Consider the following 144,179-nt stretch of genomic DNA (forward strand, 5'->3'; position numbering starts at 1 on the left):
TTCTTCCGTTTTTGCGATTAAAAAACTGGGTTGTTTTGAAAATCAGCCTTATGCGAACACAATTAGTTTATTTTTATATTTACTCAGATATGTTTTGACACCAATGTGTGATCTTCTGTGGGTCAATTTTTTAATTTCTTAAAATTACGTGGCTAACTAAGCTGTATTATTATGCATCGGTTTTCGTGCTCGTTTTCATCTTTTATTTTTGACAGCATGTGGGTTTTTTAGGTTAGAGAATTCCCTCCCTAGGCCCGACAAGACGCCTCCGGAGATGCGGTGAGGTAGGAGTAGGCAAAATGCAACAGGGAATAACAATATTAATCTGCTAATAGTAAACTGCAGGAGCGTCTATAGAAAGGTCCCAGAACTGCTCTCATTAATAAATGGTCACAATGCCCACATAGTACTAGGGACAGAAAGTTGGCTGAAACCAGATGTAAACAGTAATGAAATTCTAAACTCACATTGGAACGTATACCGCAGAGACAGGCTGGACAGTGAAAGGGGAGGCGTGTTTATAGCGATAAGAAGTGCAATAGTATCGAAGTAAATTGACGGAGATCCGAAATGTGAAATAATTTGGATGAAGGTCACAGTTAAAACAGGCTCAGGCATGGTAATTGGATGTCTCTATAGGCCCCCTGGCTCAGCAGCTGTTGTGGCTGAGCACCTGAAGGATAATTTGGAAAATATTTCGAGTAGATTCCACCAACATGTTATAGTTGCAGGTGGAGAATTTAATTTGCCGAATATAGACTGGAAGACTCAAACGTTTATAATGGGTGGCAGGGACAAAGAATCCAGTCAAATTCTTTTAAGTGCTTTATCTGAAAACTACCTTGAGCAGTCAAACAGAGAACCGACTCGTGGCGATAACGTATTAGACCTACTGGTGACAAACAAACCCGAACTATTCGAAACAGTTAACGCAGAACATGGAATCAGCGTTCATAAAGCGGTTACTGCATCGATGATTTCAGCCGTAAATAGAAATTTTAAAAAAGGTAGGAAGATTTTTCTGTTTAGCAAAAGTGACAAAAAGCAGATTTCAGAGTACCTGATCACTCAACACAAAAGTTTTGTCTCAAGTACAGATAGTGTTGGGGATCAGTGGACAAAGTTCAAAACCACCGTACAATATGTGTTAGATGAGTATGTGCCAAGCAAGATCGAAAGAGATGGAAAAGAGCCACCATGGTACAACAACCGAGTTAGAAAACTGCTGCGGAAGCAAAGGGAACTTCACAGCAAACATAAACATAGTCAAAGCCTTGCAGTCAAACAAAAATTACGCAAAGCAAAATGTAGGGTGAGGAGGGCTATGCGAGAGGCGTTGAATGAATTCGAAAGTTAAGTTATAAGTACTGACTTGGCAGAAAATCCTAAGAAATTTTGGTCCTATGCCAAAGCGGTAGGTGGATCAAAGCAAAGTGTCCAGACACTCTGTGACCAAAATGGTACTGAAACAGAGGATGACAGACTGAAGGCCGAAATACTAAATGTCTTTTTCCAAAGCTGTTTCACAGAGGAAGACTGCACTGTAGTTCCTTCTCTAGATTGTCGCAGAGATGACAAAATGGTAGATATCGAAATAGACGACAGAGGGATAGAGAAACAATTAAAATCGCTGAAAAGAGGAAAGGCCGCTGGACCTGATGGGATACCAGTTCGATTTTACACAGAGTACGCGAAGGAACTTGCCCCCCCTTCTTGCAGCGGTGTATCGTAGGTCTCTAGAAGAGCGCAGCGTTCCAAAGGATTGGAAAAGGCCACAGGTCATCCCTGTTTTCAAGAAGGGACGTCGAACAGATGTGCAGAACTATAGACCTATATCTTCCGAAGTAAGAGCGATTTCAGGTGTGCCACAGGGGAGTGTTGTATGACCGTTGCTATTCACATTATACATACACTCCTGGAAATTGAAATAAGAACACCGTGAATTCATTGTCCCAGGAAGGGGAAACTTTATTGACACATTCCTGGGGTCAGATACATCGCATGATCACACTGACAGAACCACAGGCACATAGACACAGGCAACAGAGCATGCACAATGTCGGTACTAGGACAGTGTATATCCACCTTTCGCAGCAATGCAGGCTGCTATTCTCCCATGGAGACGATCGTAGAGATGCTGGATGTAGTCCTGTGGAACGGCTTGCCATGCCATTTCCACCTGGCGCCTCAGTTGGACCAGCGTTCGTGCTGGACGTGCAGACCGCGTGAGACGACGCTTCATCCAGTCCCAAACATGCTCAATGGGGGACAGATCCGGAGATCTTGCTGGCCAGGGTAGTTGACTTACACCTTCTAGAGCACGTTGGGTGGCACGGGGTACATGCAGACGTGCATTGTCCTGTTGGAACAGCAAGTTCCCTTGCCGGTCTAGGAATGGTAGAACGATGGGTTCGATGACGGTTTGGATGTACCGTGCACTATTCAGTGTCCCCTCGACGATCACCAGTGGTGTACGGCCAGTGTAGGAGATCGCTCCCCACACCATGATGCCGGGTGTTGGCCCTGTGTGCCTTGGTCGTATGCAGTCCTGATTGTGGCGCTCACCTGCACGGCGCCAAACACGCATACGACCATCATTGGCACCAAGGCAGAAGCGACTCTCATCGCTGAAGACGACACGTCTCAATTCGTCCCTCCATTCACGCCTGTCGCGACACCACTGGAGGCGGGCTGCACGATGTTGGGGCGTGAGCGGAAGACGGCCTAACGGTGTGTGGGACCGTAGCCCAGCTTCATGGAGACGGTTGCGAATGGTCCTCGCCGATACCCCAGGAGCAACAGTGTCCCTAATTTGCTGGGAAGTGGCGGTGCAGTCCCCTACGGCACTGCGTAGGATCCTACGGTCTTGGCGTGCATCTGTGCGTCGCTGCGGTCCGGTCCCAGGTCGACGGGCACATGCACCTTCCGCCGACCACTGGCGACAACATCGATGTACTGTGGAGACCTCACGCCCCACGTGTTGAGCAATTCGGCGGTACGTCCACCCGGCCTCCCGCATGCCCACTATACGCCCTCTCTCAAAGTCCGTCAACTGCACATACGGTTCACGTCCACGCTGTCGCGGCATGCTACCAGTGTTAAAGACTGCGATGGAGCTCCATATGCCACGGCAAACTGGCTGACACTGATGGCAGCGGTGCACAAATACTGCGCAGCTAGCGCCATTCGACAGCCAACACCGCGGTTCCTGGTGTGTCCGCTGTGCCGTGCGTGTGATCATTGCTTGTACAGCCCTCTCGCAGTGTCCGGAGCAAGTATGGTGGGTCTGACACACCGGTGTCAATGTGTTCTTTTTTCCATTTCCAGGAGTGTAAATGACCTTGTGGATGACATCGGACGTTCACTGAGGCTTTTTGTGGATGATGCTGTGACATATCGAGAGGTTGTAACAATGGAAAATTGTACTGAAATGGAGGAGGATCTGCAGCGAATTGACACATGGTGCAGGGAATGGAAATTGAATCTCAATGTAGATAAGTGTAATGTGCTGCAAATACATAGAAAGAAAGAACCCTTATCATTTAGCTACAATATAGCAGGTCAGCAACTGGAAGCAGTTAATTCCATAAATTACCTGGGAGTACGCATTAGGAGTGATTTAAAATGGAATGATCGTCGGTAAAGCAGATCCCAGACTGAGATTCATTGGAAGAATCCTAAGGAAATGCAATCCGAAAACAAAGGAAGTAGGTTACAGTACGCTTGTTCGCCCACTGCTTGAATACTGCTCAGCAGTGTGGGATCCGTACCAGATAGGGTTGATAGAAGAGCTAGAGAAGATCCAACAGAGAGCAGCGCACTTCGTTACAGGATCATTTAGTAATCGCGAAAGCGTTACGGAGATGATAGATAAACTCCAGTGGAAGACTCTGCAGGAGAGACGCTCAGTAGCTTGGTACGGGCTTTTGTTGATGTTTCGAGGACATACCTTCACCGAGGAGTCAAGCAGTACATTGCTCCCTCCTACGTATATCTCGCGAGGAGACCATGAGTATAAAATCAGAGAGATTAGAGCCCACACAGAGGCATACCGACAATCCTTCTTTCCACGAGCAATATGAGACTGGAATAGAAGGGAGAACCGATGGAGGTACTCAAGGTACCCTCCGCCACACACCGTCAGGTGGCTTGCGGAGTATGGATGTAGATGTAGATGTAGATGTAGGTGTAGATGCAAAATACTGTGTACTGTTTCATGTCTCTGGTTGGTATCTCGAGCACCTGCTAATTAGTGCACTATTTAGTGCACTGTTTTCACTCAGTTTTTCAAAAATTTCCGCTCACTACTTCACCTCACATGCACTTTCACAATATTTGGCAAAATGTGATCTAAGCAGACACTTCTGACATCATTGTATTGTATTGTATTGTACAGTATGGAACTGGGGACCTAGAAACTGTGGGGGTGCTTTGTCCCCATTGTTGCCCTCAGTGGTTTACAACCCCACAACAGCCTACAGCAGTCCACTCACCGCAGCCCCACACCGACCCCAGGGTTGTTGTGCGGTTTGATCCCCAGTGGACCTCCCCACCCCCACACCCACCTCCGGGAACGTCTCACACCAGATGAGAGTAACCCCAAATGTTTGCGTGGTAGAGTAATTATGGTGTACATGTACGTGGAGACAGTGTCTGTGCAGCAATAGCTGACATAGTGTAACGGAGGAGGAAAAAGGGGAACCAGCCCACATTCGCTAAGGCAGATGGAAAACCGCATTAAAAACCATCCACAACCTGGCTGGCACACCAGACATTGACACTAATCCGCCAGGCAGATTCGTGACGGGGACCGGCACTCCGTCCCACCCAGAAAGCAGTGCGTTAGGCCTCACGGCTAACCGGGCAGACTTCTGACACCATACTCAGTGCTCGCTGACTATGGTGTCAGAAGTGTCTGCTCAGCCCACATTTCGCCACATTTTGTGAAAGTGCATGTGAGGTGAAGTAGTGAGCAGAAATTTGTGAAAAACTGAGTGAAAACAATGCACTAAATAGCAGTTGATCTAGACACCAACCAGAGAAAAGAAACAGGCCAAAAAACTTTGCAGGTGACATGCTGTCAAACAAGAAAGAAACGACGAAAACGAGCACTAAAACCGGTGTATAATAATACAGATCAGTTAGCGATGTAATTCTAAGAAATAAAAAGATTGACCCACAGAAGATGACACATTGGTGACGAAACATGTCAGGGTAAATATAAACATAAACTAATTGCGTTTGCATAAGGCTGATTTTCGAAACAACACAGCTTTTAAATATACTTCTGTTGAAAAAAAGTGAGAAAAATGGATTAAGCCTCCTCTCCCCCACACACACGCTCAATGCTTGTTGCACAGTAATGAGAATTGTGGAATATTATTGACCATCTGAAATTATATAGTGTTAACAGTTTTCACAATATGTGGAAAAGACTGCAGAGCTTTAAAATACTGACGTTCGTTCCATGTCTTGTTCAGTACATGTCAAGCCCATCGAGACAGAAAGAGATATTCGCTCCAACCGAATTTCCGCAAAGAACTGAAAAATGTAAATGGCAAATATCAAAAACTGAGCTGGAACCCTTGACCTATATAAACAATATACCTCTTTGGCTGGAACTTGTACATGACTACACCATGAGGTACTTTGAGGAAATAATGTTCCTGATCGATCAGCAAACGCAAGCTGCCTCGTTGTCAACGATAGTAGTGGAAACCGAACATCATGACAATAAGCAAAATTGTTTATTTCTGTTGTAGCAGTTCTCCAAATTGATTAACATCAGGTCAGACGCCCATTGTGCTTACATGTTTTTAAGTTTTTTTGCAACAGTTTTCACAGACACACATAAGATCAAGCAAGTTTTCAATCAGCATAATGGTTTTTTAATGAAATCATAAATAAAAATTAAAAAATAAATTAAATAGCACAAGCTTCATAATTATTTTTATTAAAAAGTAAAAACACGACAAATTGCTGTGAAAGTAAATATGTATAAATATATATGTAAGCTCACTGGGAAAAAAATTAATCACCCCATTACTCAAGCACAGATGAATCATCAACAGATGGAACATCGAGTCACATGCTCAACTCCACACGCACTGCCCCTACGTAAGCATAAGGAAGTAGAGATCAGAGGGCCATTTATGTTTCAAGCGGACATTCTATGTAAACATAGGTAAATGCAAGGATGTAACAGAGTGGCAAAAGGGGCAATCGTGTTTGGTCATGTGCATGGCCATACGTTTGTGTGAAGTTGCTGGATCTGTAGGTGCTTTGTGGTGGAGTGTTAAACATCTCTGCAGGCAGGGGTGTAACTCACATGGTCACGAAACACGACGTAAGAATTGTGGTCGGAAAAAGATCCTGACTAAGAGTGATTGGAGACGAGTTTCACGGCATGTGAATCAAAATCTGCTCCAAATTTGACAGGAATCGCTGCAGGCCGTGTATGAAGGTCCATCTCCACGTGCAAGCGAGAGAACGGTGCGACAGGAACTGCATGCAATGAAGATTTTGAGTCAGTCACCTCTCAAGAGGCCGTTTCTCACACAAGCACATAAAGCTGTGCATCTTCAGTCGGCAGGAAATCATCGAAGGTGGACAGTAGCTGACTGGCAGATCGTAATGTTGTCTGACAAATCACATTTGTCTGTATTCAAATGATGCACATCGTCGAGTGCACCGAAGCATTTCATCCTGAATGTGTGCAACGTCAGGTTCACGCCAGAGGTAGTTCTGTGATGTTTTGGGAGTGTTTTTTGTAACATTAATTGGACCCATTCATTAAGGTGACCACTAACATGAACAGGATGTTTATTTAAACATTCTCAGCATCAGGCGTTGATTTTCAGTCAACATCTGCATGGTGAGTAAGCTATTGATACCCTATTTTTCAAGATGACAGCAGCAGAGTGCATCAGGTCTGAATAATATTTGACTGGTTTTCTGTGCCCTCTGTGGGACATGGAACCGTGGGTAAAACGCTGACATCAGCATCCCCACAATGTGGTAGAATCGCGCGTTCAAATTCTCAGCGAGTGGCTTAACCTGGATGCGACGTAGCTGCACAGCATTGTGCAATCACTTCCTAAGCAAATTCAGTCAGTTATGAAGTCCAGGGCCGGAATTACACGGTTTGGAATGACGCTTGAAATGATTTCTCTAGGAGTGATTAATTTTTTTGTCCACTGAGCTTATTATGCTGATTAAAAGTAAAAATGGACAAAAGACCTGATAATTCTGGTTACATATGTTCTTTCCATACGCAGTTACATGGCTTATGTGTCACGGTTAGCGGTTGTTGATGATAAATACCTCCATCTACCCTGTAACAAACGATATAGCAGAATTTTATCAAGTAGCCTTATTGACAGATTGTATGTACATTTCACTTTTTATTAGTAATCGTATTTTATTGGCCTGATCTTCCTTACATGTACTTTAATTAAATTCTTGAAGTGTTTTGCATTTGTCAATGCAGACATCAGAAACTATCAGATATATACCAGCTACTGAAATGCGAAACAGTCACTAAAGCAAATGTCTCTGGTGCTAATAGCCAAAGTGTAAATGCTAACCTTTCTTCAGGTTATATTGATCGTCTGTAATTAGTACCCTGCTCATTTGAAATGAGAAGCTACCAAAGACCATCCATCTACATATGTGAAACGCTTTGAGCTAGTGCTAAGAAAAGCTGGAACAGCAATTCAGTGTTAAGAGCGCTATCTCCACCCTTTTCACGTTTACGTACATTTGCAGATGAATTGACAGAACAAACGGTAATAAACATGATGCGTTTCAGAGAGATCTTTAAAGTAGTGTATCACTAAATTTGCGTATTTTCGTAACACGCAAGTATAAATGTGAAAATCACCAAATATGGCATTTCGGCTTCACAAATGTTGAATCCAACATGTTGGCTTCCCCTTCATCTCAGTTCTCTTCTGTTCATTCTAGTATAAATATCTATTCACAGATACAAGTATGGATGATACACACTAGTGAATCCTTGCACGTTTCGTGTGTGACTGTACTTTCGCTCATGTTCACTTGTGATCGTTTCAGTTTAAATGCGTCTTTAACCATGAACTTTACAAGAATTTCAGAGGACGCACGTTTTTATCAGAAGAATAATGGAAACAACATATTAAGTGTTGCACTTTGTCTTGTTGACATCTTCAGTTCCAGTGATAAAATGAGACTATTATGGATGGACCAATCTCACTACACAGAACAAATATTAAATAAACACAGCATGAAGGGCAGCAGTTCGTTGTCTACACCTCAAACAACAATCATTTACACATTATATGAGCCCCAAGGCAGATAAAACGAGAAAAGCTATGAGAAATAATCGCTGCAGAGAAGCTATAGGCAGTATGATGCATGCACACTTCTAAACCAGACCTGACCTCACGTATACCATCACAACTGTAGGCCACTTCAACAATGCTCTAGGCATGTCTCACTTTAGGCAGTGAAAAGAATAAAGAGATACGAGGAAGGGACTAAGGAGTTGAAGCTGCAATTCTGAGAAGAGAACCAATAGGTCCTGCAGACTGGGCAGGAGACAAAGAGGACAGAATGTCAATCACGATTTTTCTGTTTAAATCACAAGGAGCAGTAATTTCCTGCAGCAGTAAGAAACAACCCACAGCGATTTTATCAGCTGCTGAAGCTGAATATATGGTCTTGGCCTCAGCTTTTCAAGGGGCACTCTGACTACAGAGGTTAAAACAGAAAATCTTTCCATGCCATGAAACTTTATAATGATTTATCCAAAACAAGTGGCTATAGAGGAAGAACAAGACATTTTGATAACAGACATTATTTTATTAGACGAAAAATAGACTCACCTCAACAAACCCTGACAGAGCAGATACTTACCGATATGTTAACTAACTTGTAAGTCACTCACAAGAACAAGACATCATCAAATGATTAATTTCTATTTGTGTTCCTTATTCTTGTTCCTATGTGTGTGTTTTGTATGTTAGATGCATGCATTAGTACTATAAAACGTTTCTTGTATGTTACTTAAAACTGTGATCACCTTACTTAATTGCTTTACTGGACAGGCCTATTCAAGTAAAAACAACAATTACAGAACGCATTTGTATAATTTGTAATTATCTGAGTTATGAATTTAAGCTCCATGAAAGTGCCCTTGGGCCACAGAAATAGTAACAGAAAGCTTTTTGGACTTGTTTCGCCTATTCTTCATAATATGACATATGCCTAGCATAAATATTGCACAATAATATTGTGCTGGTCTTAGATAGCACTTTTTTGGATGGATTTGGAAACATATAAGTATATTTTGATGATCATAACTACTTGTATAATATGGCAAAATGCTTGTGTGAGGAGAGCAATTTTTTCCACATGAGTAGCCAACAGCGACATTAAGGTTCCTCACATCAGAAAATAGTTCCAAGGATATTCAATTTCCTAATCCATCGAGACAATCATACCCAACACAAGTGATGTATTTATGCCGTCCTGAAGTTGATGAAGATGAGTAAAGTACATCAGTTCTGTAATATGTCAATTGCGACAAGCTCCAATTTTTTTTTACATTTTTAAACGTGTTTGGAAGTCTATATACACTCCTGGAAATGGAAAAAAGAACACATTGACACCGGTGTGTCAGACCCACCATACTCGCTCCGGACACTGCGAGAGGGCTGTACAAGCAATGATCACACGCACGCACAGCGGACACACCAGGAACCGCGGTGTTGGCCGTCGAATGGCGCTAGCTGCGCAGCATTTGTGCACCGCCGCCGTCAGTGTCAGCCAGTTTGCCGTGGCATACGGAGCTCCATCGCAGTCTTTAACACTGGTCGCATGCCGCGACAGCGTGGACGTGAACCGTATGTGCAGTTGACGGACTTTGAGCGAGGGCGTATAGTGGGCATGCGGGAGGCCGGGTGGACGTACCGCCGAATTGCTCAACACGTGGGGCGTGAGGTCTCCACAGTACATCGATGTTGTCGCCAGTGGTCGGCGGAAGGTGCACGTGCCCGTCGACCTGGGACCGGACTGCAGCGACGCACGGATGCACGCTAAGACCGTAGGATCCTACGCAGTGCCGTAGGGGACCGCACCGCCACTTCCCAGCAAATTAGGGACACTGTTGCTCCTGGGGTATCGGCGAGGACCATTCGCAACCGTCTCCATGAAGCTGGGCTACGGTCCCGCACACCGTTAGGCCGTCTTCCACTCAAGCCCCAACATCGTGCAGCCCGCCTCCAGTGGTGTCGCGACAGGCGTGAATGGAGGGACGAATGGAGACGTGTCGTCTTCAGCGATGAGAGTCGCTTCTGCCTTGGTGCTAATGATGGTCGTATGCGTGTTTGGCGCCGTGCAGGTGAGCGCCACAATCAGGACTGCATACGACCGAGGCACACAGGGCCAACACCCGGCATCATGGTGTGGGGAGCGATCTCCTACACTGGCCGTACACCACTGGTGATCGTCGAGGGGACACTGAATAGTGCACGGTACATCCAAACCGTTCGAACCCATCGTTCTACCATTCCTAGACCGGCAAGGGAACTTGCTGTTCCAACAGGACAATGCACGTCCGCATGTATCCCGTGCCACCCAACGTGCTCTAGAAGGTGTAAGTCAACTACCCTGGCCAGCAAGATCTCCGGATCTGTCCCCCATTGAGCATGTTTGGGACTGGATGAAGCGTCGTCTCACGCGGTCTGCACGTCCAGCACGAACGCTGGTCCAACTGAGGCGCCAGGTGGAAATGGCATGGCAAGCCGTTCCACAGGACTACATCCAGCATCTCTACGATCGTCTCCATGGGAGAATAGCAGCCTGCATTGCTGCGAGAGGTGGATATACACTGTACTAGTGCCGACATTGTGCATGCTCTGTTGCCTGTGTCTATGTGCTTGTGGTTCTGTCAGTGTGATCATGTGATGTATCTGACCCCAGGAATGTGTCAATAAAGTTTCCCCTTCCTGGGACAATGAATTCACGGTGTTCTTATTTCAATTTCCAGGAGTGTATATTAGACATAGCCAGTGAGCTTTCGTTTAGATTGTTTCTGAGTATCGCAGGACTCAGAACTTTTAATTCCCTGGCTGCAGTCTACCATCAATCTATTACAGACTTTTTCCTCTGACACTGCAACTGCAATTGCATCCTCCTTCATGTTCCTGCTGGTTCTCAGTATTTGTTGATGACGACTCAGAGAACACAGGAGGTCAAACTACCATAAACTTCGTTTATATATGTAGTACTCCACTAAGGGAGTAATTATGATGTATAGTAACACAACTCCAATCCGAATAAACACAAAGTATATTAATAATAAGACAGTACAGTAGAGGTATGTTTGCACTGTTAGAAGCCATTAACCGAACTGGTAGTCAAAGATCATTGATGCACGGTCTCAGGTGACCACCACCAATGTTCTTTCTTGTTGCAGAGTTCCCACAGAGCCCTCACCCATAGTGTGGAGCTATGTAAGGGGATATGCCTGGAGTGCAGGGTCAATGAGACAACGTGGACACGGAGAGATCGTCAGGGCGCCATGTGGATGTGATGGGCATATTGTTGTCTGCGCAGAGCCCGCGCTGGAAGGTGATGTACACTGAATGGCTTACAGTTGGCAGTCAATAACACACACTGGCACACCAGCACTCATTGGTGATGGCCAATGTGTTACCGCTTGGTGGTGTCAGAGGACAAAGAGGTCGTGGAGAGGTCACAGGGCTGGATGGCGCTGGCGTAGATGCATGATCTGCAGGGCTCAGATGGGGAGCCATGATGGTGAGAATACGATAGGTGGAGAAATGGGAGGTGAGAACAGCAGTATTGAGTGGTATCATAACTATATTCCTGAAGTGACTGGTAACGGAGCTGTCCAGAGTCTGGATGCTGCCCCACAATGAGGAGGTTGTTGTCAATCAGCTTGATGTTAATGTCTTTAGGAAGAAAGTCGTGGACATGAAAACATAACTCGAAGGCCAGAGTGCACCGCCAGTAGTAGGAGGGTTGTTCAACAGAGTAGTGGGTGGAACTTGGCTGGGGTCATCGTCCAGTAAAGCGTCATGCATGGTCTGTGCTGACTTAAGATGATTAATGGACACAGTAGTAGATTTCCCAGGTAACAGTGTGTCATATGTATGATAGTTCCGTCAAAATACCTTGTGAGGATCCGAAAATGAGGGTGGCAAGGCTGGTTGTATTGCGTCATCACGTAATGTCTACTACCCTTCTTGTAGATGGGCGTGACCTGTGCCTTTTTCCAAGAACTGGGCATGGCTTTTGTTCAAGAGATCCATGATAGATTATAGTGAGAAGAAGGGCTACCTCAGCTGCAAATTCAGTATAGAATCTGGCAGGGATTCCATCAAGGCCTGGAGCCTTATTCAGTTTTAGCGATTTCAGCTGTTTCTCAACACAACAGACACTAATACTTGTTTCATTCACCTTTTCAGTTGTACAAGGATTAAATTGGGACAATTCTCCTGGGTTTTCCTTTATAAAGGAACATTTGAAAACAGAGTTCAGCATTTCAGCTTTTGCTATGGTGCCCTCAATTTCAGTTCCTGTCCCATTCGCTATGGACTGGACACTAACTTTGGTGCCGCTAACAACATTTACATACTGTGGTGTCACCGCCAGGCACCACACTTGCTAGGTGGTAGCCTTTAAATCGGCCGCGGTCCGGTAGTATACGTCGGACCCGCGTGTCGCCACTATCAGTGATTGCAGACCGAGCGCCGCCACACGGCAGGTCTAGAGACACTTCCTAGCACTCGCCCCAGTTGTACAGCCGACTTTGCTAGCGATGGTTCACTGACAAATTACGCTCTCATTTGCCGAGACGATAGTTAGCGTAGCCTTCAGCTACGTCATTTGCTACGACCTAGCAAGGCGCCATTACCAGTTACTATTGATGCTGTAAAACATGTACCATCAAGAGCGATGTTCACCAATTATGGATTAAAGAGTATTCCATCAGCTACGTACTTTATTTGCTAGTCTCAATTACTTGACCTGATCCAGACCTCACGCCAGCCTGCGTGAGGTTAACGTGTGCCTTTCGGCTTCCTGTCATAGTGGGTTGGCTGTCTTGCCAATCCACAACAGTTGGCGACGAGGCCAATTCGCGTTCGTAACTATACTGCCCTGATTTACTTGTGTAATGGCTTCGCCACAATCTCCAGATGTACTGTCCGAATTTTATCCCTTACAGAATCAGCAGACGCAGGCCTTACTGGATGCCCTTGGACAGCTCGTCCAGGGTCAACGTGCAATGCAACACGATGCGGCAGTTGCCGCTCCACCGCTCACGCAGCCACAACACGCAGTTGCACCACCTTTTCGTCCTTTTGATGCGGCACTGGAAAGCTGGACGGAGGGTCATGCCAATTTGGATTCCATCTCGCCGCCTACAGAATTCAAGGTAACGAGCGGCAGCCTTTTTTGTTGGCATCCGTCGGCGTCCAAACGTACCGTGTGATAGTCAAATTATTTCCCCGACGCGACGTAGCAACTCTGTCCTACGACGAAATTTTGTCTGCATTAGACGTATATTTCAAAGAATCAGTCAATGTAGTTGCCAAACGGTATACGTTCTTTCGTACAAAACGTACAGCAGGTCAGACTAATCGAGAGTGGGTTGCAACCTTGCAAGGCCTAACTAGGGATTGTGCTTTTGAGTGTCAATGTGGACTCCCTTATTCAGATACTACAGTACGTGATGCAATTGCACAGAATGTTTCTGATGTTCGTATCAGGGAACAGATTTTGAAACTAGTCAATCCCTCCCTTCAACACGTGATGGACATATTGGATCGGCAGGATGCACTTGACTTTGCTCAGGAATCATTTGCAACTTCGCCATCCGTGTGTCAGGTTAACCGGCCCACCGCGCGAGCTGCACAGAACAGTAAACAGTCCTCGCGCCCGGCCACGGCAAAGCCGCCTGGCTCTCAGCCACGTGTACCGCGCCAGCAAGCAAATGCAGTGAAGTCATGCCCGCGGTGTGCTACTAGACATTCGCGTGAGAATTGCCCGTCACGCCAAGCTATTTGCTTTTTCTGTAATAAAAAAGGACATGTTCAAAGTGTTTGCCACAAAAAGCTCCGACTGGACGCTCAAAATCAATCCAGGCCCTTTGCTTCGCGCCGGAATCGGAATCACACCAAGGATATTCCGGCTCGCGACATTTCGCTCATGGAAATTTATGTAGTTCATTCCACTCTGCCCAGTGCCACTCTCTATAACAGTGACTGTGTTTGTCCCACAAAAAGTATGCGTCGACATCGCCGGCACTCCCGTCAAGTCGCAAGTGATTCTGTACCAGTGTCATTTCACGTTGCACGAGACAGTCGCTCTTGTCGTCAGCAGGACAATAAACTTTTTGTAGATTTGGACATTAATGGCAAAGTGATACCGTTCCAGCTCGATACCGGAGCTGCAGTTTCACTGATCAATCGAGACATGTACAAACAGCTGGGCACACCTCCATCGCATGCCGCAAATGTTACGTTAAGTAGTTATTCAGGACAAGCGATCCCTGTGTTAGGACAGTGCAGCCTTCTTGCAACATACAAAGGACAAACAAAACTTGTGTCATTTTACGTCCTTCGTTCTTCTTCTGCAGTGAACTTGTTTGGTTTCGATTTATTTCAGTTGTTTAACTTGTCTATAGTAAATCAGGTCCTATCAATGAACCAGACTGTGCCTTCAGACAGTGTTTCTAGTCTCTGTGAAGAATTTGCAGACATTTTTGCACCCGGCCTCGGTTGCGCTAATAACTATAAAGCACATTTGGAACTGAAAGTAAACGCGCAACCGAAATTTTTCAGAGCGCGCAATGTTCCCGACGCATTGCGTGATGAGGTCGCAAAAACATTACACGATTTGGAATCACAAGGTGTAATTGAACGTGTGCAGGCTTCTCTCTGGGCATCACCCTTAGTAATTTTGCCAAAACCTTCCGGAAAATTGCGACTTTGTGTGGACTTCAAGGCAACAGTGAATCCACAACTAGTGACTGCAACTTTTCCTTTACCCCGCCCGGAAGATCTTTTTGACAAACTGTGCCCGGGTAAATGTTTATCGAAGTTGGACCTAGAAGATACGTACTTGCAAATACCGGTGGACGAAGAATCCCAGCGCGTTTTGGTGGTTAACACGCATCTTGGTTTGTATCGATTCAAACGACTGCCATTCGGGTGTGCATCCGCCCCTGCATTGTTTCAGCAATATCTACAAACTGTTTGTGCGTCGGTCCCTACTGCAGCAAACTATCTGGACGATATTGTGATCTCCAGAAAGACGGAAGAAGAACATTTAGCCAATCTCCGAACATTATTTCAGGTCTTGCGACAAAATGGTCTTCGCTTGCGGAAGGACAAATGTGTGTTTTTTGCTCGTGACTTACCCTACCTGGGACATGTACTCAATGCCCAAGGCATACATCCCAGTCCCGAGCACCTCCGTGCCATACAGGACTTGCCTTCGCCGCAGAATTTGAAGCAGCTACAGAGTGTGCTGGGAAAAATTAATTATTATCATCGCTATGTGCGCCACGCCTCTTCCATTTCAGCTCCGCTTCATTGCTTACGCCGTAAAGGTGTTCCGTTCGTCTGGACGACGGAATGCGAACGCGCCTTTCGCCAGTTGAAATCGGTGTTGCTTTCCAATACTTGCCTTACGCCATTCGATCCCCAGAAACCCCTTCTGTTGATGGTGGATGCATCGGATTTCGGGATCGGTGCTGTGCTTGCGCACAAAGATGGTTCGCACGATCGCCCTATTGCCTTTGCGTCCAAATTGCTCTCGCCTGCGCAACGAAATTATTCACAGATCGAGAAAGAAGCATTGGCTCTCGTCTTTGGTGTTACAAAGTTTCATGATTTCTTGTATGGTCGTCACTTTACCACCATCACAGACCACAAACATTTGACATCGCTTTTTCATCCGACCAAGCCGGTACCTCCACGTACAGCGCAGAAATTCATTCGCTGGTCTCTTTTCCTCTCGCAGTACCGCTACGATATCTTGTATCGGTCCACTGCTAAGCACGGAAACGCCGATGCGTTGTCCCGTTTGCCTGTTGCTGAGGATAGAGCATTCGATTCCTCTGAACTTGCTTGCATGTTCATTGATTCGGAAACAGATGACGTGGTCGAATCGTTTCCGATTGATTTTCGTCGTGTAGCTACAGCCATAGCTGCCGACACTGTCCTGGCTACCGTTCTGCGTTTCGTTGCTACTCAATGGCTCTTGTCAAAGTCACGGATCGGGAATCCGTTGGTTCGCCGATTTTTTGCTCACAAGGAGAGACTTTTTGCACGACGTGGTGTTTTGCTGTTGCGTTCTGATAATGATCAGTCCAGGGTCGTTGTCCCACGTTCGTTACAGTCCTCTGTCTTACGGCTTCTCCACCAAGGACATTGGGGTATGGTGAGAACGAAACAACTTGCTCGTCAGCACTGTACTAGGTTCGGAATCGATGCCGTGATTACGAATATGTGCTCTTCTTGCATGGTGTGTGCCGAACAACAATCAGCACCACCGCGGAAATTCTTTGCATGGCCTAAAGCCACTTCCCCTTGGCAACGCTTACACATCGATTTTGCTGGTCCATTCTGGAATGCTCGATGGTTGGTTGTGGTAGATTCATTCAGTAATTTTTCCTTTGTTGTCCGGATGTCTTCCACGACGTCATCTGCCACCATCCAAGTGTTATCTGCTATCTTTTGCATTGAAGGTCTTCCACAGACTATTGTTTCCGACAATGGCCCACAATTTGTGTCCGCAGAATTTCAGTCATTCTGCAAGGCCAATGGTATTCAACATCTGACGTCCGCGCCGTTTTCGCCACAGTCAAACGGTGCCGCTGAACGATTGGTCAGGACTTTCAAGTCACAGATGTTGAAGCTGAAAGAGTCGCATTCTCAGGAGGACGCGTTATTGCTCTTTTTGTCCTCGTATCGCTCTCAGCCCCGAGATGGTCGCTCGCCGGCTGAGTTGCTCCACAGTCGCCCTCATCGAACCTTGATGTCTTTACTACATCCGCCGCATCAGGTTCCTGTGCAGCGGCAGACACCTGCTTTTGCTCCAGGCGACGTTGTCTACTACCGCAACTATCGAGGTTCACGGCGTTGGCTCGAAGGGCGCATTCTTCGCTGCCTCGGCCGCGCTATGTATCTGGTTTTGGGGGCCTCTAGTGAGGTGCGTCGGCATCTCAATCAGCTGCGCCTCTGTCGTCGCACGGGATCTGCCGCTCCCCGTCTGCTTTCAGCGATGGTGCCGTCCGGTCAGCGCCCTGGGGACCCATCTACTGGCTCGCCTCAGCCCCAGGTGTTACCGACGCTGCCTTCCATTTTGCCCCATGGCGACGCGCCGCCGCCGCCGCCGCCTGTTCTCCCGCCGGCGACGCCAGAAGTGGACGCGTCGCTGCAACTGCCGGGCGCCTCCCTGGGTCACGCGCCGCCGATCGCTTCCCGTGACCAGTTGTCCTCCGCCATGGAACTCTTGCCCGCTCCGGACCATATGTCGTCTTCGCCCGTCGGGTGCCCCGACCCGATGGAGGTCGACCCTTCGGCTCCTCCTGTCCCTTTGCGGGCACATACACCGCATGTTGGCGTGCACCCTGAAGCAGATTTTCAGGCGTTTCCTAGCTCCCTTCGGTCCGAATGGCAGGGTGCAGGTGGCACAGCCTCGCCTGTTGTTAGGCTCCCCACCTCGTCGCATACGCCAACATGGGGTCCTCTCCACGGCGGGCGAAAGCCTTATGCCGCAACCGTCCGCCGATTTGCGGGGGAGGAATGTGGTGTCACCGCCAGACACCACACATGCTAGGTGGTAGCCTTTAAATCGGCCGCGGTCCGTTAGTATACGTCGGACCCGCGTGTCGCCACTATCAGTGATTGCAGACCGAGCGCCGCCATACGGCAGGTATAGACACTTCCTAGCACTCGCCCCAGTTGTACAGCCGACTTTGCTAGCGATGGTTCACTGACAAATTACGCTCTCATTTGCCGAGACGATAGTTAGCATAGCCTTCAGCTACGTCATTTGCTACGACCTAGCAAGGCGCCATTACCAGTTACTATTGATGCTGTAAAACATGTACCATCAAGAACGATGTTCACCAATTATGGATTAAAGTTAAGTATTCCATCAGCTACATACTGTATTTGCTAGTCTCAATTACTTGACCTGTTCCAGACCTCACGCCAGCCTGCGTGAGCTTAACGCGTGCCTTTCGGCTTTCTCATAGTGGATTGGCTGTCTTGCCAATCCACAACACATACAACCAAAATTTCTTTGGATTTTGTGAAATGTCACTTGACAATATTCTGCATTGGTAGTCACTGAAGCCATCATGCATTGGTCTCTTGACAGCCAAACGTGTTTCATTCAGCATCTCTCCATTTGTAGCCCTTCGTGATCTACATCCCTATATGATGACACAAGTTAATTAAAGGAAATGATAATGTCATGCAATAGAAGTGTCTTGTTGTTGTGGTCTTCAGTCCTGAGACTGCTTTGATGCAGCTCTCCATGCTGCTCTATCCTGTGCAAGTTTCTACATCTCCCAGTACCTACTGCAACGTACATCCTTTTGAATCTGTTTAGTGTTTTTACCCTCCACGCTGCCCTCCAACACTAAATTGGTGATCCCTTGATGCCTCAGAATATGTCCTACCAACCGATCCCTTCTTCTAGTCAAGTTGTGCCACAAATTTCTCTTCTCCTCAATTCTGTTCAATACCTCCTCATTACTTATGTGATCTACCCATCTAATCTTCAGCATTCTTCTGTAGCACCACATTTCGAAAGCTTCTTTCTCTTCTTGTATAAACTATTTATCGTCCACGTTTCACTTCCATACATGGCTACACTACATACAAATACTTTCAGAAACGACATCCTGACACTTAAATCAATATTCGATGTTAACAAATTTCTCTTCTTGAGAAACACTTTCCTTGCCATTGACAGTCTACATTTTATATCCTCTCTACTTCGACTATCATCAGTTATTTTGCTCCCCAAATAGCAAAACTCATTTACCACTTTAAGCATCTCATTTCCTAATCTAATTCCCGCAGCATCACCCAATTTAATTCGACTACATTCCATTATTCTCGTTTTGCTTTTGTTGATGTTCATCTTATATCCTCCTTTCAAGGCACTGTCCATTCCGTTCAACTGCTCTTCCAGATCCTTTGCTGTCTCTGACAGAATTACAATGTCATCGGCGAACCTCAAAGTTTTGATTTCTTCTTCATGGATTTTAATTCCTACTCCGAACTTTTCTTTTGTTTCCGTTACTGCTTGCTCAATATACAGATTGAATATCATCAGGAATAGGCTACAATCCTATCTCACTCCCTTCCTGACCACGGTTTCCCTTTCATGCCCATCGACTCTTATAAATGCCATCTGGTTTCTGTACAAATTGTAAATAGCGTTTCTCTACCTGCATTTTACCCCTGCCACGTTCAGAATATGAAAGAGAGTATTCCAGTCAACATTGTCAAAAGTTTTCTCTATGTCTACAAATTCTAGAAACGTGGGTTTGCCTTTCCTTAATCTATTTTCTAAGATAAGTCGTAGGGTCAGTATTGCCGCATGTGTTCCAATATTTCTATGGAATCCAAACTGATCTTTTCCAAGGTCGGCTTCTATTAGTTTTTCCATTCGTCTGTAAAGAATTCGTGTTAATATTTTGCAGCCATGGCTTATTAAACTGATAGTTCGGTAACTTCCACATATGTCAATACCTGCTTTCTTTGGGATTGGAATTATTATATTCTTCTTGAAGTATGAGGGTATTTCGCCTGTCTCAAACATCTTGCTCACTAGATGGTAGAGTTTCGTTAGGTTTGGCTCTCACAAGGCTGTCAGTAGTTCTAACGGAATGTTGTCTAGTCCCGGGGCCTTGTTTCGACTCAGGTCTTTCAGTGCTCTGTCAAACTCTTCATGCAGTATTATATCTCCTATTACATCTTCATCTACATTCTCTTTCATTTCTATAATATTGCCCTCAAGTACATCGCCCTTGTATAGACCCTGTATATACTCCTTCCACCTTTCTGCTTTCCCTTCTTTGCTTAGAACTGGGTATCCATCTGAGCTATTGATATTCATGCAAATGGTTCTTTTTTCTCCAAAGGTCTCTTTAATTTTTCTGTATTCAGTATCTGTCTTACCCCTAGTGAGATAAGCCTCTACATCCTTACATTTGTCCTATAGCCGTCCCTGCTTAGCCATTTTACACTTCCTGTCGATCTCATTTTTGAGACGTTTGTATTCCTATTTGCTTGCTTCATTTACTGCATTTTTTTATTTTCTCCTTTCATCAATTAAATTCAATATCTCTTCTGTTACCCAAGGATTTCTATTAGCCCTCTTCTTTTTACCTACTTGATCCTCTGCTACCTTCACTATTTCATCACTCAAAACTACCCATTCTTCTTCTACTGTATTTCTTTCCCCCATTCCTGTCGATTGTTCCCTAATGCTCTCCCTGAAACTCTCTACAACCTCTGGTTCTTTCAGTTTATCCAGGTTCCATCTCCTCACCTTTTTGCAGTTTCTTCAGTTTTAATCTACAGTTTATAACCAATAGATTGTGGTTAGAGTCCACATCTGCCCCTGGGAATGTCTTACAATTTAAAACCTGGTTCCTAAATCTCTGTCTTATCATTATATAATCTATCTGATACCTTTTAGTATCTCCAGGGTTCTTCCATGTATACAACCTTCTATCATGATTCTTAAACCAAGTGTTAGCTATAATTAAGTTGTGCTCTGTGCAAAATTCTACCAGGCGGCTTCCTCTTTCATTTCTTAGCCCCAATCCATATTCACCTACTACGTTTCCTTCTCTCCCTTTTCCTACACTCGAATTCCAGTCACCCATGACTATCAAATTTTCGTCTCCCTTCACTATCTGAATAATTTCTTTTATATCATCATACATTTCTTCAATTTCTTCGTCATGTGCAGAGCTAGTTGGCATATAAACTTGTACTACTGTAGTAGGCGTGGGCTTCGTGTCTATCTTGGCCACAATAATGCGTTCACTATGCTGTTTGTAGTAGCTTACCCGCTTTCCTATTTCCCTATTCATTATTAAACCTACTCCTGCATTGGCCCTATTTGACTTTGTGTTTATAACCCTGTAGTCACCTGACCAGAAGTCTTGTTCCCCCTGCCACCGAACTTCACTAATTCCCACTATATCTAACTTTAACCTATCCATTTCCCTTTTTAAATTTTCTAACCTACCTGCCCGATTAAGGGATCTGACATTCCACGCTCCGATCCGTAGGACGCCAGTTTTCTTTCTCCTGATAACGACATCCTCTTGAGTAGCCCCCGCCCGGAGATCCGAATGGGGGACTATTTTACCTCCGGAATATTTTACCCAAGAGGACGCCATCATCATTTAGTCATACAGTAAAGCTGCATGCCCTCGGGAAAAATTACGCCCGTAGTTTCCCCTTGCTTTCAGCCGTTCGCAGTACCAGCACAGCAATGCCGTTTTGGTTATTGTTACAAGGCTAGATCAGTCAATCATCCAGACTGTTGCAACTACTGAAAAGGCTGCTGCCCCTCTTCAGGAACCACACGTTTGTCTGGCCTCTCAACAGATACCCCTCCGTTGTGGTTGTATCTACGGTACGGCCATCTGTATCGCTAAGGCACGCAAGCCTCCCCACCAACGGCTAGGTCCATGGTTCATGGGGGGGGGGATTGTAGTTGTAGAGATATGAAATTATTGTAGCGGTTTGCTTAGTGAGCCGTACTTCGGAATTTTTTTTTACATTAAATGGAGCCTGAAACTTGCGTAATAAATACTTCGCGTGAAGTACGATTTGCGGCATAAACAAAAATTAATTGCGGAGATGCAATCCACAGACTGACCAGACACATTCAGAGGGTACGTACATTCGCGTACGAGTGGTTGCGATCTGATGAGAAAGATCTATCTTAATTTTTTTGTTTAAAATAATTACGTCGTAACACTCTCGGAGATTGCGAATGTACAATCAGGGTAGAGGCACGTACTTTCTATCATTCCCCGTGACCTGGGTAAAAGAATTGCAATTATTTAAATTTAAGAATATTTCTTTTTCTACCGGACTTCTATTTTTATACGACAAGGAAGATTGCAGGTTCTGAATGCCTCGGCACAAACACATCGGAATTAATCTTAGCGGCCACCAAAGGAAAGTAGTGAGCACAACCACGTACCTCTATTGTTGAGCAGCGCCGTCGTAAAGATCGTCGCCTCCATCTAAAATTCGCCTTCTCAAATTAACAGAATAATTTGTACTCCATTGGTATGGGATTTAGGCTTGATCTTGACAGAAATTATAAAACACATTTTTCATCATTTAATACCTTCATTTAACACACACATAGACATGAAATTATACAGTACGTCTTCACGCCAGCACATCAGAACAAAAAGGTAGTTAATACTAGAAGTAATAAAAGAATCTCAAAATTCGTCCTTTGTCTCTCAATGATAAAAAAGATTTTTAGAGTATTCCTCTGGAATGACAGTCGAACAAATTTTCTTCTTGTATCTTTGAGATTAAATTACAACATTTTTTAGTTCTTTTTCATCGCCCCCTTGGGCGAATTGTCCGAAGAAATGTCAATTTTCCGGGCAATGAGCCCAAACACTTAACACTTCACTGTTTACACACGTAATGGGACTGCACTGTCAGTGTCTTTCTTCCCATGTCTTCATTCTACAAACGTGGTTTTGATGCCAGTTCTGACACAAGGCAACGAGGACAAAACATATACATTAGGATATACAGAACACACGTAAAACACACAAACTTACATACTATACACACAAAATCGTTTATTTATTTATTTATGCATTTATTTTACCTGGCAAGATTAGGGCCTTCAGGCCCTCTCTTACACCTAACCAGGCATACTCAGATTCAACAAATTTCAGTTTCTACAGAACATTAAGGACATATAACATGTTATACAGTATTAATGTTACAGAAAAAAATTAGAGATTATAAAAGTAGTACACTGATAATTATAACAATCAAAAAATAATTATAATAATCAAGAATAATAATAATAGTAATGACTATGTATAGGAAAGTAAACATATTTTTTCTTTTATGAATGTCAGTCCTATTGCTAGTTGGGAATTTTCTCGTTATATTCTTGCAGCTTGTGAGTTATTCTCATCAGGCAGAGATATAAGGCGATAGAATGGGGTGAAAGAGATATAGAAGAGGTAGACAGATTAGAGGAAGAGAAATGGAATGGTAAAATTCGAAGCTATGATGGAGAGGAGAAAAAAAAAGATGAGAGGGGCACGACAATGGTGGCTATACCGTCCCTAATATGTAAGTCTTGATTTCCCTCTTGAATGTTAAGTGGTTCTGGATAAGACGCAGATCACAGGGGAGCGCGTTCTATAGTCGTATGGCTGAGATGGAGAATGACACAGAGAAAGATTTTGTGTTACGTAAAGGTACAGCCAAGATGCTAGACGTATCCGATCTGGTATTGCGGTTGTGGAATGATGATAGGTGTTTAATGTGAGAAGATAAGTATTGGGGGCACCAGTGGCTAAGAAATCGATGAAGTAAGCACAACGTGTGGAGATCGTGTGCCTTATGTGGGCGTATCCAACCTAGCTGGGAGTATGAAGGACTGATATGATCATACAACCGTATACTGCATACGTATCTAACGCAAGCATTCATCACTAGCTCGAGGCATCTCGAATCTTCACTATTTGTGCCGTCTTGAACTACATCACAGTAGTAAAGATTAGGCAAGACTAGTGTTTGGACTAATTTTGGTTTAACATAGGTTGGAAATATTTTTCTAAATTTTTGAATTGCATGTAGGGAGGAGAGCGATTTCCAGCAAGCTGTGACTGTTTGTTCTTCCCAGTTTAGGTGTTCATCCAAGATTATTCCAAGGTCTTTTACTGTTTTTTGGTATGGTAGTTGGGTACCATTGAGGAGTATTTGAGGGACTGTTTCGCGAAAGTACCGACAGATTAACTTTGGATGAGATATAAGTATGACCTGGGATTTCTTGGGGTTTAGTTTCAGACCTAGGTTCTGTGCCCATCGAGAAACAGAGCAAAGATCTGCGTTCATACTCGCTACTGCGTCAGCAATGTTCTTGGGGCTTGCACTTATGTACAGTTGGATGTCGTCGGCATATAGATGGTAGTTGCAGGAGTGAATCACTGAAGAAATATCATTAATGTACAGTGAGAAGAGTAATGGACCAAGGACGGAGCCTTGGTGAACTCCAGAGGCGAAAGTACCGACAGATTAACTTTGGATGAGATATAAGTATGACCTGGGATTTCTTGGGGTTTAGTTTCAGACCTAGGTTCTGTGCCCATCGAGAAACAGAGCAAAGATCTGCGTTCATACTCGCTACTGCGTCAGCAATGTTCTTGGGGCTTGCACTTATGTACAGTTGGATGTCGTCGGCATATAGATGGTAGTTGCAGGAGTGAATCACTGAAGAAATATCATTAATGTACAGTGAGAAGAGTAATGGACCAAGGACGGAGCCTTGGTGAACTCCAGAGCGCACGTTTTTCCACGATGACTTTTCCGACCCACAAATGACTTGTTGACTTCTGTTTTTGAGGTAGCTGTCGAACCAGTGTATAGCGCTGTTTGAGAAATTCAGCTGTTTCATTTTAATTAGTAATATATCAAAGTCAACTGTATCAAAAGCCTTGCTAAAGTCAAGCAGTGTTAGGATGGTAGCTTCACGTCTGTCCATAGCATGTTTAATGTCATCAGTTACTTTGATTAATGCAGTTGCTGTACTATGGTGCTTTCGAAAGCCTGACTGATATTTGTTGTGGATGTTATGAGTTTTGAGGTAATCCGTCAGCTGTTCATGGACGATGTATTCTAGGGCTTTAGATATTGCAGGTAGCATGCTGATCGGCCTGTAGTCACCTGGCGACTTAGGGTTGTCAGTCTTGGGTATAGGTTGAATTAAACTTTGCTTCCACTCAGTAGGATATGTACTACTGACAAGATACAGGTTGAAGATGTCTGTGATAACTGGAGTAATAGTGTCTACGACAATCTTAATCATGCCAATGCTCACTCCATCATTTCCTACTGCCTCGGAAGAGATTCTCATAATTGCCTTATGTACTGTGCCGGTAGTTACATGTTTTAGGAAAAACTTGTCTCTCAAGAGATTGATATCTTGGGGCTGGTAATTTGTCGCTGCGTGGCAGTTTACAGCTGTTGAGAAGAAATCGTTGAATTATTCTGCAGACGCTTGATAAACAGCGTCAGATCTTCGCTTCCCTATACCGAAACTGCGCAGCTTTTTCCACAGTGCAGCAGGTTTTGTTATACCGCATACGACAGAGCAGGCATGTCTGATTTTGGCATTCCTCACGCTTTGCTTGGTTCTATTTCGGAGTTTCCTATAAGCTCCGTACGCCTCGGGAGTTGGGTTACGCTTGAAGGCCCTATGTGCAGCATCACGTTTATTCATTAACTGGCGTAATGCAGTGGTGAGCCACGGAGCGGGAGCTCTCTTTACCTTGACAGTGCGTTGAGGAGTATGTTTATCATACAGTGCAATAATTTTGCGACATAATTCCCGAATTTTTCCGTCTAAAGTCGGTTCATTGCTTATATCATGCCAAGGGATGTCTGAGCAATCCTTTTGAAGAGCGTCATGGTTAACATTTTTTAGGTTTCTGTAGGTTACCAGGTGAGATTTTTCTTTGGTAGTATGCACTGAGTAATTTAAGAATATCACGTCGTGAGCAGAGAGTCCTGGAGCGGATGTCTGATTGGCGCGAATTATTTTATCTGGTCGCTTTGTTGCTATTATATCTATGAGTGTATGGCTGTGTGGCGTGTGATGAGTTGGGTCCAGCGGTGTTAAACTCATATCATTGGAGTGGAACAGTCTCCTTAGTTTTTCTGCAGAGGGAGATTTTAACTGTAAGTCGATGTTTGTGTCGCCCATAATGATTATGTGTTCATACAATGTCACGAGCGAGGACAGGGCAGACTGAAAGGAGGACATAGCACCGACGTTTGGAGGTTTATAGATTACTCCAATTAGCAGTTTCTGATTTGATGTATTTATTTCGAAAAACAAGAACTCTGTTTCTCCTTCGCCCTTTGCATCCGATGTGCATAGTACAGTAGGTCTGAGATCAGAGCGAACATAGGCACCCACACCACCTCCGCGTCGTGTTTCACGATCTGCCCTTAGGAGAGAGTAACCAGTGATTCGGATAGCGTCGGAAGAAATGTTTGGTTTCAACCAAGTTTCAGAGACGAGGATAACATGGAACAGCGATTGGCAGAACAGGTCACAGAACTCGTCGAAGTGAGCCGTTAGCGACTGAGCGTTCGCGTGGGCAACAAAGAGCCCGCCGCCGGAACCGGTCCGTCCCATTGTGGCCGCCTGTAGGACCGAGCGCGCTCCGTCTACCTGCTGGCCGGAAGAGGGACAAAAGCTGGATTTCGCGGGGGAAGACATATTTACAGGTGTGTCCAAGGTCGTGACTGACTCAAGCGTCTGTGGGCTAAAGGTGAAAGACAAGCTGGAGGTATCGGAGAAAGGAGCAAAAAGAAAGATGAAAAGTGGCAGTAGTGGTTACGAAAAAGATAATAGTAGTAGTAGAGGTAGTGACGAGGATGAAAATAACAGATATAGAAAGGCGGTTTTAAGGAGATTCCTGTTAATGGAGAATGTTAATTCCCGTTTGACTGACAATATGAATATGCATGAGCACTTATGATAGACAAATAAAGAAGCAATATTTATGTGAAACAATTGACTGATTTTAAATAGAGTACTTATGGTACTTATAGAAATAACGAAGCAATATTTACCTAAAAAAATGAAAAAAAAGAATAAAAATTAACTTATATTAGACAGAGTACAATATGAGACTTTGTGTCTCGCGAGATTTCGCTCAGTCTTTCAGTTCGGACATGTTCGTCACCGTTTTCCTCCCTCCTTCCGTCTTGACTACGATCCTGCCATCCTGGGTCCATACATTTTGAAGGCCGAACTGTGTGATCGCAGTGTTCAAAACTTTTAGTCTTTCGCGCGTCAGATCTTCCCTCAGGGTAACCCCACTCTTGGCGAGTTTTCTTTTCTGGGCAAACACTTCAGCTCTTACATTGTCTTTACATCGTATTTCACATAAAATCATCACATCTGGATAATTATACACAGAATTGTTAAATACTCCTCTTACCTTCTTTCTCTTCTTTTCTTTCTTTTTTATATCGTACAGTATACAAAAAATTATTTTTATTATCTCTTTGTACATTGCATTATACAAGGGTATTACATTGTTTTATACATAATATATCGCCGTATAAACAGCCTTCTCGTTCGCATGTTGACAATAAAATTCAATTTTCATAAGTCTTTGTCTCTTGAGTAAAAAAAAATTTACAGGAAAGTCACATATTTATTGGAGTGTACGGATCTAGGGTGTGGGGCTAGCAGAGGTGTCTGGGGCAGCAAGAGGCGTTAGTTCTTGCTTAGAGTTGCTTGCGCTTTCCACTGCTTCCCTCTTCTACACCGGGATCTGCTTAGTGACATCCTTTTCGCATTTTACTAGTGTCTCGTCATGGGCAATATAAACATGTAACAAATAAAAATTCACATGGATTAGTACTTAATACTAATATATATATATATATATATATATATATATATATATATATATATATATATATATATATATATATATATAATTATCCTTGAGGAGCTAGGACTCGATCCGAAAACCCTAAACCTTATCAAAGAAACGCTCACAAACACAACTTCTAAGATAAAATTCCTGGGTGAAATATCAGAGCCCTTCCTGATCAAAACCGGCGTCAGACAAGATGACGGCTTGTCTCCACTCCTCTTCAACCTTGTCTTAGACAAAGTCATCCGAGAATGGGAAAAAGAGCTGAAGAATCAAAATTACTGGAAGCCTATACAACTAGGAAGATCGAAAGATGGTATTAAAATTTCATGCTTGGCATTTGCAGATGACGTGGCCATTCTAGCAGAAAACGAGACCACAGCAATTAAACAGATAGACATTCTCAAAGAATGCGCCGAAAATGTTGGGCTACAAATTTCCTTCCAAAAAACCAAATTCATCTGTTCAAAATTTGAAACTCAAAAACTGACTACAAAATATGGACAAATTGAGAGAGTTCCATTCTTTAAATACTTAGGCGAGGTCCTAGAACCCACAGGGGGAGAGAAAACTGCACAAAAAGTTCGACTGCAAAAACTGAAAAGAGCATACTGGAAAACCCACAACATCTACAATAAAAAGTGTCTCTCCATTCACTAAAAAATACGACACTACAATACAGTAATCAAGCCCGAAGCACTATATGCCAGCGAAACACTCACACTCCATAGAAAAGGCGACCTGGAAGACATCCTGAAAGAGGAACGCAAAATTATCAGAAAGATTCTTGGCCCAAAAAGAACTGAAGATGGATACAGGTTATAGTCTCGGAAAACTACAGAAAAATTATCTAACCTCGCCGCAGACATCCGGAAAAGAAGACTAAAATTTTACGGTCATATCCACAGACTCCCAACACCCAGACTCTCCCACAAAATTTTAATATACATTGAAAAATTGAAAACCATACCCTGGATAAAAGAAACCAAAACAGATCTAGCAAATGCACAAATAAATTCTTCAGAAGTTATAAACAGAAGTGTATACAGGCAAAAAATCAATAGTTGGAAAGTACAACCCGAGAATGATGTTTGCAAGAGACAGGGGACAAAATGGACAGAGGAAAGAAAGAGAATTCATGGGGAAAGAATGAGAGAAGTTTGGAGAATTAAAAAATTGAATCGGAAAAGCTTTGCGTGATCCGTATGGGTCCAATCGCACATAATAATAATAATAATAATATATATACATAGGCGTTGTTCAAAGGTAACGTGGGACGTGAATCATGAGCTGTGGTAGTCAGACTTTATTTAGTGTGTCAGGGAACTGTTTTTCTACATGTCTTGGCACTTTGTTGGGTAGATATTGCTTTGCATTTAAATTGTCCTCCTATGTTACGCCGTTAGCCAATAATGCCTCAGATGCGCTTGACTGCAGGTGCAACAACCAGTTTGATGGCGCGCTGCGCGCCGTTTGGAGCTCAGCAGCTGCGTGGGCCCACCGCCGTGAGGCGATGCTGCGCGTCCCGGTCCCTACTCTTCAGTGTCTTGTGCAGTGTTCGCAGAGTTTGCGAAAAACCAACCGCATTTGTTTCAAGTTGCCGTACACCTTGGCTGTGGGAAGGGACCACCGGGTGCCTTCTAAGTTTACTGCACAAAAGGTAAGTACTGCACTTCACTATTTGCCTTGCAACAGCACACTGGCCTATATAGTGCACAAACACTCGTACCGTAGCAGGCTTCCTCGATTCACTATATCTCTTCTACCTCGAAGAAAAAGGTTTGTGATATGAAACGTATTTTCACTTGTCTATTTGCGTATAGCTCACAAGTCACTGACACGGAATAACTCATTGTCACGGGGCAAATATACACTGTCCTGTTCATTATCCAGTTCGTTCAGAAACAAAACTGTAGCTCATGATACCACTAGCTTGTCTTTTATGATAAATGCCCGAGTTCGTTATTTTTTCCTGTGCTTCTATACGGAACTATGTCGGCGTACTTTTTGCTCACAACATTTTATTACATAAATTGGTAGGTCATTGTGTTCTCAGAGAGTACGTGCCTCTAATACTACATTTCGCGGTCGCGACACTGCCTGACATCTCATAGAGCATAGGAGAACACGCTTGAGAACAACAGCACTTTCTAAATTTATGTCGTACTACTGATGCACTTATGTATTGAAGTGACAGCACTAGGACATGAACGCACTATAAGTGTTTTTCAGAAGTTGTCTCCAAATCAGACAAAATCTGTTCATTTTCTACCCGCGAGTTACTATGTGGGAGGGGGGATTTTTTTTTTTCATCCCTTCGTCACCCAAGTTTGTAACAACGCATGGTACACACATCATAAACAAACAAATAATAAAAAATAAGAAAATATATACATAAATAAATCACTATACTTAAATTACTAGGTAGTACAAACAACAGATTAATAATGAAGCTTGGCTGCTGTGCGCTACTGCCTCTAAAGTCTGTGCTTGCGTATATGGTGTTTCTTTGTGTTTATGTTTGTGTTACTTTTTCCTTCCATCAAATATCTTCTGCTCAGATTGGACAAAATATTATAAACATAGCAAAAAAATAAGTGTACTGCATCCCTCTAAAGTCAGCATACATCCTTAGTGTTTTCATACTGAAAAAATAGATTATTAAAATCCTCTGGCGTTACTTACTGTCACGTAGTGTATTTCTCAGTGATCTTGGTAATGTTTTATTACGTCAATCGTCAGTCATACTGACATTAATATAACTTAGTGGCTTTTCTCCGCCGATTGAAGTCTCGCAGTATCTCGCCGAGCGTCACCTGTAAATAATTGTTTGTTTCGGCGTTACCTCATTTTTTCGGCTAGTTGGTTTCCTGTAACCTACCTTGTACATACTCCTTTATTTTGTTATAAGAGACTGTATTATGTTTACCTCAGTTAACATTCACGAACCGTATCTCAACATCGTACTTGCATTCAAACATGTATATAAAGTTGGAAAAAATTATCTGCATGACAGTAAGATCACACAAGTTGTTATTCATGAATCCTATCTTTAGGTGCACTTTCCTTAGATTAGGTTACTGTGCGTATGATATATGGTACGCTAAACTTTCATTAACAGCTAGATATCATTTTTATAATACATTTATCCTTTGTACCTTAGGGAGTCCAATATTTTTCTGTAACTTACCCTGTACCTTATTGCTTTGATACACAAATGGCATAAAAAAACTTCCATCTATATTGTTCCGAGGTCTGTGCTAATTGTTCGCTCCAGATACCTCCGTATATAAACTTAAAACTAAAGTACCACTGTGACCAAACAAAAACATTCCGTCAAAACTTACAAGTACACTTCGTGTTGAACATTATTAGTCACCAACTGACGCGTATGTCCTAGCTTACCTGTGTCTTGAGTCCAAGTTCACTGACAAATGTAAACAATAATAGTGAAAAGTTCTTATTCACTTAGCTGCATAAGATGTACTTTCTTTATCCTAATCGTGTTCGTTCTCTTTTTCACAGTAACTTATTTTATACGTGTGCATTAATAGGTATGGCGTGTGATAATTATGGTAGAATTTTCTTAAGTCTCTGTGTGCATACAGTCCTTTGATCTTGCCATTGTGAGGGTATGCAAGTAAATAACATCCGTCGTGCGGAGTATGTACAATTACGTACGGACCAGTATATTTTATTTGCCACTTAGCGTTTTTCTTAGATAACAAGGAAGATTTCACATGAGTTTTGAGTAACACCTTTTCTCTGATCGTAAATCTGGTAACACCATGTAGCTGTTTATCATAATGCTTCTTTCGGCGTTGGGCTTGTTGTGTGATAGAGATTAATACTTGCCTTATTTTTTCATTTAGGTCTACAGGTTGTCTAGGAACAGACGGGATAGGGTTTACCCATTCATTATTCTCTTTCTTATTGCATATCAGATCAGACGGTGTAACTGCATTATCGTATATTGCGAGATTGTTTACCACCTGTTCAAAAACGTTTAAATATTCAACCCACTTAGATTGCTTGTTGGCTCCATATGTCCTCATAAACCTATTCAATTCACGGAATATTCTTTCAGTTGGGTTGGATTGCGGGCTATACCTGGATATCAATATTTGTTTAATCTGTTCTTCTTTTGGAAATTGTTTCCAAGCATGGCATGTAAAATTGGTTGCGTTATCTGATAAGATCGCCTGTGGTTTCCCAACAGACGGGAAGTAGTCGTTTAGCAAACGTCTGATAATAGGCTTAGCTGCTGTTGTTTTCGTGGCATACAATTTCACGTACTTTGAAAATACATCATATACTCCAATAACATATTTTATACCTCCCCTGGCAGAGGGTAAAGGACCCATAGCATCTATGCATACTAGCTCTAGCGGGTTTTTTGGTAAAATAGGATGCAACTCTGTCTCGCAGTTCAGATTGACAGGCTTAACCTTCTGACAAATAATTCTTCTTCTTCATCTTCACGCGATCAGACCCAGAGGACCGCGCGCCACCACAGTTAGAGCTCTCCATCCGTCTCTGTCTTCTGCTATCTGTCTCCAGTTTTCCGTGACTCCCAGCTGCAACAGGTCTTCTCTCACTCCATCAATCCACCTCTTTCTAGGTCTTCCCACTGGTCTGCTGACTGACGGGATCCAGTCCATTGTCATTTTGGGCCATCTTGTTGCCTCCATTCTAACAACATGTCCAGCCCATTGCAGTCTTTTGCTTCTCATCACTCCCAAGATGTTAGGCTCCTTGTACAGCTCTTCTAATTCAGTGTTATGGCGTCTTCTCCATTCTCCAGTAGTCTGATCTCTGACTGGTCCAAATATTTTCCTGAGGACTTTCCTTTCAAATGTTAGCAGTCGCTTAAGGTCTTGTTTTCGAGTGCTCCAGGTTTGAGAACCATAAAGTACTACTGGCATTATTAATGTCTTATACAACCGTAGCTTTAGTTGTTGCGAGACACTTCTACATTTTAATATAGGGTCTCGAGAGTGATAGCATCTGTTTCCCGCCTGCAGTCGTGCTTTTATCTCTGCTTCAGTTGATGTTACTTCTGTAAAAAATGATCCAAGGTATTTGAACTCTTTCACATGTTTATACCTGGTGTTGTTCACAATTAAATCTTGAGAGTTCTGGATCTTTCTTCCTATGGTCATATACTCTGTCTTTTCAGAGCTAATTTGTAGACCGATCCTAGCTGCCAATAACTCCAAGGTCTGGATACTTCTCTTCAGATCTTCTTGTGTGCATGCTAATAGTGCAATGTCGTCTGCATAGGCCAGATATGTAATGTGTTCATTACCAATTTGAATGCCCTTGATGTTTTCTTTGTCGAAATCCCGCATTACCTTCTCAAGTGCCAGGTTGAAGAGGACAGGTGATAGCCCATCTCCTTGGCGTAATCCTGTTACAACTTGGAAGCTTTCTGTCATTTGATTGCCTATCTAAACCTTAAGTTTTATGTCATTTAGGCATACCTCTACCAGCTTGACCAACTTCTTTGGTATACCAAACTCTGTCATAGTTCTAATCAGGCTAGGTCTATGTATACTGTCGTAAGCCTTCTTGAAGTCTACAAACAGGAGATGTATCTCTCGTCCGTATTCGTACATTTTTTCACAGACCTGTTTTAGGACAAAAATCTGGTCCGTGGTTGATCGCCCTGCCTGGAAACCTCCTTGGTATTCTCCAATTATGTCTGTTGCTATAGGTTTTATTCGTTCTAATAGGCAGTTGGAGAAGATCTTATAACAGGTGTTGAGTAGCGCTATGCCCCTGTAGTTGTCACATACGGATTTGTCTTTCTTTTTATATATGGGGCATATCACAGCTACCTTCCATTCCTCTGGTATTTCATGTTTTACCCAAATTTGCTCGATTAGCTTGTGGATTTTGAAACAGAGGATTTCGTCTCCAGCCTTGAGAAGTTCAGCAGGAATACCGTCCTCACCTGGACTTTTACCATTCTTAAGGTTTTTAATCTGGTTCCTTATCTCTTCAATGGAGGATATTCTGGGTCTACTGTTACTGGTTCATCAAACTCAAGTAGTTCGGTTGGTTCATCAGAGTTTAGTAATTCTCTGAAGTATTCCATCCATCTTCTTCCAATTTTTTGATCTTCTGTTAACATTCTTCCATTGGCATCTTTTATGAATCTGTGTTGATGGTATGTCCCTCCTTTAAAACTTTTCACTTTTCTATAAAGTTCTTTATACCTATTTCCATGAAAGTCTTGTTCAGCTTCCTCCATGATACTTTTAACATATTTTCTCTTTGGTTTCCTCAATGTGGCTTGGGTCTGCCGTCGTGTTTCTTCAAACTTCGATTTTTCTTCTTCTTGCATATTGCTTTCATCCACAGTAGTTTGGACCGTTGTCCCTCCCTGATAGCTCCCTCACACTCCTCATTGAACCACACTCTTTTTCCCCTAGTTCGCTTTGGGATTACTTCTTGGGCTGTTTCTTTAATGGTCTCTGCAATCGCCTTCCAGTTCTGATCTACCACACTATCTCCTTCCTCTTCATTCAAAGCCTCAAAACGGTTTGTTAGTGCTATCTTGAAAGTTCTTCTTATATTATCTTCAGTCAGACTCTCATGGTCATATCGAGTGACTCTTTGCATTCTTTTGTGCTTCCTGGCTCTCCATATTGTTTTCATCCTTCCTCTGACAAGGAAGTGGTCTGATCCACATTCCGCACCTCTTGCCATTCTAACATTTTGTATCCACTTCTTTATTCTCTTCTCTACAATTAGGTGGTCAATTTGGTTCACTGTTTTCCCATCTGGAGACACCCAGGTTCCTTTATATATTCTCTTCCTGTCGAAATCAGTACTACTTATAAACAAGCCTTTTGCAGTCGCAAAGCTAACCAGCCTAGTGCCGTTATCACTGCTCACATCATGTAAACTGTGCTTTCCGATGGTCCCCATGAAGGCTGCTTCTTTCCCTATTTTCGCATTAAAATCTCCAAGGATAATTTTGTAATGTTCACTTGGTACATTGTCTAAAACCGTTTCTAATTCCTCGTAGAAAATATCTTTTTTGATGTCATCGCTTTCTTCGGTTGGGGCATGACAATTTATATATGTGAGTTTGTGTTTTCCCGTGTCTATGGTTAGGAGTGAGATTCTGGGGTTGATTGATTTAAAATCTATGAGAGTGGTACAGAGTGATTTCTTCACTTCAAAACCAGTTCCTAGCGAGTGGTTTGTTTCTGGGGCTCCATGGAATATGACATAGTTTTCCATTTCTGTAGCTCCGGTTTCTGTCCACCTTGTTTCTTGAAGGGCCAATAGATCAATTTGATACTTATCTGCCTCCCTTACTACACATTTTGCTGCCCCAGGTTGGTATAGGCTTCTGACATTCCAGGTCCCTAGTTGTATTTCCTTCCGTAGTCCTTGTTCTTGCTTAGGTCGTTTTACAGAGATCAGTCCTATCCGAGGCTCTTCTGTGATGCTAGTACTGGTGATTATTTTTTCCAGGGCGGGTTGGTAGCCCGTCGCCAACCCCTAACCTGGAGGACCAGGATTTTTCATTCGGGGTTTTCTCCCGTAGAAAGATTGGCTTCTCCACGCCTATAGAGGTCTTTCTGCCCTTTTGTACATATACCGGGGAGTGACAGGAAAAGGAAATGGTGAGGACAGGTTTGGGATAGGAAAGGGGGGCGATAGATCGTTGTGGGACACACTTTGTCTGGCTCCTCCCCTTTGGCCTGTCCGGCATGGGTGACCCTGCTGGTAGCTACGCTACCGCCGGCATAGCCCTCCGGATCCGGAGCACGCAAACCTCCTCGCCCGCACGGACAGTGCTACGTTAAGGCGGTGTCCCCTGAGGAGGTCTGACAAATAATACAAGTTTTTAATATTTGTTGTGTGCGTCGAAGCATATTGGGAAAGTAGCAGTACATATTTAATTTCTTACAGCACTTGAGGGCGCCGAAGTGCCCCCAAGCGTAGTGAGTATGCCAAATTAAACTTTTCTCATATGCTTCGGGTACACAAACGCACCATGTATCGCTATCCATGTTTCTCCTGTAGAATAATACATCCTTATGGAACCTGTAATGCTGTTTTATAGGTAAAGGGAGGTTATTGTTTAACTGGGATCTGACTTTCCTCCAGCGGTCATCTTTTTCCTGTAATTTGGCCATATTATTGCACATATCCAAAAAATATTTCCTAAATTTGGAGTCCTTGATGAGCGTAACTTTAAATTCCGTGTTCTCTTCTACCAATTCTTCGAACTTAGGTAATCCTTGTGGTAATCTTGACAGTGCGTCGGCGATTACGTTATCTTTGCCATTCACATATATAATTTCAAAATCATAATACTGCAAAAATAACGTCCACCACGCAAGGCGATTGTGTAGCAACCTACAAGTGAGCAAAAAGCTTAATGCCTGATGGTCACTGTTGACTCGTACATGCTTGCCAAACAGATAATAGTTGAACTTCTTAAAGGCCCACACAATAGAAAGGGCTTCTAATTCTGTTGTAGAATACCTGCGCTCGCATTCTGATAGAGCACGGCTAGCAAAATTAATTATCTTAACATTGTCGGAGCTAGCGCCTTCGTCCAGCTGAAATAGACAGGCTCCTAGTCCCGAAAATGAAGCATCCGCCGCTATACAAAAATATTTGCTCATGTCAGAATGTTCTAGGATATTGGAATTAACCAAAGCGTGTTTTATTTTATCAAAATCAGTCTGGCATTGAGGCGTCCAGCTCCACTGTTTGTCCTTCTTTAATAGGCCCCGTAATGCGTGGCTGTCGAGCAACTGGTTCGGTACGAGCCGGCGAAAGAAACACAAACCCACAAATGCCTTTGGCTGTCGTTTTATGCATGGAGCGGGAAAGTTTTTTATGGCTAACAGTTTTTCTGGGTTGGGTCTTATCCCTGCAGGTGAAATTATGTGACCGAGAAATTTTATGTTTTTTCTCACAAATTTGGATTTCTTAAGGTTAGCTGTGACACCAGCCACTGAAAACCTCTGTAGCATACTTTCCAAAAGCTCTATATGTTCATCCCATTTAGGTGTTGATATTAATGTGTCATCTATATAAACTGTGAGTTTGTCAAGGAAGTCAGGTCTTAAAACAATGTCGAGCGCAGTTATGAAAACGCCGGCACTCACGTTCAATCCGAACAGCAGAACACAATACTGGTAGGACCTACCTGCAAATATGAATGCTGTATACTTCCTACTATCAGGTGATAGTGCGATTTGCCAGTACGAACTACGAAGGTCTACACTAGTTAAATACTGCTCCCCATGAAAACGCTGCAGCTGTTCTTCCAGGTTTTCAGGTCGGGTGGTTACCGGAATTATAATCTTATTAATATCCCTGGCGTCGAGAACGAGTCTCACCGAATTGTCGGCTTTCTTGACCGCTAGTAGCGGACTGCAACAAGGCAATAATGAAGTCTGTATGATATTCCACGAGAGCATTCTCTTTATTTCTTGAGCCACTGCCTCTCTTTGTGACCAAGGTATAGAATAGGTGTTCTTACAGAATGTGTCGTGGGGCCGGACATCCATGCTATACTGATACGCCCTAATGACTCCGGGCCTTTTATCAAACACACGAGCATAGCGTAACAATACACTTCTAAGATCACCCTTCTGTTGTTGTGAGATTTCCGAGCATTCAGATATTTTCTGTTCAATCTCATGCTTCTCTACCTGCTGACACCACAGTTCACTTGAGTCGCATCGTGAAGTATTGACCTTTAGGATTTGGATGTCTATAGTTCGACAAGATTTGTCGTTCCTACTCTTGACTTTTATTAAATCCACACAACAATTCTTCCCGTTAATATACAAATGACACTTACCAGATTCCAAGTCAATTTTAGCACACTTTTCCCTTAAGAAATCCATGCCGAAAATGCACGTTCTGTCAACCCTTCTACTACTAGAAAAATTGACTGAAAAACCATGTCTTCAATCTGCACTTCGACCATGGTTTGCATTTTAATTAGCTTGGATTTACCGCCTATGGCTCCTAATATCCTACAATTTTGTACTGGATAAGTCGGTAAAGTTGTGTGAATGTTTCTTTAAATAGTGCCTTGGACATCACACTAATTTTCGCACCAGTATCCACAAGGATATGCGTAGGTACCTTTCCTACTACGGCCTGTAAACTAGCTTGTACTATACCATCACCTTCACATGACTGTGGTTCTTCCTCCTTGGTCAATAAATCACGCATGTCCGTTTCATCTTGACACCTGAGCAATTTACTATCATGACAGTATAGATCGCCCCCACGACTATCTATGACCAACATTGGGGAGCATGATGAGGCCATGCTTAGTTTAACGCTCCGCGGTTCACATCTGTTTGTGTTTCGTTTGCGACTTCAATTATATTTACCCCTGACGTGTTGTTCCTCAGCTGAGTATTCTTGTCGTGGTTTTGCCCTGAGTTTAGCGGCATATTGTCACCTAGTATTTGAGATTGATAGGCTTGGCTGTTAACTGGATATTGCCACTGCCTACTTTGATGATCCCCCGTGTCGTTGCGGCTAAATTCAGGTTGGAAATTATTGTAACTGTTTCCCCACTGGTTTCTATTGCCATTTCTGTCCCTGTTACGTTTTCGGTCGTCGGAATAACCAGAAAAATTCCTATCACCGTTTCTTCTTTTTGTATTGTACTGTGGATGGTAGGTCTGGTTGTGGTTGTTGCCGTAACTTTAATTTCCTCCCGAACTCGGGCCTGGCGGCTGCGCTGTGGGGCGCGATCGACAAAAGCAGGTCGCGACTCAACGGAGCACGCTACATTGTTGACGCCGAAATGCGGCTGGCGCTGCGCAGGCCGGTTGCTACCGCTGCCACGGAAATTGTTTTGGTGGGCTTGATTTTGCCGGGCATCCTCGTTAATTAAATCGATAGAATCTAATACAGATAGGAAATATTCGAGATTGCTCTCTGGTGCTTGTACTAATTTTTCTCGGATACTGAACGGTAATTTTGCCTTCAGGATGCGCAGTACGTCTGTGTGTGTGACGGGCTCATCCCAGAACCGCGTTTTATTTAAGTATTTTTCAAAATACTTCCGGAGTGATCCAAATTTTGGATTGTATTGCTCCGGGTTGAACAAAGCTTTCCTTAATCTCTCTTGTACACCTTGTGACCAATACTTAGATAAAAATGCACCTTCAAATTGTTCTAAAGTCTGAAAGTTTTCCGACATTTCCATTGCCCATAGGGCACCATCACCTTGTATGTATCCAGTTACATACTGTATTTTTTGCTTTTCACATCAGGTCTTAGGCAACACATTCTTAAATGACTTTATAAAAATTACCGAGTGGACGGATTTTTTTCTGGGATCAACACTTGGAACTGCCTGTGTTTTATAAGGCTTTCCTCTAACAGAACAGCCGACAAAGTTGGTTCGGTTGTCTGGTGTCTCTCTCGTTCGTCGCGGTAATGTCGGTTACCATTACGACCTCGGTTAGGTGAAAACACGGGTACATCGGGATAAAGATAACTGTTTGCCGCATCGTCACTCTTACCTGTGTGTCTGTCATCAAATTCCTCTTCTGGCTGTTGTTCTCTCTCGTTCTGTGTAGGGTGTTCACTCTTTAGTTGCTCGTCTACATGTTTTTTCCAGTCAGGTCAGTCCTGTGTCAGAATCTTTTGTAACTGAGCTAGGTCAGTTTGTAGTTTAGTTACGGACGTGTTCTGGGTAGTGTACACCTGTTCTACAGAATGAGTTATTGCTTTTTTTAGTTCTGTCTCTGAAGTATGGTTGATATGTTTGTCTTTTTCCTCTAAAAATTCGTCAAACTGCTGTTTTTGTTCTTTCGTCATGTCATGAACTTGGTCTACAGCCTCCTGCAGTTTGACACTAAGCTTGGTCTGCTGTAAACTCATAGCTTCAAAATTTTCGGTTAAGATACAGATCTGTTCTGGCATATCCTTAACTGTAGACTTTAAGTTGTCAATGTCTTGGCTCATGTAATTTAAATCTTTGCGTACTACCTCTATCACTTGATCCGCTGGACTGAAGGACCTCAAACCTCTTAAGGCACCTGGATTCGATGGTATCCATCCAGAATTCCTGATCCATATAGGAGGAAAAGCTAAGAAATGGCTGGCAGAATTCTTCACTGACATCCTGCTGACTGGTCAACTTCCATCTGAGTTTAAAAAGGTGATGATAATATCTCTTCTGAAACCTGGCAAACCCAGCAACAAGGTAGAAAACTATCACCCCATTTCCCTACTCAGCTGCTGCTACAAGCGTTTTGAAAGGCTAATATATAACAGGATAATTAGCGCTATCTTAGAGAACGTTCCAGTTGATCAGGCAGGCTTCAGACCAGGGCGTAGCTGCTGTGACCAAGTATTGTCTCCCTCATCCTTCATAGAGTCAGGATACCAAATGAAGCAGAAAACATCTGTGGCATTTGTTGATCTAACTGCCACCTTCGACACTGTGTGGAGGGAAGGCCTTATCTACAAATTTCTCTGCATCATACCCTGCAGAACAATGGCTCGACTGATTAACAGCATGCTAAGTGATCGGAAGTTCCAGGTAATCACTGGAAGCAACATAAGTAAGGAGAGGAAGCTGAACAACGGATTGCCTCAAGGATCAGTTCTCTCACCCTTACTGTTCAACCTATATCTATCTGATCTACGTGACACTTCGTACAGAAAATACTGCTATGCCGATGACCTGGCTCTAGCCATCAAACACCAGGAAATGAAGACAACAGAAGAGATTTTAGCCAATGACCTGTCTGCATTAGACAATTACTTCAAAATCTGGAGACTCCAACCCAGTGTAAAACAGAAGTGTGTTGCTTCCATCTAAATAACCAGTTGGCGAACGTAAAACTGGAAGTAAGTTTCAGAGGCAGAATTCTTCGTCACAATTGGAACCCAAAATATCTTGGTGTCATCCTGGATCGTACACTATGCTTCAAACAACACCTTCTCAACTTAGCTCAAAAGCTGAGGACTCGAAACAACATCCTCCATAAGCTATGCAGAACTACCTGGGGAACTTCAGCTCTGGGCTTGGTATACTCAAGTGCTGAGTATTGTGCACCTGTTTGGATGAATAGTCATCATACAAGGCTTGTTGATACTCAGCTGAATACGACAATGCGCATAATATCTGGCACAATCAGATCTACTCCAGTTTATTGGCTTCCACTGTTAGCCGGTATAATGCCTCTTGATCTACGCAGATGTACTGCCCTTATGAGAGAATTCCACAAGATCTCCAGGAACTCTAACCTACCCGTGCATAGCGACCTGCCACTTTTAAATCACAAGAGACTGAAATCACGTCATCCAACTCTGTGTGATGCTGCTGACATGGTTGCTAAGAATTTCAAACCTCTTGATGAATGGAAAGGTCTGTGGGAAGCAGTGACAGATGTGCACCTGCATAATATCTTCTCAGGTGCTAAACTTCCAAGTGGATTCGACTTACCACGCAAGACCTGGTCTACTCTCAACAGAATCCATACTAGCCATGGGCGATACAGGGATGCTCTCTTTAAGTGGAAGAAGCTGCCTGATCCAGCTTGTGACTGTGGGGCTCCATACCAGACTGTTCATGAATTCAAGACCGGACCTAACTTCGGACAACAATTTACCCTCGGCCAATTTAAGATATGCATGAATATGAGTACTATTACCTTTAGCAAAAAGTTCTTCGGCAACACAGTACTCCACAAGATTCCAAATAGCCAATATAGTATCGATAAAATGCCGTTTACCTCCAACTGAGAAGGCATCGACTGTGATAAGAAAGACTTTGCTGCGTCTTTTATACGGCCTTACTAATAAACTTGGTTCATTTAGTTTGAAACCGGACAGATCATCTAGAGTACCATGGAGGAAGTATAGTAGGCGTAATGCCTTTAAATTTGTTACTTATTGTAAGCCGGAGACTAGTGCAGATATTAGTAAAGTAAAATCATGGACAGATTTAGAAAAAGAATGTAAAGTTAAAAATCGCCTTTTTCAAGGTACTAATCCATTTTATATTGGTGTTCAAATTGCTGGTGATGAACCTGCTAAAGACGATCTTGTCCAGAGTGAAGTTAAATATGTAACATTTAATGTACGTAATTGAGTATATATGACTTTTTGTAAAAGGAAGGGTACAGTCACGTTTTGAATAAAGTTTATTCTTTACAGCTCATGTCTGCGTTGGAATTTTTTTATGCTAACTGGGAACACATAAGGAATTATCCTGACGATCTTCGTCTTGCATTCCTGGTACCAACTACGCAGCAACGTATCGACGACCTCGCCATTACATTTTATGGAAATAAAATTAACTACGCAGCAGCTGTTATTGTATTGGAAGAGTTGTGGTACTATAAACCTAATTTAGAACAATTAATTGAACAGTTTAGGGTTGCATATAGGGAATATGTATTCATGCCTAATGGAACAAGGTGCGCTAATCGATACTTTGATTTTCGCCAAGGAAGATATAGGCCTTTATGGTACTCTTATTAGAGCCTCAATAAGTAAAACCTCACAAGTCATACCTCAGACACACAGCCAACGGCCATCCTAGAAAATGGCCTCACGGGTAGTGAGGTCTCCTATTCAGGGTAAACCAAAGTATAGGCTTGTGAACAAGTTGGAAACAGAAAAAAAAAGATGGCAATGTACTTGTAAATACGAGTTTTGTTTACACTTTAGGTGGCAACTCTTGGCAAGGTTGTATTATGTACTGGATATTTCAGGATGGCGTACCACCTGCGTCCCGCTCTGGGATTCTCAAGAAATGGCTATGAAGCTGCAACCCGTCGTGTACAATCGTCCGAAGCCAGCCAACATAACAGTACTTCTAGTTCAGAGGAGCCTGGGCGTTCGTCGGAGACTGCACAACCTGAATTTGACGACGGATGGGAGGTGCCGTTGTCGCGCTTGCCAGCGCACATTCTCGGAGCTGCAGGGCCATCCACTTCGAATTCATACAATGTAATATATGGCAATCCGCATGTACAACGCGAAGACGTGAAATAAGTGCCTCGTCTCCGATATTAAATTCATTAGACACAAATATAACAAGCCCTCTGTGCTTTATAGTAAGGCCAGGTTTATTTTTAACATTTAAGTCACTGGTCTACCTTCGACTATTCGTTTCAATATGGAAGCAAAAGGCCGCCAGTGCAACCAATCAAACTCTTCAAACAAGATAACCTGATGTATACGAGGGTCATAGCCACCAAATCCGAATTCGGAACAAAATGGCATGTATACATGTTGTTTTCTAGAAATTACTTTTTCGACTAGTGTGGACTTGCCAATATTTGTGTCGCCATACAAATTAACTGCTTCTTCCTTACCGCTTTGGACCGAAAGGCCTCATTATACCAGCGTACGACGCGACCCGCCCAGCCATTATACTTTAGATGGCACTCGGTGAACGCATGAACAACACACTTCTTTGCCTGAAATGATTCAAAATATTTTTCGATAAAACGTACACGTGACCAATTGTTTACAAGAAAGGGATCCGTATAGTCGATAAATTCCGTACGTTCGGCCCAACGGCGTAAACGAACATTAAATGAAAGAGCCGATTCATTGCAATTACAAATAGGATCGGAATCTGCTTTTGTAATGTACGCTAAGGCACTTTTCCTACTACGACATTTCTGAACATCAAACACACCATTAATCGAGCCAAACATGAATTCAAGACCGGACCTAACTTCGGACAACAATTTACCCTCGGCCAATTTAAGATATGCATGAATATGAGTACTATTACCTTTAGCAAAAAGTTCTTCGGCAACACAGTGGCATCGACTGTGATAAGAAAGACTTCGCTGCGTCTTTTATACGGACCCCTACTAGGTGTGGCGGCAGCGTCTGGAACGTGTCCAAGCCTGTCCGGCACGTCTAAACCTGCTGGCGGCCTTGAACGGATGACGCAATCGCGAAAACGCGGACGCGGCCCACAAGTAATACTAGGTGGGCTCGCGTCACTTTCTAAAGGGGCCCCCACAGGGGGTTCACTCGAAGCGGATGGCCCTGCAGCTCCGAGAATGTGCGCTGGCAAGCGCGACAACGGCACCTCCCATCCGTCGTCAAATTCAGGTTGTGCAGTCTCCGACGAACGCCCAGGCTCCTCTGAAATAGAAGTACTGTTATGTTGGCTGGCTTCGGACGATTGTACACGACGGGTTGCAGCTTCATAGCCATTTCTTGAGAATCCCAGAGCGGGACGCAGGTGGTACGCCATCCTGAAATATCCAGTACATAATACAACCTTGCCAAGAGTTGCCACCTAAAGTGTAAACAAAACTCGTATTTACAAGTACATTGCCATCTTTTTTTTCTGTTTCCAACTTGTTCACAAGCCTATACTTTGGTTTACCCTGAATAGGAGACCTCACTACCCGTGAGGCCATTTTCTAGGATGGCCGTTGGCTGTGTGTCTGAGGTATGACTTGTGAGGTTTTACTTATTGAGGCTCTAATAAGAGTACCATAAAGGCCTATATCTTCCTTGGCGAAAATCAAAGTATCGATTAGCGCACCTTATTCCATTAGGCATGAATACATATTCCCTATATGCAACCCTAAACTGTTCAATTAATTGTTCTAAATTAGGTTTATAGTACCACAACTCTTCCAATACAATAACAGCTGCTGCGTAGTTAATTTTATTTCCATAAAATGTAATGGCGAGGTCGTCGATACATTGCTGCGTAGTTGGTACCAGGAATGCAAGACGAAGATCGTCAGGATAATTCCTTATGTGTTCCCAGTTAGCATAAAAAAATTCCAACGCAGACATGAGCTGTAAAGAATAAACTTTATTCAAAACGTGACTGTACCCTTTCTTTTACAAAAAGTCATATATACTCAATTACGTACATTAAATGTTACATATTTAACTTCACTCTGGACAAGATCGTCTTTAGCAGGTTCATCACCAGCAATTTGAACACCAATATAAAATGGATTAGTACCTTGAAAAAGGCGATTTTTAACTTTACATTCTTTTTCTAAATCTGTCCATGATTTTACTTTACTAATATCTGCACTAGTCTCTGGCTTACAATAAGTAACAAATTTAAAGGCATTACGCCTACTATACTTCCTCCATGGTACTCCAGATGATCTGTCCGGTTTCAAACTAAATGAACCAAGTTTATTAGTAAGGCCGTATAAAAGACGCAGCGAAGTCTTTCTTATCACAGTCGATGCCTTCTCAGTTGGAGGTAAACGGCATTTTATCGATACTATATTGGCTATTTGGAATCTTGTGGAGTACTGTGTTGCCGAAGAACTTTTTGCTAAAGGTAATAGTACTCATATTCATGCATATCTTAAATTGGCCGAGGGTAAATTGTTGTCCGAAGTTAGGTCCGGTCTTGAATTCATGAACAGTCTGGTATGGAGCCCCACAGTCACAAGCTGGATCAGGCAGCTTCTTCCACTTAAAGAGAGCATCCCTGTATCGCCCATGGCTGGTATGGATTCTGTTGAGAGTAGACCAGGTCTTGCGTGGTAAGTCGAATCCACTTGGAAGTTTAGCATCTGAGAAGATGTTATGCAGGTGCACATCTGTCACTGCTTCCCACAGACCTTTCCATTCTTCAAGAGGTTTGAAATTCTTAGCAATCATGTCAGCAGCATCACACAGAGTTGGATGACGTGATTTCAGTCTCTTGTGATTTAAAAGTGGCAGGTCGCTATGCACGGGTAGGTTAGAGTTCCTGGAGATCTTGTGGAATTCTCTCATAAGGGCAGTACATCTGCGTAGATCAGGAGGCATTATACCGGTTAACAGTGGAAGCCAATAAACTGGAGTAGATCTGATTGTGCCAGATATTATGCGCATTGTCGTATTCAGCTGAGTATCAACAAGCCTTGTATGATGACTATTCATCCAAACAGGTGCACAATACTAAGCACTTGAGTATACCAAGCCCAGAGCTGAAGTTCCCCAGGTAGTTCTGCATAGCTTATGGAGGATGTTGTTTCGAGTCCTCAGCTTTTGAGCTAAGTTGAGAAGGTGTTGTTTGAAGCATAGTGTACGATCCAGGATGACACCAAGATATTTTGGGTTCCAATTGTGACGAAGAATTCTGCCTCTGAAACTTACTTCCAGTTTTACGTTCGCCAACTGGTTATTTAGATGGAAGCAACACACTTCTGTTTTACACTGGGTTGGAGTCTCCAGATTTTGAAGTAATTGTCTAATGCAGACAGGTCATTGGCTAAAATCTCTTCTGTTGTCTTCATTTCCTGGTGTTTGATGGCTAGAGCCAGGTCACCGGCATAGCAGTATTTTCTGTACGAAGTGTCACGTAGATCAGATAGATATAGGTTGAACAGTAAGGGTGAGAGAACTGATCCTTGAGGCAATCCGTTGTTCAGCTTCCTCTCCTTACTTATGTTGCTTCCAGTGATTACCTGGAACTTCCGATCACTTAGCATGCTGTTAATCAGTCGAGCCATTGTTCTGCAGGGTATGATGCAGAGAAATTTGTAGATAAGGCCTTCCCTCCACACAGTGTCGAAGGTGGCAGTTAGATCAACAAATGCCACAGATGTTTTCTGCTTCATTTGGTATCCTGACTCTATGAAGGATGAGGGAGACAATACTTGGTCACAGCAGCTACGCCCTGGTCTGAAGCCTGCCTGATCAACTGGAACGTTCTCTAAGATAGCGCTAATTATCCTGTTATATATTAGCCTTTCAAAACGCTTGTAGCAGCAGCTGAGTAGGGAAATGGGGTGATAGTTTTCTACCTTGTTGCTGGGTTTGCCAGGTTTCAGAAGAGATATTATCATCACCTTTTTAAACTCAGATGGAAGTTGACCAGTCAGCAGGACGTCAGTGAAGAATTCTGCCAGCCATTTCTTAGCTTTTCCTCCTATATGGATCAGGAATTCTGGATGGATACCATCGAATCCAGGTGCCTTAAGAGGTTTGAGGTCCTTCAGTCCAGAGTCAATGCCTGAAACTGTGAGGGGATGGGTATACTCAGATGAGGGAGATGCCTTCTTTTTCAGGTCACGAAGCTGTCGTCTGATATGTCTTGTATGTTTCTTGTCAGTAGGTACTCTTGAGGCAGTAATGATGTGGGAAGCAATTTGGTCTGGTGTTACTTCGGAATTTTTTCTGCATGCTGGTGCACTTCCTCCCAGTTTTCTCAGAAGTCTCCATGCTTTCCTGCTCGAGTGGGTAAAGTCCACAGGTTTGACTGTTTCTGCCCATTTCTGCCTCCGAGACATGTCCAAGCTGGACTATAGTTCTGTAGCTATCTCTGGGTCACCACTTTGCTGTAAGTATTGGTACAGTGTTTCACTTTCCTCATTCCATCCTAAAACATATTCTTTTCGGTATCCTCTTGGCATACACTTTTTAGCTGTTGCCGTTACTGCACCAATGAAGCGTTGATAGTTATTATGTGATGGAGTCATCCATCAAATGGTCTTATCCAGTTCCGTTGAAAACTTCATCCAGTCGACTTTTTGGAAATTCCATCGAGCATGCGGAATTGATCGTATGACAGGAACAGTGCAGCCAATTTGTATTATTACAGGTCTGTGTTGGCTGTGAGGAAAGGCATCTATCACTTTCCTTGTGGTGTTGATGGGAAAGCCAGTTTCGTTGCAGCTAACAAAGCATAAGTCAGGATTTGAATCCTTGTCCCAAGCAGCTAACCTGAAAGTGCCTTGATCTTTGGCAGCAAACACTATATGAAGATTATTCTCTTCGATCCATTCTGCAAGCATGCTCCTATTTTCATCATTTTGAGAGTACTTCCAAAGTTCATGATGACTATTGAAGTCTCTTAAGTAAATTGCAGGATGTTCTGCTGTGTGTAGGACAACATCGGGCCATGTTGTTTTGGGTGCTTTGTAAACATTTGTAATAGTAATGCCGTGCAATTGTATGACAACTGCATGTATATCTGCCTCCACACTTGAGCTCTGAAAAGAACTGTTTCTGCTATTTAGTTGATATGTCATTGCCAGGAGATCCTATGGATAATCTGGCTGCCTGTAATCACTGTTGCTCAATTAGCACCACCCAGGAGGCACGTGTAGGGTATTTTAAGGTTCAACCTACAGACGTGAGCAACGCTACCTCCCATATATGTGTTTGTGTGTAAAATAATTAATGAAATCATAAGCAAAACAAAAATTTTACTATTTTTTCATATGCTCCATATGTCCGACCAATTTCAGTTTTTGGTACAATGGATGAGACATAAGAAAAATTTTAAAGTTTACTCTTCACTGACACAGTACTCAAGCCACTGCTTTTATACTGCAAATATGCGTTCTTGTCACGGAATTTGCACATATATATTTCGCCGCCCTTGCCCCACCTTTGATTAGTTTTTTTGTGGTAAACAGTCCACAACGACCTTTGTGTGTATTAACGTTTCCATGTTTGCTATAGAGTCAGTTGCGCCTATTTTCTTTATTAAAGATCTATAAGCAGCTGCTTTCTTAACTTGTTCGCTGTATTTCGTGCTCTTAATTTCCCACAAATATGTGTGTCTCAGAATAGTTCAATAAATTCATCAAGAAATTCTCTAGCGCACTGACGTGTATCTTCTACTTTCGAATTCACTGTGAACACACAACTGACTCGAAAACAATTTTGCTGTCATTACCTGTCCACACGATACGTTTTTTCTGCGCATTTGTTTTTGCGCAGGTAAAATGTTTCATGTGAGCCTGCGTAGTGAAAATGTAGTGTGAAGGAGCAAGGAATGTGTTTTTGCCATTATATACTTTCCGAATCTTATTAATATGACGTGTAATTTAGGTATTACATATCAAATAATACTTAAAAATTAGATGAAGGTTAGTCATATAAGTTGCAGTTGCATATTTGAAATTGTTTGTGTATCTCTGATGCCAGTATTGACGAGTACGTAATTAATCTGAAGTGTGTTGTGAAAGGGTGTGTTTGTACACAGAGTGAGTTTGGAAATTCCTGTCCTTTGTGATCAAGGAAATAATGAAAACAGTTTGCTAAACTCTTATCACTAGTGGTTGTGGACCATAGAGGGCATTACCAAATGGATGGAAGTGAGCAGGAGAGCACAAATTCCGAACTGTCGGACAGCTGGATGGTAATAAATGAAACTGCAACAGATAAGACTAAGGATAACGGAACACCTTCCGACGGAAGCGATGGTGAATCCGTGGAAGTCATCGACCAAGAAGAGTGTGATGAAGGTACGACTTTAGGAATATATTGTCATGCTTTGTTGTCAGAGTAGCAGTATGATTCCCAGATTAACGTTATTATCAGTCACCCGATAAATAACAGTCAAATCATCCATGTTATTGCTGTCATTCTGATCTTAAGCCCAAAGAATGGTTTGATGCAGCTCTATACATTAGTCTATCCTGTTCAAAACCATACATTTGTTCATAACTACAGCAATTACATACATTTGTGCCTGAGTTCTGTATTCAAGCCCTGGTGTACCTCTAAAAATTCCCCTCCTCCCTACTCTCTCTGTCTCTCTCATTCCCCTTCCCCCATTACGTAGTTGCCGGTTCCTTGATGTCACGTTAGGCCTATGCCATAAATTTATTTTCTTCCCAGTCCAACTTGATACTTCCTCATTAATTATCATTAGCTATCTGACTTTAGTCTATCCTGTTCAAAACCATACATTTGTTCATAACTACAGCAATTACATACATTTGTGCCTGAGTTCTGTATTCAAGCCCTGGTGTACCTCTAAAAATTCCCCTCCTCCCTACTCTCTCTGTCTCTCTCATTCCCCTTCCCCCATTACGTAGTTGCCGGTTCCTTGATGTCACGTTAGGCCTATGCCATATATTTATTTTCTTCCCAGTCCAACTTGATACTTCCTCATTAATTATCATTAGCTATCTGACTATCAGCAATCCTATGTAAAGAACCACATTTCGAAAGCTTCGAGCCCTATTATTTTTTTCTTTTCTTTGCTGTTTATTGCCCACATTTCACTTTCATTCAAGGTCACACTCCACACAAATACCTCCTAACACCTAGGCCCTACATAGCAATTAAATTTGGTGTTAATAGATTTTACAGTACACTATAAATGTAGGTTTTCCTTTCTTTAGTGTTTGCTCTGTGATAAGTCGTAGGGTTAGTATTGCTTCTTGTGCTCCTACATTTCACCGATACCCAAACTGCTTTTTTCATTTGGCCAGCTTCTATCGGTCTTGCCATCCTTGCATAAGTAATTGATGTTAATATTTTGTAGCCAAGACTTTCTAAACTGATTGTTTGGTAGTGTTCACACCAGTCCACAGCTGCCATGTATTGAATTGGGATTATTATATTCTTCTTGAAGTCTGATGGTATTTTTTCTATAGCATGAACCTTGTATACCAGGTAAAACAATTTTGTCATCGTATGTCCTCTAGAGGCCTCTGAGAGAATATCGTTCATTCCAGGTAGGGGTCATGTTTCAACTTAGGTCTTTCAGGGTTCCATCAAATTCCTCTCATAGCATAATTTTTCCTGTCCCATCTACTACATCTCATTTTATAATATTGGCTTAGTCCTCCTGTATATTCCTATTATCTTTTCTTTGCTTAGTCCTGGATTGCTTTCTGAGCTCTAGTATTCACTTGTCTCCAAACAATTCTTTAATTTTCCTGCAGATGGCATCTCTCTTTCTCTTGGTGAAGTAGGCTTGTACAGCCTTGCATTTTTTCTTTGCCATCCCTGGTTTGCCATTTTGCACTTTTTGTCAGTCTCATTTATTAAACCTTTTGAGAGAGCCAGAGTCTCGAAGATGATACGACATATATGTAGGCCTATTCCCCTTTTGCGTGCAATTATATTTTCCCATATCATACATTCTATATCTTCTATATTATCCAAGGATTTGTAGTGAGCCTTACCTTTTTACTTAAGTGAACCACTTCAGCCTCCACCATTTCATCTCTCAAATCTACCCGGTCATCCTCTGGGGTCGACAGAAGCGTCCGATCCCATGCGTTGGCTTTGACCCGTGACGTAAGGGTGTTGTCGTGTGTGACGTCATGACGGCGCGGAGTTTGGTTTGAGTGTGGCTGTCTCCAGTTCTGTTTTATCTTATCTTGTTTACTTTTCTGATCTGTTCGTTCTATCTCGTGAGATTTTTTTTTTTTAATTTAAAAACGCTTATTACTTATTTTAATTATCTGTTTCCTCCAATTTCTGTTTTAGTTTATTATATTTATCTTTCTGATCTGTTCGTTCTATCCCGTGAGATTTTTTTTTAAAAAAGACAAAAAACACTAATCACCTACTGAAGCATCTTTATCTTCTATGGGTTGCAGGGGTTACGACCCCTGGGGAGGTGGGTGGGTATTCATGCATGGCTGTCTTCACTTACGCGTTGTAGCTACGCAAGACGTCTAAATTTGTTTATATTTAGTTTGCCCTCCCCCCACCCAAAACACCCCATTTCCCGCACTTGTCCCGTTAGTGTCATTAGCCTTCGTGTGGAAAGTGTGTGTGTGTGTGTGTGTTTTTGTTTCCGCCATATTTGTGACGTCATGGGTCAAAGCAGACGGGCGGGATCGGACGCTTCCGTATTTCCATCCTCTGTTCTATCCCTTTCCTGATTTTCCACTCAGTTGTTGTTTAGTGCTCCCTCTGAAATTCTCCATAACTGCTGGTTCTTTCAATTTTTCCATCCTCCATCTCCTAAATTTCTTATCTCTTAAGCAGTTTATGTAGTTTTAAGCATCAGTTAATATTCCATAAACTCTGGCCAGAGTGCACATCTGCTCCTGGAAATGTTTTGAAGTTTAAAATCTGTTTTTGAAATATCTGTCTTGCTATCATACCATCTATTTGATGTCTCTAAATCTGCTCCATGTACTGTCTGTGCAAATTAAGTTGACACTTTGCATGGTGGGTGATAGGAGTGACTTTAAAGGCATTTCCCATTTTTTTCTAGCAGGTTATAACTGTATTGATTTTTCATCATTAAGACAAAATATTCACACCAACACATTGGGGACAAATGCCATTTTGACACCTCAATCTGATTATGTAATAAAGATAACATCCTCCATCCTATATTACAAATGTAAATAATTTAATAAAAAATTTCACAGAAATCAGCAAATAATATCATATAAATCACCATTTGCTCTGGAACTAAATTGATCAAGTAATTAAATGAGCTTAGCTGAACTCTCACTGAATCACCATCGCCACTACACCTGTACAGGGTCTCTCAGGAAGATTGGTCAATATGCACTGATATAGCAGAAACACTCATTTGAAGCAAAAAAACTTTGTACATACATAGCCATTTGCCATATTCTGCATGGTTTCGAAGGTACAACACATTTAATGTACATTTGGTTTTGGGCCAGTGGCGGATATTGTAATCGATGGATTGATCGTGGTAGTACAGTTAACTGCCACTAAGATGTCCAGACATTACACTGTTAGAGTTTTGTTTATGAAGTTGTATGAAGTCTGAGGTTTACAAATGATAGGTGTATAAGTGAGATGAATTGTATGTTTGCATATGGACGTTGCTGCCCTCATTGTGAAATGTGCAGAGGCACTCAGGCAAGCAACAAAACATGTTCTCCCAAGAGTATACTTACGCATTATGTTGATGGTGGGATATTTGGACATTTATTGTGGGCGATACAGGAGCTGTAATATGCTATGTATGGTAATTCTTAGAAGTGGATGGGTTAAAAAAATTTTTTTTCTTTTTTTCAATTGGTAATTTGTAAAACCCATGTTGTAACGTTTAATAACTGTTGTGCATGTGTAAACCTGACAACGAATTTAATAATACAGAAAATAAATAACCATGTGTGTAAAAGATGTTTGATCTCGGAACAGGGCATATACCCATATGAAGTTTTTTGCTTCAAATGATCATCCCTGTCACATCCCCGAATATTGATCATTGCTCCTATGACACCCTCTACAATACTAACAAACAACACAATCCAGCCAATCCACAGTAGATTGTTATTTCCACTAAACCTGGTTAAGACTAGTAAACAACACAACCCAAGTCACCCAGACATGACGAGTGCCATCAACACCTGGAACAAGCTCCATGACAGCAGTAACTCTGAAAATATTTTACACACTATTATATAAGAAACGAACATACATAAAAAAATCAAAAATGACTCAACCACACACTCAAACAACTGTAATGGCATACAAAAAGCACTAAATGAATGTAGTAAACAGAACGTAAATTACATCTGCCAGAGCAACATATGAAGAAAAGTACATTTAATGTACTGAAATTATGGGAAGGATAGATAGCTACTCACCTTAAAGATGACATGTTATGTTGCAGATAGGCATGACAGTAAGACTGTGACAATTAAGCTTTCACTGAAAGCCTTCATCAATAAAGAAAACCACACAAACAAACTCGTCTCATACACCTGTGACCTCTATCTCAGGCTGCTCCGACCAAACTGAAACTGAAGCACTTCAAATGACAGCAACGATCCGTAGTAGAGTGGGCAAAGGGAATGAATAGCAGGAAACAGTGCTGCCTGGGAAAGTGTGCAGGGACTAGAGGTGGCCGACAAGGCTACCTGGTGCAACATTGGAAGGGTGTGGGGGAGGGAGGGAAGGGGAAAAAAGGGTGTGGAAAGAAGATGAGTAGAGAAGGAGAAAGATTGATGGGTGCATTGGCAGAGAGCAGTGCACAGTGAGGATGACGGAATGTAAGTTGGGAGGAAGTTCTAACGGTCTTCGGACGACAGGAGAGACCGTGTGGTACTGGGGTGCAAGACTCACACCTCTCTCGCGGTTGACTCACTTATTGTGTGCAGCCAATCTTCTTCTCAGGTCAGAGAGCTGCATCGATCTTCACAAACTCTTCTTCTCCGAAGACTCTAGATTGTTAAGGGAATTTCAAAATAGGCTTATTTTCTACTCTTGAAATGATTCTGTACTCTCAGGATACTTTTGTTCAACTCTGTTATATTTTCATCTCCACAATAAAACAACTTCACAAGATTCACACAAGCATTCAATTCTCGTGAGTCAGCTCCGTCTTGGACCTTAATAGAAACTAACAGATACAGTTATAATGTGTTTGGTTTAATAACCACTATAAAACCAGTTCTTACTTCTCGCAAGTCCAACATCTGAACGTCAAATGTAGGTGTATTTAGTTCAATACATAATTCATTTGTTCACAATAATACAGTCGTTACACCGTCAAGGACTAGAGTGTGCTTGCTCTTGTACTGGACGTACAGCTTCTCAGGCGTGTGCTGCAAACAGTTGTCCACACCAATCCACCATCACTATTGCCATATTCTCCCAATACGTGTCCGTCTTGCACACACAAAATTGGCATTGAGGTAGACTCTCCACTCTCTCACCCTCTTACTTAAAATATTGGGTGTTCAAGACAGGGGAAAGCCGAGTGTCTCTAGAATTTACACTGAAATGCTCGAGGCACTACATATCCCTCCCCTTAGCTCGAACATGCAATATTTTATACATAGGATAATTCTTTACCTTTTAATGATGTCTCTCTTTCTATTAATAACCATTCATATTTTTCTGTAATTATAATACATGATGCTTTCAATCCATATTGGAGTTAGCTCTGTTTTCTATTCCTCTTACAATCGAAAATTACAGGTGTTCATAACTCATGAATACTCTGCTGCATTGTTCTTACTTCCTGTACTACTTTTTCTAAGTATGTACTTATTCATTATCTATTGTAATCTGGAGAAACTCTGGGTTGAATAAAAGTGTTCCCTTCTTGGATATTTGTAAACCCAAAACTTAATGAGGCTATTTATGCATAGAATTCAAACTTACCAGACTCATCCCGTTAAACGTGTGACTTCTATCATGGTACTGCCCTTTTTCCCTTTAGGAACAGTACCTATATCTTACATAGGTTGGTCCTAGGAGAACCCTTTCTCCTTCTGTTTTGGTAGGTACACCCCGTCCTCATTCCTATCCTCCTATGGTACAGGTCAGTCCCCTTCTTGGTGCCCCTGTCCACGCAGTATAGGTCAGCCCTTCACAGGTCTGCCTATCCACCATTTTTCTGACCCACTAAATGTCAAGTGCACCCTCCATATCTTTCTTGAGTAGGCCTCCTGGTTCATTGCCCTAGCATACATCTTTATGTATACTATACTTAAATATTCTCTGGTAAAATTACAAATCTACTTTACACTCATATTCTGCTTTTTAATACTTCATCTTATACCCTAGAGTCCTCTTTCACTCCTCACTTTTACTGTATAAACAAATATCATGTCCACACATAGTAGGTGCTATGTCTGCCTGTATTTACCAACTCCCAGTAGATACTATGCCTTTTCTCAGAGGACTGGCACGGCACATGTAAATATACAGGGTGTCCATTGATAGTGACTGGGCTAAATATCTCACAAAATAAGCATCAAACAAAAAAAACTACAAAGAACGAAACTCATCTAGCGTGAAGGGGGAAACCAGATGGCAATATGGTTGGCCCACTAGATGGCGCTGCCATAGGTGAAACGGATATCAACTGCATTTTTAAAAATAGGAACCCCCATTTTTTTATTACATATTTGTTTAGTACATAAGGAAATATGAACGTTTTAGTGAACCACTTTTTTCGCTTTGTGATAGGTGGCGCTGTAATAGTCACAAACGTATAAGTACGTGGTATCACGTAACATTCCGCCAGTGTGGACGGTATTTGCTTCATGATACATTACCTGTGTTAAAATGGACCGTTTACCAATTGCGGAAAAGGTTGATATTGTGTTGATGTATGGTTATTGTGATCAAAATGCCCAACAGGCGTGTGCTATGTATGCCGCTCGGTATCCTGGACATCATCATCCAAGTGTCCGGACCGTTCGCCAGATAGTTACGTTATTTAAGGAAACAGGGAGTGTTCAGCTACATGTGAAATGTCAACCACGACCTGCAACAAATGATGATGCCCAAGTAGGTGTTTTAGCTGCTGTTGTGGCTAATCTGCATATCAGTAGCAGACAAATTGCGTCAGAATCCGGAATCTCAAAAACGTCGGTGTTGAGAATGCTACATCAACATCGATTGCACCCATACCATATTCCTATGCACCAGGAATTGCATGGCGACGACTTTGAACATCGTGTACAGTTCTGCCACTGGGCACAAGAGAAATTATGGGACGATGACAGATTTTTTTGCACGCGTTCTATTTAGCGATGAAGTGTCATTCACCAACAACGGTAACATAAACCGGCATAATATGTACTAAAAAGCAACGGAAAATCCACGATAGCTGCGACAAGTGGAACATCTTCAACCTTGGCGAGTTAATGTATGGTGCGGCATTATGGGATAATTGACCCCCATTTTATCGATGGCAATCTAAATGGTGCAGTGTATGTTGATTTCCTACGTAATGTTCTACCGATGTTACTACAAGATGTTTCACTGCATGACAGAATGGTGATGTACTTCCAACATGAAGGATGTCCGGCACATAGCTCGCGTGTGGTTGAAGCGGTATTGAATAGCATATTTCATGACAGGTGCATTGGTTGTCGAAGTACCATACCATGGCCCGCACATTCACCGGATCTGATGTCCCCGGATTTCTTTCTGTGGGGAAAGTTGAAAGATATTTGCTATCGTGATCCACCGACAACGCCTGACAACATGCGTCAGCGCATTGTCAGTCCGTGTGCGAACATTACGAAAGGCGAACTACTTGCTGTTGAGAGGAATGTCGTTCCACATATTGCCAAATGCATTGAGGTTGATGGACATCATTTTGAGCATTTATTGCATTAATGTGGTATTTACAGGTAATCGCGCTGTAACAGCATGCGTTTTCGTAAATGATAGGTTCACAAAGGTACATGTATCACATTGGAACAACTGAAGTAAAATGTTCAAACGTACCTATGTTCTGTATTTTAATTTAAAAAAACTACCTGTTACCAACTGTTTGTCTAACATTGTGAGCCATATGTTTGTGCCATCTATCTCAAAGCAAAAAAAGTGGTCCAACTAAAACATTCATATTTCTTTACGTACTACACGAATATGTAATAAAAGATGAGGGTTCCTATTTAAAAAAATGCAGTTGATATCCGTTTGACCTGTGGCAGCTACATCTAGAGGGCCAACGATAGCGCCATCTGGTTTCCCCCTTCAAGCTAGACAAGTTTCGTTCTTTGTAGTTTTTTCATTTGATGCTTATTTCATGAGGTATTTGGCCCGGTCACGATCAATCGACCACCCTGTATATTTGAAATCAACAAAATTAACGATGCAGAACAATACTCTAGTAGTTCTTACATGTCGGTATGTACGTATATGTGATGTGGAACTGTCACCGCAAACAGCAATGCATGCATATTTTTGTGTGTGCAGATACTTTCCCCCTACAACACTTAATGGTTCTCACAACATTTCAATCTGTACTTTCCCTGTTTGCATCTTCATGTTATGTTTTGTGTATGCTTAAGTGTGTTTGTGTATCCTGATTCTTCGGCTGACTTATGTGAAATAAGTTGAGGTTATAATGTACCACAGAAATTGAGAAGGACTTCAATGATAGAAGAGGGAAAGATTGATAGGAACTCAATAGAGAAGCAACAAAGGAAAAAGTAGAGCCTCAAAGACAAGACACCCTTCCCACGCCCCCCCCCCCCCCATCCCCACCCCCCTTCTCCAGGATCCATACTTGGCCTGTACTTAGTTAGAAGCTGAAGGATGTATGATGTTAAATGTATCCTACAGAACGGACAATTTCAGTTTCACCTTTGAAGCCCCCGAAGAAAAATCTTAGCAACACGTATTGAATGGCAAATGGTGAAGAATCATTTACACTTGTCTGAAAGGTGGGGTGTGTGATTAGTGTTAGTCCTGCTTGTATTTACACTACCCACCCCTTCCAAAAGTGATACTAACCCTCCCCTTTACATTACATCTCACAAAAGGTATGAACTACTCTATAAAAATAGAAAATTATACACTACGATAATATAGTTGTTTAGTCATTCACTTTACACTATATTTCATACACACATAAAGCACTCCATTCAGTTTCTGATGTTTAGAAGTTACTTAATTTGAATAGTACCCTGATATTACCTTTATACTAGTACTGTATTCTATTCGTCTCATTTCATGTTTGTTGTTGTTGTTGTGGTCTTCAGTTCTGAGACTGGTTTGATGCAGCTCTCCATGCTACTCTATCCTGTGCGAGCTTCTTCATCTCCCAGTACCTACTGCAACCTACATCCTTCTGAATCTGCTTAGTGTATTCATCTCTTGGTCTCCCTCTACGATTTTTACCCTCCACACTGCCCTCCAGTACTAAATTGGTGATCCCTTGATGCCTCAAAACATATCCTACCAGCCGATTCCTTCTTCTGGTCAAGTTGTGCCACAAACTTCTCTTCTCCCCAATCCTATTCAATACTTCCTCATTAGTTATGTGATCTACCCATCTAATCTTCAGCATTCTTCTGTAGGCTACACTCCATACAAATACTTTCAGAAACGACTTCCTGACACTTAAATCTGTACTGGATGTTAACAAATTTCTCTTCTTCAGAAACGCTTTCCTTCCCATTGCCAGTCTACATTTGATATCCTCTCTACTTCGACCATTATCAGATATTTTGCTCCCCAAATAGCAAAACTCCTTTACTATTTTAAGTGTCTCATTTCCTAATCTAATTCCCTCAGCATCACTCGACTTAATTCGACTACATTCCATTATCCTCGTTTTGCTTTTGTTGATGTTCAACTTATATCCTCCTTTCAAGACACTATCCATTCCATTCAACTGCTCTTCCAAGTCCTTTGCTGTCTCTGACAGAATTACAATGTCATTGGCGAACCTCAAAGTTTTTATTTCTTCTCCATGGATTTTAATAGCTACTCCGAATTTTTCTTTTGTTTCCTTCACTGCTTGCTCAATATACAGATTGAATAACATCGGGGAGAGACTACAACCCTGTCTCACACCCTTCCCAACCACTGCTTCCCTTTCATGTCCCTCGACTCTTATAACTGCCATCTGGTTTCTGTACAAATTGTAAATAGCCTTTCGCTCCCTGTATTTTACCCCTGCCACCTTCAGAATTTGAAAGAGAGTATTCCAGTCAACATTGTCAAAAGCTTTCTCTAAGTCTACAAATGCTAGAAACGTAGGTTTGCCTTTCCTTAATCTAGATTCTAAGATAAGTCGTAGGGTCAGTATTGTCTCACGTGTTCCAACATTTCTACGGAATCCAAACTGATCTACCTCGAGGCCAGCTTCTACCAGTTTTTCCATTCGTCTGTAAAGAATTCGCGTTAGTATTTTGCAGCTGTGACTTATTAAACTGATAGTTCGGTAATTTTCACATCTGTCAACACCTGCTTTCTTTGGGATTGGAATTATTATATTCTTCTTGAAGTCTGAGGGTATTTTGCCTGTCTCATACATCTTGCTCACCAGATGGTAGAGCTTTGTCAGGACTGGCTCTCCCAAGGCCGTCAGTATTTCCAATGGAATGCTGTCTACTCCGGGGGCCTTGTTTCGACTCAGGTACCCTGTCAGTGCTCTGTCAAACTCTTCACGCAGTATCGTATCTCCGATTTCATCTTCATCTACATCCTCTTCCATTTCCATAATATTGTCCTCAAGTACATCGCCCTTGTATAGACCCTCTATATACTCCTTCCACCTTTCTGCTTTCCCTTCTTTGCTTAGAACTGGGTTTCCATCTGAGCTCTTGATGTTCATACAAGTGGTTCTCTTGTCTCCAAAGGTCTCTTTAATTTTCCTGTAGGCCGTATTTATCTTACCCCTAGTGAGATGAGCCTCTACATCCTTACATTTGTCCTCTAGCCATCCCTGCTTAGCCATTTTGCACTTCCTGTCGATCTCATTTTTGAGATGTTTTTATTCCTTTTTGCCTGCTTCATTTACTGCATTTTTATATTTTCTCCTTTCATAAATAAAATTCAATATTTCTTCTGTTACCTAAGGATTTCTACTAGCCCTCGTCTTTTTACCTGCTTGATCCTCTGCTGCCTTCACTACTTCATGCCTCAAAGCTACCCATTCATCTTCTACTGTATTTCTTTCCCCCATTCCTGTCAATTGTTCTCTTATGCTCCCCCTGAAACTGTGTACAACCTCTGGTTCTTTCAGTTTATCCAGGTCCCATCTCCTTAAATTCCCTCCTTTTTGCAGTTTCTTCAGTTTTAATCTACAGTTCATAACCAATAGATTTTGGTCAGAGTCCACATCTGCCCCTGGAAATGTCTTACAATTTAAAACCTGGTTCCTAAATCTCTGTCTTACCATTATATAATCTATCTGAAACCTGTCAGTATCTGCAGGCTTCTTCCATGTATACAGCCTTCTTTTATGATTCTTGATCAAGTGTTAGCTATGATTAAGTTGTGCTCTGTGCAAAATTCTACCAGGCGGCTTCGTCTTTCTTTTCTTAGCCCCAATCCATGTTCACCTACTATGTTTCCTTCCCTTCCTTTTCCTACTACCGAATTCCAATCACCCATGACTATTAAATTTTCGTCACCCTTCATTATCTGAATAATTTCTTTTATTTCATCATACATTTCTTCAATTTCTTTGTCATCTGCAGAGCTAGTTGGCATATAAACTTGTACTACTGTAGTAGGTGTGGGCTTCGTATCTATCTTGGCCACAATAATGCGTTCACTATGCTGTTTGTAGTAGCTTACCCGCATTCCTATTTTCCTATTCATTATTAAACCTACTCCTGCATTACCCCTATTTGATTTTGTGTTTATAACCCTGTATTCACCTGACCAGAAGTCTTGTTCCTCCTGCCACCGAACTTCACTAATTCCCACTATATCTAACTTTAACCTATCCATTTCCCTTTTTAAATTTTCTAACCTACCTGCCCGATTAAGGGATCTGACATTCCACGCTCCGATCCGTAGAACGCCAGTTTTCTTTCTCCTGATAATGACGTCCTCCTGAGTAGTCCCCGCCCGGAGATCCGAATGGGGGACTATTTTACCTCTGGAATATTTTACCCAAGAGGATGCCATCATCATTTAATCATACAGTAAAGCTGCATGCCCTCAGGAACAATTACGGCCGTAGTTTCCCCTTGATTTCAGCCATTCACAATACCAGCACAGCAAGGCCGTTTTGGTTATTGTTACAAGGCCAGATCAGTCAATGATCCAGACTGTTGCCCTTGCAACTACTGAAAAGGCTACTGCCCCTCTTCAGGAACCACATGTTTGTCTGGCCTCTCAACAGATACCCCTCCATTGTGGTTGCACCTACGGTACAGCTATCTGTATCACTGAGGCACGCAAGCCTCCACACCAACGGCAAGGTCCATGGCTCATGTTTAGTGATCACTATTCATCTATGATTCTCTTAAATTGGTCCTAATCTTGTAGTCATATTCGGTTTCAAAAGTATGGGATAGTTTAAGAATTCAAGAATACATTACAGAATAGTTTAGAATTGAAGGGAATCCGGTGCAGGAAAACTAAGTTTGAAGAAACACTGAAAACAACTAGGGATCAGATGGTCGTCACTCCGTCCATTAACACAGAACGTTAACATCCGTGGGGAATATACAACTTTATGTCTTCTACGTTGTATTTTCCTTTTTGTGATCCCGTTAGAGGATCCACTAAAACTAAGGCTTTGGGATGTACCACCGTTTGCACTTGGTAAGGTCCCTCATACTTTATGCTGCCTTACTAAGACTAGGTCATTAACATTATACTTAGGTTCAACAGCCTTCTTGTTATATTTACTCACTCGTTCAACCAAGTTCTTAGAAACTATTATTTGGTTAAGTTGGTAATCAACACTAGGTTGTTCCGGCCAAGTAAAATATTTAATAAGGGGCTCTTTCACAAAGGGTTTACCTATTACTTCCTAAGGAGTTAATCCAGTTGATAAATGTGGTAATTCATTTAAAATAAGCTCAAAGTCTTTAACTTTCGTTGCCCATGACGTATGTTTTTCATGGCAGTATATGCAGCATAATTTCCCAATTTCTTTCATAACCCTTTCACGTGGGTTAGAAGACGGATTGTAGTTGGAGATTAATATGTGACGAATATCTTTCCACACCAAGAATTCTTTAAAGTCGTTACTAACAAATTGTGGTCCATTGTCAGAGAGGAATAGTTTTGGTTTGTCCACCTCGAGAAAGTATTGTTGCAGACAGTGTGTATCACTGTTGGTGTATTTGCTTTCTTAATAGGATACAACATAACATACTTAGAATAACATTCTGAGAGAACAAAAATGTATGCCACTCCTCCTTTACCTTTTGGAATTGGTCCAAAGAAGTTTGCTGCTGTAAGAGCATGTAATGCCTTACGTATGATTGGATACATTTTGTATCTAACATGAGTGTTACTCTCTTTTACTTTTTAACAGGTTTCACAAGTTCTAATTAAAGATGCTACCTTATGCCCCAACCTTTTAAAATAATAGAACTTGTTCATGTGGGCTATACACTTTTTTCTTCCGAAGTGTCCATACCCTGCGTGGACATACCACACAATTTCATCCTCCATCAACTTTGGGATGCATAAACGCCACTGTTGAGAAGTTATACTATCTCTCCAAAATAAATTCTTCCCTATAACTTTCCATTTCTCTGCTTGATTAGGAGACTTTCTAGAGTAAAGACTTTCTAATACACATGGCATATATCTCTGTAAAATAGGTATCATGATGGATGTTATTCTTTGAGCCATTTCTTGATCCGTTGCATTAATCTACTATGCAACAATTGACTGTTCATTAAAAAGGATAGTGCTTGATGATCTGTATATACATGGATTTCTGAGCCCCAAATTAGTGTTTGGAATTTTTGTATACTCCGTACTATAGCCAATAGTTCTTTTTCTGTTGCTGTGTAGCTTAACTCATGTTTGTTGAGACTCCAGCTAGCAAAAGCTATAGATCTGTGACTGGTGCTTTCCAGACCCCACTCTCCTTGAAAAAGTTCTGCTGCTATACCGTAGTCAGAAGCATCTGTTGCAATTTTGAACGGTTCACCCATAACCGGATGGTGTAATATAGGTGATTCTACTAATGCTTTTTTCACATTCTCAAACGCATCACTGACTTGTTGGTCCCAAACCCATGGTATTACCTTCCATAATAAATGCAAAAGTCTCGGGTCGTTCAGTTCCTGACTTCATATATACTGTGTATAATACCCGGCCATTCCAATAAATCCCTTCAATTGTCTTATGTTTCTAGGAGATGAACATTACTTAATAGCCTTTATACATTCTAAATCTCATCTAATTCCTTGCACTCTGACGATATACCCTAAAAACTTAAGCTCTTGCCTCACAAAGTGTGACTTGGATAGTTTTACTGTAATACCTTCTTTAAACGTACTCAGGGTTTTCCTTAGGGTTATACAATGTTCTTCCCATGTAGCAGATATAATAAGGATATCGTTCACATATATTATTAAGTCCCCTAACAATTCCCTTCCTAACGCCTCATCCAGTGTGCGTATAAAAACGGATACCGAGATATTTAGTCCAAACAATTGTTGTTGTTCTGGTCTTCAGTCCAGAGACTGGTTTGATGCCGCTCTCCATGCTACTCTATTCTGTGCAAGCATCTTCCTCTCCCAGTACCTACTGCAATCTACATCCTTCTGAATCTGCTTTGTGTATTCATCTCTTGGTCTCTCTCTACAATTTTTACCCTCCGCGCTGCCCTCCAATACTAAATTGGTGATCCTTGATGCCTCAGAATATGCCCTACTAACTGATCCCTTCTTCTAGTAAAGTTGTGCCACAAATTTCTCCTCTCTCCAATTCTATTCAATACCTCCTCATTAGTTATGTGATCTACCCACTTAATCTTCAGCATTCTTCTGTAGCACCACATTTCGAAACCATCTATTCTTTTCTTGGCAAAACTATTTATTGTCCACGTTTCACTTCCATACATGGCTACACTACATAAAAAAACTTCCAGAAACAACTTCCTGATGCTTAAATCTATACTCGATGTTAACAAATTTCTCTTCTTGAGAAACGCTTTTCCTTGCGATTGCCAGTCTACATTTTATATCCTCTCTACTTCGACCATCATCAGTTATTTTTCTCCCCAAATAGCAAAACTCCTTTACTACTTTAAGTGTCTCATTTCCTAATCTAATTCCGTCAGCAACACCCGACTTAATTCGACTGCATTCCATTATCCTTGTTTGGCTTTTGTTGATGTTCATCTTATACCCTCCTTTCAAGACATTGTTCATTCCGTTCAACTGCTCTTCCAAGTCCTTTGTTGTTTCTGACAGTATTACAATGTCATCGGCGAACCACAAAGTTTTTATTTCTTTTCCATGTATTTTAATTCCTACTCTGAATTTTTCTTTTGTTACCTTTACTGCTTGCTCAATATACAGATTGAATAACATCGGGGAAAGGCTACAACCCTGTCTCACTCCCTTCCCAACCTCTGCTTCCCTTTCATGCCCCTCGACTCTTATAACTACCATCTGGGTTCTGTACAAATTGTAAATGGCATTTCACTCCCTGTATTTTACCGCTGCCACCTTCAGAATTTGAAAGAGAGTATTCCAGTCAACATTGTCAAAGCCTACAAATGCTTGAAACGTAGGTTTGCCTTTCCTTAATCTATTTTCTAAGATAAGTCTTAGGGTCAGTATTGCCTCCTGTGTTCCAACATTTCTACGGAAACCAAACTGATCTTCCTCGAGGTCGGCTTTCACCAGTTTTTCCATTCGTCTGTAAGGAATTCGTGTTAGTATTTTGCAGTCGTGGCTTATTAAATTGATAGTTCGGTAATTTTCACATCTGTCAACACCTGCTTTCTTTGGGATTGGAATTATTATATTCTTCTTGAAGTCTGTCTGTCTCATACATCTTGCTCACTATATGGTAAAGTTTTGTTAGACCTGGCTCTCCCAAGACTGTCAGTAGTTCTAACGGAATGTTGTCTATTCCCGCGCCTTGTTTCGACTCAGGTCTTTCAGTGCTCTGTCAAACTCTTCATGCAGTATTATATTTCCCATTTCATCTTCATCTACATTCTCTTCCATTTCTATGATATTGTCTTCAAGAACATCGCCCTTGTATAGACCCTATATATACTCCTTCCACCTTTCTGCTTTCCATTCTTTGCTTAGAACTGGGTATCCATCTGAGCTCTTGATATTCATGCAAGTGGTTCTCTTTTCTCCAAAAGTATCTTTAATTTTCTTGTAGGCAGTATCTATTTTACCCCTAGTGATATGTGCCTCTACATCCTTTCATTTGTCCTATAGCCGTCCCTGCTTAACCACTTTACACTTCCTGTAGATCTCATTGTTTTGGCATTTGTATTCCTTTTTGCCTGCTTCATTTACTGCATTTTTGGATTTTATCCTTTCATCAGTTAAATTCAATATCTTTTCTGTTACCTATGGACTTCTATTAGCCCTCGTCTTTTTACCTACTTGTTCCTCTGCTACCTTCACTATTTCATCTCTCAAAGATACCCATTCTTCTTCTACTGTATTTCTTTCCCCCATTCTTGTCAATCGTTCCCTAATGCTCTCCCTGAAGATCTCTACAACCTCTGGTTCTTTCAGTTTATCCGGGTCCCATCTTCTGAAATTCCCACATTTTTACAGTTTCTTCAGTCTTAATCTACAGTTCATAACCAGTAGTGTGTGGTCCGAGTCCACATCTGCCCCTGGAAATGTCTTACAATTTAAAACCTGGTTCCTGAATCTCTGTCTTACAATTATATAATCTATCTGAGACCTTCCAGTATCTCCAGGCTTGTTCCATGTGTACAACCTTCTTTCATGATTTTTGAACTAAGTGTTAGCTATGATTAAGTTATGCTCTATGCAAAATTCTGCCAGGCGGCTTCCTCTTTCATTCCTTACTCCCATTCCATATTCACCTACTATGTTTCCTTCCCTTCCTTTTCCTACTATTGAATTCCAGTCACCCATGACTATTAAATTTTTGTCTCCCTTCACTAGCTGAATAATTTTTTTTATCCCATCATATATTTCATCAATCTCTTCGTCATCTGTGGAGCTAGTTGGCATATAAACTTGTACTACTGTAGTAGGCGTGGGCTTCGTGTCTGTCTTGGCCACAATAATGCGTTCACTGTGCTGTTTGTAGTAGCTTACCCACATTCCTATTTTCCTATTCATTATTGAACCTACTCTTGCATTACCCCTATTTGATTTCGTATTTATAACCCTTTATTCACCTGACCAGAGGTCTTGTTCCTCCTGCTGCCGACTTCCACTAATTCCCACCATATCTAACTTTAACCTATCCATTTCCCGTTTTTCGAACCTACCTGCCTGATTAAGGGATCCTATTCCACGCTCCGATCCATAGAACGCCAGTTTTCTTTCTCCTGATAACAACATCCTCCTGAGTAGTCCCCGCCCGGAGATCTGAATGGGGAACTATTTTACCTCTGGAATATTTTAACCAAGAGGACGCCATCATCATTCAACCATACAGTAAAGCTGCATGCCCTTGGGAAAAATTATGGCTATAGTTTCCCCTTGCTTTCAACCGTTCGCAGTACCAGCACGTAATACCGCTTTGGTTAGTGTTACAAGGCCAGATCAGTCAATCATCCAGACTGTTGCCCCTGCAACTACTGAAAAGGCTGCTGCCCCTCTTGAGGAACCACACATTTGTCTGGCCTCTCAACAGATATCCCTTTGTTTTGGTTGCACCTATGGTATGGCCATCTGTATCGTTGACGCATGCAAGCGTCCCCACCAACAGCAAGGTCCATGGTTCAAGGGTGGGGGTGGGGGTGGGGGTCCAAACCGTAACACATTAAAATGATATGATTTCCCATCAAATAGAAACGCTGTAGTACACTTCTTTGAGTCAAGATGCAACCAAATTTGCCAATACCCAGCAGTCAGGTCCATTGTGCTAAAATACTGTGATTTTTCAAATTTGGACAGTAATTCCTCGATATTAATTGGTCTGTCTTGTTCTGTCTCTATGTGTTATTCAAATTGTGTGCATCTAGCACTAACCGCACATCCCCTGTAGCCTTTTTTTACCACTACTAAAGGGTTATTCATAACACTTATACTATGGGCTATTATTTTGCTGTCATGCATTTTATCTATTTCTTCTTTAACCGCCTCTCTCAAACTCACTGGTATTGGTTATGGTTTACAGAAAAATGGAGTTTTATCTTTGATCGTAAATTTACATACGTAGTCACTAATACTACACGGACTATCAGAAAATAACATTTCGTATTCCAGTAGAATTTTAGCTAAATCCAATTTCTGGTTGTTGGTTAAAATTGAGGATTCACTTACTTTATTTTGTATGTCAGCTCGGTGCAATGCATGACTTACGTTTTCAATCTCTGGTGACAATTGTGCTGTCACTGTTAGTCATAAACGCTGATTCTCAGTTATTTGTTTACTATTATAGAGGTTAGTGACAAACTTTACACAATATTTATCGTCATCTAGTCCAAAATAAAGACAATTGTCCTCAAAATTCAATTTGACGTTAAACTCTGATAGTCAGTCTAGGCCAAACAACACATCCCTCTTGATATTTTCCACTACTAAAAGTGTCTGACGAAGTGGGACAGTCCCAATGATGCAGTTTACCTGGGTTTCATGATTTACAACCTTACTTTTGGTCCCAATAATACCTACTACGTACACTCCTGTTACCGGTAATAGCGGTAACTTATGTTTAGATCCTAATGTATTAAAGAAATAATTAGAAATAAGTGACACTTCACTACCAGAATCAGTAAATATGTTAACTTTGAAATCTTCTACCCTTCCAACTATAATTGGTTGTGGATTAACGGTAGTTAAGCTAGGTTCTACTAGCAGCAACCATTCTTGGGTCAGTACTTTATGCGTAAAGCTAACATATTTATTGTGGGCTAGGCCTCCTAATATATTTCTACGATTTGGGCCCCGGCCCTGGATCCAGATCGCATAACGTTTTCCTCATTGTTTGTAAGTACCGGCCGGTTGCCAAATCGGGAGATTGCGTTTTCATTTTGTACTCCACTGCTACTAGGTGCAAATTCCTGCAACATTACTGGGCGATGTACGTTCTCATTTCGGTCTTTATTCAAGGCATCCAATGTGTCTACAAAGGATAACAATTCTTCTACTGTCGTCTACCCACTACATAATATATCCTTCCTAGCATAGATAGGTAACCATCTTATTAAGATTCTAAGCCCTCTTCATCCATTGGTTTATCCAAGTACTTTGCTCATGTCAGATGCCAGTCAAAATATCTTCTCCTTAAACTTTTTCTAGAAGTCGGTCCAAGACGAAAACTTCTCAGTGTTCACAGTGCCCCATTCTGAAGCTTCCCCTAAAAGGTACACTACTGTGAATTCTATCTTTTTTTAGTCTTCCCAGTTTTTTTGGCAAGGCTTGGTTATATCGTTTCAGAAAATATGTTGGGTGTACGTCCCCGTCTGGCATAAATTTTGGAAACTGCCTGGATAGTCCTGAATTTACTCCCCATTGTAGGTCGGTTATTGCCTCACTGGTTAACACCACGTTAGAAGAAGTCACTTTTTTGTTTACCTTGTCCTGGAAAAGTTTGAATTCTTTCCATAAACTGTCTATGCCTTTTTTCGTATCATTAAGTTCCAAAGTTAAATCTGAGGAAATGTTGTTAGGGGTTACCCTCTCGGCCACTTTTCTGTCTATTAACTCTTCTACTTGTTCCTCCAGATTGCATATATTTAAGGTAGCGGATGTCGCTAGTTTCTCTTTAAAATCCCTTTCCATAGTATCAACTTGAGTGTTGACGCCTGCAATTTGTGATTGGACAAAAGGAATTAGCTTATCTTGTGTCTCAATACTATCCTTCAGGGTGTGCAACCTCTGCTTTACAGCATCGTAGTTAACATTGCATACCCTTTGAAATGATCCTAATTTTTCAGCAAGTTCCTTTTCTACATAATTACATTTATCTTCAATGTCAAATTCTAATTTTTTAGTTAAATCTTGAAGTTGCTCATCCTTTATCTGGTTAAATTCAATAAATAGTTGATTAACGTGAGTATTCAAAGAACTAGTGAGTCCACTCTTTAAATCTAACTTCAGATTTTCTACCTTATTATTAAGAGGGTCAAATTCAGTCTTTATTAAAACTATATTTGCTGCTTGACTATTCATGGTTTCATGTTGATTACTTAAAATTTCACTCTGAGCATCTAATTTACTATTTAATTGGGTATTCACTGAATCTAACTTAAGGCTTAAATTCGCAATCAGTTCATCTCTCAATGAAGCGTTTTGAGCATTCAGTTCATCTCCAAACGAAGCATTTTGAGCATTTAATTTTTCACTTAAAGTTACACTTTGTGCTTCTAGTTTTTCACTTCAAATGGCACTTATTAACTTTACTAACTCCGTCCAGTCTGACACTCCCCTGTCGACTTCCCCAGCCCTGGCTGGCTCTGAAGTTGTTCCACATTGTTGTTCCTGATCCATAGTTTTATTGATCTTAGATCTAATGATCATCTAAAGAAAATTCACCACTGAATACAATAACTATAACAACAGTTTAACGTGCAATCGTCCCCTCAACTCTATCAAAAAATTGTTGTTTTTTCACTCACCCAGCATAGAGTTCAAGCTGCATTGGTACGAAGATGTACAATCAGCGCAGGTGGACAGCACTGGCACCGGCAGCGCCGGATATTGGTTTCAGCATCGTCATCAGCGAGTGGACACGGAGTCAGCACTGGTGAGCAGCAGCTGGTGCAGTCGGCATCGGTGGCTGGTTACGGCGACGGCTGCGGCGTGATGTATGTGTGTGAAGACTGCTTACTCTCCACACCCGACCTTGTTAGTCAAAAAGTTGAGGTCATCTCTCCAGTTCTCTCCACTATTACTTTCTCATGTCTTTTACAGCATTGCACTCGCAACTTTCTTCCATTTGTTCATTGGACTCTGCACGATTACTAGAAACAGTTCTTGTATGTTGTTAGACTTGGCTGCTATGGCAGCACCTAATATCTTCTTTCCATTTCTGTCTTTAAATTCCAGTTTTCTTTGGGTCCTGTCACGTAGGTCGCCACGTTCTAACAGTCTTCGGAGGACAGGAGAGACAGTGTGGTACTGGGGTGCAAGACTCGCACGTCTCTCGCAGTTGACTTACATATTGTGTGCAGCAAATCTTCTTCTCGGGTCAGACGGCTGTGTCAATCTTCTCAAACTCTTCTTCTTTGAAGACTCTAGCTGGTTAAGGGAATTTCAAACTAGACCTTTTTTTCCACTCTTGAAATGATTCTGTACTCTCAGGATACTTTTGTTCAACTTTGTTATACTTTCATCTCCTCAATAAAACAACTTCACAAGCATTCAACTCTCGCGAGTCAACTCCGTCTTGGACCTTTAGATACTAACAGATACAATTATAATGTGTTTGGTTTAATAACCGCTATAAAACCAGTTCTTGCTTCTCACAAGTCCAACATCTGAAAGTCAAATGTAAGTGTCTTTAGTTCAATACATAATTCATTTCTTCACAACAATACAGTCATTACACTGTCAAGGAATAGAGTGTGCTTGCTCTTGTACTGGACATGCAGCTTCTTAGGCGTGTGCTGCAAACACTTGTGTGTGCCGATCGACCGTCACTATTGCCATATTCTACCGATACATGTCCATCCTGCACACACAGAAACCGGTGGCAAGGTAGACACATCTCCACTCTGTCACCCTCGTACTTAAAACATAGGGTGTTCGAGACAGTGGAAGGCCAAGTTTCTCTAGAATTTACACTGAAATTCTCGAGGCACTACAAAGTGATAGGGACAGAGTGGCCAGAAATTGTTGGGTGGAGGGTGTGGAAACAGTAGCTTACCACAGGTTGAGACCGGGATGATTACGGGAGTGGAGAATGTGTTGTGAGGATATATTTCATGTGCGCAGTTCAGAAAAGCTGATGGTGGAGGGAAGGATCCATATGGCCCATGTTGTGAAGCAGTCCTTGAAATCAGGCATGTTATGTTCAGCTGTATGTTGTGCAACAGGGGGTTCCACTTTGCTGCTGGCCACAGTTTGGCAGCGGCCATTCATCCTGGTGGATAGCTGATTGGCATATACCAATATAAAAAGCTGAGGAGTGATTGCAGCAAAGCTAGTACACAACATGGATGCTTTCACAGGTGGCCTGGTCTCTGAGGGTGTAGGATAAGCCTTTGATAGGACTAGAATAGGAAGTTCTGCATCGGTGGATTGGGTGGGTCTGCGCCATTGTAGTATGCTGTTCGTTTTCAATACATTGACAAACACCTTACACATATTGTAAGTTAACAACATACTGCCTCAGCTTGGTACCATATGTCTTAACACAAGAAGTTGACATGTAACAGTAATTTTTCAGAAAAAAAATAAACCAACAAGTCCACTGAAGATAGTGCATAAAGTCCTGAAACGTGTTTGGGTGAAATGAAAATATAAACTAGTGTCTTGCATAAGGTGAAATTCTTCTGCAGTCTTTTCGTCAAAAGCGTGGCCATAAGAAGTTTTGTGGAGGCGTTCGTAGCGACAAACACTTCGCTGTAGAAACGGCTTCCAAAGTCACCGCCACACTTTTAATAGCGGGCCGACCGGTCCGCTGGAACAGTGAACAGAAAGATGAAAACCCAAACACTCTGATTAAATAAAAGTCGGTACTTATCTTTATTAACGAAGATACAGAAACACAGTAGTGAGCTCCGTGTCTACAGAAATCTGTCCTGTTCGAGTCGGAGCGGCTAGGTCAGCGTCGGCTGACGACAAACAACAACTCTGCTGCGATGAACACACAACTGACTAGCAAGTACACAAATCGGTGGCGAGTATACAACTGAGCGGCGAATACAGAACTGTCCTAGCGCTCGCGACTCCAGCGCTTAAGAAGCCAGCAGCCAGCGGTGGCGCGCGCAGACTTGCGGCGATTTCCTGTATCGCTGGCGCTGCTTATGCGGACGGCGTCCGGACTTTGATGCTGCCAACCTTTTGGCAACGGGCTCGGTTGGCATTACTGGCTAGGATATAACAAGAAGACCTGCAACATCCAAAAGATGACTAAAAACCATAAAGAACTGTGCAGTTCTTTTTTGTATTTTTCATGATAAATAACTCCATTTTGTTTGTACTTGACAAATCCTTTATTTGGATAAAATCATACACATGACCCTGGTTAGAACTAATACTGAGGGCAGTAGGGACCACCAAAGAAATCAGACATTCCAAAAAAAAAAAAAATTAATCAACATTTAAATGGCCCATACAGATGTGAAAATCGGTGTCATACCTTGATTGTGTACCGTACTAGAAAGTGGTACCAGTTATTTAAAAAATCCAGAAAATTGATCAGGTTGCATTTGAGATCCTGTGTGGGTGAGGTATGAAAAGGTTCTCTGAGTCAATCCCTACACACTGGTAAATGGGGCCTAACTGAAAAATCTTGAATGTAACAGCAAATAAGGAGATATTGCCAGCCTAATGTGACCTATGAACCAACTGTGAATGACTAGATGTGTGATGTGGATGTAAGAAATGAAGACATAACAACCATAAGATGCCAATTTATGAACCTCAAAAGTAGCTTACCATACAAGTGCCCAGTCCGCCGCATGTTGTGGATGCTCAGCAAGACCGGTCAACAGACTGCCGCATGAACTGCAGTGAGACACCTGTGTACACATACATCAAAGATAAGCTGCCACCAGAACTAATACTGAGGGCAGTAGGGACCACCAAAGAAATCATAGCTAGTAACATGATTGCACCCCTATGTTTTCTCATAAATGCCACCACTGTGAACAAAAACCACCTTACTTATGCATGGCATTATCTAAGATATGCCTGGTAACAACAAAAATTAGACATGCAGTGCATAATGCAATTGTCAAGAAATAAAAATGTCAATAAAATTGTCAATAAGTGAAATTAATAAAACCATAGTACAAAATATAAAATGAATAAAATAATTCTTTGAATGTCCTCAAGGTGCTTAGTTATTTTAAAAGGTAAGAATTCCAGACAGCAAGCAATACTCAGCGATCAATAACTTTGTTGCATCTCACTGTGCAGTCCTCGTGTAAAAGCCAAAGTTCTGTATGTAGTCATTCTATCTTATGAACCTTGACTGGTGTCACTTTTGCTGGTATGTATGAGCTTATCATTTATTTTTGCACATACTGTAATGTCACCCTGGCCATCAGTTACTATGTACAGCTACTAATATTTGATACTAGTGGCTGCTAAGAGTTTGAAAAAAATAATGAGACATGATGGCAAAAGGCTTCTGGTCAAGGAAGTAATCCTCTGCCTCAGAGGATGTTGATGGCTCTCAGATTGTTGATGGAGTGGCAGACAGAGATTGCAAGTTCCTGCCCAACATTCTTCTACAGAAACTGCTCTAGGGCAAGGTTGCAGAAGAGGATAGAAAGTACTGAATTAAAGGCAGAGTCAGTGTATCCATAGAAAATGCAGTGGTGATTAACTCCTTTTTTTGCAGTATAATCCAAAGTGTATCTGATTTCATGCTTTTGTTTGGGTCTGTACAGGGTGGGTTTTCAGAAGTAGGATGAACGAAGATGACAATCTGAAAATGTGAACATATAATGTTAGAAATTATAGATGTCATGGAGAAACTGGTATGATAGTGAAATATTTACTAAGACATCAGAGAAGGGTTAATTTGTTATTGGAAACAGTAGAAATGGGGGAGAAGGCGGGAGTGCTGCAGTAGCAAACAGATTACAATTTTGTAACAGAAAGTGTGCTACTGAATAGTAACCATGACTTAAGAGTGGCCAAATGCAATTAAAATATTCATTGTCTGGCCAAATAGTGTCTTTCTTTCTGATCATCTCCAGACACGAAAGTCATGCTCCTCTCCTCACTTAATTGTTTACTGTAGAGGAAGTAACCATCACACCAGCTTCCAGTTCATTGGAAGTTGTAGACTGAACAAGATTCTGATTGTATCTGATTTATTAAGTCACTCTCATATTCCAGCAACATGGAGTGACAATAATTTTCATCTGAACATAATGCAAAAGTTGATTGAGCTACAATGATGTGGAATTCTGTGAACTTTCTCAAGATAACACCACACTAAGCCTTCCAACAGAATCTACATCTATACCATCTTCAAGCCACCGTATTGCTTGTGGTGTAGGGTGTTTCTGGTCCCGCCATCATTTCTTCCTATCTGCATTCTGATATTGAGTTGCAGGAACAAGTTAGTGTCTTTGACACCCATCATGATGAGATTACAGGAAAAGTTTCCATGTTGCTGTGCATCCTGATGATGTACGTTAAGTATTGACGTACTGCATATTCAGTCTATAGATGACATATTTTGTGGAGAGCTTATAGTTTGTGAGTGTGGCCAGGTTCATTGAAATAAGAGATAAGTATATGTCTATTGCAAGGAGATACATGTACTCATTTTTTTGATCAAATCCATTTTCTGTTGTTTAGGGTCATAAATGTAGGCACATATGGGATTTCACAGTCCATACATTGTTTTTAGTATATTTTGCATATAATATACTAGTCTGATAGGACTTCCTGCTTAATCGCTTAAGAACGATGCAGAAGCTTCCCAATTGTTTATTTGTAATCTATAAAGATACTGTCATGCCTAAACAGCACTGATCTTACCTGTTTGTGGAAAAAATATACTGCAATTTTTCCTTATCTTTCATTTAATCATTCATTCACACGTGGTGCCCAGCAAGTCCCATCATGAAGGAGAGCACTCAACTTTCAAAAAGTTTATTAAAAACAAATTGTGACTAGTGCTATTCTACCAACATTGTTAAACATGGTAATCACTTCTAGATTCCTATTTTTTATTTTATTTTTGTATGTTAGGAGAAGAACGGGTACTTTTGAGAGAAGCCATTGCTGCTCCTGTATGCTACTCTGCTGCTGTTGTCAGAGATCATTGTAGTTCTCTATACATCGGAAAACTTAAAAACCTGTTTAAAGTGAACTTTAGTGTTAGTTGGAGTTCAAATATTCTGATATTTCCTACACTTACCCCATCCTGTTCCCTAATTCTTAACGCTTTTCCTATTATCCTGTTCTGTCCATCAGATCCTTTTCCACACTGATTCTACATAGAATCTCTTCATTCCATATCTTACCAATTCACTTAATTTTCAGCATACTCTAACATCTAAACCGAAATGCTTTGACTCTTTTCTGTTCCACTTTTCCCCCAGTCCACAATTCACTTCTGCATTGTGCTTTGCTCCAGATGTACTTTCTCAAGAATTTCTTCCTCAAATTAAGACCTATATTTGATACTAGTAGACTTCTTTTAGTGAAGAATTAGTTCGTTGCCTTTCCTAGTCTGTTTACTATAACCTCCATGTTATTTTATATTTTGCTTCCAAAGTAATAGAAATCCATCATTTAGTCTATTATGTCGCTCTCAATTCTGATTTCAAGTTTATCGTTATTGTTATTTCCACTACTCTTCATTACTTTCTTCTTTCTTTTGTTTACTCTGTCTATACTTGAACTTTTCTTTTATTTCTGTCATAGCTTCTTTGATGTACAGTTTGAACAGTAACAGAGAAAGACTGCACCTCTGCCTTACACCCCTTTTTTTACTGAGCCCTTGTCTCTATGGTCTTCTGTTCTTATTGCATCCTCTTTATTCTTATATATATATTGTATGTAATCAATTTTTATCTCTAAATTATCCTTATTTTTCTGAAAATTTCAAATATCTAACTCCATTGCTTCTTCTAGGTCAATAAATCTTAAGTAGGTATCTTGATTTTTCAAATCTAGCATCAGAACTCCCTCCCTGGCGTGTTTACCTTATTCTTGTCAGCAACTTTGATGCATCAGCTATTAAGTTGATACGTCTCCAGCCTCATAGATTCTATATGCTAACTAAAACAGTCATTTGTTTGCCACATCTCTCAATAATTTTAGATATTGTAAAGGAAAGTCATCTATGCATTTTCCTTTATTTGATTGCAGACCTTAGAAAGCGCTTTCAAACTGTGGCTAATAGTGAATCCTCTACATCTTCCAAATCAACACCTATTTCTGCTCCTATCTTGAAAGTAGACTGTTCCTCCCCTTCATAAATTCTCCAATGTATTTTTTCCATTTTGCTGTCTTCTCTGTGTTCAGCAGTGGGATTTCTTTTGCACCTTTAATGTTGACAGATTTTCTTGTAATTTCATAGAAAGTTGCTTTGACTGATCTATGTACTGGGTCTGCACTTCCAGTGACCCTTTTTTTCCCCATTGTCTTCACATTTTTGCTCCAGCCGCTTCACTTTTCCTGTTAATTTCATTCCTAAGTGTCTTATATTGCACTATTCCTTTTTACCCTGAACATTTTTGTATTTCCTACTTTTACCAATAAAGTGAAGTGTCTCTTCCATCATCAAATTTTTCGTTTCAGTTATCTACATCTACATCTACATGATTACTCTGCAATTCATATTTAAGTGCTTGGCAGAGGGTTCATCGAACCACAATCATACTATCTCTCTACCATTCCACTCCCGAACAGCGCGCGGGAAAAACGAACACCTAAGCCTTTTTGTTCGAACTCTGATTTCTCTTATTTTATTTTGATGATCATTCCTACCTATGTAGGTTGGCCTCAACAAAATATTTTTGCATTCGGAAGAGAAAGTGGGTAACTGAAGTTTCGTAAATAGATATTGCCGCGACGAAAAACATCTTTGCTTTAACGACTTCCATCCCAACTCGCGTATCATATCTGCCACACTCTCTCCCCTATTACGTGATAATACAAAACGAGCTGCCCTTTTTTGCACCCTTTCGATGTCCTACGTCAATCCCACCTGGTAAGGATCTCACACTGCGCAGCAATATTCTAACAGAGGACGAACGAGTGTAGTGTATCTTGTACCCATATTTGACTGTTCAGCGTTTGTGGGTGCCCATTTTAATGATACCCATTCCACTTCACCAGGGCCACTTTGCTGTATTCATTACTGTAGTTTATACAGCTTCAGAGAACTTCAAACATATCTCATATTCCTTAGTACTTACTGTCCTACTGACTTATGCATTGCTTCTTCTTACCAGTTCTCTTACTCCTCAGCGTACTCTTTATTATTACAAAAGTGTGATCTGTGTCTATATCAGCTTCTCAGTATACCTTACTAGCTAATATCGTATACCTTATTCCGTATACTTGAATATCTTATTTTTGAATCTCTTTCTCACTATGATACAATCCTGTTGATATATTCCCATGTCTCCAGGCCTTGTCCAAGGATACCTCCTTTTCTTGTGTACATTAAAGAATGTATTTGCTTTTCTTAATTTTAAAAATGATGTGAACAAGAAACCAGTTTCACTGTGAACAATATTTTCAGTTCTCTCTGGCGAGATGGACTACGATATTGCACAGACAGATGAAGAGGTGAATGGACCGAAGAACAAAAAATATGTTCATCATCCCAACAAAGATGTTAATACAGCTCTCAACATACTGATGGTAATTGCAGCTTCAGTTGTTGTAGGACTTGCTGTAGGACATTACCTTGGTAAGATACCATACGTTATAATCAGCTGTACGTGTTGTCCTCTTTGTGTCTTTTTTTCTGCCATCATGGTTATATGGGTTATGGCAGTTAATAACATCTTTTATGACTGTAATAAAAGTATTATTTAGACCAAATGTGATTTGCTTTATTTTAAAGCATTTTCAGTGGTCATTTGCTAGAATCAAACAGTTCTGAAGCCTTAACTTACTATTATTGTTATGTATAGTTTTTTTGTTACAGAATTCCTAACATTCTTCTGCACATGTATGGTCGATTTTTGCGCACAGCACTTCCACTGATGACAAATATATTAATATTTTTATGTTGTGCAAGTCCACTGCCATCAGCTTAAATAGCACTTGGTTACTAGTGTTTGTATTTTCATTTATTATGTGTTTTGTAAGTTCTCTTATACGGTTCAAAAATGTTTCTTGCTACTGAATCTGACTATTTTCATGTTTGTTTTTGTTGTGGTAGGGCAGTGGGTATTTTCTTGGAAGTGTTCTGCAAATGTTGAATGCTGTAACCTGCTGGTTACTACACCTTCTGCTAACAGCAGATGTAAGTGGGGCCACTGCGGCAAGATTAGTGTGTACTGAAATTCAAACTGTGTGCCCGCAACTACCTGAGATGGTCACCAGGAGCAGCCTGGTCACCAACTGCCATTATCAGATGCTTTGTGCACGTGCAGCACTACACTATTGACACATGACATGGATAGTGTCTTTATAAAGGCATGAACGGGCCTCCATGCCCTCGGTTGGTAAATGGGTTTGAGACATGTAGACTACTTCTATTGTACTCTTTTTGATGCCATTCCATGACCCAATAAATTGTATCTCTTTTACAACTGTGTATTTCCTTGTGTTCCTAATCAGAACACAAATGGCAACATCGAGGGTCAAATTTTTGTGTGTTTCGGATTCTGTGGTTTTTCTGGCATTCAGCTCCTCCATGGAGGCTTTATCCCCATAACTTCTGCAACAACAGCAGGTGCATACGGCTATGTTGGAATGTTTGTTCGCCACGTTTACCCAGGCTCGGGCACCTACCATAGTTCGTCCCCCGTGATGAATTCCCGCTGGGACATGTATGAGAAGAGACATTGTCAACATTTCATGGCATTCCAGGTGGTCAACACAGAGGTCGATAAGGCTCTTTTTTAATGGTGCATACCTTGTGTGCCAGTTAGCTTCTCTGCAGAAACAAGCATCACTTTCTTTTGACGATATGCATAGTTTGCTGTCTTCCTTTGACCAGAAGTGTATGCAAGTGGTTGCTGCATGTGTTGAATTCTACCAGTGTCATAAACAGCCACAGCAATCATACTGAGCTTGGACGGCCAAGCTTCACAGCCTCACTCATTAAGTGTTGGTTCGTCCCGGATATCTTATGCCGACAACATTGTCAGAGACAGTCATTTGTTTGGTCCCAAATAAGGAGTTAAATCAATGTGCTCTTCAGCTTGAAGATGGTACATTAGAGGAGATTTTGATGGCATTGTTGACAGTGTGCAGCCCTGGTGCATGGAGCCTGGCTCACTGGGGGAAGAGGAGGGAGCCGCAATACAAAGAAGCCAACTGGGCTGACGTAGTAAAACATGTTATAAGCAGCAGGGAAAATGAACAACACTTCCTTCATGCTCCTTTTCTTTTGCACAGTACCAGCAGGCGGCCTGCCCCAAGCAGTGGGCTTCTTAAATGTAAAAGAAAGGGCACGTGGCAGGGGTATTTCGATCTCCATCCCAACCTTCCACCCCAGGAGTCATTACGGGAATCAGTGAATGATGATATTCATGCCGTTTCATCATTGTTTATTATTGTCTGCAAGCCAGAACAAACTTTTCATTGAAGTGCGGGTGATAGCTAAACCATTAATCCTACAAGTTGACACGGTGGCCGCTGTGTTGCCACTCAACACATAGATGTAAGACAGGCTTGGGTTCCCACTGTTGGCACACATTGAATGTTGATTGGTAAGCTATAGCAAACAGCAGATTGCTGTTCCTGGTGAATTTACAGCCAAAACAGTTTACAAGTCAGTTGCATTACGTACTTGTTGGTTAACAATGCAAATACTGAAAATCTGTTTGAGTTAGATGCCTTTGCTACTTTTGGTTTTTCTATTGCAGATGCAGTGTACCTGGTGTCAGGCCAATTAACGTGTAACAAATTGGATATTTCGTGTTCTGAGCTTTTGGTTCTCTTTGCCCCAGGGTTAGGTTTTGCAAACAATTGCACGGGACCCCTCAGCCTCAAACCCTCTGTCTGCCCTCCCTTTTTTTGGATGTAGCTGGTGCCAGTAGCTTCATGTGACCAGGTTAAGATGGAGCTGGATTGCTTAACATCATTGGGAATGATCAGACCAATTTCCTCAAGTCAGTGGGTTATGCTCTTAGTGATCGTATAGAAGCCGTCCAGTTGGCTTTGGCTCTGTGGTGACTTCAAGGTCACTGTTAATGCACAGTCAGTTGTAGATAGACCTTTGCAAAGTGGGCGGGGGGGTCAGTTCTTTTCAAAAATCAGTTTGAGTGGAGCCTACCTTCAGATTCTGTTGGATGAATCATCAAAACAGTTGCTTGTCATTAATATGCCTTTTGGCCACTGTGAGTATCAACAGCTTATGTTTGGAGTTGCTAGTGCACCTGCCATCTTTCAACATCTTTTAGAAATTTTATGACTGTTGTTCCTCATCACCTTAACTCTCTTGATAATATTGTCATGACAGGTGCTATCATGGAGGGTCACCTATGTAACCTCCATTCTTTGTTACTATTTTGCAGACCACATTCCTTAAATGTAACCTAGCTAAATCCAACTTCTCCAAACCTTCCAGTGTTTATTTGGGCCATGTAATTCCCCAGCAGGATGTGTGGCACTTGGAAGAATATGTTGCTGCCATTATGGCTATGAGAACTTCAGGTACTCCTTGGCAAAGTGGGGTACTGTCACAAGCTCATTTGCGGAGTGGGTACTATCACCCAGCCCTTGCATCTGTTGCTTTGTGAAAGTGCTCCATTTGTTTGGTCTGCAGTCTGTTAGCATGCTTTTGTGCAGCTTAGTCTTCACTAAGTGCCGTGTTTGGTCATATTTCAACCCGGCAAGCATCCAGTCCTGGTGATAGTTGTGTTCCAGTATGTCCTGCTACATCACCATTCAGATGGCTCCGAACAGCCCATTGCCTTTGTGTCAGAAACACTCAACTCGGCTCAGCAACATTATTTTTTGATGGAGAAAGATACTTTTACTATTGTCTGGACCTTAAAAAATTCATGTGTGCGAAACTTCATTTTATTTCTAACCACAAGCCCTTACTTTCACTGTTTAGACCACCAGTGCCTTACCGGACAAAGCCACTCATTGTCTACAGCATTGGGCTCTGTTCTTGTCCTGGTACAATTATGAGATCCATTGTCATCCCGTGTCTCAATTATGCGAATGCTGGTTCTTTTTCCCAACTCATGTGACTCCTTGTTCAAGCAGGAGGAACTACTTTGTTTCCAACTGGATATGGAGGCAATGCACACAGTCGATGGCTTTCTCTTTATCAGTTCTGGTATTACCTCTGCTTTGGCAGTGGATCCAGTGCTCCAGCATGTCGTATGCACGATACAAGATGGATGGCCCAATTTATGCTGGGCTGGGCAGATCTGCTTCAGAATTTTTATGTGATCAGCCATTGCCTCTCCTTCTTGAATGTGTTATTCACCTGTCGATGGAAGGGTTTACTCCCCATGTTGTGGTTCATGCAGCTCAGAGATGGGAGGCTCCTCGCTTATTACGTCAGGATGACTGGGGAATCTTTCACACAAAATTGTTGACACACGGTGATGTGTCATCGATCAGGAGGAGGAATGCCTTGTTGTGGCCTGCCCAAGTGTTGGGGTCGGGAAGCAGCACTACACACTATTTTTTCACCATGGCTGACCCCTATGTAGCCCCTCAAATATCTCCACTCATATGATTCTCTCTATTTATTATATTTTCAGCCACTTTAATTCTATTTAGTTAAATAAATTCTTTTTTTCCTTTAAACCTAATCTTATTAAAAAATCAGAAAAAAGAACAATTGAGATAAAAAAATCTAATCTGAAAATAATAACAAATTTATTCTCAACATTTGACCCATCTACTAACATCTTTAGCTTATCGTTAAATTGAACTAGAACATTTCTAGGACTATTATTAATCCCATCAATATTTTGACTTACACCATCACGAATTTATATTATCTGAAATAAACTAAACTTAACCTTACATAATGAATTTAAAACATTATTAGGACCAAAATCATTTAATGGAACAACATTCATCTTTATTTCAGTTTTCGTTATAATATTATTCAATAATTTCACAGGATTATTCCCTTATATTTTTACTAGAACAAGACATTTAGCATTAAGATTTGCAATCGCTTTACCTATATGATTAAGATTTATACTGTTTGGATGAATCAGTTACACTAATCATATATTTACACACCTTGTTCCTCAAGGAACCCCCTTGCACTAATATCATTTATAGTACTGATTGAAACAATTAGGAATGTTATCCGACCAGGTACACTAGCACTACGACTACCAGCAAATATAATTGCTGGACACCTATTATTAACCTTATTAGGAAATACAGGGCCATCTATAGCAATAAATTTATTTCATTTCATTCCTAATTATTGGAGAAATACTTCTATTTATTCTAGAATCAGCAGTAGCTTTAATTCATGTTTTCTCAATTTTAAGAATTTTATAATCTAGAGAAGTTACTGAACTGATGTTAACAACTCCCTCAAACCACCCCTGCCACTTAGTAGGTTACAGACCTTGACCATTAACAGGAGCAATTGGAGCAATAGCTCTATATCAGGATTAGCAAAATGATTTCACCTATTCAATATTAACCAATTCATAATTGGATTTGGAATTACATTATTAACTATAAATTAAGGATTACGTACAGGATTTGTATTCATTGGATTACGATGAGGAATAATTTTATTTATTGCATCAGAAGTTTTATTCTTTGTATCATTCTTCTGAGCTTTCTTTAGCAGAAGACGGGCACCAGCAATTGAATGAGGAATACTATGATCCCAAATAGGAATTCAACCTTTTTATCCTATACAAATTCCATTACTTAATACAGCTGTTCTTTAAGCCTCAGGGGTAACCGTAGCATGAGCACACCACAGTCTTATAGAATCTATTCATACTCGAGCACTACGAGATTTATTCTTCGCAGTACTATTAGGACCATATTTCACAACCCTTCTCATCGAAAGAAAATCTTGAGTAAAAATTATTATCCCCAGATGTTGAATAATAAAATAGATGAAAAGAATAAGAAGCAGAAGAATAAGTCCACATTGATTCTGCTGGTCCTTCTTTAGAAATTTTTGGGTTATTAGTAATTGATGCTTTGTCTTGTTTTCTGTATGTCACTCTGCGGTGGCAGATGCGAAAGTCAAGGCCCTTTAGAAGATATTCTCCATAGAAGACATGCCTTGCACCTTGGTTTTGGACAGTGTTTCTCAGTTTGTGGTGCAGTCTTTTAAGGTTTTTGTACACAGTGGTATTTGCCATTTCCATGTGAAGACAAATGACAAATTGGAATACCTTGTCCAAACGTCTGAAATGAAGTTGCACAATTATGTGGAAGATTTCCTGGCTGAGTAGGCTCTCACATTTTTTTATTTTTTTAATTTTTATTTTTTTTTATGCTCTTACAGAATGACAGCAATTGCGACCTAGAGTCCCACTGAGTTCGTACACCACTGTCAGCTGGATTCCACCTGTCATCCACAGCCAGCACAGTTGCCATATCTTTATGGTTTGCAGTGAAGATCAAGTCAAAGTATGCCACCAGAATCAGCTGTGTTCTAGGATGAGCACAGGCCCCCCTCCTCAAGCTGTGGGCGCACCTCATTCTTTATCGGCCCCAGCTGTTCCAGGGGCTGAGCAGGCCAATAGTCAGGGTTTCATCAGCACTGATGGCAAGTATGCTTTCTGCGGCAGGTGCTGACACCTCCCACTGCACTGAGTTGGCGCTGCCTTCAGTGGTGACAGAAGCCAGGCCTCTATCAATAGTGCCTCTCCTTTCCATTCCGCCATCATCGCTGTCCATTCTGGTGCTCCTTGTTGTGGCTCCAAGATCTAAACTCCCCCCCCCCCCCTTCCCCCTCCCCCCTCCCCCCTCCACTGTCGCCAGTCCTGGGGTCTGCGGGTGGTGGCGTGCCTTTCCTCCACTCAATTTTGTCTGTATGCATTATTCTGCACAGATCAGGAACTTCTCATGCCTTTGACGACCATCCCCAGCACCGCCATGGATGAGTCTTTGTGCACAGTGCACAGCATCATGGATGGCGACACCTGCTCCCCCATTGTCTCTTCCACCCACCCACACACACACACACACACACACACACACACACACACACACACACACAAGGAAGGAGGAGTGTAGTAACCTGCTGTTTACTGCACCTACCACCCACAGTGAACAAAGACAGGCTACTTTGGCAAATGTACTGCACATCACTGTCAAACAGCGTGCCTGCAAATACCCGAGGCCACCATGAGGGGCAGCCAGGTCAGTGACTGTCATCACCAGTTCCACTGCGCACGTGCAGCACTACACGAACGACACTTTGCATTTTTGTTGATGTCACTCTGTGATCCACTAAATTGTTTCTCTTTTACAGCTGTGTGTTTCTTTATGTTCCTACATAGAAGATTAAATGGTTGGTGCCATATTTCCATGTTTTTCCATGTTCTTGCTTCAAATGTTCTATTGGTCTGCCCTAAATATAGATCAACACAACCATTACACTGGAGTTGGTACATGCCAGATTTTTTAATATCAGTCAGTTATCTCCCTTCTTTATGATCCTAGCAAACAAAATTGTAAGAAAAACCATATTGTTACATTCACCACTGAACATACATTAAAATAAAGCAAAATACATTCAGTCTTAATATGACTTTTATGACACTCAAAAAAGAAGGTATTAGCCTATGTGACCAATATGAAGTCGCCTGGCAAAGACAAATAATTTTGACTGTTGGAAATATCAGTTTCAACTTTCTTCTCTTTCATGCATGTAATATATCTTATGTATTTATCTTACACCAGTGTCCGCCCCTGGTAGCTGAGTGGTCAGCATGACGGAATGTCATACCTAGCACCAGACGATTAGTCTACCCGACACGGCATTTTCCATCCTGCACCAGTACCTTTCCCATTTTTTTCCTACAATTGACAAATTCATTTCATAACCTATTCTTGTTTCTCAACTTTCTTTAGGAGTTGCATCTACCATATATTATGTTACTGTTGAGATACAAGTAAGTGATGTGAAATGTGAAATATGACACTGCCCACACACAAATATCACAGATGGCTCAATTTAACTTACCTGTCTCGTACCGGTGAAATTTGACTGGTTTCTTGCTGCTTCAGAATGTTTATGCTCATTGCCAGTCTCAGCTTTGTAACAGTATTGAATGCCATAGCAGTAAGTAGCCACTGTGTATCTTGTGTGGATTTGTGTGCAGTATTGTTCATAGTGACTGATAATATTATTTACAAAAATAAGCAAAGTGTCTATACCTGGTCCTTCTAGCAACTTGCTATCAACTTTCATGCCACTCTGAGCTGTATTCATCTATTAGATTTTCGTTTTTTCTGAAAGCTAAAAGCTGGCTGCTCTGTGAGAGGGAGGTGGGATTGACCCAACAGCCAATGCACCATGAGCCGATCACATGCTTTCACACCAAGCATCCTCTGTTCTAGGGCCAAGTTTAAGTGCGCAATCTGTACAGCAGTTGTAGGTGTCAGGTATACAACTAATTTTGTGTTTGTTAAAATTGTTGTTGTTGTTGTGGCCTTTAGTCTGAAGACTGGTTCTTTTTAGCTGTCGGTGCTAGTCTATCCTGTACAAGCTTTTTCATTGCTGTATAATTATTGCAACCTATATCAGTTCAACCATGCATACTGTATTTAAGCCTTGGTCTCTGTCTACATTTTGTACACCCTCCCCCCCCTCCCACACACACACACACACACTTCCTTTCATAGTCAAATAGACAATTCCTTGATGCCTGAGGATGTGTCCTATCAAATGATACCATCTTTTAGTCAACTTGTGTTATGAATTTCTTTTTGTCCCGAATTTGAATCAGTACCTTGTCATTTCTTAATCGATATACCCATCAAATCTTGAACATTTTCCCATAGCACCATATTTCAAAAGATTCTGTTCTCTTCTTGCAGTTAGTTGGCATATAAACTTGTACTGTGGTGGGTATTAGCTTTGTGTCTGTCTTGACTGCAATAATGTGTTCACTGTGCTTTTCATAGTAGCTTACCCACATTTCTATATTCTTATTCATGATTGGGCCTACTATTGTATTACCTCTATTTGATTTTGTTTTGATAGCTCTGTATGTACCTGACAAGGGGCCTGGTTCTTCTTGCCACTCCAATTCACTAATTCCCATTATATCTAACTTCAACCTATCCACTTCCCTTTTTAAATTCTCTAACCTATTTACCCAATAAAGGTATCTAACATTTCACACTTCAGCCTGTAGAAAGCCTAATTTGTTTTTAAAATGACTGAATCGAAATTAAGAAAATAGCTTGTTTTTTACAGGTTAAATATCATAATGGGTTCTAAAACTTCATGATAGGATGTTTATCACTGTGCTTGCCAGTTACTAAAATATGAAATTAATATAGAATTGTGTAAATAATTAACAACAGAGTTATGGTTGCCATCAGATAGAATCATGGGGAATGCCACACATATACTTCAGAGTCACACAAGTCGTGCCAGTTTTGTAGGAATACAACAGACATTTTTTGCAGACGTGGCTAACAGTTAATATTACAGCATTGTGAGGATAGGGGGGGGGGGGGGGGGGGAGCGGAGGCAATGGAAGATGGGAGCAATAATTGCATGCATGAAAATGTTACTATTGTGATGTGTTGCCACACTATGACTGCCTTGAGTAAACTCATTATGCTAACCCAAGTTTAAGAAATTGTCCCAGAAATCCAAAGTACCTTGTTAAGTTTTATCGCTCATAGTATTGTCAGGATGCATAGCTCATCTCACTATGTCTTTGAAACAAAATACTATCATTTTTGTTCCAGGTACCAATCTTTTTGTTGTTACTATTCATCCAGTAGTGCTTCTCAAGATCTTTTTCCTTTCATTTCATCTCTATCTTGTTCTTTGATTGTATGTCATCTTTTTCTGTAAAATTTCATGTGTTCCATTTGTATTGTACCTCCATATCGCTCATAGTATTGTCAGGATGCATAGCTCATCTCACTATGTCTTTGAAACAAAATACTATCATTTTTGTTCCAGGTACCAATCTTTTTGTTGTTACTATTCATCCAGTAGTGCTTCTCAAGATCTTTTTCCTTTCATTTCATCTCTATCTTGTTCTTTGATTGTATATCATCTTTTTCTGTAAAATTTCATGTGTTCCATTTGTATCGTACCTCCATATTTGAAATTATACGCCAGTATTCGCCATTGATTTGACTTCATTGAGCGCACACACACACACACACACACACGCACGCACACACACACACACACACACACACACACACACACACACAGAGAGAGAGAGAGAGAGAGAGAGAGAGAGAGAGAGAGAGAGAGAGAATATTGTTCTTGATGTGTGAATAAAATAATTTTATTTAGAGTCCATTTCATTTAAATGATACTTGAATATCTGTTTCCACAATTCTATGTGTAGAAGATGTCATAGCTTTGCATAACACAGATTAGATTGTTTCACATTTGATCCATAATTTTTCTCAACAACCTCGGCCGCAAATCAGCCCTACACATGTATATGCGTGCCTGACATTAATATCACTGCTGATGTACAACACATTACAGTTTAGTTCACTTTTAATTGGTCTAGTTGTAAGTACTCAGACCAGAAACATTGACATTATTGTATCTAATTGCTGCCATACATTTCCCACAAGTAATACAATGACTAAGTTTTAGTTATTTGTCCTAATGTTTTACTCTCTGCACTTGCGTTAAAAGTCTGCAGTCACGTACCAGTATCTTTCACTTTTTTCTTTCAGTAATTAGGTAATGATTTTTTTTCCCATTGAGGATGATTCATCGAATTGAGAAACGAGTGATTTCATGTCAAATCGAGTCAAGTGTCATATCACTATTTCAAACGTTGCTGAAAAAATACACTCCTGGAAATGGAAAAAAGAACACATTGACACCGGTGTGTCAGACCCACTATACTTGCTCCGGACACTGCGAGAGGGCTGTACAAGCAATGATCACACGCACGGCACAGCGGACACACCAGGAACCGCGGTGTTGGCCGTCGAATGGCGCTAGATGCACAGCATTTGTGCACCGCCGCCGTCAGTGTCAGCCAGTTTGCCGTGGCATACGGAGCTCCATCGCAGTCTTTAACACTGGTAGCATGCCGCGACAGCGTGGACATGAACCGTATGTGCAGTTGACGGACTTTGAGCGAGGGCGTATAGTGGGCATGCGGGAGGCCGGGTGGACGTACCGCCGAATTGCTCAACATGTGGGGCGTGAGGTCTCCGCAGTACATCGATGTTGTCGCCAGTGGTCGGTGGAAGGTGCACGTGCCCGTCGACCTGGGACCGGACCGCAGCGATGCACGGATGCACGCCAAGACCGTAGGATCCTACGCAGTGCCGTAGGGGACCGCACCGCCACTTCCCAGCAAATTAGGGACACTGTTGCTCCTGGGGTATCGGCGAGGACCATTCGCAACCGTCTCCATGAAGCTGGGCTACGGTCCCGCACATCGTTAGTCCGTCTTCCGCTCACGCCCCAACATCGTGCAGCCCGCCTCCAGTGGTGTCGCAACAGGCGTGAATGGAGGGACGAATGGAGACGTGTCGTCTTCAGCGATGAGAGTCGCTTCTGCCTTGGTGCCAATGATGGTCGTATGCGTGTTCGGCGCCGTGCACGTGAGCGCCACAATCAGGACTGCATACGACCGAGGCACACAGGGCCAACACCCAGCATCATGGTGTGGGGAGCGATCTCCTACACTGGCCGTACACCACTGGTGATCGTCGAGGGGACACTGAATAGTGCACGGTACATCCAAACCGTCATCGAACCCATCGTTCTACCATTCCTAGACCGGCAAGGGAACTTGCTGTTCCAACAGGACAATGCACGTCCGCATGTATCCCGTGCCACCCAACGTGCTCTAGAAGGTGTAAGTCAACTACCCTGGCCAGCAAGATCTCCGGATCTGTCCCCCATTGAGCATGTTTGGGACTGGATGAAGCGTCGTCTCACGCGGTCTGCACGTCCAGCACGAACGCTGGTCCAACTGAGGCGCCAGGTGGAAATGGCATTGCAAGCCGTTCCACAGGGCTACATCCAGCATCTCTACGATCGTCTCCATGGGAGAATAGCAGCCTGCATTGCTGCGAAAGGTGGATATACACTGTACTAGTGCCGACATTGTGCATGCTCTGTTGCCTGTGTCTATGTGCCTGTGGTTCTGTAAGTGTGATCATGTGATGTATCTGACCCCAGGAATGTGTCAATAATGTTTCCCCTGCCTGGGACAATGAATTCACGGTGTTCTTATTTCAATTTCCAGGAGTGTATGTACCGAAGTTCCACGTGATACCTCTCCAAAACGACAATTTTTTAGTTTTTCTGATGATTTGTTAAAATGTTACGACATCTCTAAATGAGAGTATTTGTGGAAATGTAACAAAAAGGAAAATTGAAAAATTGTAATAAAGAAACCAGTTTTTTAAAATAAACTGCGATAATTTGTAACTTTTTTGTGAATTTCAAAATTATATTTTGAAAATATGAATAGTCACAGGATGTTAACTGTCTTGCGAAATGATATAGTGGAAGAACTGTAAACTGTCAGTTATGACATTAATGCATGAAATGCTTAAACTGTCAAAACAGGTGTACATAAAGATGAAAGAATCTGAATTTTTTTTAATTTTTTAATTTAGAAATTATTTTCTCCAAAAACCCCATCGTAAATATTCTAAAAATTTCATGGTACGTTAGTTGGTCATTGTACTGAGGGAATGTACAATGAGAGTGGGCAATCCTTGTTTGTACAAAATGTGAGAAATTTTTTAGGTAGACCTAGCTCTACTCTCAAGTTCAAAAAGTCATGGACACTTAAATATTTAAATTGATTGCTGAGTTTAAGTAAATATCATGCAAAACTAATATTTCTGAGTCAAAATAATTACTGTACAACATTATAAATGAGTGGGAAAACAATTCACAATTTTGTACGAGAGCATTTTATAACAAAAATGTGATACAGAATATTTATACCCATTTTTCTTTTTATGATATTATTCACAAATTATTGTGATCCTCTGTCATGATTTCACTACTTCATGACTTTCCATACTTTGCCTACACTGTAACAGTCAACACTGCATTGTTGAAAAGAGTTCATTTGTTTTTTTCATACGGTTCTCATTGAACCTTTGTAGCCAAGCTGAATTTGCATGTGGACAGGGATGATCCAACAACAGCAGTCCTTGGGAAATGGGAACTACACACTGATTTTTTGATGATGGCCATTTGAAAACATTAGCAGGATCATGAGGTGTCATAAAGGAGATGGTTATATCTTGCAGCTCATGAGAGATACTTATCATCTGCCCAACCCACCACTGATTGCCATACACACAAGAAGTGAAGTAGCTCATTACAAAGTCTTCTAATGTATATTGTGATCTCTGCATTTCACATACAATAACATGCTGCATTTCGTGGAGAAATGTTCCTGCAATGTATGTGCCACTCCGGCATGCAACTTGATTGAATTCATACCACAGGATTCGTAAGAGACCAGTCTTCTCTCTCTCTCTCTCTCTCTCTCTCTCTCTCTCTCTCTCTCTCTCGCTCTTTGTTTATTTTTTATTTTTTTTCCAACAGAATTCCCTTAATGTACTTTATTTAGAATTAAGAGTTACATCTTTGTTTCTAATTCCAGTAGCATTTCTTATAGCATTAACAGCTTTGCGCTGTAGATTAATTCTTGTTGCAAGATTGCAAGATGTTTACAGAGACCTCCTACCTCATCACATGCACTTGTTCCGTGACCTGTTCCTGAAAATATTCATCTCTTTTGTCTTAATTCGTGTACTACAGTGTTGACCAAGCTTATAAAGCTGAAAACAGTTTGTAAAATGAGATGTTGTACCATCAGTCACAAGCACATGTTTAGGAAATGCACGGCCGTGAAATGCTATGTCATCAATTATCATGCTGACAGTATAGCATGCATGTGCACTGTCATGAATGAGATTATCACTGACAATAGCAGAACAGTGTGATTTGTCAAGGAAGTGAGCAACACATGTGAATATTGAATACTGGAACCTGTGACGTGTGCTAGTGGAGACTTTGAATTTTACTCTGCAAAGCAACAGAACAGTTCTCAGCAAAGTGAAAATGAGGAACTAACGTGTCAGTATTCTGGGATGTGGCTGAGTTTGCTTCTGCTGTGGCCTGTCTCTGAAACCTCTGGATGTGATGGTGAGCTATGACCCAGTGACTAACCTCTGTAACAAACTTCTCTGGCTCTTCTGTCTTCTTCACCATCTCTCCCCCTCCCATAATGCATAGGTTACATCATTGTCAATATCCTAAAGGTGTAATGCTTCATCAGTCATCATTTCAGCACCAGGACACATTGCACACTTCTGCAGCCAGCATTTATCTTGCAGCTCATGACATATACACAAACGCATCAGGCCCATCCCTCTGTACTTCTTTCCTGTGACACTGCTTATGGCAAAACAAACAAGTTGGAAGTTAGTGCAGTAAATACATGTGCATTCTTCCTTCACTGGCTGGCATTTTACCCATTTTGGTTTTGCCTACAATAGGAATCTGGGCATGCCCAAATACCTTTTTCATTCTTTATTTTATGAGCTTTTGAAATCAAATAATGTGAGGCGGTGGGCACGTATTTCTGTATCTGCTGGTTAAGGTAGCTACCTGGTGTCAGTGGCCTTCTCAGTATTGGTGGCTGCTGGGATATCAATATTTAGGTTTTGAAACCACACATCACATTTCGTGTACATATCACTATCTTCAGGTTCTGCACCAGGTGCATCTGCAGTATGCACTTCACAAAGTTTTGAAGGTGTTGCTTGTGTAAAACTTATTTCAATTTCTTCCACTTTCCTTTTTATCTTCTTGTGCTTCTTAGCTTCCCTGGACATTTAAGGGGGGACATAGAAGAGGCTATAGCAGAAGTGCTAACATTCAATGCATCAACAACTTCACATCCAGGAATATAAATATCTGCACTGTCTTCTTCAGTTACACATTCAGGTGATGGTGATCATTCAGATGGGGTGTCACTAAATTTCTTCTTGTAGTGATTGTAACAATTCCTGCACAATGGATGTGATGCTAATACCATTACGTGAGGACCAATATATTTCTGCAATACCTCTGACAGATGTCTAACATTTGTGAAGTGTTTTCACTTTTCTTAAGCACCTTCTTTTGTCTATTTTTCATAGTACACACACTTCACTCTTTCACTGCTATATTTCCTGACTGATATTGTATCTAACAGAAAGTTCAAACCAAACACAAAACTTGATGCAGAATGGTTTATGTGCAAGTTCTCATTCATTCGTGATTAACAGAAGAATGCTGGAAACAGTGGTGCCAATATGCGTATTTTACTCTAGAAATTCAGTGATGTGAAGTATGCAGAATGTTGAAAAATTTTTTACACAGAAAAATATTTCCCACATTTTTAGTAATAAATATTTACATAATACAGGTATCTGGTGTAGAGAAGATACTATTTATAATTACTACAGTAGTGTCTGGCAATATGACAAGGTAGCATTCTGTGGCTTTCCAAATTAGAAAAACAGTGGAAAAATTAACTTAAATTTCATATTTTCATCTTAAATTTGTAAGTTAAAGGAATCCCATAAGAGCACAGGTGTCAAATAAATTTCAACACACTGTGAGGGAGCTTTAATGCAAAACATGTGCCACGTCTCTAGTACTTTTGGTTTACTAGGTATATTTTTTTTATTCTCAACTGTTTTAAGAGTTCTTTACAAAATATGCATTTTTCAAAGGACTGTATCATTTACAAAAATTAAGATAAACGAAAATATTTTATTTCTTAACACTTATGATATAGAGGTCTAATATATATTTTTTCCAGAAAAATTCATGACCACGGATTGACATCACCTGTATGATTTGACATGAAACCACCCATGTGCTAATTGCTATTGCCTTTGCTGCAATTTGATGCAGTTATATTCTATGCCTTTGAAGATCTATTTATTTCAGTTATTAGTATTTTGTTTTAGGTTACTCAGAGGAGGTGAACGACATGGACTCAAGAGTGAAGAAATTGCAAGCTGAGAACTTCAAACTAAAGAATCACATTTGCCTGACACTGAAAAATTATGACAATCATATAATGCATATTACAGGTAATGCTTATACAGAACTGAAACATTTTAATGAAAATTATGGTGTGTTGCTCACAGTTTTGCTAAATCTTACCTGTCCACATACTGAAGCTAAGGTGTCAGGCTTTGAAACATCTTTGGATGACTTACGGCAGGATATTCTGAATGGTCACATTTCTGATGATGAACTTCATGACAGAATTGGTAATCTATTACGGAATCGCTCCAAGGGAGATGAAGTTATTGACTACATGAACTCTCCAGAGAAAGCACTTCAAACTGAGGGAGGAACTATTACTACACAAGGAAAGGGACAGACTGCCACAGCCTCGCAAACGACAGAAACTGTCATAGTCAAAGGATGTTCTTCACAAATTAATGCGTACACTGAAAGTGTAACAGTAAAAACACAAGAGCAAAGCACTTCTAAGAAGAAAATACATGAACACATGACAAGGACAAGTATTCCAGAAAGTGCACAAGTGAGGGTGGGAGGCCAAGCAGAAACAAGAAAAAGTGCATTGTCAGAGGAGCTGATTGGTTCACTAGCTAAGTCACCATCTAAAATTTCTATATCTACATCTACACACATTTCTGAAAGATGCCAAGCTGCCACTGATTCCAAGGACTCACCTGTTAGTACAGAAGATCCAAACAAAAGTATGTTAAAACATATCGTGAAAGATGTTGTCCAGGAAATCACTGAATCTATGCTTGCATTGCATCACGATGACATAAGGGATATAAGAAATGAAGCAAAGAAATTGATGCAAAGCTTTCCAATTTTTAAGTCAGCACTATTACTAAACATGGAAGCTACCACAAAACTTAAATCACATCTGCAGTATATTAAAGACATGCTTTATTCAGTCCTGGAAAACAGTCCTCATATGACCGACAAAAGAAAAATTGATGAAATTTTTAGCAGTGTTAACCTCCATGCCCTGCACTTAGAAAAAGCTATGGATTCCCTGCAGGTAATTGAAGTTACCTTAAATCCAAAAGGAAGTGCTGTGTTAAATGTTGAGAGAAGTAATGTTTGCACTGTTTCTGATTTCATTAATGAGGTTTTTATTAATTATCACCACAATACACACCCCATGGAGCACTATAGAAAACATCCTAACAGCCCTCATGAGGAAAACAATATGTATACTGCAACTGAAACACCATCACGTAAAAAAGTCATAGATGATCCTACTGTGGAAGTTTTATCACAGAAGAGTGCTATAGAAAGACATGGAAAGATTCCTAACTTCAAAAATTTGCCGAAGATAGAAACTGATGATAAATTTGTTAATCAACACCACCTCCATTCAAAACTAAGTAAATATGACAAAAGACTGACACGTGAAATCAAAAAAGAGAAAAAGAAGAAAAAACAAGATCATGATAAGAAAAAGTACAAAAAATCTAAGCAACAGTCTGCTGAAACCAGAAGAAACAATGGAAAGGATGAATGGAAATATAAGGATTTAAAAAAAATGAAGGAAAAGTATCATGACCAAGTAAGAAATTTAAAGAAGCAATATCATTATAAAGAAGAAAAACATTTTAAAAGCAAACTGTATGACACAAGAAAGAAAAATACTCATAATATATACAAATGGAATAAAGATGAAGACTACAGGCATAGCAACATGTCTGGGGATTGGGTGATTGACATGAATAGAGCACGAGCAGAATCTAGAGAGAATGAACACAAAAGTGATTGGCTCTTTGAAAGAGCATATGCAAGGAAAGCTAAAAGAAATGGGAAGTGGGATATGAATAACTGGTATTTTCAAAGAGCTGAAGGTAGAAAGTCATGTCGTCAGAAATCTGGCAGTGAATACAGCAAAATTCCAGATCCTCCACCAAATGAGTCAGAAAAAGAATACCATGACAATAATAGCAAACAGCATCAAAAACAAAGGAAGTATTTTAAACCAAAGAGATGGATATCCAAAGCCTATATGACTGTTTCAAAATTCAGATTTTAAATATTTTTTTGTAGCAATAACAAACTTAACATATATATTGACATGTTAATGATGGTTAACATAGTCTGATTTTTATATTGTCTTACATGACATGAATGGCTGTGTTAGTATGTAAACAGGCACCATGAATCCTTTATGACTGTTTTCACATACCTGAACGTAACATGTTTATACTTCTGTGATAATGCACAAACAGTATTGTTTCAAATACATTTTACTTTTTTGCTTTGTATTACTTCACTAATATAATTTCTGTTATTGATATGTAAATATTGTACATGTTAAAAATAAATCTTTGATTAAATCCCCTGTGTAGAACACTTAATCAGATCCAGAATCTTAATTGTCATTTCCTGTCTCGTCTATAAAAGATCAACTTTAGTTCATATCTTTTCAGAAAGAGATTTTCACTCTGTAGTGGAGTGTGCGCTGGTATGAAACTTCCTGGCAAATCAAAACTGTGTGCTGGAGTGAGACTCAAACTCTGGATCTTTGCCTTTCATGGGCAAGTGCTCTACCAGCTGAGCTACCCAAGAATAACTCAAGACCCGTCCTCACAGTGGCAGTAAAGCTGTAAGGACTAGTCACAAATCATGCTTTGGTAGCTCAGTTGGTAGAGCACATTCTCCCCGAGTTCGCATCTCTGTCCAACACACAGCTCTGATCTGCCAGGAAGTTTCATTTTGTTCATATGTGTTAATTCCTCAGCACTAGATCTCCTCTTGTGCAATCAGCTGAGCTCTCCTTGAGCTGCCTCCTGAGATGGAAAGAGACTTATTACTCTAAGTGTGACAAAAGCCAAAGTTGAAATTCTTCCCTTGATCTGTTTTCTTTCAGTACCTTGTAATTCCATTTCACTGAAGTAATAATGAGAGTGGTGTTATGGATGTTGTTGCTTTGTGGATGATTTTTACTGGCCATTCACAGATGTGCAAACCCACTTGGCATAGTGCTGTACGTCTGGTGTGAATGTCAAACAGCACCACTCTGTGTAACAGTGAACAAGATCTGTGCAGTGTCAATACATCAAAGGAAATGGTTCACTCGTATGCACTGTGTTTGGATGTCATTTCTTGTTTCCCAATTTTATTGGCAAGTACACACTGGAATATTGTTGTGCACTTACCAACACTGCTCCATTCTCTACTGGTCTGTGCCATTTTGTGATGCTGTAACATGTTTGTGCGCTGTGTGGCTCGTCCGGTGTGAACATTTCTTCAGCATGCAGTCACTGCAGCACGTACCATAACTCAGTTGTATTACATTTACCCAAGTTAGCAGCAGATCTATTTGGATGAAGTCTTGCTTTCCTTGTATACAATGGGTATGTTTATACACGCTGTACATTCTGTTCCTCATTTAATAACTTTCAGCAGATGCATCTTCTGAGGTCACTGTGTACAGTATATACATAAGACTTCCTGAAGAGTTTGCTCCAGAAACTCTTTCATTACTTTTCAGAAATAGTTGGCTTAACCATTAGACTATCCAAGCACACCTCGTGAACTGACTTAAATTCTTTTAATTTATGAATTTTAATGGTCAGAGATTCTTCTGTTACAGTCACTGCCTTAAGTAGTGAGATTCATGGACTATAGGGTGTCCCACTTAAGCATTTCAATGCAGATATCTCTGGAGCCACAATAGATTCTGAAAATTGATGTTTAGTGGTATGAATGTAAGGAGGGGCTCATGTATGTAAATACTATCAGATATTCTAAAATGTAAGCAAATATTACTTTCAACACAGACTTATGCTTTTTAATGGATGTTGTTGTTGTTGTGGTCTTCAGCCCTGAGACTGGTTTGATGCAGCTCTCCATGCTACTCTATCCCGTACAAGCTTCTTAATCTCCCAGTACCTACTGCAGCCTACTTCCTCCTGAATCTACTTAGTGTACTCATCTCTTGGTCTCCCTCTACGATTTTTACCCTCCACGCTGCCCTCCAGTACTAAATTGGTGATCCCTTGATGCCTCAGAACATGTCCTACCAACCGATCCCTTCTTCTAGTCAAGTTGTGCCACAAACTTCTCTTCTCCCCAATTCTATTTAATACCTCCTCATTAGTTATGTGATCTACCCATCTAATCTTCAGCATTCTTCTGTAGCACCACATTTCGAACGCTTCTATTCTCTTCTTGTCTACACTATTTATCTTCCACGTTTCGCTTCTGTACATGGCTACACTCCATACAAATACTTTCAGAAACGACTTCCTAACACGTAAATCAATACTCGATGTTAACAAATTTCTCTTCTTCAGAAATGCTTTCCTTGCCATTGCCAGTCTACATTTTATATCCTCTCTACTTCGACCATCATCAGTTATTTTGCTCCCCAAATAGCAAAACTCCTTTACTACTTTAAGTGTCTCATTTCCTAATCTAATTCACTCAGCATCACCCGACTTAATTCGACTACATACCATTTCCTTGTTTTGCTTTTGTTGATGTTCATCTTATACCCTCCTTTCAAGACATTGTTCATTCCGTTCAACTGCTCTTCCAAGTCCTTTGTTGTTTCTGACAGAATTACAATGTCATCGGCGAACCTCAAAGTTTTTATTTCTTCTCCATGGATTTTAATACCTACTCCGGAACTGCTTGCTCAATATGTCTCACTCCCTTTCCAACCACTACTTCCCTTTCATGTCCCTCGACTCTTATAACTGCCATCTGGTTTCTGTACAAATTGTAAATAGCCTTTCGCTCTCTGTATTTTACCCCTGCCGCCTTCAGAATTTAAAAGAGAGTATTGCAGTCAACATTGTCAAAAGCTTTCTCTAAGTCTACAAATGCTAGAAACGTAGGTTTGCCTTTCCTTAATCTTTCTTCTAAGATAAGTCGTAGGGTCAGTATTGCCTCACGTGTTCCAACATTTCTACGGAATCCAAACTGATCTTCCCTGAGGTCGGCTTCTACCAGTTTTTCCATTCGTCTGTAAAGAATTCACGTTAGTATTTTGCAGCTGTGACTTATTAAACTGATAGTTCGGTAATTTTCACATCTGTCAACACCTGCTTTCTTTGGGATTGGAGTTATTATATTCTTCTTGAAGTCTGAGGGAATTTCGCCTGTCTCATACATCTTGCTCACCAGATGGTAGAGTTTTGTCAGGACTGGCTCTCCCAAGGCTGTCAGTAGTCTAATGGAATGTTGTCTACTCCCGGGGCGTTGTTTCGACTTAGGTCTTTCATTGCTCTGTCAAACTCTTCACGCAGTATCATATCTCCCATTTTATCTTCATCTACATCCTCTTCTATTTCCATGATATTGTCCTCGAGAACATCGCCCCTGTATAGACGCTTTATATACTCCTTCCACCTTTCTGCTTTCCCTTCTCTGATTAGAACTGGGTTTCCATTTGAGCTCTTGATGTTCATACAAGTGGTTCTCCTATCTCCAAAGGTCTCTTTAATTTTCCTGTAGGCAGTATCTATCTTACCCCTCGTGAGATCAGCCTCAACATCCTTACATTTGTCCTCTAGCCATCCCTGCTTAGCCATTTTGCACTTCTTGTCGATCTCATTTTTGAGACGTTTGCATTTCTTTTTGTGCCTGCTTCACTTACTGCATTTTTATATTTTCTCCTTTCATCAATTAAATTCAGCATCTCTTCTGTTACCCAAGGATTTCCACTAGCCCTCGTCTTTTTACCTACTTGATCCTCTGCTGCCTTCACAATTTCATTTTCAAAGCTACCCATTCTTCTTCTACTGAATTTCTTTCCCCCATTCCTGTCAATTGTTCCCTTATGCTCTCCCTGAAACTCTGTACAACGTCTGGTCCTTTCAGTTCATCCAGGTCCCATCTCCTTAAATTCCCACGTTATTGCAGTTTCTTCAGTTTTAATCTACAGTTCATAACCAATAGATTGTAGTTGGAGTCCACATCTGCCCCTGGAAATGTCTTACAATTTAAAACCTGGTTCCTAAATCTCTGTCTTACCATTATATAATCTATCTGATACCGTTTAGTATCTCCAGGGTTCTTCCAAGTATACAACCTTCTTTCATTATTCTTGAACCAAGTGTTAGCTATGATGCTCTGCACAAAATTCTACCAGGCGGCTTCGTCTTTCATTTCTTAGCCCCAATCCATATTCACCTACTACGTTTCCTTCTCTTCCTTTTCCTACTGTCGAATTCCATTCATTCATGACTATTAAATTTTCATCTCCCTTCACTACCTGAATAATTTCTTTTATCTCATCATACATTTCATCGATTTCTTCATCACCTGCAGAGCTAGTTGGCATATAAACTTGTACTACTGTAGTAGGCATGGGCTTCATGTCTATCTTGGCCACAATAATGCGTTCACTATGCTGTTTGTAGTAGCTTACTCGTACTCCTATTTTGTTATTCATTATTAAACCTACTCTTGCATTACCCCTATTTGATTTTGTATTTATAACCCTGTATTCACCTGACCAAAAGTCGTTTCTCCTGCCACCGAACTTCACTAATTCCCACTATATCTAACTTTAAACCTATCCATTTCCCTTTTTAAATTTTCTAACCTACCTGTCCGATTAAGGGATCTGACATTCCACGCTCCAATCCATAGAACGCCAGTTTTCTTTCTCCTGATAATGACGTCCTCCTGAGTGGTCCTCGCCCGGAGATCCGAATGGGGGACTATTTTACCTCCGGAATATTTTACCCAAGAGGACGCCATCATCATTTAATCATACACTAAAGCTGCATGCCCTTGGGGAAAATGATGGCTGTAGTTTCCCCTTGCTTTCAGCCGTTCGCAGTACTAGCGCAGCAAGGCCGTTTTGGTTAGTGTTACAAGGCCAGATCAGTCAATCATCCAGACTGTTGCCCCTGCAACTACCGAAAAAGCTGCTGCCCCTCTTCAGGAACCACATGTTTGTCTGGCCTCTCAACAGATACCCCTCCGTTGTGGTTGCACCTACGGTATGGCTATCTGTGTCGTTGAGGCACGCAAGCCTCCCCACCAATGGCAAGGTCCATTGTTCATGGGGGGTTTAAGTGGATACCCTGTCTTATTTCTTATGCAACCAGTAATATGAAAAATCTTAAAAAGAATAGTGTTGGTTGCATCACAATACATCATGTACATACTGAGAAATTGCAAAGCAATGCTGACACTTGAAATAAATGAAACATACTGCTGTTACACATCCTGAGATTCAAGCATGAACTCCACGTTGTCCATAATTGTGATGTATTTCTTGTACTATTATTCAATAAACACTGTACTTATTGCTATTTACGGGAAACAGTACAAATATCCAGTCACACACAATGATAAATAAGAAAAGGTTTTACTCATTTGTACTTTACTGATCTTTACTACAGTACTAAAATGGACATAATGTTAACGAAATACCAAATATTACTTGACAGAGTAAATATAATTAATGGCTGACCAAGGATCCAACAAAGGGGTAAATGATAGTTGTATTTGTACATCAATTACATAATGGTACACAATAATTACAGGACATGTCACTGAAAATTTTCAATGAATACATTAGAATAAACGTTTGCACTTGAAATACACAAATGTACTATAGTACCTACAAAACAAACATACATCTCCTCAGAAGCACACAGAATGTGCACTGATATGCAGCAACATTTCTCACAGGAGAGACGCTACATTGTTTGTTTGAAGAGATTGTCATTTACATGGCAACATCATTGCACCCTCCAACACTGATTGACTCACTGGTGTCAGTGTTTTTGGTTTTATTGCGGCACATGCAGAGGTAATACGGGCTTTCATGTTGTCCATTGTTGTTTGAAACTTCTGATACACCATATTTTTCACAAGTCCCCAGACAAAAAAGTTCATGGCGGTAAGGTCCAGTGACTGCACTGGAGGAAACCTCTGAACAGGACTGCCTCATCCTGTCCATCGATTTAGGAATTGTTGGTTCAATACACTGATGGGTTCTGTTCTGTAGTGTGTACACGGATAAATAAAAAACACAAGATGGTAACTGTTACATACATATCAATGTTTGTGACATGAAACGCTATTATTTTTTCCGGTCCGCATGATAACAGTGAAATTAATATTGCAAACGTCAATCAAATCACAATTATGAGCAGTGTGTGGTTCAAACTTGCATCTTGGAATGTGCAGTAGCAGTGTGTTTGGTTTATTTCAAGGGTCAACTTCACTCTGCAGTTTCTAGAGATGCAACTGATGTATTTCTATGCAACCAAAGCCATTCTTTTTGTGATTTTTCACATTATTGATTGTGTAAGAAATAATATGGAATGTCCATTTAAAGAAAACATGTTTGTGTTGAAATATTTGCGTATATTCCAGAATGTCTCATGAGCGTCTAACTCACATTCACACTCACTAAAGTCATTTTTCAATATCTGTTGTGGTTCCAGAGATATCTGTGCTGAAACGTTTGTGTGGGTCACCCTGTATACATAACATTCTTTCAACTTTTTGTCCTTAAAAAGTCTTTGAACAGTAAATTCATATTTTGTACTTGGGATCCTAATTCCACTTGCCCTAATACTTGAATAGTGAGAGTAAACGTGCCTTTTGAGCACAGGTATGATATGCATTCAATATGTCACAAGGAGTTTTGACATCAGTCGACATGTTCTTTCACACATCTGTCGTGGCTGCTGATGGCCTGTGGGAAGAGGATGAAGATGTGTTTTCCAGTGACCACTTTCCCCTCGGAACCTGTTTATGGACTGGGAAAGCCCTTAAAAGAAGGCAGACAGATAAATTTCCAGCAAGGTTGGCTGGATACTATTCAGCCAACTGAATTCAGGATGTTTCACGAAACTGCGGAGATGCCAACGTACCTGCCCCTTGAAAAGTAAAGAGTGCCGTTGTGCAAACAGCTCAAGTGCAGACTATCTCAGACAAACTCTCTTAACATTTCAAGCATATCTCAGACTGTGAAACAACCTTTTGCAGACTTCATTGACACCTATCAGCTCATTGCATGACTTACAATTTCTACATGGTGACAGTGGAATACAGAGTATTCTGTGGTTTGAAGTACCTGAAGCATTCTTCATTATTTCACATGGACTAAATGTTTCAAAGGCAGTACTGAAGAACACAACTAGGCCACGAGAGGATTATTCTGCAGTGAAAGGATGCAGGTTGTTGGCATTGTTTGGGAGGATGGAGTATCTGAAATGAAATACTGAAGACATATTTGTGTAATAAGTTGATTCCTTTGCACTTTATGCTCTTCCCAAATCTTTCATCAAACTATATTAGGGTGTTTTGCCAATACTTTCCTCAGAATAGGTACCATATATATTTGTAAAGTTACTCTTTGTTGACACTGGCATGCAGTAAAAATAGTTACTTCTTTACTAGCTATCTTCTTACAACTTACACTTTTAATTAAGTTGAAAACAGTTTGCACATACTTTGTAACGTGTAGACTGCATAAGTAACATTCTGTGTGTGTGTGTGTGTGTGTGTGTGTATGTGTGTGTGTGTGAGAGAGAGAGAGAACCTGATGCTAATTTAAAATTTAACCTATTTCATGGTACCTTTGTGAGTATATTTGAAAACAGCTTCCCTAAGAAAACAGTGAAGTATAATTGTAAGAAACTATTTAAAAAGCCACAGCTTACTAAAGGGGTAAAAATATCTTGTAAACGGAAAAGGGAACTGTATCTTATAACTAGGAAGAGTAATGACCAGAAACAGTGAAATGCTATAAAAACTACTGCACTGTATTAAGAAAGTTATTGAAAAGTCCAAAAGTATGTGCATTATGCCTGAGATTAGAACATCTGGAATATTGTTAAAAAGGAAACAGGGCAACAGAAAGTACAGGAAGACTGTATTTCTATCAAACTCAATGAAAAGTTTGTTAACAGGAAGTCAGAAGTAGAAAACATGTTTAATAATCATTTTAAGTGTTGTAGAGAAAATAGGATCCAGCTATACATTATAAAATGTAAGGCAATATATGGAAGAGTCAATACTTATGTAGTTTGATAAAACTGAAATTCAACCCACCTCTCCTACTGTGATTAGGAAAATAATAAAATCACTCAAAAGTAAAAGCTCACATGGAACTGATGGCATTTCCAACAGAGTACTAAAAGCTTGTTCCCAACAGATAAGTAGGGTTCTCAGCCACATTTGTAGTAGCTCACTGGAACAGGACATTTTTGCAGTTAGACTGAAATATGCTATTGTTACACCTTTGCATAAAAAGGGATAGGTCTTATGCTAACAACTACTGCCCAGTCTCCCTTCTGACAGATTTATCCAAAATTCTTGAAAAGGTACCATAATGTATTCAAGAGTAGTGGCACATATTTGAAAAAATGAAGTATGGGTGAAGTGGGGTAAGTGTAACCATGGGGTTAATGTAACCATGGCTTATGGTGCCTTAAAGAAGCTGTATTTTTACCTCTGATTTATCACACATGTTAATTTACTCCTTTCTTTGGTATATTTAACCATAAGTTGTCAAATCTGACATAAATTGGTAATTAATTTTTGGACTTGAATGGACGTCTACATTTTCACTCTGTGAGAGAGTGACATACTCAAAATTTGGTGGTCTGTCATTTTTGCAGTTTTAAAGATAACTGCGCAATATTTTGGTTACAAACTAACTTTTGCATGATAATTTCAAATATGAGATTCGTTTTACTCTACTAATAAAGCTCTTGTTATGCCAGGCATGGTTACACTTACCCAAACTTTTTCCCATGTGGGGCAAGTGTAACCAATCGGCTGGGGCAAGTGTAACCAGCGGGGAGGGGGGTTACACTTGCCCCAAACAAACTTACCGGAACCTATTTATTTATTTAAGCTGTAACCTTGTTTTGCCATCGCACTAGATCAACTAAACTGGCCTTCCTGTACATATGGATACCAGAATACCTGATGTGCTGGATTTGTAGGTCTACTGAGTTTGTGTGAGATATATTTTATTCTTTATTTAAGTCTACTATATTTTTAAACCACGTTTCCTTTTATAAAATATGACACAGAACTGTAAAGAATGCCGCCATTTCAATTAAAGTAGAGTATGTGAACCATTGTTTGACTGACAACAATGTCGAGCCTGATAATTCGTCCTGCAGCCAATGGATGTTGTCAGTCAAACAATGGTTTAAGAGTGTGAAATCCACTTGGGACCAAAAGTTAACTCGTCACCAGACACATCATCAAGGGGTAAAAATTAGCAAATGTGACTTTTCCAATCTCCTCACAGCTGTATGGAATGAAACACCACCTGAATTGTTGAAAAGTGGTTTTCAAAAAGCAGGAATATTCCCTTACAGTAAAGAAGTAATTGATAAAACGATAATGCAGCCATGGACTGTGTGGAAGCTACGTCCCTAACAGAAAGTAGCTCAGATTTTTGGGAAGCTTCCAACTGAACAACCTCCAGAATTTTATAGGCCTACATCTACTGAGCCCTGCAGTTCTCCCCCAGTATCAGAGTTCTTTCTCAACCATTCCCAAGCTAACCAATGTTTCATTATGTTCTGGAACTTCTGATTTGTCATTTGAAAGCTTATTATTGGAAACAGTCTGACAATGTAGTCCCACTGGTAAAACAAAGAAGAAAAGTATTGCACCAGGAGCTGAAGTTATCACTTTTCAAGATGCCATCTATAAAGAAAAAGATTTTAAAGGAAACAAGAATAATAAGGTGAAAGAAAAATCAAAAAAGCATTATTGGCATAAAAAAGGGCTATGTAATGAAAAGTAAATCTTTCAAACAAAGTGCTGTTACTTTATTCGAAATGGCATCTCAGAATGTTATAGAAAAAAAAATCCCTGATTGCTCATGTGGGTAACAAGAAAAATAGACTTGAAGTTGAATCAACAAGTGAAGAATGTGAAACTGAAGGAGGCCTACCTTTAATAAGTAGTGATGAAGAAAATGGGACCATAATAACAATGGACGATCTCAGGAAAGAAATGATAAACTGTGAAGAAGAAGAGGCAAACTTTTTTGAAGCCAAAGATAAAATTACAGTTGGAAACTACGTTCTGGTAGCTTTTGCAACAAAATGTAAGAAAGTTCATTTTATTGGCAACGTTACCAAAATTAGTGATTTAGGAGATCCAGAAGTGATTTTCCTCAGATGCAAAAATAAGACAAAGCATGGCACCACATCCTACTGGCCATTAAAAGAGATGAGACGGAAGTTCCATCCTCTGATGTCATTTTAGTGCTGCCTGAGCCTACTTCGTTCACAAGGGAGACCTGACATTTGGTGTTACATTTGATTCATACAACGTTCAGTGACTAAATAATAGTTAGGGCCTAAGTGTGAATATAATAAGTTGAATTAGGGCAGTTTAGCATTAAACACAAATTGCCTACAACTTTAGTTCAATTTCCATGAAAAATAATAGAAAGTGAACTTATAAAGTGAATTTTTCTTTTCTCTTGAGGCTAGATATTTTATTATTTTTGTTAAATTGCCTACTAAAGAAAAAAATTATTTTTGTAGAATTTAAACTAATAAATTGCTGGCCTAAAACAAAAATAAATCATCTATGATGCATTCTGTTTCAGTGTTTTATGGTTTAGGCTAACACTTATTTTTTAGTTTAGCTAATATTTTCTGTGTATTTCATAATATACAAAGAGGCGTGTGCAAAAAAGTTCATATCTTGAGTAAAATTTAAGATATTTTAATAATTTAAAAACCTTCAAATTCAGTAAAAATTGGGTAATCAGGTCACTTATCCCAAGTCTCTTTTACAATGCTCTGTATGGGTACAACAATGCGGGGCTACACTTGCCCCGAACCATGGGGTAAGTGTAACCTCACAACACAAAATTTTGAAAACAATTATTTGACCATATTATTTTTTTTTTTCAAAAACAAAATGTGTATTGTTTAAAAGTCAGTAAGTCAAACTTTAAGCATGAGAAATTTCAAAATCATATCTTCAATAACAAGTTGGCAATTTGGTCTCAAAGTTGAACTATGCCAAAACGTGGTTACACTTACCCCACTTCACCCTACTAATAAAATGTCAATTGCAAATTACAATGAAATCCAGACCTTTTCGCTGCTTACAGGCACTGATAAATATCAATGGGGACAGTTGAAAATGTGTGCCCTGACTGGGACTCAAACCCGGGATCTCCTGCTTATATCGCAGACATTTTATCTATCTGAGCCTCTGAGAACACAGAGGATAGTGCGACTGCAGGGACTTACCTCTGGCATGCTCCCTGTGAGACCCACATTTTCAACTTACTGTCCACACACTACATTTGTAGTGCCCCTGCCCACTATACTCATTACTCGTGGCAGTCAATCTACTGATTCCTGTAAGAGTTCGGGCAATGTGAGTGCATCTGCACTGAAGAAGATCATTGGCCGGTAAGCCTTATCTATATGAAGATGTTATTTGTTCTTTCTGACATGTCTGAAAGAACAGATATCATCTTCATATAAATGCCAATTTGGTTTTCAGAAAGGCTTTTCAACAGAAAATGCTGTATATGCTTTCACTGATCAAATATTAAATTCATTGAATAACTGGACATCACCCATTGGGCTATTTTGTGATCTCTCAAAGGCTTTTGATTGTTTGAATTATGAAATTCTTCTAGATAAGCTTAAGTATTGTTGTATGAGTGGGACAGTGCAGAAATGGTTTAATTCATATTTAACTGGAAGAATGCAGAAGGTTGATGTATTAATGAGTTGCCACTCTGTATTCATGAAGATGCAAAGCTAGTTCTTTTTTACTGATGATACAAGTATAGTAATCACACCCAACAAACAAGAATCAGCAAAGGAAATTCTAAATAATATCTTTCAAATAACTATTAAGTGGTTCTCCACAAATGGACTCACACTAAATTTTGAGAAAACACAGTATATAAAATTCTGTACAGTAAATGGCATAACACCATTGATAAATATAGACTGTGAATAGAAGTCTGTTGCTAAGGCAGAATATTCAAAATTTCTGGGTGTGTCCATTGATGAGAAATTGAATTGGAAGAAACACATTGATGATCTGCTGGAATGGTTAGGTTCAGCTACTTACCGCAGTGCCCCGTTGTATCTTTTCTAAAACTTAGAGCCGCACTCCTTGGACTATCAGTGGGAACTTACTTGAATGCCGGATACAGGCTCAGCTTCCCCGCAGTTCCGGAGTCTTCTGCTTGCATCAAACTCTTCTCCAAAGATTTTATATTTTGAAGAAGGTGAAAATTAATCTACTACTCCAAAATCCTATTATCTCGTCCAAATAAAGACTCTCTCAGAATTCAGTTGCTGTTACCATGTTCTATATTCAAAATTCAATACACCATTTCACTGCCACATTAAACAGTAAGCCCACACTTTCTTAGGGCATTCGACCCGACTGAATTCAACCAAATTAAATAACATTTTTTCTCATCAGATGGTCAGTCATTTTACCAATAGACTTAGTAGTACAAGCCATTTATGATACAACAAATCTTGACCAGTTAATCCAATATAAGCCTTCCTTCGAGGCTATTTTAGGATCGTGCAAAATAAATCCCTCCCCTTTGCCAGTCACAAATTTCAGGTGTTGTTCTCATCAAATAACTCTTTCCTTCTTTACTCTACAGTTGCAACAGTAACCACTTGTTCTTTCAGAATGCATCGTCTCTAGATAAGGAGAAAAGAATTCAAAGTTACCAGGGGAAACTTTTCCACAATAAATTAGAATTACAATACCTCCCATTTTCTGCGGGTACAGTATCTATATATGACATAAGGTATGATCCTATGAACGTAATTTTCTTCCTCACATACAGGTAGGTACGCCCCTTCCACTTACTTAAAACTATGGTACAGGTCAATCCCCTTCTGTGCTCCTGCCCGCACAGTATAGGTCAGCCTCCTCCGGGTCCGCATACCTGTCATTTTCTCTCATTTCAACAATATCGGGTGCACCCTCCTTATCCTCTCTTAACAGTGTACATAGTCACTCCTCTGGCATATACCTCTTCATACAATTCTCTTTAAATTACCTGGTCAAATATACATGTCCTCCTTGATTCCTTTTTCTTACAGATTGCTTCCATAGCTTTAACACTTAATTATCCTCCACCTATTTTTTATTACTCTATTGTTTCTTATCAGGCTATTCGGGTTGCACAATCCTATTCTTATCCTCAGAAACTTATGAACTCCATCTGTTGATACAGGTTCTGGTAGTGTTTTTCTTCTCTGGCTTAACTTTTATCTTCCCTTAGCTCTACTTATTCAACAAGGTACTACGATATCTAGGAACAGTTTATTTTAATTTACTCTAAACGCATCATAGGAAAGTTTATTTTAACTTATTCTAAATGCATCATTCCCTCTGAGAAGTGCAACCGTCATCCTTATAACCAAGTGCTTTAGTCCTCGACTAGCACTACTTCCCCCCTTACACGTGACTGTTGTCACTTCTTATCTGGTGTTTCTTGTCTGCGCGTTTGTCTTCAATTGTCTGAGTGATAAAGTGTGATTGTGTGTCCCGATTCTTCAGCCAGCTAAGGTTCTTAGTTGAAGATTTATATAAATCACAGAAAAGAGAAGGACTTCAGCGATAGAAGTATATGAATGTGGATAGAAGGAAAGATAGATTGGTACTCTAAAGAGAAGTAAGAAAGGAAATAAAAGAGTTGGTTGCTAAGATTGAAGAAAGAAAGAAGATAGCCCCAAAGACAGGAAACCCTTCCCTCTTCCCTTCCCCAGGATCCCCACTTCGCCAGTACTTAGGTGAGAAGCCGGAGGATGTATGATGTTCGGCGTCTCCTACAGAACGGATGTTCTCGCCGTCACCTTAGAAGTCCCCAAAGAAAAGATCTTAGCAGCTTCTATGGAATGGCAAATGATGAAGAACCAGTCCCACTTGTTTGCGAGGGCTGTATGAAGGGTGCGGTGTTTGTGTAGTGTTGGTGGTGTCTATGCCTACACTACCCACCCGTTTTACAAAATTGACTACAAACCCTCCCCCATCATATACTTTACAAAAGGTACAAAACATTTTGTAAAAATTTAAACATCATGTAATACTGAATTATGCCTTTTCCCTCACCCCTGGCGTTTATAATGTTCTATCTAAAAGTACAGAGACTACCAGATAACACTCTCGGGAACACACTGCCCGGGTTTTACCCTTGCAGAACTCACATATGAGATTACCCTTCTGTTTTCGGCACGCTTCCTCAGCGGAATATCTCGAGATCCCAATGCAGTTTCAAAGTTGACAAATTTATGTCAAGTCTGTGAGGGACCTAGCCTTCGTAGATTACATCTACGGGTTTTACCTTTTCAGAACTCGAAAATGAGATAACCCTGAACCTAGTTGTCAGTACAGTCGTTTCAGGCTGACGTGAAAACGACCGGTTATAGATTTATAGTATGAGAATAGAATAGTTGAAGAAGTGAAGGGCATCCGATGCAGGAAAACTAAAGTAGAAGCAACACCGAATCCAACTCGGGAACTGGTGGACGTAACTCCGCCCGTTAACACAGAATATCAGCGTCCCTGGGGGTTTTGTACATATCTCTTTATATCTTTAACAGTATACATTCCTTTCTCCTCTGTTGGTTTGTCTAAATACTTGGCCCTCGTCAAGTGCCAGTCGAAATACTTACGCATCGAAACCCAGGCGTTGCTGTAGTATTTCAGGTCCCATAAATCTGAAATTAACTTCTCTTATGCACTGGAAGACCAATATTTTTCTTTGAATTTTCTTTGAAAGTCTTCCCAGGACGTAAAGTTCTCTATGTTTACTGTGCCCCATTCTAAAGCTTCACCCTCCAAATAACCTATCGCAAATTCTATTTTCTTAGCCTCTTCCCAACTTTTAGGCATGGCCTGATTAAATCGTTTTAGGAAATGGTGGGGTGTACCTCCCCGTCTGGTTTAAACCTATGGAACTGTCGGGAAAAGCCTGAATTCGATCCCCATTGCAAATTTTGAGACACTGTACTCTTTTCCAAGTTTCTCCTGAATAATTTTGAATTCCTTTCTTAGGTTATCTAAGTCTTTTTTAATATGATCTAATTCGGAGGTCATTATAGGCGAAGGAATGTCAACGCTTAATTTTTCTTCCACTTTTCGTTCTATTAGCTCATCCACCTGTTCCTCTATACCGGTTAGATTGATCAACTCAGTTGTAGTTAACTTTTCTTTGAGATTTTGTTCTACAGTTTCTAAGCGTGAGCTAACTCCTGAAATTTGCGCTTGAACTAATGGGAGCAATTTATCTTGTTTATGTACATTTGTTTTAATGTTACTTAATTCCTGTTTAACCACATCAAATGTGACATTACAGACATCTTTCAAGGAATCAGAATTTTCGTTGACTCTGGTTTCTAGGCTGCTACATTTACAGTCGACATCATACTCTAATTTCTGGGCTATTTCCCGTAAATTTTTCTCCTGTCTCTCCTCTAAGCCTCTAAACAAAATATTTAGTCTTTCACTTAGAGAATCAGACAATTCTTTCTTCAAGTCTACTTGAGGTGTTGCATTTGAGTGTTCTCTAAGTATAATTTAGACTTTAATTCTGAGTTCTGTAAATCTAGTTTAGAATTTAATTCTGTCTTCAGTTCGTCTTGTCTTGTGTTCTGTGACTCAAACTGAGTTTTGATAAACTTCATTAATTCACCCAAATCAGGTCCTGGGTTTCCTATCCCCATAGCCCCAACATGGCCTTCTGATTGTTGATTATCCCCTTTCATGTTATTCTTCTTAGTCTTAAGTAGAGTCAACATTCACAGTACCCCCTACTCACAAGTCTTACACTGCACAATTGAACAAAAGTAAAAGTTCGCTCACCCGGTGTGACTTGACGATCTGCTACCGGCGGCGTCGGCGTTGTAGACGGCGTTGTGAACGACAGCGTTGGCGTTCGTGAACGGCGGCGTCGGCGTTTGTGAATTAATGGATTGGCTGTGGCTTTCGTTCTACTCGATTTCCTTGCTTCTATCACCATTACCCAACAGGACAATTTTCGATAAATATCTTCGAATCTTGTTCGTTGTTACTCGTTGCTATGTCAACACTTGTCAACCTTTTCAACTTGATTTCGTTAATCTTCCACCTTCTTCATAGGTCCTTTCTTTACCGGTCGCCACGTTATGCGGTGCCCCGTTGTATCTTCTCTAAAACTTAGAGCTGCGTTCCTTGGACTATCAGTGTGAACTTACTTGAATGCTGGATACGGGCACAGCTTCCCCGCAGCTCCGGCGTCTTCTGCTTGCATCAAACTCTTCTCCGAAGATTCTATCTTTTGAAGAAGGTGAAAATTAATCTACTATTCCAAAATCCTATTATCTAGTCCAAATAAAGACACTCTCAAAATTCAGCTGATGTTGACATATTCTATATTCAAAATTCAATACACCATTTCACTGCCACATTAAACAGTACGCCCACACTTTCTTACGGCAATCGCACACGACTGAATTAATCCAAATTAAATAACATTTTTTCATAGCGATACAATACTAATATATATGTCCGTCTGCTCGAGACCAAGTCACTATTAATAATAATCATGTTTTTTCTTCCGTTCTCTCTCCACAACACACAACGATCACCAATGTTTTTCGTGCATGAAATTCGTCCACGGAATTCTGGGCCGGAAGTTTTTCTTTTCTCTTTGCTGCAACCGAGCGTGTCACTTGTTGACCCGGTTTTACTCTTCTTTCTCGGTTAGCCTGCACAAATAACGTTCTGCGGCCGTGTTTATCTGTTTATGCTACAACCCACTACAAAATAACGTGTGTTCGAAGCGGCTGGAACACAAGTGACTCCAGACTTTCGTAAAATTCTGGGGGCACCACATTACGCTATTAGGGTTGTTCCAATTTTTGGTGATAAACTTGTCGGTAAATTAGCCTATTATGCCTGTTTTCATTCACTGCTTTCATATGGTATCATATTTTGGGGTAATTCATCATTGAGAGGAAAAGTATTCATTGCACAAAAGCGTGTAATCAGAAAAATAGCTGGAGCCCAGCCGAGATCACCTTGCAGATATTTAAGGAAATCGGGATATTCATAGTCCCTTCAGACTACATATATTCACTTATGAAATTTGTTATTAATAATCCATCCCAATTAAAAAATAACAGTGAAGTGCATAGTTGCAACACTAGAAGAAAGGATGATCTTCTCTGTTCTGGGTTAAATCTGACTTTGGCTGCCACAAAAATCTTGGGTCATTTGCCAAATAGCATTAAAAGTCTGGCAAATAGCCACCCAAGATTTAAAAACATATTAACAGAACTTCTGAATAACAATTCCTTCTACTCAATAGATAAATTTAAAGATATGAAGTAGTAAATAAAAAATAAAAATTGTGTGAAGAAAACTTACGTTAAAGTGACATGTTCCACATCATTACAAAATGTCATATTCATGATCTATGGAACAAGTATTATGTATGTAAATCGTGGTTTAATAAAATAGAATTACAGTGACTATTCTTCAAACATTTGAAAACATAATTTTTTGTCAGTGATCTGTTTTTACAGTTCTTATAATACTACATACCGTGACAACATAAACAGTTCTGTTATTTTCAATTCGTAACTGCTGACAGTTGATTTTGACTCAAAAATTTTGACAGTGGGGTTGTGGGGCCCCTGAGAGAATGGGGCCTGTAGCATGTGCTATACACAGGGATTGAACAAAAATATGGAAACACCACAAACATGGCACATTACCATGCGTAGTACAGTGCAGGAAACTCTTTCTCATTCAAAACAACTTCCACTCACCTTGAAATGGATATATACAGGGCCTCTCTGGTTTTCAAGGTAATCTTATACCACTCTTTCCGCAAAATAGTGGCAGTTCAGGTAACAATGGTGGAGGTGGATAGCAGTTGCATCCCCCTTCTCTTCGAATTAGACCACAAAGGCTCAATAAATTTTGATCTCGACTGTGATGTCCAGGAGTGATGCGGCAATTTATCCTCCTACTGACAAAACCAGCTTTGGATGATGCAAGGTGTGTGGGCAGTGACCCTGTCATCTATGAACACAGCATCATCATTGGGGAACAAACATTGTGTCGTGGGATGGACCTGACCAGCCAAAATGGTCACATAAACATTGGCAGTAATGCGACCTTTCAAAGTAGCCCTGGGGCCCATCGAATACCACAAATATGGCTGCCCAAATATTACCAAACACCACGTTTCACACTTGGGACATAACCTTAGCCAGAAGTTGGTAACAATGTGAAAGAAGATTCTTCTGTCTAAATGACTTTGTTCCATTGCTCCATAGTCTAGGTTTTATGGCTTCAGCACCCTATTTTCCTGTTAGGGGCATTTGTGTCACTGATGAGTGGTTTTGGAATTCCAACTTGCCCTGCAATTCACTGTTATGGAGCTTTCTTCTTCAGGGGCGATTCTAGAAGTCAGTCAAGGGGGGCTAATGGCGTGGTGTGTGTGTGTGTGGGGGGGGGGGGGGTTTGGAGGAATGGTATATCGCTTAACAAAAGAGGAGTTGGGGTCATCCACCGACAAATTGGTAAGATCTGGTGTTGCTTAAAGTAATATACTCACTGATTTCTGAAGTCATTTTATCTAGTGTAATATGATATTCCATTGGGGGGGGGGGGGGCTATAGCCCCCCCTTGACACCACTCCTGTTCTTGTTTTTGGTGCTCACAGGGTTCTTGAGTGTGACATTCAATTCTGTAGGGTTTTTGGAACTGTCATCCTCTCACGTTTTGTTACAGTCCTCTTCAATGACTGTCTGTCATAATCACTCAACACACACTTCTGTCCGAATTGTGATGTAGTGGATGAAGTTTCTCACTTTCTCAGTATGCAGCATAAATCTTTGATATTCTGCCTCTCCAAGCAGTTTGACTTCCTTAGTTACTAAAGCACCCACCATACAAACAGGAACCATCTGCCCACATTCAGCATCACTTACCTCTAACGCAATGCGTTCACAACTACATAGAGTCTGTTCTGACTGTGACAGACACTTGCAACGTATTGAAGACATTGCACAGGTGGCATTAGTGATCAAATACAACAGCACAACCTGTAGGCATGGCTGGCACCTGCATTTATGTGCAAGCATGACTTTCTTGTGGTGTTTCCTTATTTTTGTCCAAACCTTGTAGATAAACCACCCTTACAGTTGACCAACAACACACCATGTACGTTTAGCTCACTTCTCAAGAAATTAGTCACTCCTAGAGAACTCATTGCAAGCATCATTTAATATGGTCTAATTCCACCCCAGGTCTTGGTAAGTGCTAAGAATCAGATAGAAAGTGAGTCCATAGGGTTGTGCAGGTACGTTGCATCCAGGTTCAGTCACTCACTGAGGATTTGCTTGTACAGTTCCACCAAATTACAGGGATGCTATTGTTGGCGTTTTACCCCCCGTTCCAATACGTCCCTCAAATTTCCGTGCGATTCAAGTCAGATGATTTTGCAGGCCAAACAAGATCTCATAGGGTGGGGGAGAGTTCAGAAAACTTGTTGCATATTCCCCAGCCCGATGAATTTTGCTTTCGTCATCTTTATGTGTCTGTGACAGCAATGGCCTCATGCGAGGTGACCAACGCCAAATGTTCATTGCACGCAATGGTCTCTCGCCAACAGACCCTCATACACAGCGTACAGCAACTCCTGTCGGATCTGGATGCAATTGTGATTCACAAGCCTTAAAACACATATTTGGTCCCTCTCACTCAGGATTATTTTCCGACAACAGTTCTGACATTGTGTTTCGGGGCCACGTGTAATACATTACTGCTTATAGATACATTGAAGACTCTGTCACGAAACACCAACAAATCCAGCACTTCATATACCGTGTGGCCATGGGCATGGCCAAACACGATTGCCCTTTTTGCCACTCTGTCACGTCCTTACATACACCGATACCCAGGTTTACGTAGAATGTCCATTTGTACCACAAATGCCTCACTGATCGCTATTGCTTTATGCTCATGTAGAGGCAGTGCACGTGCAGTTAAAAACGTAACTTGACTGCTACACCATGTGTAAAGTCTTAACCATTCACCTGTGCGTGTGCGCTGGGGTGACTAATGTTTTGTCTAGCGAGCTTCCGTCAAAACGTCTCTTATTTTCTGTTTTTTCTACTTTAATTTTTCCTATTTGTTTCTTCTTTGTTTTTCCTGGGCACCAGGGCCAAATTGGTTCTCGATGACACTGCACATTACAGCAGCTTGTTTCTGCCCCTGCAAGACATTGTGATTTAAATCTAGCTATCAAAATCAAACCCGAACACATTTAATAGAATACATTTTCCATGAGCAGCAGAATATTGTGGCGTGCTGCATCCACATTAAAACCCTGACTTATCACTCAATGATTTTCATCTTCAGCCAAACTTCATTAATATTTTCTTGTAGTAAGGGTCCACAGCTTCTATAAATTTTTTAAAGGATTTCATTTTTACTTCAGCTGTTAGAAATTAGTGGTTGGAATTAGAGTTAGAACCCACAAAATGCAATATTAAAGCTGAAAGGAAGATAAAATCCTTTAAAAATAGAAGAAAAATAAAAAAAATTAAAAAGCTTCATTAATATGTTACAGAGTTGGCTAGCTTCAAAGTGAAGCAGAGACTAGACAAAGGCCCGGAAGTTTCGACAGAGAGTTTGTGTTAGTTAGCATTGCATTGACAAAGATGCCTAAATGCATTTGGCGATTGTCTACAGAAAAATTATATTTGTGGCTCAGAATATATCTCTGCAAATGAGAGATATATTTCACCTTAGAAAATTATTTGCTTGTTTTGGTATGGCTGTGGGAAATCCGAGCCGTTCAGAATAGATCTTGTTACATACACAGATTCTATAATACACTCCTGGAAATGGAAAAAAGAACACATTGACACCGGTGTGTCAGACCCACCATACTTGCTCCGGACACTGCGAGAGGGCTGTACAAGCAATGATCACACGCACGGCACAGCGGACACACCAGGAACCGCGGTGTTGGCCGTCGAATGGCGCTAGCTGCGCAGCATTTGTGCACCGCCGCCGTCAGTGTCAGCCAGTTTGCCGTGGCATACAGAGCTCCATCGCAGTCTTTAACACTGGTAGCATGCCGCGACAGCGTGGACGTGAACCGTATGTGCAGTTGACGACTTTGAGCGAGGGCGTATAGTGGGCATGCGGGAGGCCGGGTGGACGTACCGCCGAATTGCTCAACACGTGGGGCGTGAGGTCTCCACAGTACATCGATGTTGTCGCCAGTGGTCGGCGGAAGGTGCACGTGCCCGTCGACCTGGGACCGGACCGCAGCGACGCACGGATGCACGCCAAGACCGTAGGATCCTACGCAGTGCCGTAGGGGACCGCACCGCCACTTCTCAGCAAATTAGGGACACTGTTGCTCCTGGGGTATCGGCGAGGACCATTCGCAACCGTCTCCATGAAGCTGGGCTACGGTCCCGCACACCGTTAGTCCGTCTTCCGCTCACGCCCCAACATCGTGCAGCCCGCCTCCAGTGGTGTCGCGACAGGCGTGAATGGAGGGACGAATGGAGACGTGTCGCCTTCAGCGATGAGAGTCGCTTCTGCCTTGGTGCCAATGATGGTCGTATGCGTGTTTGGCGCCGTGCAGGTGAGCGCCACAATCAGGACTGCATACGACCGAGGCACACAGGGCCAACACCCGGCATCATGGTGTGGGGAGCGATCTCCTACACTGGCCGTACACCACTGGTGATCGTCGAGGGGACACTGAATAGTGCACGGTACATCCAAACCGTCATCGAACCCATCGTTCTACCATTCCTAGACCGGCAAGGGAACTTGCTGTTCCAACAGGACAATGCATGTCCGCATGTATCCCGTGCCACCCAACGTGCTCTAGAAGGTGTAAGTCAACTACCCTGGCCAGCAAGATCTCCGGATCTGTCCCCCATTGAGCATGTTTGGGACTAGATGAAGCGTCGTCTCACGCGGTCTGCACGTCCAGCACGAACGCTGGTCGAACTGAGGCGCCAGGTGGAAATGGCATGGCAAGCCGTTCCACAGGACTACATCCAGCATCTCTACGATCGTCTCCATGGGAGAATAGCAGCCTGCATTGCTGCGAAAGGTGGATATACACTGTACTAGTGCCGACATTGTGCATGCTCTGTTGCATGTGTCTATGTGCCTGTGGTTCTGTCAGTGTGATCATGTGATGTATCTGACCCCAGGAATGTGTCAATAAAGTTTCCCCTTCCTGGGACAATGAATTCACGGTGTTCTTATTTCAATTTCCAGAAGTGTAAATACTACTAAGAAGGCCGGGAAGATATCACACGTCATCTTTCACAATGGAAATTTCTAAATTCTTATATTAATGCTCGCCATTAAGGACCCATTTCCAATGATTGTTACGCGTTCGGCAAGATGCACTAATCGCACAAAGATTTTTTAAATGCGCAGTAACTACACTGATCGGCATGATGTGTAATTATCTGTTTAATCAAAGTGAAGCACTTCAACCAATTGTTTTAGATGGAGTACATTACTGACACTGCTTTGTGAACTAACGAAGAAGAGTTGATTGTTTATTGCACTAGCCTCAATTGTTTCCCATGCAACCTGGAAAACATGTCACTGAACGTGGGCGAATTATGTTTTCTCGCTGTTGTAGTGCATAATGTTGTACCCGGAATTGTCCCCCTTCCAATCACACGTGTTTGTAGGATCTTTCTGTGATTGTCGTAATCAGCTTTGTGGAGTAAACATGCCCTTAAGCCCTAAACAAGCTGCAAAACCTGTTGCTTTGGTGGAAGATGACCGCAGCGTGCATTACATTGCATAAGTGTTGAGGACTACACGATTTCTGGAACTGTACGAAGGCACAAGGAAACTGGAGGTTTTGCAAGGAGATCATGTACAGGCCTGAGAAGAGCAACACCAGAGAGAAATAACCGCTTCTTATAATTTCAAGGTCTCCTCAAGCCCTACTGAAGCACGAAATCGACTCCAACAATTCGAGTGAGAGAACCATATGAAGAAGACTGGAAGAAGCCAATTTTCAATCCAGAAGACCTGTTACAGGTCCGGAACTCACCAGAGCCACTGATGTCTTCACCGATGATTTACGAACACTACTACCGGAAATTGTCCCACGGGGGATAGCACAAATGGGTGAATGAGTGTGGTGGAATACTGTGGCTTACCAAACCACAAGGGTTGGATATCTCTAGAAGGCAGACACACTTTGCACAGACAGCAAAACAGATGATCACCTACCACAGAAAAAATAACATCAAATTTGTAAATACTCAAGTTCGTCGGTTAAAGAGAGATAAGTGCTTATTAAGGTGTCAGGCACTCAGTAGCGAGCTCTCATAAATAATGGTACCGTATTCGCGCGAATCTAATGTAGCATAGAATGTAATGCGCACCCCAATTTCAAAAATTAAATTAATAAAAAAAGGAATGTTGGCCCATGGCTTTTAGGGTACTTTTGTACTGTTGAAATTTATTTTACAGTGCTAACTTTATTTCAAACAATAGTGAATGTATACATGAAATGTAAAAAACAACAATAATTTATTTTTTAGTTAGTGATTACAGTAATAAGTGACATTTTCATTATTAAAATAGAACACCTAACATGATTACCTGCATGACATACAAAGAAACATACTGTAAATTACAGGCGTTACTCATCATTATTCACTAATGTCATCATTACTGGCATCCTCGGAAGAGTCTACATCAGAAATAGATTCATTTCCTCCTTCCACGCCATACTCTGTGTCGTTCCACAACACATCATCTTCACTGCCATCCAGAGTACAGGGTGCCCATAAAGTAAGTATCCATTTTCATTTTCCAGATATTTAGAGAGAGTAGCTAATTCTGTTCAGCATTTCCACCTTCCTTGTCAGCACACTGTTCCCATCGCCCTGTGGTTCCATGGAACACGCGCTGTAACATTTGAGGGGTTGCTATGCATGCCTCTCGTATTCGCCGTTTCAGTTCATTCAAATATGGCACCCTGGTAGCATAAACTCGAGTGTTGACGAAACTCCACGCAAAAAAGTCCTCTACACAGATCAGGCAATTGTGTTCGTTGACGACGCCGCAGACATGAAATGTCGCCTCGTCGCTGAACGTAACAAGATTCATCAGAAACTTCCTGGCAGATTAAAACTGTGTGCCCGACCGAGACTCGAACTCGGGACCTTTGCCTTTCGCGGGCAAGTGCTCTACCAACTGAGCTACCGAAGCACGACTCACGCCCGGTACTCACAGCTTTAGTTCTGCCAGTATCTCGTCTCCTACTGGCAGAACGAGATGTTGGTTTAGCGTAATGAGGAGCGTCAGTGTTCTGCAGAGAGTTCTTTTTCGATTCCCGGCGGGGTCAGGGATTTTCTCTGCCTCGTGATGGCTGGGTGTTGTGTGCTGTCCTTAGGTTAGTTAGGTTTAAGTAGTTCTAAGTTCTAGGGGACTGATGACCATAGATGTTAAGTCCCATAGTGCTCAGAGCCATTTGAACCATTTTAAAAATTCCCTCGACCGAAAATTTTCAGTCTGCGTTCGGCAGGGCAGCAGTGCGCATCGCGCTCGGCCGTCCACGCCGCTGCGCGCGCGGAGTGTTTTGTTTACTTCCTCGTCACAGCGCTTCTCAGTCGAACAAGCTGTAATGGCCAACTCTTACAGGAAGAACACTCTTAAGTTCACCTTCTCAAACGAATACGCACGACCCAAAGCACTGGCCGTCGAACGCTTCCTACGCGAAGACGTGAAGATCCCGCGTGACGAACTCATCGGCATACACCTATCGATCATTAGCAGCGTCGTTTATGTTAAGATGACTTCCGACGCTGCCTGCAATGAGATCATTCAAAGGACGCGACATGGACTAAACTTTCGGCACTCCGACGGAAACGTCGGGCCTGTGGATGTCGACCATGCACGACTTGGCCTTCGGACGATCCGTGTATTCGAACTGCCTTTCGAGGTGAATGAAGATGAAGTCATCGCGGCGCTAAGCCCGTTCGGAAAAGTCCAGAGCCACGTAGCCGAGACATGGGCACAGTTTACGACGTATCCGGTACTTAATGGTGTGAGACAAGTCCGAATCGATCTCAAACGGCACGTTCCATCGTACATTTCTATCGGCGGCTGCCGTGCGGTGGTCATTTACGACGGACAACCTCGAACATGTTCCGGTTGTGGCAAAGAAGGACACGTCCGTAATGAATGCCTGCAACGCCGCATCACGCAACTACGGCCCGACGATACGAACACCGACAGAACCACGACCACCCTTCCAGTCACCTATGCGGCGACACTGCACGTCCAGCCCTCACAAGGCGACGTTCATGAGCTTCTCTCTGGTCCGATACACCCGGAGGCGTCCCAGCACCTTGACATCGGCGATGCCGCCCGTGAACATGTCCAACAGCCGGACACACCAACGATAGAAGATCACAAGGATACCAATGAGAGTGTTCTGGAGAATGAAGACCGCATCACAGCACCCGCGGCTTTTGTACCGGAACGACGTGAATCTCTTCCTTCCTCAGACACCGAAACTCATTGCCGAAAGCAGAAGTCGCCCAAACGACGAAAAAAACGCCGCAAGACATCAGACTCGACTATTGAGCCCCCTCCGCAGGACGAAGAGATGCCACATCACTCCGACGGAGAACACGATAACACTTTCTCCTCTGCCACGGGGACGCGTCATCCACAAGACGGTGAACCGGCCAACAGAGATCGTGCGCAAGCCCCGCGCCCAGAAGCCATGGAACATAGCACGCCTGTTGTCACCGACGCCATTGAGTCGACTCGGTCAGCGCTGCCACCTCTCGCCGATGTCAAACCTGTCGGACACCTTTCATGGGCGGATGACACGGATGTCCCACCTCCATCTGATGCGGAAATGAGATCTGTTTCTCCGTTAGACCAACACTAAAATGGGGGAAGTTTCTACGGCGACTCCTACGACTTCTATGGACTTCCAGCATCCACCACAACAATCTTCACCAGCTACGAACCTATCGGCAGCACGGATCTCCCATCAGGCGTATCGAATAGCTACTATCAATACTAATAATATCGGCTCCCACGCTAAACTTCAACTGCTCCGTGACACGCTACGAGCAGCGGACATCGACATCGCCCTGTTACAAGAACTGAGAACAGCGACTTGGACTGGGTGTTATGGATATGAGACGTACGCCGCCCCTGCAGCTATGGAACACTCAGGCGCAGCCATCCTCCTCCGAGAAGGAATTGCAGTTTCCGATGTCGCATACCTCCCAACAGCGCGAGGGGTGGCCATAACAGTTGAAGGACTCAAAATCATAAATCTCTACGCCCCATCGGGCACTGATAAACGGAGGGATCGCTCCCATTTCTACGCAGAAGATATAACGCCTTTATTCCTCGGTCGATACGATCATCTCATCGTAGGTGGAGATTTCAACTGTGTTCTCGAGCGCACAGACCAATACCCTCATTTCACCACATGTCCCGAACTTCGCTTCCTCGTCCGCCGCCTTCGTCTCCTCGACACTTGGCGAGTGGTACACGGCGACCGCCCGGGGTATACACACATCACGAGCCACTCTGCCAGCCGACTTGATAGAATATACATCTCTAACGTTCTAAAATCAGTTCTTCTCGACGCGGAACGTTGGCCGTCTGCCTTTTCGGATCATGACATCTATATCTGTACCATGAACCTACGTCGACAATCTATATGGCGCAGTGCCGGACCTTGGAAACTCAATGTCGCGCTACTGCGGGACCCTGAATGTCGACAACAGGTCACCGACACGTGGCACACCTGTGTTCGACGCATTATGCGTTATGAGACCACACTGCAGTGGTGGTTGCTGTGCGCCAAACCGGCCATCCGACGCACATTGACACACTATGGCAGAGCCAAAGCCAGGTGGAATCACCATACAACTGATTTCTACTATAGCGCTCTACGTGAACTCATGGATCATCCTCCATCCCCGGATCGCCTCCAAGAAGCTCAACGCATCAAGGCAAAGATTTTATCCTTGACCAGATGCCGTCTAGAGGGAGCCATTGTACGAGCCCGCAGCCAAGACAGGATTAACGGTGAAGAACCTTCTATGCATCATATTGTTCAAAATGTTCGTCGACGCCGACAGGCTTTAATGACGACTTTAGACTTACCTGATGGACGACGGCTGACTTCGCAAGCTACCATTGCGGATGCATTCACAACGCACTATAGACTTTTCTATCAAGAAGTACCTGCCGGTGCAGAGGCCATTGCTGAGGTTGCCCAGGAGACACTTGGTACTCTAAACGCAGCAGCTGCAACCCTCCTGACTGCTGAAGTGACCACCGACGACGTCCAAGGCGCTGTGGCCAAGGGGTCTCTGAATCGATCTCCCGGCCCGGATGGTTTACCTCTCGAATTTTACAGAACCTTCCAAGATTTGATGATGCCACGATGGAGGGACATGTACTGGGAACTTTTGTCCGGCGCGGCGAACCCGCCACCAATGTTCATGGAAGGCTTACTTGTACCAGTCCCGAAACCCGCAGGAGGAACACGACTCGACAGTTATCGGCCGATCACGTTACTCAATTCGGACTTCAAGATTTTCACACGCCTTCTCGCAGTGCGACTCACACGTGTCTTACGGGACGTTGTTTCCCACGAACAAACATCCTTAGGCGGCGATCGTAATATACAGACAGCCCTCAGTGAATATCGAGACGTGATCGCTGTGGCAACACACTCGCGACTGCCAGGCGCTTTAATCTCCATCGACTTCAAACAAGCGTTTGACCGCGTCAATCATGCATTCCTCAACGCAGTGATGGACCGAATGGCAATTCCCCCGACGTTCACGCAGCTGATTATGCGGCTCCTTCGTGGAGCAACGTCCAGACTTCTCGTCAACGGCAGACTTACGGAACCTATACGGATTGAACGCTCAGTACGGCAGGGTTGTCCACTGTCGACGGTGCTTTATGCCATTGCGATGGAACCACTCATTTGCGGATTACGGCGACGTTTGACAGGTATTCCACTACGGGATCATATGTTCCGCTGCCGAGCTTATGCGGACGACTTGGCCCTCGTCGTACGTTCAGCGGCTGACGTACAAGCTGCGATGCAGTGGATTACCCGTTACAGTGCAGGGGCAGGGAGCGTTATGAACGTGGCAAAATCATGCGCCATGAAGATCGGCCGCGGCCTTCCCGCAGACAGCGTAGTTCCATTTCAACTGGTGGACACCCTTTGTTGTCTCGGATTGGTGTACACCCGAGACATTCGCCGCACCTCGGCGATTAATTTTCGGGCGCTGCTGCAACGCATCCGGGCCAACATACAAAATCACATACTACGCCCGCTGAATATGTGCCAGAGAGTCACCTTCGTCAATACCCATCTGGCGGCTCGGATACCCCATATAGCGCAGATTCTGCCCATCACTGCGACAATGGCGGCCAGGTTACAGGCAGCATTCGGCTATTTCATTTGTTCTGGACACATCTTCAAAGTCCAGTATGAAGCTCTCACCTTACCGAAGCGGGATGGTGGCCTCGATCTGGTTAATGTGAGAGCCAGGACTACGGCACTTTACACCAATACTGTGCTCCGGTTATGGAAAAGCCAAAATGCTAGTTTTACTGGAATGTTGACCACCGAGCTCGCACCTGTTTCGAGACGCCCACCGACGTCTTTGGCACACATCCCACCTCCGATGTCACATATCGGCCGTTTCTTTTTGGAGTACAGCTACATATGCACCGAGCTCCCCAGGACCAGGAAGACGACCACCCGCGACATCTACCGCCTTCTCCGAAAGTCTCCACCCCGCAACCCCGTCGAAACACGTCACCCCCAGGTTTCATGGCCTACAGTTTGGAAAACGATCCACCAACCGTATCACACCACTGACACCACCTCTATGTGGTACCTTCTCGTCAACGGCAAGTATACTACAAGACAGAAACTGCATCGCATCGCACTGGTGGACTCACCCCTGTGCCTCAAGTGCAATGTCGAAGATACAGATTTACATCGTTTTGAGTGTGGGCCAGCAGCAGCTGTCTGGACCCTCGTACAGAAGATTGTGGCTTTCTACCTCCGAGTACCACCACATCACGTTTCTCCCACTATGATGATATATCCCGACACGACCTACTTTCCATCGGCTAAGTGGCACGCCATCACATGGATCAGTGGCATGGCTGTCAACTACCTCTTCCGGGACGACCTTGTCGATCCGGCGGACTTTTGGACACGCCTCCAAGTACATCACCACACCCTTCGCCGGCATCGACACTATCGGGCCACTTTCGCGAACTATTTACAGAGCATTTTCACCAACCCGCCTCAAAGCTGGAATCTGAACGAACCGTGCCAGCCAAGACTGGACGATCCCACGTTCCCCTTCAATGGTCAATGATAGAATGCATTTTGTTCTAGGCGCGCCAAAGTGGAGCATGGCGCGGAAAGTATTCCTATTTTATTTCACTTCTCTTTTCTCCTCCTCGTCTAAGTTTTTTTTTCTCCTTACACATGTTTCTCCTTTTCACACATAGCTCTCTATCTGCAGCCTATTTGTTTTCTTTCTCTTGTGCTCAAAAAAAAAAAAAAAAAATTGCTGCTGATGGTGAGACTGTATACTCATTTATGTTAACAAAAAAACATAAAAATACAACAGAAGGCCGTTGCGGAAATATAGCTACCTTGTATGTTTTACGTTTTCAAAGAATATTGTGTTATTTTATGAAGAACGTCGTCTTTTATTTTCATACCCAAGAGGTTTTTATTTGTTTTCTAAAAAAAATAATTAGTAGAGCACTTAAAAAAAAAAAAGTTGGTAGAGCACTTGCCCGCGAAATGCAAAGGTCCCGAGTTCGAGTCTCGGTCGGGCACACAGTTTTAATCTGCCAGGAAGTTTCATATCAGCGCACACTCCGCTGCAGAGTGAAAATCTCATTCAAGATTCATCAGGTCCCCCTCGGCTACAGCCTCCAACAGATAAATGACACATCGCTGCTCGTGTCACAAGGTCTTCATCCTCTAGCTGGTGAAGAACCTGGATACGATACTTCTTTTTAACGGTGTAGTGAAGCACTTTCTACACTGTGGATTTCCGCATGGCTAGTTCACGACTCAGCCGGCGGATAGATGCCGTTGGACTTCTTTCGATAGCTTCCCCCACACGCTGTACAGATTGTGGGCTGACGGGTGGTCGGCCAGCGCGTCTCTCATCAGCTACAGATCCTGTACGCCGGAATTTGTTGACGAGCTTCCGAATGGAAAGTCTTGTAGGGCATCCTTCCGATATTTTCTCTCAAACAGCCTCTGGACCTCAGCATTGGTTTCACCACGTAAAAACGATGTTCCAGAATTGTGATTCTTTCGGCAATTGTTAACATCGTGATGTCTCTTCACAGTACCTGTAACAGAAATAATGCACATGTGCGTTTTCCGCAAAATGGATACTTACTTTATGGGCACCCAGAATTTGAAATACAGCATTTCTTGAATGATTTTACGATCATCGGTGCTTCGACGCGTTGCCAGGCAGCAGAAACCCAGTGCGCAATAATGTAGGGTGCAGCACGTTTAATTTTTCCTCTCGGAGTCAGTTCACGATTTGGTTCGAAAAAACATTTTTCGTACTGTTCCTGAACGTAACCGTTGAAAGGTTTATTTGTACTAACGTCCAGGGGTTGTAATATGGAAGTCATTCCTCCAAGGTCACTGGGTAGGTTGTGGATCTTCTTTTTTACGTCATCTGTGAGATGACCACGAAATGCATCAAGACAAATCATTGACGGTTGCTCGGAAAGCCCACAAGAACAGAATTCCTACACGTTTCGGAGCCAGTCAAGCATTAGAGTTTCTGTCATCCATTCCTTCTCTTGATTCCGAATAACGACATCAGGGAATAGCTTTTCATTTTTTGGAATCTTGGGGCTTGTTTTTCGCTTGAAGATTAAAAAAGAGGAAAGTGATTGCCAGCATTACTGTAATCCGCTGTTTTTTTCACCCAGATGTTTTGATGGTAACTTCATTTGTACCGTCCTCGTCAGTGGTGTAATTACGTAGCATATCAAACCAAATTGAAGTCTCATCAGCGTTGCCTATTTGGCCCATCGAAAAATTCTTTTCTTTCCGAAGTGTGATAACATACCGCTGAAATTCTTGAAGTTTCTTCTCAAAATCCTGTGGAAGTTTTTGGCATATTCTTGTGCGGCGTCGCAGAGATAGGCCCGTTCGTTTCATAAAGCAATCAGTCCATTCTTCCTCCTTTCTCGGACGAATTCAAAAACATTTACTTCAACGTCAGTCCAGTCCAGTCCAGTGAATTTCTTTCTAGTAGCGGTGGTTGCAAATAACCCCGATTTCTGTTTCTTCTGTACGCAAACGTTACTCTCAACTACACTTCCTGCCCTTCTGTTACCATATTTTTCATCATAAAGAATTACTTTACCCTTGAAAATAGCTTCATACAATATTCTCCTCTGCTTGTCTTCCATTTCCTGAGTGCCTAATGCAAACACAATGCGAAGTACTATAGTAGACCAACAATAATGAAACGAGGTTGAGAAGTACAATAATGCGTTGTAATGTACGGGACAGTACCCAAATTTCAACAAGCAAATAAAAAACAAACAAAAGAACGACAAGTTCTATTTAAACCGACGACTAAAGAAAATTTCCTCTCGTGGCAGTATTGCATTTTGTTCTGACGCCTGCGAACAGAATTCAGAACTGGAAATATTTACCAGCTCTTTTAACTCGATAACCTCTTACCCGATTTACGTCTTTCTCTTTTAATTCACAGATACTGTACCTATATTTTCTTGCTAGAGTTTAATAAATGTCTTGCTACTTCAGATCACATATGGTAAGAAATACTGGTGAACGATTCAAGTTTTTAGTCTAATCTAAAGCGCCATATCGAATCTCATGCTCACCCCAATTTTGGGTACTTCGTGCGGTAAAAAAAAAAAAAAAAAAAAAAAAAGGTGCTCACTAGATTCGCCGTTTCAGCTACGAAAGTAACACGCTCCGAGTATTAAAATAATTGGCTCACGCATTTCTGCGATGTTTTGATCCAGCCTCATTGACAGCACTTTCTAGTCGCAAGAATTTCTTGTATTTGGAGAGCTTCTTTGCTAGAGGAATGCACGGGAGCGATCGTGAGTTCTGACATGGGTACTTCTAGCACTTATGATGTAAGAACTTCGGTCTCTGCGCTGATTACAACTCTGGGCTTGGCAAGCTTTTCATTTAGAATGAATGTCAGTGGTAGACTTAAAACAGGTGAATAAGTGCTAGTTGTGCTCTGGACTGTCTATTTTTGACAGTGTTTAATGTTAGGGACTTTGAAAGAGTTCCATTAGAAATACACTGACAGGCACGAAAAACGCTACACATCAATTTCTTACAAAAACTGAAATTAATTTAAAATTTGTGACACTTTTATGACACTTATCCACTATCTTGTGATGGGATACTGTGGTACCGGTACGGTTCCAACAATGAAAGACGAAAGAAGACTAAAAACAAATTTGACAAATTAAGTCAGAAATGCACACTTCAAGGAAATTTTGAGTAAGCTCATAAAGGTAACGCATGTCTGTTTTGATGTTACACACTTCGCACTTTACTTCACAGACCTTGGAGACAATCGAGGAGACGTCTGTTCGCAACTTCAAAAGCGTGTGTTTCCACCTGTTGTACCAATGACGGCATTCAACCTTTCAGGCATGTTCCTGATTAATGTGGTAATGTGCTGTTGATGAATCATATCCCCTTCTTCCAGGAGAGCTTTCCGTAGGTCCTGTGGGCTCTCTGGATAGTGCTGACAGGCTGTTCTCCCTAGCCAGGAGGCGTGTCCAGATAGTAGGGAATCCAGGTCCAAGCCCCACTCTGGTACAAATCGCTAGTCACAACCTATTCGTTACAAATAGATTGTGTTTGTGCAGTTGACTCGAACACAGAATGTCGAGAATTGAGATTTGTCACCTGGAGCAAAAGCAGGAGTCTGCCGCTGCACAGGAACCTGATGGGGCGGATGCAGCAAAGACATCAAGGTTCGATGAGGACGACCGTGAAGCAACTCAGCCGGCGAGCGACCATCTCGGGGCTGAGAGCGATACGAAGACAAAAAGAGCAACAACGCGTCCTCCTGAGAATGCGACTCTTTCAATTTCAACATCTGTGACTTGAAAGTCCGGACCAATCGTTCAGCGGCACCGTTTGACTGAGGCGAAAACGGCGCGGACGTCAGATGTTGAATACCATTGGCCTTGCAGAATGACTGAAATTCTGCGGACATGAATTGTGGGCCATTGTCGGAAACAATAGTCTGTGGAAGACCTTCCACGCAAAAGATAGCAGACAACGCTCGGATGGTGGCAGAAGACGTCGTGGAAGACATCCGGACAGCAAAAGGAAAATTACTGAAGGAATCGACAACAACCAACCATCGATCATTCCAGAATGGACCAGCAAAATCGATATGTAAGCGTTGCCAAGGGGAAGTGGCTTTTGGCCATGCAAAGAATTTCCGCGGCGGTGCGGACTGTTGTTCGGCACACGCCATGCAAGAAGAGCACATATGCGTAATCGCAGCATCGATTCCGAACCAAGTACAGTGCCGACGAGCAAGTTGTTTCATACGCACTATACCCCAATGTCCTTGGTGGAGAAGCTTTAAGACAGATGACTGTAACGAACGTGGGACCACGACCCTAGATTGATCATTATCAGAACGCAACAACAAAACACCACGCCGTACAAAAAGTCTCTCCTGGTGAGCAAAAAATCGGCGAACCAACGGATCCTCGATCCGTGACTTCGACAAGGGCCATTGCGTAGCAACAAAACGCAAAACGGTAGCAAGGACAGGGTCAGCAGCTGTGGCTGTAGCTACACGACGAAAATCAGTCGGAAACGATTCGACCACGTCATTGGTTTCCGCATCAATGAACATGCAAGCAAGTTCGGAAGAATCGAATGCTTTATCCTCAGCAACAGGCAAACGGGACAACGCATCGGCGTTTCCGTGCTTAGCAGTGGACCGATACAAGATATCGTAGCGGTACTGCGAGAGGAATATAGACCAGTGAATGAATTTCTGCGCCATACGCGGAGGTACAGGCTTGTTCGGATGAAAAAGCGATGTCAAAGGTTTGTGGTCCGTGATGATGGTAAAGTGACGACCATACAAGAAATCGTGAAACTTTGTAACACCAAACACGAGAGCCAAAGCTTCTTTCTCCATCTGGGAATAATTTCTTTGCGCTGACGACAACAATTTGGACGCAAAGGCAATAGGGCGATCATGCGAACCATCTTTGTGCGCAAGCACAGCACCGATCCCGAGATCCAATGCATCTACCATCAACAAAAGGGGTTTCTGGGGATCGAATGGCGTAAGGCAAGTATTTGAAAGCAACGCCGATTTCAATTGGCGAAAGGCGCGTTCGCATTCCGTCGACCAGACGAACGGAACACCTTTACGGCGTAAGCGATGAAGCGGAGCTGAAATGGAAGAGGCATTCGGAATATGTCTATGATAATAGTTAATTTTTCCCAACACACTCTGTAGCTGCTTCAAAGTTTGCGGTGAAGGCAAGTCCTGTATGGCACGGAGGTGCTCTGGACTCGGATGTATGCCTTGAGCATTGATTACATGTCCCAGATATGGCAAGTCACGAGCAAAAAACACACATTTGTCCTTCCTCAAGCAAAGACCATTTTATCGCAAGACCTGAAATAATGTTCGGAGATTTGATAAATGTTCTGCTTCTGTCTTTCCGGAGATCACTATATCGTCCAGATAGTTTGCTGCAGTAGGGACCGACGCACAAATAGTTTGTAAATATTGCTGAAACAATGCAGGGGCGGATGCCCACCCGAATGGCAGTCTTTTGAATCTGTACAATCCAAGATGCGTGTTAACCACCAATACGCGCTGGGATTCTTCGTCCACCGGTATTTGCACGTACGCATCTGCGAGGTCCAACTGTGAAAAATACACTCCTGGAAATTGAAATAAGAACACCGTGAATTCATTGTCCCAGGAAGGGGAAACTTTATTGACACATTCCTGGGGTCAGATACATCACATGATCACACTGACAGAACCACAGGCACATAGACACAGCCAACAGAGCATGCACAATGTCGGCACTAGTACAGTGTATATCCACCTTTCGCAGCAATGCAGGCTGCTATTCTCCCATGGAGACGATCGTAGAGATGCTGGATGTAGTCCTGTGGAACGGCTTGCCATGCCATTTCCACCTGGCGCCTCAGTTGGACCAGCGTTCGTGCTGGACGTGCAGACCGCGTGAGACGACGCTTCATCCAGTCCCAAACATGCTCAATGGGGGACAGATCTGGAGATCTTGCTGGCCAGGGTAGTTGACTTACACCTTCTAGAGCACGTTGGGTGGCACGGGATACATGCGGACGTGCATTGTCCTGTTGGAACAGCAAGTTCCCTTGCCGGTCTAGGAATGGTAGAACGATGGGTTCGATGACGGTTTGGATGTACCGTGCACTATTCAGTGTCCCCTCGACGATCACCAGTGGTGTACGGCCAGTGTAGGAGATCGCTCCCCACACCATGATGCCGGGTGTTGGCCCTGTTTGCTTCGGTCGTATGCAGTCCTGATTGTGGCGCTCACCTGCACGGCACCAAACACGCATACGACCATCATTGGCACCAAGGCAGAAGCGACTCTCATCGCTGAAGGCGACACGTCTCCATTCGTCCCTCCATTCACGTCTGTCGCGACACCACTGGAGGCGGGCTGCACGATGTTGGGGCGTGAGCGGAAGACGGCCTAACGGTGTGCGGGACCGTAGCCCAGCTTCATGGAGACGGTTGCGAATGGTCCTCGCCGATACCCCAGGAGCAACAGTGTCCCTAATTTGCTGGGAAGTGGCGGTGCGGTCCCCTACGGCACTGCGTAGGATCCTATGGTCTTGGCGTGCATCCGTGTGTCGCTGCGGTCCGGTCCCAGGTCGACGGGCACGTGCACCTTCCGCCGACCACTGGCGACAACATCGATGTACTGTGGAGACCTCACGCCCCACGTGTTGAGCAATTCGGCGGTACGTCCACCCGGCCTCCCGCATGCCCACTATACGCCCTCGCTCAAAGTCCGTCAAATGCACATACGGTTCACGTCCACGCTGTCGCGGCATGCTACCAGTGTTAAAGACTGCGATGGAGCTCCGTATGCCACGGCAAACTGGCTGACACTGACGGCGGCGGTGCACAAATGCTGCGCAGCTAGCGCCATTCGACGGCCAACACCGCGGTTCCTGGTGTGTCCGCTGTGCCGTGCGTATGATCATTGCTTGTACAGCCCTCTCGCAGTGTCCGGAGCAAGTATGGTGGGTCTGACACACCGGTGTCAATGTGTTCTTTTTTCCATTTCCAGGAGTGTATTTTCCCGGGCACAGTTTGTCAAAAAGATCTTCCGGGCGGGGCAAAGGAAAAGTAGCAGTCACTAGTTGTGGATTCACTGTGGCCTTGAAGTCCACGCAAAGTCTCAATTTTCCGGAAGGTTTTTGCAAAATTACTAAGGGTGAAGCCCAGAGAGAAGCCTGCACACGTTCAATGACACCGTGGGATTCTAAATCGTTTAATGTTCTTGCAACCTCATCACGCAATGCGTGGGGAACATTGCGCGCTCTGAAAAATTTCGGTTGCGCGTTTACTTTCAGTTCCAAATGTGCTTCATAGTTCTTAGCGCAATCAAGGCCCGGTGCAAAAATGTCTGCAAATTCCTCACATAGACGAGAAACACTGGCAGAAGGCGCAGTCTGGTTCATTGATAGGACCTGATTTACGATAGACAAGTTAAACAACTGAAATAAATCTAAACCAAAGAAGTTCATTGCAGCAGAAGAACGAAGAACGTAAAATGACACAAGTTTTGTTTGTCCCTTATATGTGGCAAGAAGGCTGCACTGTCCTAACACAGGGATATGCTGTCCTAAATAACTAGTGAGCTGAACATTTGCGGCACGCTACGGCGGGGCGCCCAGTTGTTTGTACATAGCGTGATTGAGCAATGAAACTGCAGCTCCGGTATCGACCTGGAACGGTATCACTTGTCCGGCAAAGTCCAAATCTACAAAAAGTTTATTGTCCTGCTGACGACAAGAGCGACTGTTTTGTGCAACTTGAACAGACACTGGGACAGAATCACTTGCGACGTGACGGGAGTGCCGTCGACGTCGACGCACACTTTTTGTGGGACGAACACAGTCACTGTTAGAGAGAGAAACACTGGGCGGAGTGGCATTAACTACATGAATGTCCATGGGCGAAGGTTCCCGAGCCTGAGTGTCCTTGGTTCGATTCCGGCGCGAAGCAAAGGGCCTGGAATGGTTGGTAGTGTCCGATCTAAGCTTTTTCTGGCAAACACTTTGAACATGTACTTTCTTATTACAGAAAAAGCAAATAGCTTGGCGTGACGGGCAATTCTCACGCGAATGTCTAGTCGCACACCGCGGGCATGATTTCAGCACTGCATTTGCATGCTTTCGCGGGACACGTGGCGTTGCGGACGTGCGCGAAGGCTGTTTACAGTTCCGTGCAGCGCGCCCGACGGGCCGGTTAATGCGACACACAGCTGGCTTAGTTGCAAATGATTCCTGAGCAAAGTCAAGTGTGTCTTGCCTATCCAGTATGTCTATCACTTGTTGAAGGGAGGGATTGACTAGTTTCAAAATCTGTTCCCGTATACGAACATCAGAAACGTTCTGTGCAATTGCATCACGCACCATAGTATCCGAATAAGGGAGTCCACAGTCACATTGAAAAGCACAATCCCTTGTTAGGCCTTGCAAAGTTGCAACCCACTCCCGATTAGTGTGACCGGCCGTACGCTTTGTACGAAAGAATGTATACCTTTTTGCAACTACATTGACTGTTTCTTTGAAATAGGCATCTAAAGCAGACAAAATTTCCTCGTATGACAGAGTTGCTACGTCGCGTCGGGGAAACAATTTCACTATCACACGGTAGGTGGACACACCTACACACGAAAGCAAAAACGGCTGCCGCTCATTACCTTGAATTCTGTAAGCGGCGAGATGGAATCCAAATTGGCGTGACCACTCCGTCCAGCTTTCCTGGGTTGCATCAAAATTACGGAAGGGGGGTGCAACTGCGTGTTGTGGCTGCAGTAGCGATGAAGCGGCGGCGGCCGCATCGTTTTGCAGCGCACGTTGACCCTGGACGAGCTGTCCAAGGGCATCCAATAACGCCTGCGTCTGCTGATTCTGCAAGCGATAAAATTCAGACAGTACATCTGGAGATTGTGGCGAAGCCATGACACAAGCAAATCAGAGCAAGTTACTATCAAAATTAATGCAACGTGGGCGCGTCACCAATCCTCGGCGCCAATTTTTGTTGTGTCTAGACAAGACAGTCTAGACACAGGGTGAGGTTACCGAAAGAGCACGCGTCAACTCACGCCGACTGGCGTGAAGTCTGGAACAGGATAAGTTATGAATGCACTAAGGAAAAGTACGTAGCTTCTGTTTACTTAACTTTAATTCATCCTTGTGGTACATCGCTCTTGACTATACAAATGAGACTCTCTCCAGATATGGTTAATGGCGCCTTGCTAGGTCGTAGGCATGGACTTAGCTGAAGGCTATTCTAACTGTCTCTCAGCAAATGAGAGTAGTCGCTAGCAAAGTAGTCGCTAGCAAAGTCGTCGTACAACTGGGCGAGTGCTAGTCCGTCTTTCTAGACCTGCCATGTGGTGGCGCTAGGTCTCCAAGTACTGACAGTGGCGACACGCGGGTCCGACATGTACTAATGGACCGCGGCCGATTTAAAGCTACCACCTAGCAAGTGTGGTGTCTGGCGGTGACACCACAAAAACCATCTTCCGTCTTCCAAGCAAAACCAAGAGCCATCTAGGTAGTGTCAAGGACAACCCTGGTCTACGTGAATCAGGGGTTTATCAGATACCTTGCCAATGCGGTAGTGTATACATAGGGCAGACCATTCATACCACTGAGGACGGATGCCGAGAACATCAACGGCACACTAGACTGCAACAGCCCAGTAAGTCGGCAATCGCTGAGCATTGCCTGTCGGAACACGACAGTAGGGATTATGACCAAACCAAAGTCCTGAAACAGACTTTCAAATGCTGGAACTGTGTCACGAAAGAAGCCATAGAGGTCAGAGTAAGGGAGCCACAACTAAATCGTGACAGCGGTTACATCCTTAGCGTGGGAACCCGCGATCACCCGGATTAAGAAGAAAAAGGATATTTCCCAGAGTGTACCGACTTCGGGGGAGGAGGGAAGAATAACGAGAGCGGTGCCGGCAGACGCCACTGAAGGAGAAGGACGCAGCGCCCAGTCGGCGGCAGAACGGACGCTGTACCTGGACCGCACCGACTCACAGGAAGCGCCTGAGGGAGGGGCGGGAGGGGGATTGTCCTGCATGTACATGGCGCCGGTCAGTGCACCAGCGCACCTGATGACGCCAACGCGGTCGATTGCCGAAATATTGTGACCTAAGCACACTCATACCAGGCTGTTCACCCGAGATTTATTACGTTACTACTGGCCTCCCAGGAAAGTTTCCAAGCATAAACATTTGAAGCGTTAATCGCCTGTTGTATTCAATCCGATGCAATTTCTCCTCAAAAATGACCCTGAGCACTATCTGCTGAGTCCCCTAGAACGTAGAACTACTTAAACCTAACTAACCTAAGGACAACACACATCCATGCCCGAGGTAGGATTCGAACCTGCGATGGTAGCGGTCACAAGGTTCCAGACAGTAGCGCCTACAACCGCTAAGCCACTTCTGCCGCCGCAACTTCTGTGTTTCAGCGTCAATGTGCAGCTCCAAGTGTTACAGTAAAATTTCAGTGGTGCACCGGAGACTACTGCTTGTCTCCTAGGAATGGTTCGAACCACAGACCATTTCAAGCGTTACTGAATTGGACAGAAGTCTGCATGGTTCCCGTTGTACTCAGTCTGATTCAATTTCTGAGTTAATGTGAAGGTCCTAGGATTACAGTAAACCTACAGTGGTGGATCCGAAACGATTACTGGACTCTCAGGAAAGGTTCCACTCACAGATCATTTGAATCGTTATTCCCTTGGACAGAAGTCGGAATGGTGCATGTTGTTTCAATCTCGATCCAGTTTCTGTGTTTCATCGTCAATGTGAAGCTCCAAGGGTTAAAGTAAAATTTCAGTGGTCCATCGGAGACTATTACTGGACTCATAGAAAAGGTACAAGCACAAACAGTTTGAAGCGTTACTCACCTGGACAAAAGTCGGCATGGCGCCTGTTGTACTCAGTCCGATACAATTTCTGAGTTTCATCGTTAATCTCACGGTCCAAGGGTTACAATAAACGTACAGTGGTGCACCGGAAACTAATACTGGACTGCCAGGAAAGATTCGAAGGACAGACCGTTTGCAGCATTACTCCCTTGGACAGAAGTCGGAATGGTGCCTGATGTTTCAATCTGGATCCAAGTTTTGTGTTTCATCGTCAATGTGAAGCTCCATGGTTACAGTAAAATATCAGTGGTGCATCGGAGACTACTACTGGACTCCTAGAAAAGATTCCAAGCACAGACCGTTTCAAGCGTTACTCACCTGGACAAAAGTCGGCATGGTGCCTGTTGTACTCAATCCGATCCAATTTCTGAGATTCATTGTTAATGTGAAGGTCCAAGCGTTACAGTAAAACTACAGTGGTGCATCGGAAAATAGTACTGAACTCCGAGGAAATGTTTCAAGCACAGTCGATTTGAATGGTTACTAGCCTGGACATAAGTAGGCATGGTGCCTGTTGTATTCAATCCGACCCAATTTCTGTGCTTCATCGTCACTGTGAGGGTCAAAGGGATACAGTAAACATGTTGTGGAACATTGGAAATTCCTACTGGACTCCCATGGAAAGTTCCAATCACTGTTGTATTCATTCCCGATGCAATTTCTGTGTTTCATTTCGTTGTGAAGGTCGAAGTGTTACAGACGATCAGTAGTAGCGCAGCGGAAACTAGTACTGAACTTCCAGTAATGGTTCCAAGCACAGTCCGTTTGAAGCATTGCTACCTGGACATGAGTCGCCAAGATGCCTGTTGCATTCAATCTCGATGCAATTTCTATGTTCCATATTCATTGTGAAGGTACAAGGGATACAGCAAATCTTCAGTGGTGCATCGGAAACTACTACTAAACTGCCAGGAAAAGTTCGAAGGAGAGACCGTTTGCAGCGTTACTTACATGGACAGAAATCGGCATGGTGCCTGTTGTACTCATTTGCGATGCAATTTCTGTGTTTCATCATCAATGTGAAGGTCCAAGGTTTACAGTAAAACAACAGTGGTGCATCGCAAAGTACTACTGGACTCCCAGGAATGGTTCCAAGCACAGACTATTTGAAGCTTTACTCTCATGTACAAAAGCCGGTATGGTGTCTGTTGTATTCAATCCCGATGCAATTTCTGTGTTTCATTTCATTGTTAAGGTCCAAGTGTTACAGGAAATCTGCAGTGGTTCACTGGAAGCTACTACTGGACTCCCAGAAAAGGTTACAAGCACACACCATTTGAAGCGTTACCCGCCTGGACAGAAAGCGTCATAGTGCCTATTGTATTAAATCCTATGGAATTTCTATATTTCATCGTCAATGTGAAGGTCCAAGGGTTACAGTAAACCTGCAGTCGTACATCGGAAACTACTACATGTCTCCTAGGAATGGTTCGACCCACAGACCATCTGCAGTGCTACTGCCTTGGGCAGAAGTCGGCATGGTGCCCGTTGTACTCAGTCTGATCCAATTTCTGAGTTTCATCGTTAATGTGAAGGTCCAAGGGCTACAGTAAACCTGCAGTGGTACAGCGTAAACTACAACTTGTCTCCCAGGAATGGTACCAACCACACGCACATTTGAAGCTTTACCCCCTTGGACAGAAGTCGGCATGGTGCCTGTTGTACTCAGTCTGATCCAATTTCTGAGTTTCATCGTTAATTTGAAGGTCCAAGAATTACAGTAAACCTACAGTGGTGCATCCGAAACGATTACTGGACTCCCAGGAATGGTTCCTATCACAGATCATTTGAATCGTTATTCCCTTGGACAGAAGTCGGAATGGTGCCTGTTGTTTCAATCTCGATCCAGTTTCTGTGTTTCATCGTCAATGTGAAGCTCCAAGGGTTAAAGTAAAATTTCAGTGGTGCATCGGAGACTATTACTGGACTCGTAGAAAAGGTACAAGCACAAACCGTTTGAAGCGTTACTCACCTGGACAAAAGTCGGCATGGCGCCTGTTTTACTCAGTCCGATACAATTTCTGAGTTTCACCGTTAATCTGACGGTCCAAGGGTTACAGTAAACCTACAGTGGTGCACCGGAAATTAATACTGGACTGCCAGGAAAGATTCGAAGGAGAGACCGTTTGCAGCGTTACTCCCTTGGACAGAAGTCGGAATGATGCCTGATGTTTCAATCTGGATCCAATTTCTGTGTTTCATCGTCAGTGTGAAGCTCCAAGGGTTACAGTAAAATGTGGTGCATCGGAGACTACTACTGGACTCCTAGAAAAGATTCCAAGCACAGACCGTTTGAACCGTTACTCACCTGGACAAAAGTCGGCATGACGCCTGTTGTACTCAATCCGATCCAATATCTGAGATTCATCGTTAATGTGAAGGTCCAAGCGTTACAGTAAAGCGACAGTGGTGCATCGGGAAATAGTACTGGACTGCCAGGAAATGTTCCAAGCACAGTCGGTTTGAAGTGTTACTGGCCTGGACAAAACTCGGCATGGTGATTGTTGTATTCAGTCCGATGCAATAACTGAGTTTCATCGTTAATGTGAACGTCCATGGGTCACAGTACACCTGCAGCGGTGCATCGCAAAGTACTACTGGACTCCCAGGAATGGTTCCAAGCGCAGATTATTTGAAGCTTTACTCCCATGTACAAAAGCCGGTACGGTGCCTGTTGTATTCAATCCCGATGCAATTTCTGTGTTTCATTTCGTTGTGAAGGTCCAAGTGTTACAGGAAATCTGCAGTGGTTCACTGAAAGTTTCTACTGGACTCCCAGAAAAGGTTCCAATCACACACCATTTGAAGCGTTACCCGCCTGGACAGCGAGCGTCATGGTGCCTGTTGTTTTCAATCCTATGGAATTTCTGTATTTCATCGTCAGTGTTAAGGTCTAATGGTTACCTGCAGTGGTACATTGGAAGCTCCTACTTGTCTACTGCCTACAGGAAAATTAAAGAGACCTTTGGAGAGAAGAGAACCACTTGTATGAATATCAAGAGCTCAGATGGCAACCCAGTTCTAAGCAAAGAAGGGAAGGCAGAAAGGTGGAAGGAGTATATAGAGGGTTTATACAAGGGCGATGTACTTGAGGACAATATTATGGAAATGGAAGAGGATGTAGATGAAGACGAAATGGGAGATAAGATACTGCGTGAAGAGTTTGACAGAGCACTGAAAGACCTAAGTCGAAACAAGGCCCCGGGAGTAGACAACATTCCATTTGAACTACTGATGGCCTCGGGAGAGCCAGTCATGACAAAACTCTACCATCTGGTGAGCACGATGTATGAGACAGGCGAAAAACCCTCAGACTTCAAGAAGAATATAATAATTCCGATCCCAAAGAAAACAGGTGTTGACAGATGTGAAAATTATCGAACTATCAGTTTAATAAGTCACAGCTGCAAAATACTAACGCGAATTCTTTACAGACGAATGGAAAAACTGGTAGAAGCCGACCTCGGGGAAGATCAGTTTGGATTCCGTAGAAATGTTGGAACACGTGAGGCAATACTGACCTTACGACTTATCTTAGAAGAAAGATTAAGAAAAGGCAAACCTACGTTTCTAGCATTTGTAGACTTAGAGAAAGCTTTTGACAATGTTAACTGGAATACTCTCTTTCAAATTCTGAAGGTGGCAGGGGTAAAATACAGGGAGCGAAAGGCTATTTACAGTTTGTACAGAAACCAGATGGCAGTTATAAGAGTCGAGGGGCATGAAAGGGAAGCAGTGGTTGGGAAAGGAGCAGGCACGGCTCGTGGTTTCTATACTGGGGAAGGCTGCAGCATTTATCAATCGGAGCCAATATAGACCTCTGGTTACGTTACAGATTAGTCTGACATAAACAACTAAGAATTCAGGGGGAGGGGGTGGGCAGATCACTCTCTACCCATAATTTTACGTACTGTGTCTTCTATAATCAGGTATTTATTAAATATCATTCGAGGCTAACTTCGAGTTAAAATCTTTGGTTAGTGTTTTTATACGTCATCATTACATTTTCTGACACTTTGCAGCAAATCATATGAAAAGACGCGTTTCGGAGAGATCTTTAATGCGATGAATGTTAACTTTGCGACTGCTTAATATTTTTGGTGTTTTCAGTTCTAAATTTAAGGCGTTTATTGTAGTTTACCTCCAAAGCTCGAAGTTAAATGTTTTTCGCTGGAATCATGTTTTTTCACCTTTGCGTGAAAATTCTTTAAGTCAGTGATACCAGTTTCAGTCCAGGCACTGTCAGTACTATTTGTACGAAGACAGGTGAAACAGAAAAATGCATTTTTCACTTCACAACCACTCAGCTGCATCGTACATTGCTCTATTAAAACTGCGTTTGTATCCTTGCCTAGATTTGCACTGTTTCTGTTCTTGGTTGATCGTTAGATCGGGTCTGGGTGCACCAAGTTCTTTCACTTGCATCCTATGGCCGTCTTCCAAGTTTTTACCTATTAAATTGCACACTGAATTCATATTGCGCTGGTTTCACAAGCAAGTAAAACTCACTAAAATCTTGCAAAATACACTCCGAAAAAGAAACTTGCTAATATCACACGATGTCAACAAAAGCAGTCAGCATCAGCAAGCAAGGAAAGTAAAGTCACGGGACAAATTTCGCGCGCTTTGTCCTCTAATCACTTATGAAACTCTCGCTAGATGGCAGTACTGTTGTTACGGTTAGAGAGCCGGTAGTGTAGTGTACTCTGGCGGGATATTTGCAAACTTATTCTAAATGTGGATAAAATAGCCAATGGTAGAAACAAAACAACAATGCAAAACATTATCAAAACAATAATACTAAACGTCGATTAATGACGCATCGAAGCGTAGTAGAGATGTGCAGAGACAGAGATTGGATAACGAAGTTTCGGGCACTCTGCATTCCTTTATTACATAGATAGTGGAACGGGAAAAACGTGTGGTGGTTGGTATGACACCCTTAGGCTGCAAGCTCTGAGCCTTCGGGTCGCCCATAAAGAGCGGTACTATGTAGAAGCCACGCCCCCAAACCGCTACTACATGCAGCTTACGGACGTTCCAAGGCGCAGCCTAAACACTAGTAACCGTTCGGAAAACATCTATCGATACAAACAGTTCCAAAAACGTTGACCGTCGTTATTTTAATTGGAATGGGAAATGTGCGAAATTCTTCCTGATAATTTAAATTTTGTGATATGTTCTTGCGAAATTTACTTTAACATATATTTTGGGGCGGCTCCGCCTAAGAGCCTTTAATTACGAGCCGCGCCTGGAAAGGAGTAAGACAGGGTTGTAGCCTCTCCCCGATGTTATTCAATCTGTATATTGAGCAAGCAGTAAAGGAAACAAAAGAAAAATTCGGAGTAGGTATTAAAATTCATGGAGAAGAAGTAAAAACTTTGAGGTTCGCCGATGACATTGTAATTCTGTCAGAGACAGCAAAGGACTTGGAAGAGCAGTTGAACGGAATGGACAGTGTCTTGAAAGGAGGATATAAGATGAACATCAACAAAAGCAAAACGAGGATAATGGAATGTAGTCGAATAAGTCGGGTGATGCTGAGGGAATTAGATTAGGAAATGAGACACTTAAAGTAGTAAAGGAGTTTTGCTATTTAGGGAGTAAAATAACCGATGATGGTCGAAGTAGAGAGGATATAAAATGTAGACAGGCAATGGCAAGGAAAGCGTTTCTCAAGAAGAGGAATTTGTTAACATCGAGTATAGATTTAAGTGTCAGGAAGTCGTTTCTGAAAGTATTTGTATGGAGTGTAGCCATGTATGGAAGTGAAACATGGACGATAACTAGTTTGGACAAGAAGAGAATAGAAGCTTTCGAAATGTGGTGCTACAGAAGAATGCTGAAGATAAGATGGGTAGATCACGTAACTAATGAGGAGGTATTGAATAGGATTGGGGAGAAGAGAAGTTTGTGGCACAACTTGACTAGAAGAAGGGATCGGTTGGTAGGACATGTTTTGAGGCATCAAGGGATCACAAATTTAGCATTGGAGGGCAGTGTGGAGGGTAAAAATCGTAGAGGGAGACCAAGAGATGAATACACTAAGCAGATTCAGAAGGATGTAGGTTGCAGTAGATACTTGGAGATGAAGAAGCTTGCACAGGATAGAGTAGCATGGAGAGCTGCATCAAACCAGTCTCAGGACTGAAGACCACAACAACAACTTGTCTCCCAGGAATGGTTAGAACCACAGACCATTTGAAGCTCTACTGCTTTGGACAGAAGTCGGTATGGTGACTGTTGTACTCAGTCTGAACCAATTTCTGAGTTTCATCGTTAATGTGGAGGTCCAAGGGTTACAGTAAACCTACAGTGGTGCATAGTAAACTACTACAGGAGTCCCTGGAAAGGTTCATAACACGGGCCGTTTGAAGGATAGGTTCCAAGCATAGACTGTTTGAAGCGTTATTCGTTCAAATAGAAGTCGGCATGGTGCGTATTGTATTCAATCTGATGCCATTTATGTGTTTGACCGTTAATGTGAAGGTTCCAGGGTTACAGTAAACCTGCAGTGGTGCATCGGAAATTACTACTGCACTACCAGGAATGTTTTCAAACACACACCATTTGAAGCGTTATTCGCCTGGACTGAAGTCGGCATGGTGCCTGCTGTATTCAATCCGATGCAGTTTCTGTGTTTCATCGTCAATGTGAAAGTCCAAGGGTTACAGTAAATCTGTAGTGACGCATCGGAAACTACTACTGTAGTGCCAGGAAAATTTCGAAGGAGAGACCGTTTACATTGTTAGTTACATGGAGAAAAATCTTCATGGTGCCTGTTGTATTAAATCCCGATGCAATTTCTGTGTTTCATCATCAATGTGAAGGTCCAAGTGTTACAGTAAACCTACATTGTGCATCGGGAACTACTACTGGACTCGCAGGTATTTTACCAAGCACAAACCATTTGAAGCGTTACTCGCCTTGACAGCAGTCGGCATGGTGCCTGTTGTATTCAGTATGCAATATATTTATTTCCTCCTCAATTTGATGCACCAAAGGTTACAGTAAAAATGAAGTGTTGCATTGTGAACTACTGCTGGACTAACAGGAAAGGTTGAAATTGTAGACCATTTGAAGCGTTACCCCAGTGGACAGAAATCGGCATGGTGCCTGTCATTTCAATGTCGATTCAATTTCTGTGTTTCAGATTCATTGTGAAGGTGCAAGGGTTACAGCAAATCTGTAGTGGTGCATCGAAAACTGATACTGGACTCTCAGGAAAGGTTCCAAGCAGAGTCCGTTTTAAGTGTTACTAGCCTGGACTGAAGTCGGCATGGTGCCTGTTATATTCAATCCGACGTAATTTCTGTGCTTCATTGTCACTGTGAAGGTCAAACGGATACAGTAAACATGCAGTGGAACATCGGAAATTAGTACTGAATTCCAATGGAAAGTTCCAATCACAGATCGTTTGAGACATTACTCGCTTGGACAGAGGTCGGCGTGATGCCTGATGTATTCATTCCAGATGCGATTTCTGTGTTTCATAGCCATTGTTATGGTCCCAGGGTCACAATAAACCTGCTTTGGTGCATCGGAAACTACTTCTGGACTCCCAGGTAAGGTTCCAAGCACAGACCATTTGAACCTTTACTCGCCTGGACAGAAGTCGGCATTGTGGCTGTTGTATATCATCCGATGCAATTTCTGTGTTTCATCGTCAATTTTTAGGTCCAAGGGTTACAGTAAACCTGCATGGTGCATCGGTAACTACTATTGTACTCCTAGGAATGGTTCTAAGAGCAGACCATTTGAATTGTTACTCGCCTGGCCAGAATTCGGCATGATGCCTCTTGTATTCAGTCCGATGCAATTTCTGAGTTTCATCGTTAATTTAAAGGTCCAATGATTACAGTGGACCTACAGTGGTGCATCCGAAACGATTACTGGACTCCCAGGAATGGTTCCAAGCACAGACCATCTCAAGCGTTGCTCCGTTGTCCAAAACTGGTATGGTGCCTGTTGTATACAATCTCGATCCAATATCTGTGTTTCATCGTCAATGTAAAGCTCCAAGTGTTAAAGTAAAACTACAGTGGTGCATCGGAGACTACTACTGGACTCCCAGAAAATGTTCCTAGCACAAGCGTTTTAAGCGTTACTCACCTGGACAAAAGTCGGCATGGTGCGTGTTGTACTGAATCCGATGCAATTTCTGAGTTTCATCGTTAATCTGAAGGTCGAAGTGTTACACTAAACCTGCGCTGTGCATCGGAAAGTACTACTGGACGGCCAGGAAACATTCGAAGGAGAGACCGTTTGCAGCGTTACTCCCTCTGACAGAAGTCGGAATAGTGCCATATGTTTCAATCTCGATTCAAGATCTGTGTTTCATCGTCATTGTGTAGCTCCAAGGGTTACAGTAAATTTTCAAGGGTGCGTCGGAGACTACTACTGGACTCTAAGAAAAGATTCCAAGCAGAGACCGTCTGAAGCGTTACTCACCTGGACAAAAGTCGGCATGTTGCCTGTTGTACACAATCCGATGCAATTTCTGGGTTTCCTCGTCATTCGCAAGGTCCAAAAGTTACAGTAAACCTGCAGTGGTGCATCGGAAACTGCTGCTGGACTCCCAGAAAATGTTCCAAGCACAAAGCGTTTTAAGCGTTACTCCTCTGGACAGAAGTCGGCATGGTTCCTGTTGTGTTCAATCCCAATGCAATTTGTTTTTTTCCTCGTCAATTTGATGCACCAAAGGTTACAGTAATCGTGAAGTGTTGCATCGTAAACTACTACTGGACTAACAGGAAAGGTTCAAATTGCAGACCGTTTGAAGTGTTACTCCAGTGGACAGAAATCGGCGTGGTGCCTGTTGTTTCAATGTCGATTCAATTTCTGTGTTTCATATGCTTTATGAAGGTCCAAGGGTTCCACCAAATCTGTAGTGGTGCATCGGAAACTAATACTGATCTCTCAGGAAAGGTTCCAAGCAGAGACCGTTTCAAGCGTTACTAGCCTGGACAGAAGTCTGCACGGTGTGTGTTGATTCAATCTCATGCAATATCTGCGTTTCATCGTTAATGTGAAGGTCCAAGGGTTACATTAAACCTGTGCATCGGAAACTACTACTGGAGTCGCAGG

The 144,179-nt window shown here is 42.1% G+C and overlaps 1 protein-coding gene across 2 annotated transcripts; it reads left to right on the forward strand.

The window, feature by feature from the left end:
- The first annotated feature begins 48,431 nt into the window (after window positions 1–48,431).
- LOC126094916 (uncharacterized) lies at window positions 48,432–95,083 on the forward strand. Of its 2 annotated transcripts, XM_049909561.1 has the most exons (4): window positions 48,432–48,573; window positions 48,690–48,951; window positions 77,138–77,308; window positions 92,707–95,083. In XM_049909561.1, the coding sequence occupies exons 2-4, from the start codon at window positions 48,792–48,794 to the stop codon at window positions 94,791–94,793; spliced, it is 2,418 nt and encodes an 805-aa protein (XP_049765518.1). In that variant the 5' UTR covers window positions 48,432–48,573; window positions 48,690–48,791; the 3' UTR covers window positions 94,794–95,083. The 2 variants fall into 2 exon arrangements, with proteins under 2 accessions (XP_049765518.1, XP_049765517.1); XM_049909560.1 differs by lacking the exon at window positions 48,432–48,573 and having other exon boundaries at window positions 48,584–48,951.
- Window positions 95,084–144,179: the final 49,096 nt, after the last annotated feature.

This window comes from Schistocerca cancellata, chromosome 8 (assembly GCF_023864275.1).
Source record: "Schistocerca cancellata isolate TAMUIC-IGC-003103 chromosome 8, iqSchCanc2.1, whole genome shotgun sequence".
NCBI classification, from domain to species: Eukaryota; Metazoa; Arthropoda; class Insecta; order Orthoptera; family Acrididae; genus Schistocerca; species Schistocerca cancellata.

What these genes read in the sequence shown, in the direction of transcription:
- LOC126094916 (XM_049909561.1), top strand. Translation starts at nt 48,792, where the DNA reads ATGGATGGAAGTGAGCAGGAGAGCACAAATTCCGAACTGTCGGACAGC. An exon ending in CCAAGAAGAGTGTGATGAAG is followed by an intron (nt 48,952 to 77,137) that starts GTACGACTTTAG and finishes CAATATTTTCAG; the next exon opens with TTCTCTCTGGCGAGATGGAC. An exon ending in TGCTGTAGGACATTACCTTG is followed by an intron (nt 77,309 to 92,706) that starts GTAAGATACCAT and finishes ATTTTGTTTTAG; the next exon opens with GTTACTCAGAGGAGGTGAAC.